Consider the following 144,179-nt stretch of genomic DNA (forward strand, 5'->3'; position numbering starts at 1 on the left):
TACTTAGAGATTCCGATGCTTCACTTCAGGTTTACAGTATCCCTTGGACCTTCTTATTGACGATGAAACACAGATATTGCATCGGAATGAAATAGAAAAGGCACAATGCCGACTTAAGTACAAGAAGACTGACTCTTCTTACTGTTTATGTTTGAACCATTCCTGTGACACTAGTTATAGATTCCGATGCTTCACTTCAGGTTTACTGTATCCCTCTGACCTTCCTATAGACGATGAAACACAGAAATTGCATCCGAATAAAATACAAAAGGCACAATATCGACTTAAGTACAAGAAGACTGACTCTTCCTACTGTCTATGTTTTAAACCATTCCTGTGACACTAGTTATAGATTTCGATGCTACACTTCAGGTTTACTGTATCCCTCTTACCTTCTTATTGACGATGAAACACAGAAATTGCATCGGAATTCAATACAAAAGGCACAATGCCGACTTAAGTACAGGAAGACTGACTCTTCTTACTGACTATACTTTGAACCATTCTCGTGACCCTAGTTATAGATTCCGATGCTTCACTTCAGGTTTACTGTATCCCTTAAACCTTCTTATTGACGATGAAACACAGAAATTGCATCGGAATTAAATACAAAAGGCACAATGCCGACTTAAGTACAAGAAGACTGACTCTTCTTACTGAGTATGTTTGAACCATTTCTGTGCCACTTGTTATAGATTCCGATGCTTCACTTCAGGTTTACTGTATACCTTGGACCTTATAATTAACGATGAAACACAGAGATTGCATCGGAATTAAATACAAAAGGCACAATGCTGACTTAAGTACAAGAAGACTGTCTCTTCTTACAGTCTATGTTTTGAACCATTCCTGTGACACTAGTTATAGATTCCGATGCTTCACTCCAGGTTTACTGTTTCCGTTGGACCTTCTTATTGACGATGAAACACAGATATTGCATCGGAATGAAATAGAAAGGGCACAGTGCCGACTTAAGTACAAGAACACTGACTCTTCTTACTGTTTATGTTTGAACCATTCCTGTGACACTAGTTATAGTGTCCAATGCTTCACTTCAGGTTTACTGTATCCCTCTGACCTTCCTATAGACGATGAAACACAGAAATTGCATCCGAATTAAATACAAACGGCACAATATCGTCTTAAGTACAAGAAGACTGAGTCTTCCTACTGTCTATGTTTTGAACCATTCCTGTGACACTAGTTATAGATTTCGATGTTACACTTCAGGTTTACTGTATCCCTCTGACCTTCTTATTGACGATGAAACACAGAAATTGCATCGGAATTAAATACAAAAGGCACAATGCCGACTTAAGTACAGGAAGAGTGAGTCTTCTTACTGACTATGTTTTGAACCATTCTCGTGACACTAGTTATAGATTACGATGCTTCACTTCAGGTTTACTGTATCCCTTAAACCTTCATATTGACGATGAAACACAGAAATTGCATCGGAATTAAATACAAAAGGCACAATGCCGACTTAAGTACAAGAAGACTGACTCTTCTTACTGAGTATGTTTGAACCATTCCTGTGTCACTAGTTATAGATTCCGATGCTTCCCTTCAGGTTTACTGTATACCTTGGGCCTTATAATTGACGATGAAACACAGAGATTGCATCGGAATTAAATAGAAAAGGCACAATGCCGACTTAAGTACAAGAAGGCTGCCTCTTTTTACTATTTATGTTTTGAACCATTCCTGTGACACTAGTTATAGATTCCGATGCTTCACTTCAGGTTTACTGTATCCCTTGGACCTGCTTATTGACGATGAATCACAGAAATTGAATCGGAATTAAATACAAAAGGCACAATGCCGACTTAAGTACAAGAAGACTGAATCTTCTTACTGTCTATGCTTTGAACCATTCCTGTGACAGTAGTTACACATTCCGATTCTTCACTCCAGGTTTACTGTATCCCTTGGTCCTTCTTATTGACGATGAAACACAGAAATTGCATCGGAATTAAATACAAAAGGCACAATGCCGACTTAAGTACAAGAAGACTGACTCTTCTTACTGACTATGTTTTGAACCATTCCGGTGACCCTAGTCATAGATTCCGATGCTTCACTTCAGGGTTACTGTATCCCTTGGACCTTCTTACTGACGATGAAACACAGAAATTGCATCGGAATTAAATACAAAGGGCAAAATGCCGACTTAAGTACACGAAGACTGACGTGTCTTACTGCCTATGTTTTGAACAATTTCTGTGACACTAGTTATAGATTCCGATGCTACACTCCACGTTTACTGTATCCCTTGGACCTTCATATTGACGACGAAACACAGAAATTGCATCGGAATTAAATACAAAAGGCACAATGCCGACTTAAGTACAAGAAGACAGACTCTTCTTACTGTCTATGCTTTGAACCATTCCTGTGACAGTAGTTACACATTCCGATTCTTCACTCCAGGTTTACTGTATCCCTTGGTCCTTCTTATTGACGATGAAACACAGAAATTGCATCGGAATTAAATACAAAAGGCACAATGCCGACTTAAGTACAAGAAGACTGACTCTTCTTACTGACTATGTTTTGAACCATTCCGGTGACACTAGTCATAGATTCCGATGCTTCACTTCAGGTTTACTGGATCCCTTGGACCTGCTTATTGACGATGAAACACAGAAATTGCATCGGAATTAAATACAAAAGGCACAATGTCGACTTAAGTACAAGAAGACTCACTCTTCTTACTATCTATGCTTTGAACCATTCCTGTGACAGTAGTTACACATTTCGATTCTTCACTCCAGGTTTACTGTATCCCTTAGTCCTTCTTATTAACGATGAAACACAGAAATTGCATCGGAATTAAATACAAAAGGCACAATGCCGACTTAAGTACAAGAAGACTGACTCTTCTTACTGACTATGTTTTGAACCATTCCGGTGACACTAGTCATAGATTCCGATGCTTCACTTCAGGGTTACTGTATCCCTTGGACCTTCTTATTGACGATGAAACACAGAAATTGCATTGGAATTAAATACAAAGGGCAAAATGCCGACTTAAGTACACGAAGACTGACGTTTCTTACTGACTATGTTTTAAACCATTCCTGTGTCACTAGTTATAGATTCCGATGCTTCACTTCAGGTTTACTGTATACCTTGGACTTTCTAATTGACGATGAAATACAGAAATTGCATCGGAATTAAATAGAAAAGGCACAATGACGACTTAAGTACAAGAAGACTGACTCTTCTTACTCTCTATGTTTTGAACCATTCCTGTGACACTAGTTATAGATTCCGATGCTTCACTTCAGGCTTACTGTATCCCTTGGACCTTCTTAGTGACGATGAAACACAGAAATTTCATCGGAATTAAACACAAAAGGCACAATGCCGACTTAAGTACAAATAGACTGACTCTTCTTACTGACTATGTTTTGAACCATTCCTGTGACACTGGTTATAGATTCTGATGCTTCCCTTCAGGTTTACTGTACCCCTCTGACCTTCTTATTGACGATGAAACACAGAATTGCATCGGAATTAAATACAAAAGGCACAATGCCGACTTAAGGACAGGAAGACTGACTCTTTTGACTGACTATGTTTTGAACCATTCCTGTGACACTAGTTATGGATTCGGATGCTTTACTTCTGGTTTACTGTATCCCTCTGACCTTCTTATTGACGATGAATCACAGAAATTGCATCGGAATTAAATAGTAAAGACACAATGCCGACTTAAGTACAAGACGACTGACTTTTCTTACTGCCTTTGTATTGAACCATTCCTGTGACACTAGTTATAGATTCCGATGCTTCACTTCAGGTTTACTGTATCCCTCTGATCTTCTTATTGATGATGAAACACAGAAATTGCATCGGAGTTAAATATAAAAGGCACAATGCAGACTTAAGTACAAGAAGACTGACTCTTCTTACAGACTATGTTTTGAAACATTCCTGTGACAGTAGATATTGATTGCGACGCTTCACTTCAGGTTTGCTGTATCCCTCTGACCTTCTTATTGACGATGAAACACAGCATTTGCATCGGAATTAAATACAAAAGGGACAATGCCGACTTAAGTACAAGAAGACTGACACTTCCTACTGTCTATGTTTTGAACCATTCCTGTTACACTAGTTATAGATTCCGATGCTTCACTTCAGGTTTACTGTATCCCTTGGACCTTCTTATTGACGATGAAACACAGAAATTGCATCGGAATTAAATACAAAAGGCACAATCCCGATTTAAGTACATGAAGACCGACTCTTTCTACTGACTATGCTTTGAACCATTCCTGTGACACTAGTTATAGATTCCGATGCTTCACTTCAGGTTTACTGTATCCCTTGGACCTTCTTCGTGACGGTGAAACACAGAAATTGCATCGGAATTAAATACAAAAGGCACAATGCCGACTTAAGTACAAGAAGACTGACTCCTCTTACAGTCTATGCTTTGAACCATTCCTGTGACACTAGTTACACATTCCGATTCTTCACTCCAGGTTTACTGTATCCCTTGGACCTTTTTATTGACGATGAAACACAGAAATTGCATCGGAATTAAATACAAAAAGCACAATGCCGACTTAAGGACAAGAATGCTAACTCTTCTTACTGACAATGTTTTGAACCATTCCTGTGACACTAGCTATAGATTCCGATGCTTCACTTCAGGTTTACTGTATCCCTCTGACCTTCGTATTGACGATGAAACACAGAAATTGCATCGGAATTAAATACAAAAGGCACAATGCCGACATAAGTACAAGAAGACTAACTCTTCTTACTGTCTATATTTTGAACTATTCCTGTGACACTAGTTATAGATTCCGATGCTTCACTCCAAGTTTACTGTATCCCTTGGACCTTCTTATTGACAATGAAACACAGAAATTGCATCGGAATTAAATAGAAAAGGCACAATGCCGACTTAAGTACAAGAGGACTGACTCTTCCTACTGTCAATGTTTTGAACCATTCCTGTGACACTAGTTATAGATTCTGGTGCTTCACTCCAGGTTTACTGTTTCCCTTGGACCTTCTTATTGACGATGAAACACAGAAATTGCATCAGAATTAAATAGAAAAGGCACAATGCCGACTTAAGTACAAGAAGACTGACGCTTCTTACTGACTATGATTTTGAACCATTCCTGTGACACTAGTTATAGATTCCGATGCTTCACTTCAGGTTTACTGTATCCCTTGGACCTTCTTATTGACGATGAAACACAGATATTGCATCGGAATGAAATAGAAAAGGCACAATGCCGACTTAAGTACTAGAAGACTGACTCTTCTTACTGTTTATGATTGAATCATTCCTGTGACACTAGTTATAGATTTCGATGCTACACATCAGGTTTACTGTATCCCTCTGACCTTCTTATTGACGATGAAACACAGAAATTGCATCGGAATTAAATACAAAAGGCACAATGCCGACTTAAGTACAGGAAGACTGACTCTTCTTACTGACTATGTTTTGAACCATTACTGTGACACTAGTTATAGATTCCGATGCTTCACTTCAGGTTTACTGTATCCCTTAAACCTTCTTATTGTCGATGAAACACAGAAATTGCATCGGAATTTAATACAAAAGGCACAATGCCGACTTAAGTACAAGAAGACTGACTCTTCTTACTGAGTATGTTTGAACCATTCCTGTGTCACTAGTTATAGATTCCGATGCTTCACTTCAGGTTTACTGTATACCTTGGACCTTATAATTGACGATGAAACACAGAGATTGCATCGGAATTAAATAGAAAAGGCACAATGCCGACTTAAGTACAAGAAGGCTGCCTGTTCTTACTATCTATGTTTTGAACCATTTCTCTGACACTAGTTACAGATTGCGATGCTTCACTTCAGGTTTACTGTGTCCCTTGGACCTTCTTATTGACGATGAAACACAGAAATTGCATCGGAATTAAATACAAAAGGCACAATACCGACTTAAGTACAAGAAGACTGACTCTTCTTACTGTCTATGTTTTGAAACATTCCTGTGACACTAGTTATTGATTCCGATGCTTCACATCAGGTTTACTGTATCCCTATGATCTTCTTAATGACAATGAAACACAGAAATTGCATCGGAATTAAATACAAAAGGCACAATGCTGACTTAAGTACAAGAAGACTGACTCTTCTTACAGTCTATGTTTTGAACCATTCCTGTGACACTAGTTATAGATTCCGATGCTTCACTTCAGGCTTACTGTATCTCTTGGACCCTCTTATTGACTATGAAACACAGAAATTGCATCAGAATTAAATAGAATAGGAACAATGCCGACTTAAGTACAAGAAGACTGACGCTTCTTACTGACTATGTTTTTCAACCATTCCTGTGACACTAGTTATAGATTCCGGTGCTTCACTCCAGGTTTACTGTTTCCCTTGGACCTTCTTATTGACGATGAAACACAGAGATTGCATCGGAATTAAATAGAAAGGCACAATGCCGACTTAAGTACACGAATGCTGCCTCTTTTTACTGTCTATGTTTTGAACCATTTCTGTGACACTAGTTATAGATTCCGATGCTTCACTTCAGGTTTACTGTATACCTTGGACCTTATAATTGACGATGAAACACAGAGATTGCATCGGAATTAAATAGAAAAGGCACAATGCCGATTTAAGTACAAGAGGGCTGATCCTTCTTACTGTCTATGTTTTGAACCATTCCTGAGACACTAGTTATAGATTTCGATGCTTCACTTCAGGTTTACTGTAACACTCTGACCTTCTTGTTGACGATGAAACACAGAAATTGCATCGGAATTAAATACAAAAGGCACAATGCAGACTTATGTACAAAAAGACTGACTCTTCTTACTGTCTATGTTTTGAACCATTCCTGTGACACTAGTTATAGATTCCGATGCTTCACATCAGATTTACTGTATCCCTATGATCTTCTTATTGACAATGAAACACAGATATTGCATCGGAATTAAATACAAAAGGCACAATGCTGACTTAAGTACAAGAAGACTGACTCTTCTTACAGTCTATGTTTTGAACCATTCCTGTGACACTAGTTATAGATTCCGGTGCTTCACTCCAGGTTTACTGTTTCCCTTGGACCTTCTTATTGACGATGAAACACAGAAATTGCATCAGAATTAAATAGAAAAGGCACAACGCCGACTTAAGTACAAGAAGACTGACGCTTCTTACTGACTATGTTTTGAATCATTCCTGTGACACTAGTTATAGATTCCGATGCTTCACTTCAGGTTTACTGTATCCCTTGGACCTTCTTATTGACGATGAAACACAGATATTGCATCGGAATGAAATAGAAAAGGCACAATGCCGACTTAAGTACAAGAAGGCTGCCTCTTTTTACTGTCTATGTTTTGAACCATTTCTGTGACACTAGTTACAGATTGCGATGCTTCACTTCAGGTTTACTGTCTCCCTTGGACCTTCTTATTGACGATGAAACACAGAAATTGCATCGGAATTAAATACAAAAGGCACAATACCGACTTAAGTACAAGAAGACTGACTCTTCCTACTGTCTATGTTTTGAACCATTCCTGTTACACTAGTTATAGATTCCGATGCTTCACTTCAGGTTTACTGTATCCCTTGGACCTTCTTATTGACGATGAAACACTGAAATTGCATCGGAATTAAATACAAAAGGCACAATCCCGATTTAAGTACATGAAGACCGACTCTTTCTAATGACTATGCTTTGAACCATTCCTGTGACACTAGTTATAGATTCCGATGCTTCACTTCAGGTTTACTGTATCCCTTGGACCTTCTTCGTGACGGTGAAACACAGAAATTGCATCGGAATTAAATACAAAAGGCACAATGCCGACTTAAGTACAAGAAGACTGACTCCTCTTACAGTCTATGCTTTGAACCATTCCTGTGACACTAGTTACACATTCCGATTCTTCACTCCAGGTTTACTGTATCCCTTGGACCTTTTTATTGACGATGAAACACAGAAATTGCATCGGAATTAAATACAAAAAGCACAATGCCGACTTAAGGACAAGAATGCTAACTCTTCTTACTGACAATGTTTTGAACCATTCCTGTGACACTAGCTATAGATTCCGATGCTTCACTTCAGGTTTACTGTATCCCTCTGACCTTCGTATTGACGATGAAACACAGAAATTGCATCGGAATTAAATACAAAAGGCACAATGCCGACTTAAGTACAAGAAGACTAACTCTTCTTACTGTCTATATTTTGAACTATTCCTGTGACACTAGTTATAGATTCCGATGCTTCACTCCAAGTTTACTGTATCCCTTGGACCTTCTTATTGACAATGAAACACAGAAATTGCATCGGAATTAAATAGAAAAGGCACAATGCCGACTTAAGTACAAGAGGACTGACTCTTCCTACTGTCAATGTTTTGAACCATTCCTGTGACACTAGTTATAGATTCTGGTGCTTCACTCCAGGTTTACTGTTTCCCTTGGACCTTCTTATTGACGATGAAACACAGAAATTGCATCAGAATTAAATAGAAAAGGCACAATGCCGACTTAAGTACAAGAAGACTGACGCTTCTTACTGACTATGATTTTGAACCATTCCTGTGACACTAGTTATAGATTCCGATGCTTCACTTCAGGTTTACTGTATCCCTTGGACCTTCTTATTGACGATGAAACACAGATATTGCATCGGAATGAAATAGAAAAGGCACAATGCCGACTTAAGTACTAGAAGACTGACTCTTCTTACTGTTTATGATTGAATCATTCCTGTGACACTAGTTATAGATTTCGATGCTACACTTCAGGTTTACTGTATCCCTCTGACCTTCTTATTGACGATGAAACACAGAAATTGCATCGGAATTAAATACAAAAGGCACAATGCCGACTTAAGTACAGGAAGACTGACTCTTCTTACTGACTATGTTTTGAACCATTACTGTGACACTAGTTATAGATTCCGATGCTTCACTTCAGGTTTACTGTATCCCTTAAACCTTCTTATTGTCGATGAAACACAGAAATTGCATCGGAATTAAATACAAAAGGCACAATGCCGACTTAAGTACAAGAAGACTGATTCTTCTTACTGAGTATGTTTGAACCATTCCTGTGTCACTAGTTATAGATTCCGATGCTTCACTTCAGGTTTACTGTATACCTTGGACCTTATAATTGACGATGAAACACAGAGATTGCATCGGAATTAAATAGAAAAGGCACAATGCCGACTTAAGTACAAGAAGGCTGCCTGTTCTTACTGTCTATGTTTTGAACCATTTCTCTGACACTAGTTACAGATTGCGATGCTTCACTTCAGGTTTACTGTGTCCCTTGGACCTTCTTATTGACGATGAAACACAGAAATTGCATCGGAATTAAATACAAAAGGCACAATACCGACTTAAGTACAAGAAGACTGACTCTTCTTACTGTCTATGTTTGAAACATTCCTGTGACACTAGTTATTGATTCCGATGCTTCACATCAGGTTTACTGTATCCCTATGATCTTCTTAATGACAATGAAACACAGAAATTGCATCGGAATTAAATACAAAAGGCACAATGCTGACTTAAGTACAAGAAGACTGACTCTTCTTACAGTCTATGTTTTGAACCATTCCTGTGACACTAGTTATAGATTCCGATGCTTCACTTCAGGCTTACTGTATCTCTTGGACCCTCTTATTGACTATGAAACACAGAAATTGCATCAGAATTAAATAGAAAAGGAACAATGCCGACTTAAGTACAAGAAGACTGACGCTTCTTACTGACTATGTTTTTCAACCATTCCTGTGACACTAGTTAAAGATTCCGGTGCTTCACTCCAGGTTTACTGTTTCCCTTGGACCTTCTTATTGACGATGAAACACAGAGATTGCATCGGAATTAAATAGAAAGGCACAATGCCGACTTAAGTACACGAATGCTGCCTCTTTTTACTGTCTATGTTTTGAACCATTTCTGTGACACTAGTTATAGATTGCGATGCTTCACTTCAGGTTTACTGTCTCCCCTGGACCTTCTTATTGACGATGAAACACAGAACTAGCATCGGAATTAAATACAAAAGGCACAATACCGACTTAAGTACAAGAAGACTGACTCTTCTTACTGTCTATGTTTTGAACCATTCCTGTGACACTAGTTATAGATTCCGATGCTTCACTTCAGGTTTACTGTATCCCTATGATCTTCTTATTGACGATGAAACACAGAAATTGCATCGGAATTAAATACAAAAGGCACAATCCCGACTTAAGTACAAGAGGGCTGATCCTTCTTACTCTCTATGTTTTGAACCATTCCTGAGACACTAGTTATAGATTCCGATGCTTCACTTCAGGTTTACTGTAACACTCTGACCTTCTTGTTGACGATGAAACACAGAAATTGCATCGGAATTAAATACAAAAGGCACAATGCAGACTTATGTACAAAAAGACTGACTCTTCTTACTGTCTATGTTTTGAACCATTCCTGTGACACTAGTTATAGATTCCGATGCTTCACATCAGATTTACTGTATCCCTATGATCTTCTTATTGACAATGAAACACAGAAATTGCATCGGAATTAAATACAAAAGGCACAATGCTGACTTAAGTACAAGAAGACTGACTCTTCTTACAGTCTATGTTTTGAACCATTCCTGTGACACTAGTTATAGATTCCGGTGCTTCACTCCAGGATTACTGTTTCCCTTGGACCTTCTTATTGACGATGAAACACAGAAATTGCATCAGAATTAAATAGAAAAGGCACAACGCCGACTTAAGTACAAGAAGACTGACGCTTCTTACTGACTATGTTTTTGAATCATTCCTGTGACACTAGTTATAGATTCCGAAGCTTCACTTCAGGTTTACTGTATCCCTTGGACCTTCTTATTGACGATGAAACACAGATATTGCATCGGAATGAAATAGAAAAGGCACAATGCCGACTTAAGTACAAGAAGGCTGCCTCTTTTTACTGTCTATGTTTTGAACCATTTCTGTGACACTAGTTACAGATTGCGATGCTTCACTTCAGGTTTACTGTCTCCCTTGGACCTTCTTATTGACGATGAAACACAGAAATTGCATCGGAATTAAATACAAAAGGCACAATACCGACTTAAGTACAAGAAGACTGACTCTTCTTACTGTCTATGTTTTGAACCATTCCTGTGACACTAGTTATAGATTCCTATGCTTCACATCAGGTTTACTGTATCCCAATGATCTTCTTAATGACAATGAAACACAGAAATTGCATCGGAATTAAATACAAAAGGCACAATGCTGACTTAAGTACAAGAAGACTGACTCTTCTTACAGTCTATGTTTTGAACCATTCCTGTGACACTAGTTATAGATTCCGATGCTTCACTTCAGGCTTACTGTATCCCTTGGACCTTCTTATTGACGATGAAACACAGAAATTGCATCAGAATTAAATAGAAAAGGAACAATGCCGACTTAAGTACAAGAAGACTGACGCTTCTTACTGACTATGTTTTTCAACCATTCCTGTGACACTAGTTATAGATTCCGGTGCTTCACTCCAGGTTTACTGTTTCCCTTGGACCTTCTTATTGACGATGAAACACAGAAATTGCATCGGAATTAAATACGAAAGGCACAATGCCGACTTAAGTACAAGAAGACTGACTCTTCTTAAAGTCTATGTTTTGAACCATTCCTGTGACACTAGTTATAGATTCCGGTGCTTCACTCCAGGTTTACTGTTTCCCTTGGACCTTCTTATTGACGATGAAACACAGAAATTGCATCAGAATTAAATAGAAAAGGCACAATGCCGACATAAGTACAAGAAGACTGACGCTTCTTACTGACTATGTTTTTGAACCATTCCTGTGACACTAGTTATTGATTCCGATGCTTCACTTTAGGTTTACTGTATCCCTTGGACCTTCTTATTGACGATGAAACACAGATATTGCGTCGGAATGAAATAGAAAAGGCACAATGCTGACTTAAGTACAAGAAGGCTGCCTCTTTTTACTGTCTATGTTTTGAACCATTTCTGTGACACTAGTTACAGATTGCGACGCTTCACTTCAGGTTTACTATCTCCCTTGGACCTTCTTATTGACGATGAAACACAGAAATTGCATCGGAATTAAATACAAAAGGCACAATACCGACTTAAGTACAAAAAGACTGACTCTTCTTACTGTCTATGTTTTGAACCATTCCTGTGACACTAGTTATAGATTCCGATGCTTCACTTCAGGCTTACTGTATCCCTTGGACCTTCTTATTGACGATGAAACACAGAAATGGCATCGGAATTAAATACAAAAGGCACAATACCGACTTAAGTACACGAATGCTGCCTCTTTTTACGGTCTATGCTTTGAACCATTTCTGTGACACTAGTTACAGATTGCGATGCTTCACTTCAGGTTTACTGTCTCCCTTGGACCTTCTTATTGACGATGAAACACAGAAATTGCATCGGAATTAAATACAAAAGGCACAATACCGACTTAAGTACAAGAAGACTGACTCTTCTTACTGTCTATGTTTTGAACCATTCCTGTGACACTAGTTATAGATTCCGATGCTTCACTTCAGGTTTACTGTATCCCTATGATCTTCTTATTGATGATGAAACACAGAAATAGCATCGGAATTAAATACAAAAGGCACAATCCCGACTTAAGTACAAGAGGACTGATAATTCTTACTGTCTATGTTTTGAACCATTCCTGAGACACTAGATATAGATTCCGATGCTTCACTTCAGGTTTACTGTAACCCTCTGACCTTCTTATTGATGATCAAACACAGAAATTGCATCGGAATTAAATACAAAAGGCACAATGCAGACTTAAGTACAATAAGACTGACTCTTCTTACAGACTATGTTTTGAACCATTCCTGTGACACTGGTTATAGATTGCGATGCTTCACTTCAGGTTTGCTGTATCCCTCTGACCTTCTTATTGACAATGAGACACAGAATTTGCATCGGAATTAAATACAAAAGGCACAATGCCGACTTAAGTAGAAGAAGACTGACTCTTCCTACTGTCTATGTTTTGAACCATTCCTGTGACACTAGTTATAGATTCCGATGCTTCACTTCAGGTTTACTGTATCCCTTGGATCTTCTTATTGACGATGAAACACAGAAATTGCATCGGAATTAAATACAAAAGGCACAATGCCGATTTAAGTACATGAAGACGGACTCTTTCTACTGACTATGCTTTTGGACTATTCCTGTGACACTAGTTATAGATTCCGATGCTTCACTTCAGGTTTACTGTATCCCTTCGACCTTCTTATTGACGATGAAACACAGAAATTGCATCGGAATTAAATACAAAAGGCACAATGCCAACTTAAGTACAAGAAGACTGACTCTTCTTACAGTCTATGCTTTGAACCATTCCTGTGACAGTAGTTACACAATCCGATTCTTCTCTCCAGGTTTACTGTATCCCTTGGACCTTCTTATTGACGATGAAACACAGAAATTACATCGGAATTAAATACAAAAGGCACAATGCCGACTTAAGGACAAGAAGACTAACTCCTCTTACTGACAATGATTTGAACCATTCCTGTGACACTAGCTATAGATTCCGATGCTTCACTTCAGGTTTACTGTATCCCTCTGACCTTCTTATTGACGATGAAACACAGAAATTGCATCGGAATTAAATACAAAAGGCACAATGCCGACTTCAGTACAAGAAGACTGACTCTTCTTACTGTCTATGCTTTGAACCATTCCATTGACACTAGTTAAAGATTCCGAAGCTTCACTCCAGGTTTACTGTATCCCTTGGACCTTCTTATTGACGATGAAACACAGAAATTGCATCGGAATTAAATAGAAAAGGCACAATGCCGTCTTAAGTACAAGAGTACTGACTCTTCTTCCTTCTATGTTTTGAACCATTCCGGTGACACTAGTCATAGATTCCGATGCTTCACCACAGGTTTACTGTATCCCTTGGACCTTCTTATTGACGATGAAACACAGAAATTGCATCGGAATTAAATACAAAGGGCAAATTGCCGACTTAAGTTCACGAAGACTGACTCTTCTTACTGCCTATGTTTTGAACCATTCCTGTGACACTAGTTATAGATTCCGATGCTACACTCCAAGTTCACTGTATCCCTTGGACCTTGTAATTGACGATGAAACACAGAGATTGCATCGGAATTAAATAGAAAAGGCACAATGCCGACTTAAGTACAAGAAGGTTGCCTGTTCTTACTGTCTATGTTTTGAACCATTTCTGTGACACTAGTTACAGATTGCGATGCTTCACTTCAGGTTTACTGTGTCCCTTGGACCTTCTTATTGACGATGAAACACAGAAATTGCATCGGAATTAAATACAAAAGGCACAATACCGACTTAAGTACAAGAAGACTGACGCTTCTTACTGACTATGTTTTTGAACCATTCCTGTGACACTAGTTATGGATTCCGATGCTTCACTTCAGGTTTACTGTATCCCTTGGACCTTCTTATAGACGATGAAACACAGATATTGCATCGGAATGAAATAGAAAAGGCACAATGCCGACTTAAGTACAAGACGGCTGCCTCTTTTTACTGTCTATGTTTTGAACCATTTCTGTGACACTAGTTACAGATTGCGATTCTTCACTTCAGGTTTACTGTCTCCCTTGGACCTTCTTATTGTCGATGAAACACAGAAATTGCATCGGAATTAAATACAAAAGGCGCAATACCGACTTAAGTACAAGAAGACTGACTCTTCGTACTGTCTATGTTTTGAACCATTCCTGTGACACTAGTTATAGATTCCGATGCTTCACATCTGGTTTACTGTATCCCTATGATCTTCTTAATGACAATGAAACACAGAAATTGCATCGGAATTAAATACAAAAGGCACAATGCTGACTTAAGTACAAGAAGACTGACTCTTCTTACAGTCTATGTTTTGAACCATTCCTGTGACACTAGTTATAGATTCCGATGCTTCACTTCAGGCTTACTGTATCCCTTGGACCTTCTTATTGACGATGAAACACAGAAATTACATCGGAATTATATACAAAAGGCACAATGCCAACTTAAGTACAAGAAGACTGACTCTTCTTACAGTCTATGCTTTGAACCATTCCTGTGACAGTAGTTACACATTCCGATTCTTCTCTCCAGGTTTACTGTATCCCTTGGACCTTCTTATTGACGATGAAACACAGAAATTGCATCGGAATTAAATACAAAAGGCACAATGCCGACTTAAGAACAAGAAGACTAACTCTTCTTATTGACAATGATTTGAACCATTCCTGTGACACTAGCTATAGATTCCGATGCTTCACTTCAGGTTTACTGTATCCCTCTGACCTTCTTATTGACGATGAAACACAGAAATTGCATCGGAATTAAATACAAAAGGCACAATGCCGACTTCAGTACAAGAAGACTGACTCTTCTTACTGTCTATGCTTTGAACCATTCCATTGACACTAGTTATAGATTCCGATGCTTCACTCCAGGTTTACTGTATCCCTTGGACCTTCTTATTGACGATGAAACACAGAAATTGCATCGGAATTAAATAGAAAAGGCACAATGCCGTCTTAAGTACAAGAGTACTGACTCTTTTTCCTTCTATGCTTTGAACCATTCCGGTGACACTATTCATAGATTCCGATGCTTCACCACAGGTTTACTGTATCCCTTGGACCTTCTTATTGACGATGAAAGACAGAAATTGCATCGGAATTAAATACAAAGGGCAAATTGCCGACTTAAGTACACGAAGACTGACTCTTCTTACTGCCTATGCTTTGAACCATTCCTGTGACACTAGTTATAGATTCCGATGCTTCACTTCAGGCTTACTGTATCCCTTGGACCTTCTTATTGACGATGAAACACAGAAATTGCATCAGAATTAAATAGAAAAGGAACAATGCCGACTTAAGTACAAGAAGACTGACGCTTCTTACTGACTATGATTTTCAACCATTCCTGTGACACTAGTTATAGATTCCGTTGCTTCACTTCAGGTTTACTGTATCCCTATGATCTTCTTATTGACGATGAAACACAGAAATTGCATCGGAATTAAATACAAAAGGCACAATCCCGACTTAAGTACAAGAGGTCTGATCCTTCTTACTGTCTATATTTTGAACCATTCCTGAGACACTAGTTATAGATTCCGATGCTTCACTTCAGGTTTACTGTAACCCTATGACCTTCTTATTGACGATGAAACACAGAAATTGCATCGGAATTAAATACAAAAGGCACAATGCCGACTTAAGTACAAGAAGACTCACTGTTCTTACTGACTATGTTTGAACCATTCCTGTGTCACTAGTTATAGATTCCGATGCTTCACTTCAGGTTTACTGTATACCTTGGACCTTGTAATTGACGATGAAACACAGAGATTGCATCGGAATTAAATAGAAAAGGCACAATGCCGACTTAAGTACACGAATGCTGCCTCTTTTTACTGTCTATGTTTTGAACCATTTCTGTGACACTAGTTATAGATTGCGATTCTTCACTTCAGGTTTACTGTCTCCCTTGGACCTTCTTATTGACGATGAAACACAGAACTTGCATCGGAATTAAATACAAAAGGCACAATACCGACTTAAGTACAAGAAGACTGACTCTTCTTACTGTCTATGTTTTGAACCATTCCTGTGACACTAGTTATAGATTCCGATGCTTCACTTCAGGTTTACTGTAACCCTCTGACATTCTTATTGATGATCAAACACAGAAATTGCATCGGAATTAAATACAAAAGGCACAATGCAGACTTATGTACAATAAGACTGACTCTTCTTACTGTCTATGTTTTGAACCATTCCTGTGACACTAGTTATAGATTCCGATGCTTCACATCAGATTTACTGTATCCCTATGATCTTCTTATTGACAATGAAACACAGAAACTGCATCGGAATTAAATACAAAAGGCACAATGCTGACTTAAGTACAAGAAGACTGATTCTTCTTAAAGTCTATGTTTTGAACCATTCCTGTGACACTAGTTATAGATTCCGGTGCTTCAATCCAGGTTTACTGTTTCCCTTGGACCTTCTTATTGACGATGAAACACAGAAATTGCATCATAATTAAATAGAAAAGGCACAATGCCGACATAAGTACAAGAAGACTGAAGCTTCTTACTGACTATGTTTTTGAACCATTCCTGTGACACTAGTTATAGATTCCGATGCTTCACTTCAGGTTTACTGTATCCCTCTGACCTTCTTATTGACGATGAAACACAGAAATTGCATCGGAATTAAATACAAAAGGCACAATGCCGACTTCAGTACAAGAAGACTGACTCTTCTTACTGTCTATGCTTTGAACCATTCCATTGACACTAATTATAGATTCCGATGTTTCACTCCAGGTTTACTGTATCCCTTGGACCTTCTTATTGACGATGAAACACAGAAATTGCATCGGAATTAAATAGAAAAGGCACAATGCCGTCTTAAGTACAAGAGTACTGACTCTTCTTCCTTCTATGTTTTGAACCATTCCGGTGACACTAGTCATAGATTCCGATGCTTCACCACAGGTTTACTGTATCCCTTGGACCTTCTTATTGACGATGAAACACAGAAATTGCATCGGAATTAAATACAAAGGGCAAATTGCCGACTTAAGTACACGAAGACTGACTCTTCTTACTGCCTATGTTTTGAACCATTCCTGTGACACTAGTTATAGATTCCGATGCTACACTCCAAGTTTACTGTACCCTTGGACCTTGTAATTGACGATGAAACACAGAGATTGCTTCGGAATGAAATAGAAAATTCACAATGCCGACTTAAGTACAAGAAGGCTGCCTGTTCTTACTGTCTATGTTTTGAACCATTTCTGTGACACTAGTTACAGATTGCGATGCTTCACTTCAGGTTTACTGTGTCCCTTGGACCTTCTTATTGACGATGAAACACAGAAATTGCATCGGAATTAAATACAAAAGGCACAATACCGACTTAAGTACAACAAGACTGACGCTTCTTACTGACTATGTTTTTCAACCATTCCTGTGACACTAGTTATAGATTCCGATGCTTCACTTCAGGTTTACTGTATCCCTTGGACCTTCTTATTGACGATGAAACACAGATATTGCATCGGAATGAAATAGAAAAGGCACAATGCCGACTTAAGTACAAGAAGGCTGCCTCTTTTTACTGTCTATGTTTTGAACCATTTCTGTGACACTAGTTACAGATTGCGATACTTCACTTCAGGTTTACTGTCTCCCTTGGACCTTCTTATTGACGATGAAACACAGAAATTGCACCGGAATTAAATACAAATGACACAATACCGACTTAAGTACAAGAAGACTGACTCTTCGTACTGTCTATGTTTTGAACCATTCCTGTGACACTAGTTATAGATTCCGATGCTTCACATCAGGTTTACTGTAACCCTATGACCTTCTTATTGACGATGAAACACAGAAATTGCATCGGAATTAAATACAAAAGGCACAATGCTGACTTAAGTACAAGAAGACTGACTCTTCTTACAGTCTATGTTTTGAACCATTCCTGTGACACTAGTTATAGATTCCGGTGCTTCACTCCAGGTTTACTGTTTCCCTTGGACCTTCTTATTGACGATGAAACACAGAAATTGCATCAGAATTAAATAGAAAAGGCACAATGCCGACTTAAGTACCAGAAGACTGACGCTTCTTACTGACTATGTTTTTGAACCATTCCTGTGACACTAGTTATAGATTCCGATGCTTCACTTCAGGTTTACTGTATCCCTTGGACCTTCTTATTGACGATGAAACACACATATTGCATCGGAATGAAATAGAAAAGGCACAATGCCGACTTAAGTACAAGAAGGCTGCCTCTTTTTACTGTCTATGTTTTGAACCATTTCTGTGACACTAGTTACAGATTGCGATGCTTCACTTCAGGTTTACTGTCTCCCTTGGACCTTCTTATTGACGATGAGACACAGAAATTGCATCGGAATTAAATACATAAGGCACAATACCGACTTAAGTACAAGAAGACTGACTCTTCTTACTGTCTATGTTTTGAACAATTCCTGTGACACTAGTTATAGATTCCGATGCTTCACATCAGGTTTACTGTATCCCTATGATCTTCTTAATGACAATGAAACACAGAAATTGCATCGGAATGAAATAGAAAAGGCACAATGCTGACTTAAGTACAAGAAGACTGACTCTTCTTACAGTCTATGTTTTGAACCATTCCTGTGACACTAGTTATAGATTCCGATGCTTCACTTCAGGCTTACTGTATCCCTTGGACCTTCTTATTGACGATGAAACACAGAAATTGCATCAGAATTAAATAGAAAAGGAACAATGCCGACTAAAGTACAAGAAGACTGACGCTTCTTACTGACTATATTTTCAACCATTCCTGTGACACTAGTTATAGATTCCGGTGCTTCACTCCAGGTTTACTGTTTCCCTTGGACCTTCTTATTGACGATGAAACACAGAAATTGCATCGGAATTAAATACAAAAGGCACAATGCCGACTTAAGTACAAGAAGACTGACTGTTCTTACTGACTATGTTTGAACCATTCCTGTGTCACTAGTTATAGATTCCGATGCTTCACTTCAGGTTTACTGTATACCTTGGACCTTGTAATTGACGATGAAACACAGAGATTGCATCGGAATTAAATAGAAAAGGCACAATACCGACTTAAGTACACGAATGCTGCCTCTTTTTACTGTCTATGTTTTGAACCATTTCTGTGACACTAGTTATAGATTGCGATGCTTCACTTCAGGTTTACTGTCTCCCTTGGACCTTCGTATTGACGATGAAACACAGAACTTGCATCGGAATTAAATACAAAAGGCACAATACCGACTTAAGTACAAGAGGACTGACTCTTCTTACTGTCTATGTTTTGAACCATTCCTGTGACACTAGTTATAGATTCCGATGCTTCACTTCAGGTTTACTGTAACCCTCTGACCTTCTTATTGATGATCAAACACAGAAATTGCATCGGAATTAAATACAAAAGGCACAATGCAGACTTATGTACAATAAGACTGACTCTTCTTACTGTCTATGTTTTGAACCATTCCTGTGACACTAGTTATAGATTCCGATGCTTCACATCAGATTTACTGTATCCCTATGATCTTCTTATTGACAATGAAACACAGAAATTGCATCGGAATTAAATACAAAAGGCACAATGCTGACTTAAGTACAAGAAGACTGACTCTTCTTAAAGTCTATGTTTTGAACCATTCCTGTGACACTAGTTATAGATTCCGGTGCTTCACTCCAGGTTTACTGTTTCCCTTGGACCTTCTTATTGACGATGAAACACAGAAATTGCATCAGAATTAAATAGAAAAGGCACAATGCCGACATAAGTACAAGAAGACTCACGCTTTTTACTGACTATGTTTTTGAACCATTCCTGTGACACTAGTTATAGATTCCGATGCTTCACTTCAGGTTTACTGTATCCCTTGGACCTTCCAATTGACGATGAAACACAGATATTGCGTCGGAATGAAATAGAAAAGGCACAATGCCGACTTAAGTACAAGAAGGCTGCCTGTTCTTACTGTCTATGTTTTGAACCATTTCTGTGACACTAGTTACAGATTGCGATGCTTCACTTCAGGTTTACTGTGTCCCTTGGACCTTCTTATTGACGATGAAACACAGAAATTGCATCGGAATTAAATACAAAAGGCACAATACCGACTTAAGTACAAGAAGACTGACGCTTCTTACTGACTATGTTTTTGAACCATTCCTGTGACACTAGTTATAGATTCCGATGTTTCACTTCAGGTTTACTGTCTCCCTTGGACCTTCTTATTGACGATGAAACACAGAAATTGCATCGGAATTAAATACCAAAGGCACAATACCGACTTAAGTACAAGAAGACTGACTCTTCTTACTGTCTATGTTTTGAACCATTCCTGTGACACTAGTTATAGATTCCGATGCTTCACATCAGGTTTACTGTATCCCTATGATCTTCTTAATGACAATGAAACACAGAAATTGCATCAGAATTAAATAGAAAAGGCACAATGCCGACATAAGTACAAGAAGACTGACGCTTCTTACTGACTATGTTTCTGAACTATTCCTGTGACACTAGTTACGGATTCCGATGCTTCACTCCAGGTTTACTGTATCCCTTGGACCTTCTTATTGACGATGAAACACAGAAATTGCATCGGAATTAAATAGAAAAGGCACAATGCCGTCTTAAGTACAAGAGTACTGACTCTTCTTCCTTCTATGTTTTGAACCATTCCGGTGACACTAGTCATAGATTCCGATGCTTCACCACAGGTTTACTGTATCCCTTGGACCTTCTTATTGACGATGAAACACAGAAATTGCATCGGAATTAAATACAAAGGGCAAATTGCCGACTTAAGTACACGAAGACTGACTCTTCTTACTGCCTATGTTTTGAACCATTCCTGTGACACTAGTTATAGATTCCGATGCTACACTCCAAGTTTACTGTATCCCTTGGACCTTGTAATTGACGATGAAACACAGAGATTGCTTCGGAATTAAATAGAAAAGGCACAATGCCGACTTAAGTACTAGAAGGCTGCCTGTTCTTACTGTCTATGTTTTGAACCATTTCTGTGACACTAGTTACAGTTTGCGATGCTTCACTTCAGGTTTACTGTGTCCCTTGGACCTTCTTATTGACGATGAAACACAGAAATTGCATCGGAATTAAATACAAAAGGCACAATACCGACTTAAGTACAAGAAGACTGACGCTTCTTACTGACTATGTTTTTACACCATTCCTGTGACACTAGTTATAGATTCCGATGCTTCACTTCAGGTTTACTGTATCCCTTGGACCTTCTTATTGACGATGAAACACAGATATTGCATCGGAATGAAATAGAAAAGGCACAATGCCGACTTAAGTACAAGAAGGCTGCCTCTTTTTACTGTCTATGTTTTGAACCATTTCTGTGACACTAGTTACAGATTGCGATACTTCACTTCAGGTGTACTGTCTCCCTTGGACCTTCTTATTGACGATGAAACACAGAAATTGCATCGGAATTAAATACAAATGACACAATACCGACTTAAGTACAAGAAGACTGACTCTTTGTACTGTCTATGTTTTGAACCATTCCTGTGACACTAGTTATAGATTCCGATGCTTCACATCAGGTTTACTGTAACCCTATGACCTTCTTATTGACGATGAAACACAGAAATTGCATCGGAATTAAATACAAAAGGCACAATGCTGACTTAAGTACAAGAAGACTGACTCTTCTTACAGTCTATGTTTTGAACCATTCCTGTGACACTAGTTATAGATTCCGGTGCTTCACTCCAGGTTTACTGTTTCCCTTGGACCTTCTTATTGACGATGAAACACAGAAATTGCATCAGAATTAAATAGAAAAGGCACAATGCCGACTTAAGTACAAGAAGACTGACGCTTCTTACTGACTATGTTTTTGAACCATTCCTGTGACACTAGTTATAGATTCCGATGCTTCACTTCAGGTTTACTGTATCCCTTGGACCTTCTTATTGACGATGAAACACACATATTGCATCGGAATGAAATAGAAAAGGCACAATGCCGACTTAAGTACAAGAAGGCTGCCTCTTTTTACTGTCTATGTTTTGAACCATTTCTGTGACACTAGTTACAGATTGCGATGCTTCACTTCAGGTTTACTGTCTCCCTTGGACCTTCTTATTGACGATGAGACACAGAAATTGCATCGGAATTAAATACATAAGGCACAATACCGACTTAAGTACAAGAAGACTGACTCTTCTTACTGTCTATGTTTTGAACCATTCCTGTGACACTAGTTATAGATTCCGATGCTTCACATCAGGTTTACTGTATCCCTATGATCTTCTTAATGACAATGAAACACAGAAATTGCATCGGAATGAAATACAAAAGGCACAATGCTGACTTAAGTACAAGAAGACTGACTCTTCTTACAGTCTATGTCTTGAACCATTCCTGTGGCACTAGTTATAGATTCCGATGCTTCACTTCAGGCTTACTGTATCCCTTGGACCTTCTTATTGACGATGAAACACAGAAATTGCATCAGAATTAAATAGAAAAGGAACAATGCCGACTAAAGTACAAGAAGACTGACGCTTCTTACTGACTATGTTTTTCAACCATTCCTGTGACACTAGTTATAGATTCCGGAGCTTCTCTCCAGGTTTACTGTTTCCCTTGGACCTTCTTATTGACGATGAAACACAGAAATTGCATCGGATTTAAATACAAAAGGCACAATGCCGACTTAAGTACAAGAAGACTGACTGTTCTTACTGACTATGTTTGAACCATTCCTGTGTCACTAGTTATAGATTCCGATGCTTCACTTCAGGTTTACTGTATACCTTGGACCTTGTAATTGACGATGAAACACAGAGATTGCATCGGAATTAAATAGAAAAGGCACAATGCCGACTTAAGTACACGAATGCTGCCTCTTTTTACTGTCTATGTTTTGAACCATTTCTGTGACACTAGTTATAGATTGCGATGCTTCACTTCAGGTTTACTGACTCCCTTGGACCTTCTTATTGACGATGAAACACAGAACTTGCATCGGAATTAAATACAAAAGGCACAATACCGACTTAAGTACAAGAGGACTGACTCTTCTTACTGTCTATGTTTTGAACCATTCCTGTGACACTAGTTATAGATTCCGATGCTTCACTTCAGGTTTACTGTAACCCTCTGACCTTCTTATTGATGATCAAACATAGAAATTGCATCGGAATTAAATACAAAAGGCACAATGCAGACTTATGTACAATAAGACTGACTCTTCTTACTGTCTATGCTTTGAACCATTCCTGTGACACTGGTTATAGATTCCGATGCTTCACATCAGATTTACTGTATCCCTATGATCTTCTTATTGACAATGAAACACAGAAATTGCATCGGAATTAAATTCAAAAGGCACAATGCTGACTTAAGTACAAGAAGACTGACTCTTCTTAAAGTCTATGTTTTGAACCATTCCTGTGACACTAGTTATAGATTCCGGTGCTTCACTCCAGGTTTACTGTTTCCCTTGGACCTTCTTATTGACGATGAAACACAGAAATTGCATCAGAATAAAATAGAAAAGGCACAATGCCGACATAAGTACAAGAAGACTGACGCTTCTTACTGACTATGTTTTTGAACCATTCCTGTGACACTAGTTATAGGTTCCGATGCTTCACTTCAGGTTTACTGTATCCCTTGGACCTTCCTATTGACGATGAAACACAGATATTGCGTCGGAATGAAATAGAAAAGGCACAATGCCGACTTAAGTACAAGAAGGCTGCCTGTTCTTACTGTCTATGTTTTGAACCATTTCTGTGACACTAGTTATAGATTCCGATGCTTCACATCAGGTTTACTGTATCCCTATGATCTTCTTAATGACAATGAAACACAGAAATTGCATCGGAATTAAATACAAAAGGCACAATGCTGACTTAAGTACAAGAAGACTGACTCTTCCTACAGTCTATGTTTTGAACCATTCCTGTGACACTAGTTATAGATTCCGATGCTTCACTTCAGGCTTACTGTATCCCTTGGACCTTCTTATTGACGATGAAACACAGAAATTGCATCAGAATTAAATAGAAAAGGAACAATGCCGACTTAAGTACAAGAAGACTGACGCTTCTTACTGACTATGTTTTTCAACCATTCCTGTGACACTAGTTATAGATTCTGGTGCTTCACTCCAGGTTTACTGTTTCCCTTGGACCTTCTTATTGACGATGAAACACAGAAATTGCATCGGAATTAAATACAAAAGGCACAATGCCGACTTAAGTACAAGAAGACTGACTGTTCTTACTGACTATGTTTGAACCATTCCTGTGTCACTAGTTATAGATTCCGATGCTTCACTTCAGGCTTACTGTATACCTTGGACCTTGTAATTGACGATGAAACACAGAGATTGCATCGGAATTAAATAGAAAAGGCACAATGCCGACTTAAGTACACGAATGCTGCCTCTTTTTACTGTCTATGTTTTGAACCATTTCTGTGACACTAGTTATAGATTGCGATGCTTCACTTCAGGTTTACTGTCTCCCTTGGACCTTCTTATTGACGATGAAACACAGAACTTGCATCGGAATTAAATACAAAAGGCACAATACCGACTTAAGTACAAGGAGACTGACTCTTCTTACTGTCTATGTTTTGAACCATTCCTGTGACACTAGTTATAGATTCCAATGCTTCACTTCAGGTTTACCGTAACCCTCTGACCTTCTTATTGATGATCAAACACAGAAATTGCATCGGAATTAAATACAAAGGGCACAATGCAGACTTATGTACAATAAGACTGACTCTTCTTACTGTCTATGTTTTGAACCATTCCTGTGACACTAGTTATAGATTCCGATGCTTCACATCAGATTTACTGTATCCCTATGATCTTCTTATTGACAATGAAACACAGAAATTGCATCGGAATTAAATACAAAAGGCACAATGCTGACTTAAGTACAAGAAGACTGACTCTTCTTAAAGTCTATGTTTTGAACCATTCCTGTGACACTAGTTATAGATTCCGGTGCTTCACTCCAGGTTTACTGTTTCCCTTGGACCTTCTTATTGACGATGAAACACAGAAATTTCATCAGAATTAAATAGAAAAGGCACAATGCCGACATAAGTACAAGAAGACTGACGCTTCTTACTGACTATGTTTTTGAACCATTCCTGTGACACTAGTTATAGATTCCGATGCTTCACTTCAGGTTTACTGTAACCCTTGGACCTTCTTATTGACGATGAAACACAGATATTGCGTCGGAATGAAGTAGAAAAGGCACAATGCCGACTTAAGTACAAGAAGGCTGGCTCTTTTTACTGTCTATGTTTTGAACCATTTCTGTGACACTAGTTACAGATTGCGATGCTTCACTTCAGGTTTACTGTCTTCCTTGGACCTTCTAATTGACGATGAAACACAGAAATTGCATCGAAATTAAATACAAAAGGCACAATACCGACTCAAGTACAAGAAGACTGACTCTTCTTACTGTCTATGTTTTGAACCATTCCTGTGACACTAGTTATAGATTCCGATGCTTCACATCAGGTTTACTGTATCCCTATGATCTTCTTAATGACAATGAAACACAGAAATTGCATCGGAATTAAATACAAAAGGCACAATGCTGACTTAAGTACAAGAAGACTGACTCTTCTAACAGTCTATGTTTTGAACCATTCCTGTGACACTAGTTATAGATTCCGATGCTTCACTTCAGGCTTACTGTATCCCTTGGACCTTCTTATTGACGATGAAACACAGAAATTGCATCAGAATTAAATAGAAAAGGAACAATGCCGACTTAAGTACAAGAAGACTGACGCTTCTTACTGACAATGTTTTTCAACCATTCCTGTGACACTAGTTATAGATTCCGGTGCTTCACTCCAGGTTTACTGTCTCCCTTGGACCTTCTTATTGACGATGAAACACAGAAATTGCATCGGAATTAAATACAAATGGCAAAATGCCGACTTAAGTACAAGAAGACTGACTCGTCTTACTGACTATGTTTGAACCATTCCTGTGTCACTAGTTATAGATTCCGATGCTTCACTTCAGGTTTACTGTATGCCTATGATCTTCTTATTGATGATGAAACACAGAAATTGCATCGGAATTAAATACAAAAGGCACAATCCCGACTTAAGTACAAGAGGACTGATCCTTCTTACTGTCAATGTTTTGAACCATTCCTGAGACACTAGTTATAGATTCCGATGCTTCACTTCAGGTTTACTGTAACCCTCTGACCTTCTTATTGATGATCAAACACTGAAATTGCATCGGAATTAAATACAAAAGGCACAATGCCGACTTAAGTACAAGAAGACTAACTCTTCTTACTGACAATGATTTGAACCATTCCTGTGACACTAGCTATAGATTCCGATGCTTCACTTCAGGTTTACTGTATCCCTCTGACCTTCGTATTGACGATGAAACACAGAAATTGCATCGGAATTAAATACAAATGGCACAATGCCGACTTCAGTACAAGAAGACTGACTCTTCTTACTGCCTATGTTTTGAACCATTCCTGTGACACTAGTTATAGATTCCGATGCTACACTCTAAGTTTACTGTATCCCTTGGACCTTTTTATTGACGATGAAAAACAGAAATTGCATCGGAATTAAATACAAAAGGCACAATACCGACTTAAGTACAAGAAGACTGACTCTTCTTACTGTCTATGTTTTGAACCATTCCTGTGACACTAGTTATAGATTCCGATTCTTCACATCAGATTTACTGTATCCCTATGATCTTCTTATTGACAATGAAACACAGAAATTGCATCGGAATTAAATACAAAAGGCACAATGCTGACTTAAGTACAAGAAGACTGACTCTTCTTACAGTCTATAATTTGAACCATTCCATTGACACTAGTTATAGATTCCGATGCTTCACTCCAGGTTTACTGTATCCCTTGGACCTTCTTATTGACGATGAAACACAGAAATTGCATCGGAATTAAATAGAAAAGGCACAATGCCGTCTTAAGTAAAAGAGTACTGACTCTTCTTTCTTCTATGTTTTGAACCATTCCTGTGACACTAGTCATAGATTCCGATGCTTCACCACAGGTTTACTGTATCCCTTGGACCTTCTTATTGACGATGAAACACAGAAATTGCATCGGAATTAAATACAAAGGGCAAATTGCCGACTTAAGTACACGAAGACTGACTCTTCTTACTGCCTATGTTTTGAACCATTCCTGTGACACTAGTTATAGATTCCGATGCTACACTCTAAGTTTACTGTATCCCTTGGACCTTTTTATTGACGATGAAAAACAGAAATTGCATCGGAATTAAATACAAAAGGCACAATACCGACTTAAGTACAAGAAGACTGACTCTTCTTACTGTCTATGTTTTGAACCATTCCTGTGACACTAGTTATAGATTCCGATTCTTCACATCAGATTTACTCTATCCCTATGATCTTCTTATTGACAATGAAACACAGAAATTGCATCGGAATTAAATACAAAAGGCACAATGCTGACTTAAGTACAAGAAGACTGACTCTTCTTACAGTCTATGTTTTGAACCATTCCTGTGACACTAGTTATAGATTCCGATGCTTCACTTCAGGCTTACTGTATCCCTTGGACCTTCTTATTGACGATGAAACACAGATATTGCATTAGAATTAAATAGAAAAGGAACAATGCCGACTTAAGTACAAGAAGACTGACGCTTCTTACTGACTATGTTTTTCAACCATTCCTGTGACACTAGTTATAGATTCCGGTGCTTCACTCCACGTTTACTGTTTCCCTTGGACCTTCTTATTGACGATGAAACACAGAAATTGCATCGGAATTAAATACAAATGGCACAATGCCGACTTAAGTACAAGATGACTGACTCTTCTTACTGACTATGTTGAACCATTCCTGTGTCACTTGTTATGGATTCCGATGTTTTTCACTTCAAGTTTACTGTATACCTTGGACCTTGTAATTGACGATGAAACACAGAGATTGCATCGGAATTAAATAGAAAAGGCACAATGCCGACTTAAGTACACGAATGCTGCCTCTTTTTACTGTCTATGTTTTGAACCATTTCTGTGACACTAGTTATAGATTGCGATGCTTCACTTCAGGTTTACTGTCTCCCCTGGACCTTCTTATTGACGATGAAACACAGAACTTGCATCGGAATTAAATACAAAAGGCACAATACCGACTTAAGTACAAGAAGACTGACTCTTCTTACTGTCTATGTTTTGAACCATTCCTGTGACACTAGTTATAGATTCCGATGCTTCACTTCAGGTTTACTGTATCCCTATCATCTTCTTAATGACAATGAAACACAGAAATTGCATCGGAATTAAATACAAAAGGCACAATGCTGACTTAAGTACAAGAAGACTGACTCTTCTTAAAGTCTATGTTTTGAACCATTCCTGTGACACTAGTTATAGATTCCGGTGCTTCACTCCAGGTTTACTGTTTCCCTTGGACCTTCTTATTGACGATGAAACACAGAAATTGCATCAGAATAAAATAGAAAAGGCACAATGCCGACATAAGTACAAGAAGACTGACGCTTCTTACTGACTATGTTTTTGAACCATTCCTGTGACACTAGTTATAGGTTCCGATGCTTCACTTCAGGTTTACTGTATCCATTGGACCTTCCTATTGACGATGAAACACAGATATTGCGTCGGAATGAAATAGAAAAGGCACAATGCCGACTTAAGTACAAGAAGGCTGCCTGTTCTTACTGTCTATGTTTTGAACCATTTCTGTGACACTAGTTATAGATTCCGATGCTTCACATCAGGTTTACTGTATCCCTATGATCTTCTTAATGACAATGAAACACAGAAATTGCATCGGAATTAAATACAAAAGGCACAATGCTGACTTAAGTACAAGAAGACTGACTCTTCCTACAGTCTATGTTTTGAACCATTCCTGTGACACTAGTTATAGATTCCGATGCTTCACTTCAGGCTTACTGTATCCCTTGGACCTTCTTATTGACGATGAAACACAGAAATTGCATCAGAATTAAATAGAAAAGGAACAATGCCGACTTAAGTACAAGAAGACTGACGCTTCTTACTGACTATGTTTTTCAACCATTCCTGTGACACTAGTTATAGATTCTGGTGCTTCACTCCAGGTTTACTGTTTCCCTTGGACCTTCTTATTGACGATGAAACACAGAAATTCCATCGGAATTAAATACAAAAGGCACAATGCCGACTTAAGTACAAGAAGACTGACTGTTCTTACTGACTATGTTTGAACCATTCCTGTGTCACTAGTTATAGATTCCGATGCTTCACTTCAGGCTTACTGTATACCTTGGACCTTGTAATTGACGATGAAACACAGAGATTGCATCGGAATTAAATAGAAAAGGCACAATGCCGACTTAAGTACACGAATGCTGCCTCTTTTTACTGTCTATGTTTTGAACCATTTCTGTGACACTAGTTATAGATTGCGATGCTTCACTTCAGGTTTACTGTCTCCCTTGGACCTTCTTATTGACGATGAAACACAGAACTTGCATCGGAATTAAATACAAAAGGCACAATACCGACTTAAGTACAAGGAGACTGACTCTTCTTACTGTCTATGTTTTGAACCATTCCTGTGACACTAGTTATAGATTCCAATGCTTCACTTCAGGTTTACCGTAACCCTCTGACCTTCTTATTGATGATCAAACACAGAAATTGCATCGGAATTAAATACAAAGGGCACAATGCAGACTTATGTACAATAAGACTGACTCTTCTTACTGTCTATGTTTTGAACCATTCCTGTGACACTAGTTATAGATTCCGATGCTTCACATCAGATTTACTGTATCCCTATGATCTTCTTATTGACAATGAAACACAGAAATTGCATCGGAATTAAATACAAAAGGCACAATGCTGACTTAAGTACAAGAAGACTGACTCTTCTTAAAGTCTATGTTTTGAACCATTCCTGTGACACTAGTTATAGATTCCGGTGCTTCACTCCAGGTTTACTGTTTCCCTTGGACCTTCTTATTGACGATGAAACACAGAAATTACATCAGAATTAAATAGAAAAGGCACAATGCCGACATAAGTACAAGAAGACTGACGCTTCTTACTGACTATGTTTTTGAACCATTCCTGTGACACTAGTTATAGATTCCGATGCTTCACTTCAGGTTTACTGTAACCCTTGGACCTTCTTATTGACGATGAAACACAGATATTGCGTCGGAATGAAGTAGAAAAGGCACAATGCCGACTTAAGTACAAGAAGGCTGGCTCTTTTTACTGTCTATGTTTTGAACCATTTCTGTGACACTAGTTACAGATTGCGATGCTTCACTTCAGGTTTACTGTCTTCCTTGGACCTTCTTATTGACGATGAAACACAGAAATTGCATCGAAATTAAATACAAAAGGCACAATACCGACTCAAGTACAAGAAGACTGACTCTTCTTACTGTCTATGTTTTGAACCATTCCTGTGACACTAGTTATAGATTCCGATGCTTCACATCAGGTTTACTGTATCCCTATGATCTTCTTAATGACAATGAAACACAGAAATTGCATCGGAATTAAATACAAAAGGCACAATGCTGACTTAAGTACAAGAAGACTGACTCTTCTAACAGTCTATGTTTTGAACCATTCCTGTGACACTAGTTATAGATTCCGATGCTTCACTTCAGGCTTACTGTATCCCTTGGACCTTCTTATTGACGATGAAACACAGAAATTGCATCAGAATTAAATAGAAAAGGAACAATGCCGACTTAAGTACAAGAAGACTGACGCTTCTTACTGACAATGTTTTTCAACCATTCCTGTGACACTAGTTATAGATTCCGGTGCTTCACTCCAGGTTTACTGTCTCCCTTGGACCTTCTTATTGACGATGAAACACAGAAATTGCATCGGAATTAAATACAAATGGCAAAATGCCGACTTAAGTACAAGAAGACTGACTCGTCTTACTGACTATGTTTGAACCATTCCTGTGTCACTAGTTATAGATTCCGATGCTTCACTTCAGGTTTACTGTATGCCTATGATCTTCTTATTGATGATGAAACACAGAAATTGCATCGGAATTAAATACAAAAGGCACAATCCCGACTTAAGTACAAGAGGACTGATCCTTCTTACTGTCAATGTTTTGAACCATTCCTGAGACACTAGTTATAGATTCCGATGCTTCACTTCAGGTTTACTGTAACCCTCTGACCTTCTTATTGATGATCAAACACTGAAATTGCATCGGAATTAAATACAAAAGGCACAATGCCGACTTAAGTACAAGAAGACTAACTCTTCTTACTGACTATGATTTGAACCATTCCTGTGACACTAGCTATAGATTCCGATGCTTCACTTCAGGTTTACTGTATCCCTCTGACCTTCGTATTGACGATGAAACACAGAAATTGCATCGGAATTAAATACAAATGGCACAATGCCGACTTCAGTACAAGAAGACTGACTCTTCTTACTGCCTATGTTTTGAACCATTCCTTTGACACTAGTTATAGATTCCGATGCTACACTCTAAGTTTACTGTATCCCTTGGACCTTTTTATTGACGATGAAAAACAGAAATTGCATCGGAATTAAATACAAAAGGCACAATACCGACTTAAGTACAAGAAGACTGACTCTTCTTACTGTCTATGTTTTGAACCATTCCTGTGACACTAGTTATAGATTCCGATTCTTCACATCAGATTTACTGTATCCCTATGATCTTCTTATTGACAATGAAACACAGAAATTGCATCGGAATTAAATACAAAAGGCACAATGCTGACTTAAGTACAAGAAGACTGACTCTTCTTACAGTCTATAATTTGAACCATTCCATTGACACTAGTTATAGATTCCGATGCTTCACTCCAGGTTTACTGTATCCCTTGGACCTTCTTATTGACGATGAAACACAGAAATTGCATCGGAATTAAATAGAAAAGGCACAATGCCGTCTTAAGTAAAAGAGTACTGACTCTTCTTTCTTCTATGTTTTGAACCATTCCTGTGACACTAGTCATAGATTCCGATGCTTCACCACAGGTTTACTGTATCCCTTGGACCTTCTTATTGACGATGAAACACAGAAATTGCATCGGAATTAAATACAAAGGGCAAATTGCCGACTTAAGTACACGAAGACTGACTCTTCTTACTGCCTATGTTTTGAACCATTCCTGTGACACTAGTTATAGATTCCGATGCTACACTCTAAGTTTACTGTATCCCTTGGACCTTTTTATTGACGATGAAAAACAGAAATTGCATCGGAATTAAATACAAAAGGCACAATACCGACTTAAGTACAAGAAGACTGACTCTTCTTACTGTCTATGTTTTGAACCATTCCTGTGACACTAGTTATAGATTCCGATTCTTCACATCAGATTTACTCTATCCCTATGATCTTCTTATTGACAATGAAACACAGAAATTGCATCGGAATTAAATACAAAAGGCACAATGCTGACTTAAGTACAAGAAGACTGACTCTTCTTACAGTCTATGTTTTGAACCATTCCTGTGACACTAGTTATAGATTCCGATGCTTCACTTCAGGCTTACTGTATCCCTTGGACCTTCTTATTGACGATGAAACACAGATATTGCATTAGAATTAAATAGAAAAGGAACAATGCCGACTTAAGTACAAGAAGACTGACGCTTCTTACTGACTATGTTTTTCAACCATTCCTGTGACACTAGTTATAGATTCCGGTGCTTCACTCCACGTTTACTGTTTCCCTTGGACCTTCTTATTGACGATGAAACACAGAAATTGCATCGGAATTAAATACAAATGGCACAATGCCGACTTAAGTACAAGATGACTGACTCTTCTTACTGACTATGTTTGAACCATTCCTGTGTCACTAGTTATGGATTCCGATGTTTTTCACTTCAAGTTTACTGTATACCTTGGACCTTGTAATTGACGATGAAACACAGAGATTGCATCGGAATTAAATAGAAAAGGCACAATGCCGACTTAAGTACACGAATGCTGCCTCTTTTTACTGTCTATGTTTTGAACCATTTCTGTGACACTAGTTATAGATTGCGATGCTTCACTTCAGGTTTACTGTCTCCCCTGGACCTTCTTATTGACGATGAAACACAGAACTTGCATCGGAATTAAATACAAAAGGCACAATACCGACTTAAGTACAAGAAGACTGACTCTTCTTACTGTCTATGTTTTGAACCATTCCTGTGACACTAGTTTTAGATTCCGATGCTTCACTTCAGGTTTACTGTATCCCTATCATCTTCTTAATGACAATGAAACACAGAAATTGCATCGGAATTAAATACAAAAGGCACAATGCTGACTTAAGTACAAGAAGACTGACTCTTCTTACAGTCTATGTTTTGAACCATTCCTGTGACACTAGTTATAGATTCCGATGCTTCACTTCAGGCTTACTGTATCCCTTGGACCTTCTTATTGATGATGAAACACAGAAATTGCATCAGAATTGAATAGAATAGGAACAATGCCGACTTAAGTACAAGAAGACTGACGCTTCTTACTGACTATGTTTTTCAACCATTCCTGTGACACTAGTTATAGATTCCGGTGCTTCACTCCAGGTTTACTGCTTCCCTTGGACCTTCTAATTGACGATGAAACACAGAACTAGCATCGGAATTAAATACAAAAGGCACTATACCGACTTAAGTACAAGAAGACTGACTCTTCTTACTGTCTATGTTTTGAACCATTCCTGTGACACTAGTTATAGATTCCGATGCTTCACTTCAGGTTTACTGTAACCCTCTGACCTTCTTATTGATGATCAAACACAGAAATTGCATCGGAATTAAATACAAAAGGCACAATGCCGACTTAAGGATAAGAAGACTAACTCTTCTTACTGACAATGATTTGAACCATTCCTGTGACACTAGCAATAGATTCCGATGCTTCACTTCAGGTTTACTGTATCCCTTGGACCTTCTTATTGACGATGAAACGCAGAAATTGCATCGGAATTAAATAGAAAAGGCAAAATGCCGTCTTAAGTACAAGAGTTCTGACTCTTCTTCCTTCTATGTTTTGAACCATTCCGGTGACACTAGTCATAGATTCCGATGCTTCACCACAGGTTTACTGTATCCCTTGGACCTTCTTATTGACGATGAAACACAGAAATTGCATCGGAATTAAATACAAAGGGCAAATTGCCGACTTAAGTACACGAAGACTGACTCTTCTTACTGCCTATGCTTTGAACCATTCCTGTGACACTAGTTATAGATTCCGATGCTACACTCCAAGTTTACTGTATCCCTTGGACCTTCTTATTGACGATGAAAAACAGAAATTGCATCGGAATTAAATACAAAAGGCACAATACCGACTTAAGTACAAGAAGACTGACTCTTCTTACTGTCTATGTTTTGAACCATTCCTGTGACACTAGTTATAGATTCCGATGCTTCACATCAGATTTACTGTATCCCTATGATCTTCTTATTGACAATGAAACACAGAAATTGCATCGGAAATAAATACAAAAGGCACAATGCTGACTTAAGTACAAGAAGACTGACTCTTCTTACAGTCTATGTTTTGAACCATTCCTGTGACATTAGTTATAGATTCCGGTGCTTCACTCCAGGTTTACTGTTTCCCTTGGACCTTCTTATTGACGATGAAACACAGAAATTGCATCAGAATTAAATAGAAAAGGCACAATGCCGACTTAAGTTCAAGATGACTGACGCTTCTTACTGACTATGTTTTTGAACCATTCCTGTGACACTAGTTATAGATTCCGATGCTTCACTTCAGGTTTACTGTATCCCTTGGACCTTCTTATTGACGATGAAACACAGATATTGCATCGGAATGAAATAGAAAAGGCACAATGCCGACTTAAGTACAAGAAGGCTGCCTCTTTTTACTGTCTATGTTTTGAACCATTTCTGTGACACTAGTTAGAGATTGCGATACTTCACTTCAGGTTCACCGTCTCCATTGGACCTTCTTATTGACGATGAAACACAGAAATTGCATCGGAATTAAATACATAAGGCACAATACCGACTTAAGTACAAGAAGGCTGACTCTTCTTACTGTCTATGTTTTGAACCATTCCTGTGACACTAGTTATAGATTCCGATGCTTCACATCAGGTTTACTGTATCCCTATGATCTTCTTAATGACAATGAAACACAGAAATTGCATCGGAATTAAATACAAAAGGCACAATGCTGACTTAAGTACAAGAAGACTGACTCTTCTTACAGTCTATGTTTTGAACCATTCCTGTGACACTAGTTATACATTCCGATGCTTCATTTCAGGCTTACTGTATCCCTTGGACCTTCTTATTGACGATGAAACACAGAAATTGCATCTGAATTAAATAGAAAAGGAACAATGCCGACTTAAGTACAAGAAGACTGACGCTTCTTACTGACTATGTCTTTCAACCATTCCTGTGACACTAGTTATAGATTCCGATGCTTCACATCAGGTTTAATGTATCCCTATGATCTTCTTAATGACAATGAAACACAGAAATTGCATCGGAATTAAATACAAAAGGCACAATGCCGACTTAAGTACAAGAAGACTGACTCTTCTTACTGACTATGTTTGAACCATTCCTGTGTCACTAGTTATAGTTTCCGATGCTTCACTTCAGGTTTACTGTATACCTTGGACCTTGTAATTGACGATGAAACACAGAGATTGCATCGGAATTAAATAGAAAAGGCACAATGCCGACTTAAGTACACGAATGCTGCCTCTTTTTACTGTCTATGTTTTGAACCACTTCTGTGACACTAGTTATAGATTGCGATGCTTCACTTCAGGTTTACTGTCTCCCCTGGACCTTCTTATTGACGATGAAACACAGAACTTGCATCGGAATTAAATACTAAAGGCACAATACCGACTTAAGTACAAGAAGACTGACTCTTCTTACTGTCTATGTTTTGAACCATTCCTGTGACACTAGTTATAGATTCCGATGCTTCACTTCAGGTTTACTGTATCCCTATGATCTTCTTATTGACGATGAAACACAGAAATTGCATCGGAATTAAATACAAAAGGCACAATCCCGACTTAAGTACAAGAGGACTGATCCTTCTTACTGTCTATGTCTTGAACCATTCCTGAGACACTAGTTATAGATTCCGATGCTTCACTTCAGGTTTACTGTAACCCTCTGACCTTCTTATTGATGATCAAACACAGAAATTGCATCGGAATTAAGTACAAAAGGCACAATGCAGACTTATGTACAATAAGACTGACTCTTCTTACTGTCTATGTCACTTCAGGTTTACTGTCTCCCTTGGACCTCCTTATTGACGATGAAACACAGAAATTGCATCGGAATTAAATACAAAAGGCACAATACAGACTTAAGTACAAGAAGACTGACTCTTCTTACTGTCTATGCTTTGAACCATTCCTGTATCACTAGTTATAGATTCCGATGCTTCACTTCAGGTTTACTGTATCCCTATGATCTTCTTATTGATGATGAAACACAGAAATTGCATCGGAATTAAATACAAAAGTCAGAATCCCAACTTAAGTACAAGAGGACTGATCCTTCTTACTGTCTATGTTTTGAACCATTCCTGAGACACTAGTTATAGATTCCGAAGCTTCACTTCAGGTTTACTGTAACCCTCTGACCTTCGTATTGATGATCAAACACAGAAATTGCATCGGAATTAAATACAAAAGGCACAATGCAGACTTAAGTACAAGATGACTGACTCTTCTTACTGACTATGTTTGAACCATTCCTGTGTCACTAGTTATAGATTCCGATGCTTCACTTCAGGTTTACTGTATACCTTGGACCTTGTAATTGACGATGAAACACAGAGATTGCATCGGAATTAAATAGAAAAGGCACAATGCCGACTTAAGTACACGAATGCTGCCTCTTTTTACTGTCTATGTTTTGAACCATTCCTGTGACACTAGTTATAGATTCCGGTGCTTCACTCCGGGTTTACTGCTTCCCTTGGACCTTCTTATTGACGATGAAACACAGAACTAGCATCGGAATTAAATACAAAAGGCCCAATACCGACTTAAGTACAAGAAGACTGACTCTTCTTACTGTCTATGTTTTGAACCATTCCTGTGACACTAGTTATAGATTCCGATGCTTCACTTCAGGTTTACTGTATCCCTATGATCTTCTTATTGACAATGAAACACAGAAATTGCATCGGGATTAAATACAAAAGGCACAATGCTGACTTAAGTACAAGAAGACGACTCTTCTTAAAGTCTATGTTTTGAACCATTCCTGTGACACTAGTTATAGATTCCGGTGCTTCACTCCAGGTTTACTGTTTCCCATGGACCTTCATATTGACGATGAAACACAGAAATTGCATCAGAATTAAATAGAAAAGGCACAATGCCGACATAAGTACAAGAAGACTGACGCTTCTTACTGACTATGTTTTTGAACCATTCCTGTGACACTAGTTATAGATTCCGATGCTTCACTTCAGGTTTACTGTATCCCTTGGACCTTCTTATTGACGATGAAACACAGATATTGCGTCGGAATGAAATAGAAAAGGCACAATGCCGACTTAAGTAAAAGAAGGCTGCCTCTTTTTACTGTCTATGTTTTGAACCATATCTGTGACACTAGTTACAGATTGCGATGCTTCACTTCACGTTTACTGTCTCCCTTGGACCTTCTTATTGACGATGAAACACAGAAATTGCATCGGAATTAAATACAAAAGGCACAATACCGACTTAAGTACAAGAAGACTGACTCTTCTTACTGTCTATGTTTTGAACCATTCCTGTGACACTAGTTATAGATTCCGATGCTTCACATCAGGTTTACTGTATCCCTATGATCTTCTTAATGACAATGAAACACAGAAATTGCATCGGAATTAAATACAAAAGGCACAATGCTGACTTAAGTACAAAAGACTGACTCTTCTTACAGTCTATGTTTTGAACCATTCCTGTGACACTAGTTATAGATTCCGATGCTTCACTTCAGGCTTACTGTATCCCTTGGACCTTCTTATTGACGATGAAACACAGAAATTGCATCAGAATTAAATAGAAAAGGAACAATGCCGACTTAAGTACAAGAAGACTGACGCTTCTTACTGACAATGGTTTTCAACCATTCCTGTGTCACTAGTTATAGATTCCGGTGCTTCACTCCAGGTTTACTGTCTCCCTTGGACCTCCTTATTGACGATGAAACACAGAAATGGCATCGGAATTATATACAAAAGGCACAATGCCGACTTAAGTACAAGAAGACTGACTCGTCTTACTGACTATGTTTGAACCATTCCTGTGTCACTAGTTATAGATTCCGGTGCTTCACTTCAGGTTTACCGTATACCTTGGACCTTCTAATTGACGATGAAACACAGAGATTGAATCGGAATTAAGTAGAAAAGGCACAATGCCGACTTAAGTACACGAATGCTGACTCTTTTTACTGTCTATGTTTTGAACCATTTCTGTGACACTAGTTATAGATTGCGATGCTTCACTTCAGGTTTACTGTCTCCCTTGGACCTTCTTATTGACGATGAAACACAGAAATTGCATCGGAATTAAATACAAAAGGCACAATACCGACATAAGTACAAGAAGACTGACTCCTCTTACTGTCTATGTTTTGAACCATTCCTGTGACACTAGTTATAGATTCCGATGCTTCCCTTCAGGTTTACTGTATCCCTATGATCTTCTTATTGATGATGAAACACAGAAATTGCATCGGAATTAAATACAAAAGGCACAATCCCGACTTAAGTACAAGAACACTGATCCTTCTTACTGTCTATGTTTTGAACCATTCCTGAGACACTAGTTATAGATTCCGATGCTTCACTTCAGGTTTACTGTAACCCTCTGACCTTCTTATTGATGATCAAACACAGAAATTGCATCGGAATTAAATACAAAAGGCACAATGCAGACTTAAGTACAATAAGACTGACTCTTCTTACAGACTATGTTTTGAACCATTCCTGTGACACTGGTTACAGATTGCGATGCTTCACTTCAGGTTTGCTGTATCCCTCTGACCTTCTTATTGACAATGAAACACAGAATTTGCATCGGAATTAAATACAAAAGGCACGATGCCGACTTAAGTACAAGAAGACTGACTCTTCCTACTGTCTTTGTTTTGAACCATTCCTGTGACACTAGTTATAGATTCCGATGCTTCACTTCAGGTTTACTGTATCCCTTGGACCTTCTTATTGACGATGAAACACAGAAATTGCATCGGAATTAAATACAAAAGCACAATGCCGATTTAAGTACATGAAGACCGACTCTTTCTACTGACTATGCTTTTGAACTATTCCTGTGACACTAGTTATAGATTCCGATGCTTCACTTCAGGTTTACTGTATCCCTTCGACCTTCTTATTGACGATGAAATACAGAATTTGCATCTGAATTAAATACAAAAGGCACAATGCCAACTTAAGTACAAGAAGACTGACTCTTCTTACAGTCTATGCTTTGAACCATTCCTGTGACAGTAGTTTCACATTCCGATTCTTCTCTCCAGGTTTACTGTATCCCTTGGACCTTCTTATTGACGATGAAACACAGAAATTGCATCGGAATTAAATACAAAAGGCACAATGCCGACTTAAGGATAAGAAGACTAACTCTTCTTACTGACAATGATTTGAACCATTCCTGTGACACTAGCTATAGATTCCGATGCTTCACTTCAGGTTTACTGTATCCCTTGGACCTTCTTATTGACGATGAAACACAGAAATTGCATCGGAATTAAACAGAAAAGGCAAAATGCCGTCTTAAGTACAAGTGTACTGACTCTTCTTCCTTCTATGTTTTGAACCATTCGGATGACACTAGTCATAGATTCCGATGCTTCACCACAGGTTTACTGTATCCCTTGGACCTTCTTATTGACGATGAAACACAGAAATTGCATCGAAATTAAATACAAAGGGCAAATTGCCGACTTAAGTACACGAAGACTGACTCTTCTTACTGCCTATGTTTTGAACCATTCCTGTGACACTAGTTATAGATTCCGATGCTACACTCCAAGTTTACTGTATCCCTTGGACCTTCTTATTGACGATGAAAAACAGAAATTGCGTCGGAATTAAATACAAAAGGCACAATACCGACTTAAGTACAAGAAGACTGACTCTTCTTACTGTCTATGTTTTGAACCATTCCTGTGACACTAGTTATAGATTCCGATGCTTCACATCAGATTTACTGTATCCCTATGATCTTCTTATTGACAATGAAAAACAGAAATTGCATCGGAATTAAATACAAAAGGCACAATGCTGACTTAAGTACAAGAAGACTGACTCTTCTTACAGTCTATGTTTTGAACCATTCCTGTGACATTAGTTATAGATTCCGGTGCTTCACTCCAGGTTTACTGTTTCCCTTGGACCTTCTTATTGACGATGAAACACAGAAATTGCATCAGAATTAAATAGAAAAGGCACAATGCCGACTTAAGTTCAAGAAGACTGACGCTTCTTACTGACTATGTCTTTGAACCATTCCTGTGACACTAGTTATAGATTCCGATGCTTCACTTCAGGTTTACTGTATCCCTTGGACCTTCTTATTGACGATGAAACACAGATATTGCATCGGAATGAAATAGAAAAGGCACAATGCCGACTTAAGTACAAGAAGGCTGCCTCTTTTTACTGTCTATGTTTTGAACCATTTCTGTGACACTAGTTACAGATTGCGATACTTCACTTCAGGTTTACCGTCTCCCTTGGACCTTCTTATTGACGATGAAACACAGAAATTGCATCGGAATTAAATACATAAGGCACAATACCGACTTAAGTACAAGAAGTCTGACTCTTCTTACTGTCTATCTTTTGAACCATTCCTGTGACACTAGTTATAGATTCCGATGCTTCACATCAGGTATACTGTATCCCTATGATCTTCTTAATGACAATGAAACACAGAAATTGCATCGGAATTAAATACAAAAGGCACAATGCTGACTTAAGTACAAGAAGACTGACTCTTCTTACAGTCTATGTTTTGAACCATTCCTGTGACACTAGTTATAGATTCCGATGCTTCATTTCAGGCTTACTGTATCCCTTGGACCTTCTTATTGACGATGAAACAAAGAAATTGCATCAGAATTAAATAGAAAAGGAACAATGCCGACTTAAGTACAAGAAGACTGACGCTTCTTACTGACTATGTCTTTCAACCATTCCTGTGACACTAGTTATAGATTCCGGTGCTTCACTCCAGGTTTACTGTTTCCCTTGGACCTTCTTATTGACGATGAAACACAGAAATTGCATCGGATTTAAATACAAAAGGCACAATGCCGACTTAAGTACAAGAAGACTGGCTCTTCTTACTGACTATGCTTTGAACCATTCCTGTGACACTAGTTATAGATTCCGATGCTTCCCTACAGGTTCACTGTATCCCTTGGACCTTCTTATTGACGATGAAACACAGAAATCGCATCGGAATTAAATAGAAAAAGCACAATGCCGACTTAAGTACAAGAAGACTGTCCCTTCTTACTGTCTATGTTTTGAACCATTCCTGTGACACTAGTTATAGATTCCGATGCTTCACTTCATGTTTACTGTATCCCTCTGCCCTTCTTATTGACGATGAAACACAGATATTGCATCGGAATTAAATACAAAAGGCGCAAAGCCGACTTAAGTACAAGAAGATTGACTCTTCTTCTATCAATGTTTTGAACCATTCCTGTGACACTAGTTATAGATTTTGATGCTTCACTTCAGGTTTACTGTATCCCTTGGACTTTCTTATTGATAATGAAGCACAGAAATTGCATCGGAATTAAATACAAAAGGCACAATGCCGACTTAAGTACAAAATGACTGACTCTTCTTACTGACTATGTTTTGATCCATTCCTGTGACACTAGTTATAGACTCTGATGCTTCATTTCAGGTTTACTGTATCCCTTGGACATTCTTATTGAAGATGAAACACAGAAATTGTATCGGAATTAAATGCAAAAGGCACAATGCCGACTTAAGTACAAGAATACTGACTCTCCTTACTGTCTATGTTTTGAACCATCACTGTGACACTAATTATAGATTCCGATGCTTCACTCCAGGTTTACTGCATCAATTGGACCTTCTTATTGACGATGAAACACAGAAATTGCATCGGAATTAAATACAAATGCACAATGCCGAATTAAGTACAAGAAGACTGACCCTTCTTACTGTCTATGTTTTGAACCATTCCTGTGACACCAGTTATAGATTCCGATGGTTCACTTCAGGTTTACTGTATCCCTCTGCCCAACTTATTGACGATGAAACACAGAAATTGCATCGGAATTAAATACAAAATTCACAATGCCGACTTAAGTACAAGAAGACTGACTCTTCTTACTGTCTATGATTTGAACCATTCCTGTGACACTAGTTACAGATTCCGATGCTTCACTCCAGGTTTACTGTATCCCTTCGACATTCTTATTGACGATGAAACACAGAAATTGCATCGGATTTAAATACAAAAGGCACAATGCCGAATTAAGTACAAGAAGACTGGCTCTTCTTACTGACTATGCTTTGAACCATTCCTGTGACACAAGTTATAGATTCCGATGCTTCCCTTCAGGATCACTGTATCCCTTGGACCTTCTTATTGACGATGAAACACAGAAATTGCATCGGAATTAAATAGAAAAGGCACAATGCCGACTTAAGTACAAGAAGACTGACTCTTCTTACTGACTATGTTCTGATCCATTCCTGTGACACTAGTTGTAGACCCTGATGCTTCATTTCAGGTTTACTGGATCCCTTGGACATTCTTATTGAAGATGAAACACAGAAATTGTGTCGGAATTAAATACAAAAGGCACAATGCCGACTTAAGTACAAGAATACTGACTCTCCTTACTGTCTATGTTTTGAACCATCACTGTGACACTAATTATAGATTCCGATGCTTCACTCCAGGTTTACTGTATCAATTGGACCTTCTTATTGACGATGAAACACAGAAATTGCATCGGAATTAAATACAAAAGGCACAATTCCGACTTTAGTACAAGAAGACTGACTCTTCTTACTGACTATGTTTTGAACCATTCCTGTGACACTAGTTATAGATTCCGATGCTTCACTTCTGATTTACTGTATCGCTCTGACGTTCTTATTGACGATGAAACACAGAAATTGCGTCGGAATTAAATACAAAAGGCACAATGCCGAATTAAGTACAAGAAGACTGACCCTTCTTACTGTCTATGTTTTGAACCATTCCTGTGACACCAGTTATCGATTCCGATGCTTCACTTCAGATTTACTGTATCCCTCTGACGTTCTTATTGACGATGAAACACAGAAATTGCGTCGGAATTAAATACAAAATGTACAATGCTGAATTAAGTACAAGAAGACTGACTCCTCTTACTGTCTATGATTTGAACCATTCCTGAGACACTAGTTACAGATTCCGATGCTTCACTCCAGGTTTACTGTATCCCTTGGACATTCTTATTGACGGTGAAGCACTGAAATTGCATCGGATTTAAATACAAAAGGCCCAATGCCGACTTAAGTACAAGAAGACTGGCTCTTCTTACTGACTATGCATTGAACCATTCCTGTGACACTAGTTATAGATTCCGGTGCTTCCCTTCAGGTTCACTGTATCCCTTGGACCTTCTTATTGACGATGAAACACAGAAATTGCATCGGAATTAAATAGAAAAGGCACAATGCCGACTTATGTACAAGAAGACTGACTCTTCTTACTGTCTATGTTTTGAACCATTCCTGTGACACTAGTTATAGATTCCGATGCTACACTTCAGGTTTACTGTATCCCTCTGCCCTTCTTATTGACGATGAAACACAGATATTGCATCGGAATTAAATACAAAAGGCGCAAAGCCGACTTAAGTACTAGAAGATTGGCTCTTCTTCTGTCAATGTTTTGAACCATTCCTGTGACACTAGTTATAGATTTTGATGTTTCACTTCAGGTTTACTGTATCCCTTGGACATTCTTATTGAAGATGAAACACAGAAATTGTATCGGAATTAAATACAAAAGGCACAATGCCGACTTAAGTACAAGAATACTGACTCTCCTTACTGTCTATGTTTTGAACCATCACTGTGACACTAATTATAGATTCCGATGCTTCACTCCAGGTTTACTGTATCAATTGGACTTTCTTATTGACGATGAAACACAGAAATTGCATCGGAATTAAATACAAAAGGCACAATGCCGACTTTAGTACAAGAAGACTGACTCTTCTTACTGACTATGTTTTGAACCATTCCTGTGACACTAGTTATAGATTCCGATGCTTCACTTCTGATTTACTGTATCGCTCTGACGTTGTTATTGACGATGAAACACAGAAATTGCATCGGAATTAAATACAAAAGGCACAATGCCGAATTAAGTACAAGAAGACTGCCCCTTCTAACTGTCTATGTTTTGAACCGTTCCTGTGACACTAGTAATAGAGTCCCATGCTTCACTCTAGGTTTACTGTATCCCTTGGATCTTCTTATTGACGATGAAACACAGAAATTGCATCGGAATTAAATAAAAAAGGCACAATGCCGACTTAAGTACAAGAAGACTGACGCTTCTTACTGTCTATGATTTGAACCATTCCTGAGACACTAGTTACAGATTCCGATGCTTCACTCCAGGTTTACTGTATCCCTTGGACATTCTTATTGACGAGGAAACACTGAAATTGCATCGGATTTAAATACAAAAGGCACAATGCCGACTTAAGTACAAGAAGACTGGCTCTTCTTACTGACTATGCATTGAACCATTCCTGTGACACTAGTTATAGATTCCGATGCTTCCCTTCAGGTTCACTGTATCCCTCGGACCTTCTTATTGACGATGATACACAGAAATTGCATCGGAATTAAATAGAAAAGGCACAATGCCGACTTAAGTACAAGAAGGCTGACTCTTCTTACTGTCTATGTTTTGAACCATTCCTGTGACACTAGTTATAGATTCCGATGCTACACTTTAGGTTTACTGTATCCCTCTGCCCTTCTTATTGACGATGAAACACAGATATTGCATCGGAATTAATACAAAAGGCGCAAAGCCGACTTAAGTACAAGAAGATTGACTCTTCTTCTGCCAACGTTTTTAACGATTCCTGTGACACTAGTTATAGATTTTCATGCTTCACTCCAGGTTTACTGTATCCCTCTGCCCTTCTTATTGACGATGAAACACAGAAATTGCATCGGAATTAAATAGAAAAGGCACAATACCGACTTAAGTACAAGAAGTCTGACTCTTCTTACTGTCTATCTTTTGAACCATTCCTGTGACACTAGTTATAGATTCCGATGCTTCACATCAGGTATACTGTATCCCTATGATCTTCTTAATGACAATGAAACACAGAAATTGCATCGGAATTAAATACAAAAGGCACAATGCTGACTTAAGTACAAGAAGACTGACTCTTCTTACAGTCTATGTTTTGAACCATTCCTGTGACACTAGTTATAGATTCCGATGCTTCATTTCAGGCTTACTGTATCCCTTGGACCTTCTTATTGACGATGAAACAAAGAAATTGCATCAGAATTAAATAGAAAAGGAACAATGCCGACTTAAGTACAAGAAGACTGACGCTTCTTACTGACTATGTCTTTCAACCATTCCTGTGACACTAGTTATAGATTCCGGTGCTTCACTCCAGGTTTACTGTTTCCCTTGGACCTTCTTATTGACGATGAAACACAGAAATTGCATCGGATTTAAATACAAAAGGCACAATGCCGACTTAAGTACAAGAAGACTGGCTCTTCTTACTGACTATGCTTTGAACCATTCCTGTGACACTAGTTATAGATTCCGATGCTTCCCTACAGGTTCACTGTATCCCTTGGACCTTCGTATTGACGATGAAACACAGAAATCGCATCGGAATTAAATAGAAAAAGCACAATGCCGACTTAAGTACAAGAAGACTGTCCCTTCTTACTGTCTATGTTTTGAACCATTCCTGTGACACTAGTTATAGATTCCGATGCTTCACTTCATGTTTACTGTATCCCTCTGCCCTTCTTATTGACGATGAAACACAGATATTGCATCGGAATTAAATACAAAAGGCGCAAAGCCGACTTAAGTACAAGAAGATTGACTCTTCTTCTATCAATGTTTTGAACCATTCCTGTGACACTAGTTATAGATTTTGATGCTTCACTTCAGGTTTACTGTATCCCTTGGACTTTCTTATTGATAATGAAGCACAGAAATTGCATCGGAATTAAATACAAAAGGCACAATGCCGACTTAAGTACAAAATGACTGACTCTTCTTACTGACTATGTTTTGATCCATTCCTGTGACACTAGTTATAGACTCTGATGCTTCATTTCAGGTTTACTGTATCCCTTGGACATTCTTATTGAAGATGAAACACAGAAATTGTATCGGAATTAAATGCAAAAGGCACAATGCCGACTTAAGTACAAGAATACTGACTCTCCTTACTGTCTATGTTTTGAACCATCACTGTGACACTAATTATAGATTCCGATGCTTCACTCCAGGTTTACTGCATCAATTGGACCTTCTTATTGACGATGAAACACAGAAATTGCATCGGAATTAAATACAAATGCACAATGCCGAATTAAGTACAAGAAGACTGACCCTTCTTACTGTCTATGTTTTGAACCATTCCTGTGACACCAGTTATAGATTCCGATGCTTCACTTCAGGTTTACTGTATCCCTCTGCCCAACTTATTGACGATGAAACACAGAAATTGCATCGGAATTAAATACAAAATTCACAATGCCGACTTAAGTACAAGAAGACTGACTCTTCTTACTGTCTATGATTTGAACCATTCCTGTGACACTAGTTACAGATTCCGATGCTTCACTCCAGGTTTACTGTATCCCTTCGACATTCTTATTGACGATGAAACACAGAAATTGCATCGGATTTAAATACAAAAGGCACAATGCCGAATTAAGTACAAGAAGACTGGCTCTTCTTACTGACTATGCTTTGAACCATTCCTGTGACACAAGTTATAGATTCCGATGCTTCCCTTCAGGATCACTGTATCCCTTGGACCTTCTTATTGACGATGAAACACAGAAATTGCATCGGAATTAAATAGAAAAGGCACAATGCCGACTTAAGTACAAGAAGACTGACTCTTCTTACTGACTATGTTCTGATCCATTCCTGTGACACTAGTTGTAGACCCTGATGCTTCATTTCAGGTTTACTGGATCCCTTGGACATTCTTATTGAAGATGAAACACAGAAATTGTGTCGGAATTAAATACAAAAGGCACAATGCCGACTTAAGTACAAGAATACTGACTCTCCTTACTGTCTATGTTTTGAACCATCACTGTGACACTAATTATAGATTCCGATGCTTCACTCCAGGTTTACTGTATCAATTGGACCTTCTTATTGACGATGAAACACAGAAATTGCATCGGAATTAAATACAAAAGGCACAATTCCGACTTTAGTACAAGAAGACTGACTCTTCTTACTGACTATGTTTTGAACCATTCCTGTGACACTAGTTATAGATTCCGATGCTTCACTTCTGATTTACTGTATCGCTCTGACGTTCTTATTGACGATGAAACACAGAAATTGCGTCGGAATTAAATACAAAAGGCACAATGCCGAATTAAGTACAAGAAGACTGACCCTTCTTACTGTCTACGTTTTGAACCATTCCTGTGACACCAGTTATCGATTCCGATGCTTCACTTCAGATTTACTGTATCCCTCTGACGTTCTTATTGACGATGAAACACAGAAATTGCGTCGGAATTAAATACAAAATGTACAATGCTGAATTAAGTACAAGAAGACTGACTCCTCTTACTGTCTATGATTTGAACCATTCCTGAGACACTAGTTACAGATTCCGATGCTTCACTCCAGGTTTACTGTATCCCTTGGACATTCTTATTGACGGTGAAGCACTGAAATTGCATCGGATTTAAATACAAAAGGCCCAATGCCGACTTAAGTACAAGAAGACTGGCTCTTCTTACTGACTATGCATTGAACCATTCCTGTGACACTAGTTATAGATTCCGGTGCTTCCCTTCAGGTTCACTGTATCCCTTGGACCTTCTTATTGACGATGAAACACAGAAATTGCATCGGAATTAAATAGAAAAGGCACAATGCCGACTTATGTACAAGAAGACTGACTCTTCTTACTGTCTATGTTTTGAACCATTCCTGTGACACTAGTTATAGATTCCGATGCTACACTTCAGGTTTACTGTATCCCTCTGCCCTTCTTATTGACGATGAAACACAGATATTGCATCGGAATTAAATACAAAAGGCGCAAAGCCGACTTAAGTACTAGAAGATTGGCTCTTCTTCTGTCAATGTTTTGAACCATTCCTGTGACACTAGTTATAGATTTTGATGTTTCACTTCAGGTTTACTGTATCCCTTGGACATTCTTATTGAAGATGAAACACAGAAATTGTATCGGAATTAAATACAAAAGGCACAATGCCGACTTAAGTACAAGAATACTGACTCTCCTTACTGTCTATGTTTTGAACCATCACTGTGACACTAATTATAGATTCCGATGCTTCACTCCAGGTTTACTGTATCAATTGGACTTTCTTATTGACGATGAAACACAGAAATTGCATCGGAATTAAATACAAAAGGCACAATGCCGACTTTAGTACAAGAAGACTGACTCTTCTTACTGACTATGTTTTGAACCATTCCTGTGACACTAGTTATAGATTCCGATGCTTCACTTCTGATTTACTGTATCGCTCTGACGTTGTTATTGACGATGAAACACAGAAATTGCATCGGAATTAAATACAAAAGGCACAATGCCGAATTAAGTACAAGAAGACTGCCCCTTCTAACTGTCTATGTTTTGAACCGTTCCTGTGACACTAGTAATAGAGTCCCATGCTTCACTCTAGGTTTACTGTATCCCTTGGATCTTCTTATTGACGATGAAACACAGAAATTGCATCGGAATTAAATAAAAAAGGCACAATGCCGACTTAAGTACAAGAAGACTGACGCTTCTTACTGTCTATGATTTGAACCATTCCTGAGACACTAGTTACAGATTCCGATGCTTCACTCCAGGTTTACTGTATCCCTTGGACATTCTTATTGACGAGGAAACACTGAAATTGCATCGGATTTAAATACAAAAGGCACAATGCCGACTTAAGTACAAGAAGACTGGCTCTTCTTACTGACTATGCATTGAACCATTCCTGTGACACTAGTTATAGATTCCGATGCTTCCCTTCAGGTTCACTGTATCCCTCGGACCTTCTTATTGACGATGAAACACAGAAATTGCATCGGAATTAAATAGAAAAGGCACAATGCCGACTTAAGTACAAGAAGGCTGACTCTTCTTACTGTCTATGTTTTGAACCATTCCTGTGACACTAGTTATAGATTCCGATGCTACACTTCAGGTTTACTGTATCCCTCTGCCCTTCTTATTGACGATGAAACACAGATATTGCATCGGAATTAATACAAAAGGCGCAAAGCCGACTTAAGTACAAGAAGATTGACTCTTCTTCTGCCAACGTTTTTAACGATTCCTGTGACACTAGTTATAGATTTTCATGCTTCACTCCAGGTTTACTGTATCCCTCTGCCCTTCTTATTGACGATGAAACACAGAAATTGCATCGGAATTAAATAGAAAAGGCACAATACCGACTTAAGTACAAGAAGACTGACTCTTCCTACTGTCTATGATTTGAACCATTCCTGTGACACAAGTTATAGATTCCGATGCTTCACTTCAGGTTTACTGTTTCCCTTGAACCTTCTTATTGACGATGAAACACAGAAATTGCATCGGAATTAAATACAAAAAGCACAATGCCGACTTAAGTACAAGAAGACTGACTCTTCTTACTGACTATGTTTGAACCATTCCTGTGACACTAGTTATAGATTCCGATGCTTCACTTCAGGTTTACTGTATCCCTCTGTCCTTCTTATTGACGATGAAACACAGAAATTGCATCGGAATTAAATCAAAAGGCACAATGCCGTCTTAAGTACATGTAGACTGACTTTTCCTACTGTCTATGTTTTGAACCATTCCTGTGACACTAGTTATAGATTCCGATGGTTCACTTCAGGTTTACTGTATCCCTTGGACCTTCTTATTGACGATGAAACACAGATATTGCATCGGAATGAAATAGAAAAGGCACAATGCCGACTTAAGTACAAGAAGGCTGCCTCTTTTTACTGTCTATGTTTTGAACCACTTCTGGGACACTAGTTATAGATTGCGATGCTTCACTTCAGGTTTACTGTCTCCCCTGGACCTTCTTATTGACGATGAAACACAGAACTTGCATCGGAATTAAATACAAAAGGCACAATACCGACTTAAGTACAAGAAGACTGACTCTTCTTACTGTCTATGTATTGAACCATTCCTGTGACACTAGTTATAGATTCCGATGCTTCACTTCAGGTTTACTGTATCCCTATGATCTTCTTATTGACGATGAAACACAGAAATTGCATCGGAATTAAATACAAAAGGCACAATCCCGACTTAAGTACAAGAGGACTGATCCTTCTTACTGTCTATGTTTTGAACCATTCCTGAGACACTAGTTATAGATTCCGATGCTTCTCTTCAGGTTTACTGTAACCCTCTGACCTTCTTATTGATGATCAAACACAGAAATTGCATCGGAATTAAATACAAAAGGCACAATGCAGACTTATGTACAATAAGACTGACTCTTCTTACTGTCTATGTCACTTCAGGTTTACTGTCTCCCTTGGACCTTCTTATTGACGATGAAACACAGAAATTGCATCGGAATTAAATACAAAAGGCACAATACCGACTTAAGTACAAGAAGACTGACTCTTCTTACTGTCTATGCTTTGAACCATTCCTGTGACACTAGTTATAGATTCCGATGCTTCACTTCAGGTTTACTGTATCCCTATGATCTTCTTATTGATGATGAAACACAGAAATTGCATCAGAATTAAATACAAAAGGCACAATCCCGACTTAAGTACAAGAGGACTGATCCTTCTTACTGTCTATGTTTTGAACCATTCCTGAGACACTAGTTATAGATTCCGATGCTTCACTTCAGGTTTACTGTAACCCTCTGACCTTCTTATTGATGATCAAACACAGAAATTGCATCGGAATTAAATACAAAAGGCACAATGCAGACTTAAGTACAATAAGACTGACTCTTCTTACAGACTATGTTTTGAACCATTCCTGTGGCACTGGTTATAGATTGCGATGCTTCACTTCAGGTTTGCTGTATCCCTCTGACCTTCTTATTGACGATGTAACACAGAATTTGCATCGGAATTAAATAGAAAAGACACAATGCCGACTTAAGTACAAGAAGACTGATTCTTCCTACTGTCTATGTTTTGAACCATTCCTGTGATAGTAGTTGTAGATTCCGATGCTTCACTTCAGGTTTACTGTATCCATTGGACCTTCTTATTGACGATGAAACACAGAAATTGCATCGGAATTAAATACAAAAGGCACAATGCCGATTTAAGTACATGAAGACGGACTCTTTCTACTGACTATGCTTTTGAACTATTCCTGTGACACTAGTTATAGATTCCGATGCTTCACTTCAGGTTTACTGTATCCCTTCGACCTTCTTATTGACGATGAAACACAGAAATTGCATCGGAATTAAATACAAAAGGCACAATGCCAACTTAAGTACACGAAGACTGACTCTTCTTACAGTCTATGCTTTGAACCATCCCTGTGACAGTAGTTACACATTCCGATTCTTCTCTCCAGGTTTACTGTATCCCTTGGACCTTCTTATTGACGATGAAACACAGAAATTGCATCGGAATTAAATACATAAGGTACAATGCCGACTTAAGTACAAGAAGACAAACTCTTCATACTGATTATGTTTGAACCATTCCTGTGTCACTAGTTATAGATTCCGATGCTTCACTTCAGGTTTACAGTATACCTTGGACCTTCTAATTGACGATGAAACACAGAAATTGCATCGGAATTAAATACAAAGGGCAAATTGCCGACTTAAGTACACGAAGACTGACTCTTCTTACTGCCTATGTTTTGAACCATTCCTGTGTGCACTAGTTATAGATTCCGATGCTACACTCCAAGTTTACTGTATCCCTTGGACCTTCTTTTTGACGATAAAAAACAGAAATTGCATCGGAATTAAATACAAAAGGCACAATGCCGACTTAAGGACAAGAAGACTGACTCTTCTAACTGTCTATGTTTTGAACCATTCCTGTGACACAAGTTATAGATTCCGATGCTTCACTCCCGGTTTACTGTATCCCTTGGACCTTCTTATTGACGATGAAACACAGAAATAGCCTCGGAATTAAATAGAAAAGGCACAATGCCGACTTAAGTACAAGAGGACTGACTCTTCCTACTGTCAATGATTTGAACCATTCCTGTGACACTAGTTATAGATTCCGGTGCTTCACTCCAGGTTACTGTTTCCCTTGGACCTTCTTATTGACGATGAAACACAGAAATTGCATCAGAATTAAATAGAAAAGGAACAATGCCGACTTAAGTACAAGAAGACTGACTCTTATTACTGTCTATGTTTTGAACCATTCCTGTAAAACTAGTTATAGATTCCGATGCTTCACTTCAGATTTACTGTATCCCTATGATCTTCTTATTGACGATGAAACACAGAAATTGCATCGGAATTAAATGCAAAAGGCACAATGCTGACTTAAGTACAGGATGACTGACTCTTCTTACAGTCTATGTTTTGAACCATTCCTGTGACACTAGTTATAGATTCCGATGCTTCACTTCAGGTTTACTGTATCCCTCTGATCTTCTTATTGACGATGAAACACAGAAATTGCATCGGAATTAAATACAAAAGGCACAATGACGACTTAAGTACAAGAAGAGTGACTCTTCTTACTGTCTATGTTTTGAACCATTCCTGTGACACTAGTTATAGATTCCGATGCTTCACTTCAGGTTTACTGTATCCCTATGATCTTCCTATTGACGATGAAACACAGAAATTGCATCGGAATTAAATACAAAAGGCACAATCCCGACTTAAGTACAAGAAGACTGACTCTTCTTACTGTCTATGTTTTGAACCATTCCTGTGACACTAGTTATAGATTCCGATGCTTCACTTCAGGTTTACTGTATCCCTATGATCTTCTTATTGACGATGAAACACAGAAATTGAATCGGAATTAAATACAAAAGGCACAATACCGACATAAGTACAAGAAGACTAACTCTTCTTACTGTCAATGTTTTGAACCATTCCTGTGACACTAGTTATAGATTCCGATGCTTCCCTACAGGTTCACTGTATCCCTTGGACCTTCTTATTGACGATGAAACACAGAAATCGCATCGGAATTAAATAGAAAAAGCACAATGCCGACTTAAGTACAAGAAGACTGTCCCTTCTTACTGTCTATGTTTTGAACCATTCCTGTGACACTAGTTATAGATTCCGATGCTTCACTTCATGTTTACTGTATCCCTCTGCCCTTCTTATTGACGATGAAACACAGATATTGCATCGGAATTAAATACAAAAGGCGCAAAGCCGACTTAAGTACAAGAAGATTGACTCTTCTTCTATCAATGTTTTGAACCATTCCTGTGACACTAGTTATAGATTTTGATGCTTCACTTCAGGTTTACTGTATCCCTTGGACTTTCTTATTGATAATGAAGCACAGAAATTGCATCGGAATTAAATACAAAAGGCACAATGCCGACTTAAGTACAAAATGACTGACTCTTCTTACTGACTATGTTTTGATCCATTCCTGTGACACTAGTTATAGACTCTGATGCTTCATTTCAGGTTTACTGTATCCCTTGGACATTCTTATTGAAGATGAAACACAGAAATTGTATCGGAATTAAATGCAAAAGGCACAATGCCGACTTAAGTACAAGAATACTGACTCTCCTTACTGTCTATGTTTTGAACCATCACTGTGACACTAATTATAGATTCCGATGCTTCACTCCAGGTTTACTGCATCAATTGGACCTTCTTATTGACGATGAAACACAGAAATTGCATCGGAATTAAATACAAATGCACAATGCCGAATTAAGTACAAGAAGACTGACCCTTCTTACTGTCTATGTTTTGAACCATTCCTGTGACACCAGTTATAGATTCCGATGCTTCACTTCAGGTTTACTGTATCCCTCTGCCCAACTTATTGACGATGAAACACAGAAATTGCATCGGAATTAAATACAAAATTCACAATGCCGACTTAAGTACAAGAAGACTGACTCTTCTTACTGTCTATGATTTGAACCATTCCTGTGACACTAGTTACAGATTCCGATGCTTCACTCCAGGTTTACTGTATCCCTTCGACATTCTTATTGACGATGAAACACAGAAATTGCATCGGATTTAAATACAAAAGGCACAATGCCGAATTAAGTACAAGAAGACTGGCTCTTCTTACTGACTATGCTTTGAACCATTCCTGTGACACAAGTTATAGATTCCGATGCTTCCCTTCAGGATCACTGTATCCCTTGGACCTTCTTATTGACGATGAAACACAGAAATTGCATCGGAATTAAATAGAAAAGGCACAATGCCGACTTAAGTACAAGAAGACTGACTCTTCTTACTGACTATGTTCTGATCCATTCCTGTGACACTAGTTGTAGACCCTGATGCTTCATTTCAGGTTTACTGGATCCCTTGGACATTCTTATTGAAGATGAAACACAGAAATTGTGTCGGAATTAAATACAAAAGGCACAATGCCGACTTAAGTACAAGAATACTGACTCTCCTTACTGTCTATGTTTTGAACCATCACTGTGACACTAATTATAGATTCCGATGCTTCACTCCAGGTTTACTGTATCAATTGGACCTTCTTATTGACGATGAAACACAGAAATTGCATCGGAATTAAATACAAAAGGCACAATTCCGACTTTAGTACAAGAAGACTGACTCTTCTTACTGACTATGTTTTGAACCATTCCTGTGACACTAGTTATAGATTCCGATGCTTCACTTCTGATTTACTGTATCGCTCTGACGTTCTTATTGACGATGAAACACAGAAATTGCGTCGGAATTAAATACAAAAGGCACAATGCCGAATTAAGTACAAGAAGACTGACCCTTCTTACTGTCTATGTTTTGAACCATTCCTGTGACACCAGTTATCGATTCCGATGCTTCACTTCAGGTTTACTGTATCCCTCTGCCCTTCTTATTGACGATGAAACACAGAAATTGCATCGGAATTAAATACAAAAGGCACAATGCCGACTGAAGTACAAGAATACTGACTCTTCTTTTGTCTATGTTTTGAAACATTCCTGTGACACTAGTTATAGATTTCGATGCTTCACTACAGGTTTACTGTATCCGTTGGACCTTCTTATTGACGATGAATGCCGACTTAAGTACAAGAAGACTGACTCTTCTTACTGACTATGTTTTGAACCATTCCTCTGACACTTGTTATAGATTCTGTTGCTTCACTTCAAGTTTACTGTATACCATGGACCTTCTTATTGGCGATGAAACACAGAAATTGCATCGGAATGAAATACAAAAGGCACAATGCCGACTTAAGTACAAGAAGAATGACTCTTCTTACTGTCTATGTTTTGAACCATTCCTGTGACACAAGTTATAGATTCCGATGCTTCACTTCAGATTTACTGTATCCCTCTGACGTTCTTATTGACGATGAAACACAGAAATTGCGTCGGAATTAAATACAAAATGTACAATGCTGAATTAAGTACAAGAAGACTGACTCCTCTTACTGTCTATGATTTGAACCATTCCTGAGACACTAGTTACAGATTCCGATGCTTCACTCCAGGTTTACTGTATCCCTTGGACATTCTTATTGACGGTGAAGCACTGAAATTGCATCGGATTTAAATACAAAAGGCCCAATGCCGACTTAAGTACAAGAAGACTGGCTCTTCTTACTGACTATGCATTGAACCATTCCTGTGACACTAGTTATAGATTCCGGTGCTTCCCTTCAGGTTCACTGTATCCCTTGGACCTTCTTATTGACGATGAAACACAGAAATTGCATCGGAATTAAATAGAAAAGGCACAATGCCGACTTATGTACAAGAAGACTGACTCTTCTTACTGTCTATGTTTTGAACCATTCCTGTGACACTAGTTATAGATTCCGATGCTACACTTCAGGTTTACTGTATCCCTCTGCCCTTCTTATTGACGATGAAACACAGATATTGCATCGGAATTAAATACAAAAGGCGCAAAGCCGACTTAAGTACTAGAAGATTGGCTCTTCTTCTGTCAATGTTTTGAACCATTCCTGTGACACTAGTTATAGATTTTGATGTTTCACTTCAGGTTTACTGTATCCCTTGGACATTCTTATTGAAGATGAAACACAGAAATTGTATCGGAATTAAATACAAAAGGCACAATGCCGACTTAAGTACAAGAATACTGACTCTCCTTACTGTCTATGTTTTGAACCATCACTGTGACACTAATTATAGATTCCGATGCTTCACTCCAGGTTTACTGTATCAATTGGACTTTCTTATTGACGATGAAACACAGAAATTGCATCGGAATTAAATACAAAAGGCACAATGCCGACTTTAGTACAAGAAGACTGACTCTTCTTACTGACTATGTTTTGAACCATTCCTGTGACACTAGTTATAGATTCCGATGCTTCACTTCTGATTTACTGTATCGCTCTGACGTTGTTATTGACGATGAAACACAGAAATTGCATCGGAATTAAATACAAAAGGCACAATGCCGAATTAAGTACAAGAAGACTGCCCCTTCTAACTGTCTATGTTTTGAACCGTTCCTGTGACACTAGTAATAGAGTCCCATGCTTCACTCTAGGTTTACTGTATCCCTTGGATCTTCTTATTGACGATGAAACACAGAAATTGCATCGGAATTAAATAAAAAAGGCACAATGCCGACTTAAGTACAAGAAGACTGACGCTTCTTACTGTCTATGATTTGAACCATTCCTGAGACACTAGTTACAGATTCCGATGCTTCACTCCAGGTTTACTGTATCCCTTGGACATTCTTATTGACGAGGAAACACTGAAATTGCATCGGATTTAAATACAAAAGGCACAATGCCGACTTAAGTACAAGAAGACTGGCTCTTCTTACTGACTATGCATTGAACCATTCCTGTGACACTAGTTATAGATTCCGATGCTTCCCTTCAGGTTCACTGTATCCCTCGGACCTTCTTATTGACGATGAAACACAGAAATTGCATCGGAATTAAATAGAAAAGGCACAATGCCGACTTAAGTACAAGAAGGCTGACTCTTCTTACTGTCTATGTTTTGAACCATTCCTGTGACACTAGTTATAGATTCCGATGCTACACTTCAGGTTTACTGTATCCCTCTGCCCTTCTTATTGACGATGAAACACAGATATTGCATCGGAATTAATACAAAAGGCGCAAAGCCGACTTAAGTACAAGAAGATTGACTCTTCTTCTGCCAACGTTTTTAACGATTCCTGTGACACTAGTTATAGATTTTCATGCTTCACTCCAGGTTTACTGTATCCCTCTGCCCTTCTTATTGACGATGAAACACAGAAATTGCATCGGAATTAAATAGAAAAGGCACAATACCGACTTAAGTACAAGAAGACTGACTCTTCCTACTGTCTATGATTTGAACCATTCCTGTGACACAAGTTATAGATTCCGATGCTTCACTTCAGGTTTACTGTTTCCCTTGAACCTTCTTATTGACGATGAAACACAGAAATTGCATCGGAATTAAATACAAAAAGCACAATGCCGACTTAAGTACAAGAAGACTGACTCTTCTTACTGACTATGTTTGAACCATTCCTGTGACACTAGTTATAGATTCCGATGCTTCACTTCAGGTTTACTGTATCCCTCTGTCCTTCTTATTGACGATGAAACACAGAAATTGCATCGGAATTAAATCAAAAGGCACAATGCCGTCTTAAGTACATGTAGACTGACTTTTCCTACTGTCTATGTTTTGAACCATTCCTGTGACACTAGTTATAGATTCCGATGGTTCACTTCAGGTTTACTGTATCCCTTGGACCTTCTTATTGACGATGAAACACAGATATTGCATCGGAATGAAATAGAAAAGGCACAATGCCGACTTAAGTACAAGAAGGCTGCCTCTTTTTACTGTCTATGTTTTGAACCACTTCTGGGACACTAGTTATAGATTGCGATGCTTCACTTCAGGTTTACTGTCTCCCCTGGACCTTCTTATTGACGATGAAACACAGAACTTGCATCGGAATTAAATACAAAAGGCACAATACCGACTTAAGTACAAGAAGACTGACTCTTCTTACTGTCTATGTTTTGAACCATTCCTGTGACACTAGTTATAGATTCCGATGCTTCACTTCAGGTTTACTGTATCCCTATGATCTTCTTATTGACGATGAAACACAGAAATTGCATCGGAATTAAATACAAAAGGCACAATCCCGACTTAAGTACAAGAGGACTGATCCTTCTTACTGTCTATGTTTTGAACCATTCCTGAGACACTAGTTATAGATTCCGATGCTTCTCTTCAGGTTTACTGTAACCCTCTGACCTTCTTATTGATGATCAAACACAGAAATTGCATCGGAATTAAATACAAAAGGCACAATGCAGACTTATGTACAATAAGACTGACTCTTCTTACTGTCTATGTCACTTCAGGTTTACTGTCTCCCTTGGACCTTCTTATTGACGATGAAACACAGAAATTGCATCGGAATTAAATACAAAAGGCACAATACCGACTTAAGTACAAGAAGACTGACTCTTCTTACTGTCTATGCTTTGAACCATTCCTGTGACACTAGTTATAGATTCCGATGCTTCACTTCAGGTTTACTGTATCCCTATGATCTTCTTATTGATGATGAAACACAGAAATTGCATCAGAATTAAATACAAAAGGCACAATCCCGACTTAAGTACAAGAGGACTGATCCTTCTTACTGTCTATGTTTTGAACCATTCCTGAGACACTAGTTATAGATTCCGATGCTTCACTTCAGGTTTACTGTAACCCTCTGACCTTCTTATTGATGATCAAACACAGAAATTGCATCGGAATTAAATACAAAAGGCACAATGCAGACTTAAGTACAATAAGACTGACTCTTCTTACAGACTATGTTTTGAACCATTCCTGTGGCACTGGTTATAGATTGCGATGCTTCACTTCAGGTTTGCTGTATCCCTCTGACCTTCTTATTGACGATGTAACACAGAATTTGCATCGGAATTAAATAGAAAAGACACAATGCCGACTTAAGTACAAGAAGACTGATTCTTCCTACTGTCTATGTTTTGAACCATTCCTGTGATAGTAGTTGTAGATTCCGATGCTTCACTTCAGGTTTACTGTATCCATTGGACCTTCTTATTGACGATGAAACACAGAAATTGCATCGGAATTAAATACAAAAGGCACAATGCCGATTTAAGTACATGAAGACGGACTCTTTCTACTGACTATGCTTTTGAACTATTCCTGTGACACTAGTTATAGATTCCGATGCTTCACTTCAGGTTTACTGTATCCCTTCGGCCTTCTTATTGACGATGAAACACAGAAATTGCATCGGAATTAAATACAAAAGGCACAATGCCAACTTAAGTACACGAAGACTGACTCTTCTTACAGTCTATGCTTTGAACCATCCCTGTGACAGTAGTTACACATTCCGATTCTTCTCTCCAGGTTTACTGTATCCCTTGGACCTTCTTATTGACGATGAAACACAGAAATTGCATCGGAATTAAATACATAAGGTACAATGCCGACTTAAGTACAAGAAGACAAACTCTTCATACTGATTATGTTTGAACCATTCCTGTGTCACTAGTTATAGATTCCGATGCTTCACTTCAGGTTTACAGTATACCTTGGACCTTCTAATTGACGATGAAACACAGAAATTGCATCGGAATTAAATACAAAGGGCAAATTGCCGACTTAAGTACACGAAGACTGACTCTTCTTACTGCCTATGTTTTGAACCATTCCTGTGTGCACTAGTTATAGATTCCGATGCTACACTCCAAGGTTACTGTATCCCTTGGACCTTCTTTTTGACGATAAAAAACAGAAATTGCATCGGAATTAAATACAAAAGGCACAATGCCGACTTAAGGACAAGAAGACTGACTCTTCTAACTGTCTATGTTTTGAACCATTCCTGTGACACAAGTTATAGATTCCGATGCTTCACTCCCGGTTTACTGTATCCCTTGGACCTTCTTATTGACGATGAAACACAGAAATAGCCTCGGAATTAAATAGAAAAGGCACAATGCCGACTTAAGTACAAGAGGACTGACTCTTCCTACTGTCAATGATTTGAACCATTCCTGTGACACTAGTTATAGATTCCGGTGCTTCACTCCAGGTTACTGTTTCCCTTGGACCTTCTTATTGACGATGAAACACAGAAATTGCATCAGAATTAAATAGAAAAGGAACAATGCCGACTTAAGTACAAGAAGACTGACTCTTATTACTGTCTATGTTTTGAACCATTCCTGTAAAACTAGTTATAGATTCCGATGCTTCACTTCAGATTTACTGTATCCCTATGATCTTCTTATTGACGATGAAACACAGAAATTGCATCGGAATTAAATGCAAAAGGCACAATGCTGACTTAAGTACAGGATGACTGACTCTTCTTACAGTCTATGTTTTGAACCATTCCTGTGACACTAGTTATAGATTCCGATGCTTCACTTCAGGTTTACTGTATCCCTCTGATCTTCTTATTGACGATGAAACACAGAAATTGCATCGGAATTAAATACAAAAGGCACAATGACGACTTAAGTACAAGAAGAGTGACTCTTCTTACTGTCTATGTTTTGAACCATTCCTGTGACACTAGTTATAGATTCCGATGCTTCACTTCAGGTTTACTGTATCCCTATGATCTTCCTATTGACGATGAAACACAGAAATTGCATCGGAATTAAATACAAAAGGCACAATCCCGACTTAAGTACAAGAAGACTGACTCTTCTTACTGTCTATGTTTTGAACCATTCCTGTGACACTAGTTATAGATTCCGATGCTTCACTTCAGGTTTACTGTATCCCTATGATCTTCTTATTGACGATGAAACACAGAAATTGAATCGGAATTAAATACAAAAGGCACAATACCGACATAAGTACAAGAAGACTAACTCTTCTTACTGTCAATGTTTTGAACCATTCCTGTGACACTAGTTATAGATTCCGATGCTTCACATCACGTTTACTGTATCCCTGTGATCTTCTTAATGACAATGAAACACAGAAATTGCATCGGAATTAAATACAAAAGGCACAATGCTGACTTAAGTACAAGAAGACTGACTCTTCTTACAGTCTATGATTTGAACCATTCCTGTGACACTAGATATAGATTCCGATGCTTCACTTCAGGCTTACTGTATCCCTTGGACCTTCTTATTGACGATGAAACACAGAAATTGCATCAGAATTAAATAGAAAAGGAACAATGCCGACTTAAGTACAAGAAGACTGACGCTTCTTACTGACTATGTTTTTCAACCATTCCTGTGACACTAGTTATAGATTCCGGTGGTTTACTAAAGGTTTACTGTCTCCCTTGGACCTTCTTATTGACTATGAAACACAGAAATTGCATCGGAATTAAATACAATAGGCACAATGCCGACCTAAGTACAAGAAGACTGACTCATCTTACTGACTATGTTTGAACCATTCCTGTGTCAATAGTTATAGATTCCGATGCTTCACTTCAGGTTTACTGTATACCTTGGACCTTCTAATTGACGATGAAACACAGAGATTGCATCGGAATAAAATAGAAAAGGCACAATGCCGACTTAAGTACACGAATGCTGCCTCTTTTTACTATCTATGTTTTGAACCATTTCTGTGACACTAGTTATAGATTGCGATGCTTCACTTCAGGTTTACTGTCTCCCTTGGACCTTCCTATTGACGATGAAACACAGAAATTGCATCGGAATTAAATACAAATGGCACAATACCGACTTAAGTACTTGAAGACTGACTCTTCTTACTGTCTATGTTTTGAACCATTCCTGAGACACTAGTTATAGATTCCGATGCTTCACTTCAGGTTTACTGTAACCCTCTGACCTTCTTATTGATGATCAAACACAGAAATTGCATCGGAATTAAATACAAAAGGCTCAATGCAGACTTAAGTACAATAAGACTGACTCTTCTTACAGACTATGTTTGACCCATTCCTGTGACACTGGTTATAGATTGCGATGCTTCACTTCAGGTTTGCTGTATCCCTCTGACCTTCTTATTGACGATGAAACACAGAATTTGCATCGGAATTAAATACAAAAGGCACAATGCCGACTTAAGTACAAGAATACTGACTCTTCCTACAGTCTATGTTTTGAACCATTCCTGTGACACTACTTATAGATTCCGATGCTACACTCCAAGTTTACTGTATCCCTTGGACCTTCTTAATGACGATGAAAAACAGAAATTGCATCGGAATTAAATACAAAAGGCAAAATGCCAACTTAAGTACAAGAAGACTGACTCTTCTTACAGTCTATGCTTTGAACCATTCCTGTGACAGTAGTTACACATTCCGATTCTTCTCTCCAGATTTACTGTATCTCTTGGACCTTCTTATTGACGATGAAACACAGAAATTGCATCGGAATTAAATACAAAAGGCACAATGCCGACTTAAGGACAAGAAGACTAAGTCTTCTTACTGACAATGATTTGAACCATTCCTGTGACACTAGCTATAGATTCCGATGCTTCACTTCAGGTTTACTGTATCCCTCTGACCTTCTTATTGACGATGAAACACAGAAATTGCATCGGAATTAAATACAAAAGGCACAATGCCGACTTCAGTACAGGAAGACTGACTCTTCTTACTGCCTATGTTTTGAACCATTCCTGTGACACTACTTATAGATTCCGATGCTACACTCCAAGTTTACTGTATCCCTTGGACCTTCTTAATGACGATGAAAAACAGAAATTGCATCGGAATTAAATACAAAATTCACAATGCCGACTTAAGGACAAGAAGACTGACTCTTCTAACTGTCTATGTTTTGAACCATTCCTGTGACACTAGTTATAGATTCCGATGCTTCACTCCAGGTTTACTGTATCCCTTGGACCTTCTTATTGACGATGAAACACAGAAATTGCCTCGGAATTAAATAGAAAAGGCACAATGCCGACTTAAGTACAAGAGGACTGACTCTTCCTACTGTCAATGTTTTGAACCATTCCTGTGACACTAGTTATAGATTCCGGTGCTTCACTCCAGGTTTACTGTTTCCCTTGGACCTTCTTATTGACGATGAAACACAGAAATTGCATCAGAATTAAATAGAAAAGGAACAATGCCGACCTAAGTACAAGAAGGCTGACGCTTCTTACTGACTATGTTTTTCAACCATTCCTGTGACACTAGTTATACATTCCGGTGCTTCACTCCTGGTTTACTGTTTCCCTTGGACCTTCTTATTGACGATGAAACACAGAAATTGCATCGGAATTAGATACAAAAGGCAAAATGCCGACTTAAGTACAAGAAGACTGACTCTTCTTACTGACTATGTTTGAACCATTCCTGTGTCACTAGTTATAGATTCCGATGCTTCACTTCAGGTTTACTGTATACCTTGGACCTTCTAATTGACGTTGAAACACAGATATTGCATCGGAATTAAATAGAAAAGGCACAATGCCGACTTAAGTACAAGAATGCTGCCTCTTTTTACTGTCTATGTATTGAACCATTTCTGTGACACTAGTTATAGATTCCGATGCTTCACTTCAGGTTTACTGTCTCCCTTGGACCTTCTTATTGACGATGAAACAAAGAAATTGCATCGGAATTAAATACAAAAGGCACAATACCGACTTAAGTACAAGAAGACTGACTCTTCTTACTGTCGATGTTTTGAACCATTCCTGTAAAACTAGTTATAGATTCCGATGCTTCACTTCAGGTTTACTGTATCCCTATGATCTTCTTATTGACGATGAAACACAGAAATTGCATCGGAATTAAATACAAAAGGCACAATGCTGACTTAAGTACAAGATGACTGACTCTTCTTACAGTCTATGTTTTGAACCATTCCTGTGACACTAGTTATAGATTCCGATGCTTCACTTCAGGCTTACTGTATCCCTTGGACCTTCTTATTGACGATGAAACACAGAAATTGCATCGGAATTAAACACAAAAGGCACAATGCCGACTTAAGTACAAAAAGACTGCCTCTTCTTACTGACTATGCTTTGAACCATTCCTGTGACACTAGTTATAGATTCCGATGCTTCACTCCAGGTTTACTGTTTCTCTTGGACCTTCTTATTGACGATGAAACACAGAAATTGCATCAGAATTAAATAGAAAAGGCTCAATGCCGACTTAAGTACAAGAAGACTGACGCATCTTACTGACTATGTTTTTGAACCATTCCTGTGACACTAGTTATAGATTCCGATGCTTCACTTCAGGTTTACTGTATCCCTTGGACCTTCTTATTGACGATGAAACACAGATATTGCATCGGAATGAAATTGAAAAGGCACAATTCCGACTTATGTACACGAAGGCTGCCTCTTTTTACTGTCTATGTTTTGAACCATTTCTGTGACACTAGTTACAGATTGCGATGCTTCACTTCAGGTTTACTGTCTCCCTTGGACCTTCTTATTGACGATGAAACACAGAAATTGCATCGGAATTAAATACAAAAGGCACAATACCGACTTAAGTACAAGAAGACTGACTCTTCTTACTGTCTATGTTTTGAACCATTCCTGTGACACTAGTTATAGATTCCGATGCTTCACATCAGGTTTACTGTATCCCTGTGATCTTCTTAATGACAATGAAACACAGAAATTGCATCGGAATTAAATACAAAAGGCACAATGCTGACTTAAGTACAAGAAGACTGACTCTTCTTACAGTCTATGTTTGAACCATTCCTGTGACACTAGATATAGATTCCGATGCTTCACTTCAGGCTTACTGTATCCCTTGGACCTTCTTATTGACGATGAAACACAGAAATTGCATCAGAATTAAATAGAAAAGGAACAATGCCGACTTAAGTACAAGAAGACTGACGCTTCTTACTGACTATGTTTTTCAACCATTCCTGTGACACTAGTTATAGATTCCGGTGCTTCACTCCAGGTTTACTGTCTCCCTTGGACCTTCTTATTGACGATGAAACACAGAAATTGCATCGGAATTAAATACAATAGGCACAATGCCGACTTAAGTACAAGAAAACTGACTCGTCTTACTGACTATGTTTGAACCATTACTGTGTCACTAGTTATAGATTCCGATGCTTCACTTCAGGTTTACTGTATACCTTGGACCTTCTAATTGACGATGAAACACAGCGATTGCATCGGAATTAAATAGAAAAGGCGAATGCCGACTTAAGTACACGAATGCTGCCTCTTTTTACTGTCTATGTTTTGAACCATTTCTGTGACACTAGTTATAGATTGCGATGCTTCACTTCAGGTTTACTGTCTCCCTTGGACCTTCTTATTGACGATGAAACACAGAAATTGCATCGGAATTAAATACAAAAGGCACAATACCGACTTAAGTACAAGAAGACTGACTCTTCTTACTGTCTATGTTTTGAACCATTCCTGTGACACTAGTTATAGATTCCGATGCTTCACTTCAGGTTTACTGTATCCCTATGATCTTCTTATTGATGATGAAACACAGAAATTGCATCGGAATTAAATACAAAAGGCACAATCCCGACTTAAGTACAAGAGGACTGATCCTTCTTACTGTCTATGTTTTGAACCATTCCTGAGACACTAGTTATAGATTCCGATGCTTCACTTCAGGTTTACTGTAACCCTCTGACCTTCTTATTGATGATCAAACACAGAAATTGCATCGGAATTAAATACAAAAGGCACAATGCAGACTTAAGTACAATAAGACTGACTCTTCTTACAGACTATGTTTTGAACCATTCCTGTGACACTGGTTATAGATTGCGATGCTTCACTTCAGGTTTGCTGTATCTCTCTGACCTTCTTATTGACGATGAAACACAGAATTTGCATCGGAATTAAATACAAAAGGCACAATGCCGACTTAAGTACAAGAAGACTGACTCTTCTTACAGTCTATGCTTTGAACCATTCCTGTGACAGTAGTTACACATTCCGATTCTTCTCTCCAGGTTTACTGTATCCCTTGGACCTTCTTATTGACGATGAAACACAGAAATTGCATCGGAATTAAATAAAAAAGGCACAATGCCGACTTAAGGACAAGAAGACTAACTCTTCTTACTGACAATGATTTGAACCATTACTGTGACACTAGCTATAGATTCCGATGCTTTACTTCAGGTTTACTGTATCCCTGTGACCTTCTTATTGACGATGAAACACTGAAATTGCATCGGAATTAAATACAAAAGGCACAATGCCGACTTTAGTACAAGATGACTGACTCTCCTTACTGTCTATGCTTTGAACCATTCCATTGACACTAGTTATAGATTCCGATGCTTCATTCCAGGTTTACTGTATCCCTTGGACCTTCTTATTGACGATGAAACACAGAAATTGCATCGGAATTAAATAGAAAAGGCACAATGCCGTCTTGAGTACAAGAGTACTGACTCTTCTTCCTTCTATGTTTTGAACGATTCCGGTGACACTAGTCATAGATTCCGATGCTTCACCACAGGTTTACTGTATCCCTTGGACCTTCTTATTGACGATGATACACAGAAATTGCATCGGAATTAAACACAAAGGGCAAATTGCCGACTTAAGTACACGAAGACTGACTCTTCTTACTGCCTATGTTTTGAACCATTCCTGTGACACTAGTTATAGATTCCGAAGCTACACTCCAAGTTTACTGTATCCCTTGGACCTTCTTATTGACGATCAAAAACAGAAATTGCATCGGAATTAAATACAAAAGGCACAATGCCGACTTAAGGACAAGATGACTGACTCTTCTATCTGTCTATGTTTTGAACCAATCCTGTGACACTAGTTATAGATTCCGATGCTTCACTCCAGGTTTACTGTATCCCTTGGACCTTCTTATTGACGATGAAACACAGAAATTGCCTCGGAATTAAATAGAAAAGGCACAATGCCGACTTAAGTACAAGAGGACTGACTCTTCCTACTGTCAATGTTTTGAACCATTCCTGTGACACTAGTTATAGATTCCGGTGCTTCACTCCAGGTTTACTGTTTCCCTTGGACCTTCTTATTGACGATGAAACACAGAAATTGCATCAGAATTAAAAAGAAAAGGAACAATGCCGACTTAAGTACAAGAAGACTGACGCTTCTTACTATTTATGTTTTTCAACCATTCCTGTGACACTAGTTATAGATTCCGGTGCTTCACTCCAGGTTTACTGTTTCCCTTGGACCTTCTTATTGACGATGAAACACAGAAATTGCATCGGAATTAAATACAAAAGGCACAATGCCGACTTAAGTACAACAAGACTGACTCTTCTTACTGACTATGTTTGAACCATTCCTGAGTCACTAGTTATAGATTCCGATGCTTCACTTCAGGTTTACTGTATACCTTGGACCTTTTAATTGACGATGAAACACAGAAATTGCATCGGAATTAAATACAAAAGGAACAATAACGACTTAAGTACAAGAAGACTGACTCTTCTTACTGTCTATGTTTTGAACCATTCCTGTATAACTAGTTATAGATTCCGATGCTTCACTTCAGGTTTACTGTATTCCTATGATCTTCTTATTGACGATGAAACACAGAAATTGCATCGGAATTAAATGGAACAGGCACAATGCCGACTTAAGTACAAGAAGACTGACTCTTCTTACTGTCTATGTTTTTGAACCATTCCTGTGACACTAGTTATAGATTCCGATGCTTCACTCCAGGTTTACTGTATCCCTTGGACCTTCTTATTGACGATGAAACACAGAAATTGCATCGGAATTAAATAGAAAAGGCACAATGCCGACTTAAGTACAAGAGGACTGACTCTTCCTACTGTCAATGTTTTGAACCATTTCTGTGACACTAGTTATAGATTCCGGTGCTTCACTCCAGGTTTACTGTTTCCCTTGGACCTTCTTATTGACGATGAAACACAGAAATTGCATCAGAATTAAATAGAAAAGGCACAATGCCGACTTAAGTACAAGAAGACTGACGCTTCTTAGTGACTATGTTTTTGAAACATTCCTATGACACTAGTTATAGATTCCGATGCTTCACTTCAGGTTTACTGTATCCCTTGGACCTTCTTATTTACGATGAAACACAGAAGTTGCATCGGAATTAAATACAAAGGCACAATGCCGACTTAAGGACAAGAAGACTGACTCTTTTTACTGACTATGTTTTGAATCATTCCTGTGACACTAGTTATAGATTCCGATGCTTCACTTCAGGTTTACTGTATCCCTCTGATCTTCTTATTGACGATGAAACACAGATATTGCATCGGAATTAAATACAAAAGGCACAATGCCGACTTAAGTACAAGAAGACTGACTCTTCTTACTGTTTATGTTTGAACCATTCCTGTGACACTAGTTATAGTTTCCGATGCTTCACTTCAGGTTCACTGTATCCCTATTATCTTCTTATTGACGGTGAAACACAGAAATTGCATCGGAATTAAACACAAAAGGCACAATGCCGATTTAAGTACAAGAATGCTGCCTCTTTTTACTGTCTATGTTTTGAACCATTTCTGTGACACAAGTTATAGATTGCGATGCTTCACTTCAGGTTTACTGTCTCCCTTGGACCTTCCTATTGACGATGAAACACAGAAATTGCATCGGAATTAAATAGAAAAGGCACAATGCCGACTTAAGTACAAGACGACTGACTTTTCTTACTGTCTATGTTTTGAACTATTCCTGTGACACTAGTTATAGATTCCGATGCTTCACTTCAGGTTTACTGTATCCCTCTGATCTTCTTATTGACGATGAAACACAGAAATTGCATCGGAATTAAATGGAACAGGCACAATGCCGACTTAAGTACAAGAAGACCGACTCTTCTTACTGTCTATGTTTTTGAACTATTCCTGTGACACTAGTTATAGATTCCGATGCTTCACTCCAGGTTTACTGTATCCCTTGGACCTTCTTATTGACGATGAAACACAGAAATTGCATCGGAATTAAATAGAAAAGGCACAATGCCGACTTAAGTACAAGAGGACTGACTCTTCCTACTGTCAATGTTTTGAACCATTTCTGTGACACTAGTTATAGATTCCGGTGCTTCACTCCAGGTTTACTGTTTCCCTTGGACCTTCTTATTGACGATGAAACACAGAAATTGCATCAGAATTAAATAGAAAAGGCATAAAGCCGACTTAAGTACAAGAAGACTGACTCTTCTTACTGTTTATGTTTGAACCATTCCTGTGACACTAGTTATAGTTTCCGATGCTTCACTTCAGGTTTACTGTATCCTTCTGACCTTCCTATAGACAATGAAACACAGAAATTGCATCCGAATTAAATACAAAAGGCACAATACCGACTTAAGTACAAGAAGACTGACTCTTCCTACTGTCTATGTTTTGAACCATTCCTGTGAAACTAGTTATAGATTCCGATGCTTCACTTCAGGTTTACTGTATCCCTCTGATCTTCTTATTGACGATGAAACACAGATATTGCATCGGAATTAAATACAAAAGGCACAATGCCGACTTAAGTACAAGAAGACTGACTCTTCTTACTGTTTATGTTTGAACCATTCCTGTGACACTAGTTATAGTTTCCGATGCTTCACTTCAGGTTCACTGTATCCCTATTATCTTCTTATTGACGGTGAAACACAGAAATTGCATCGGAATTAAACACAAAAGGCACAATGCCGACTTAAGTACAAGAATGCTGCCTCTTTTTACTGTCTATGTTTTGAACCATTTCTGTGACACAAGTTATAGATTGCGATGCTTCACTTCAGGTTTACTGTCTCCCTTGGACCTTCCTATTGACGATGAAACACAGAAATTGCATCGGAATTAAATAGAAAAGGCACAATGCCGACTTAAGTACAAGACGACTGACTTTTCTTACTGTCTATGTTTTGAACTATTCCTGTGACACTAGTTATAGATTCCGATGCTTCACTTGAGGTTTACTGTATCCCTCTGATCTTCTTATTGACGATGAAACACAGAAATTGCATCGGAGTTATATACAAAAAGGCAATTTGACGACTTAAGTACAAGAGGACTGATCTTTCTTACTGTCTATGTTTTGAACCATTCCTGTGACACCAGTTATAGATTCCGATGCTTCACTTCAGGTTTACTGTATCCCTCTGACCTTCTTATTGATGTTGAAACACAGAAATTGCATCGGAATTAAATACAAAAGGCACAATGCCGACTTAAGTACAAGAATGCTGCCTGTTTTTACTGTCTATGTTTTGAACCATTTCTGTGACACAAGTTATAGATTGCGATGCTTCACTTCAGGTTTACTGTCTCCCTTGGACCTTCCTATTGACGATGAAACACAGAAATTGCATCGGAATTAAATACAAAAGGCACAATACCGACTTAAGTACAAGAAGACTGACTGTTCTTACTGTCTATGTTTTGAACCATTCCTGTGACACTAGTTGTAGATTCCGATGCTTCACTTCAGGTTTACTGTATCCCTATTATCTTCTTATTGACGGTGAAACACAGAAATTGCATCGGAATTAAACACAAAAGGCACAATGCCGACTTAAGTACAAATAGACTGACTCTTTTTACTGACTATGTTTTGAACCATTCCTGTGACACTAGTTATGGATTCGGATGCTTCACTTCTGGTTTACTGTATCCCTCTGACCTTCTTATTGACGATGAAACACAGAAATTGCATGGGAATTAAATAGTAAAGACACAATGCCGACTAAAGTACAAGACGACTGACTTTTCTTACTGTCTAAGTTTTGAACCATTCCTGTGACACTAGTTATAGATTCCGATGCTTCACTTCAGGTTTACTGTATCCCTCTGATCTTCTAATTGACGATGAAACACAGAAATTGCATCGGAATTAAATACAAAAGGCACAATGCCGACTTAAGTACAAGAGGACCGATCCTTCTTACTGTATATGTTTTGAACCATCCCTGAGACACTAGTTATAGATTCCGATGCTTCACTTCAGGTTTACTGTAACCCTCTGACCTTCTTATTGATGATGAAACACAGAAATTGCATCGGAATTAAATACAAAAGGCACAATGCAGATATAAGTACAAGAAGACTGACTCTTCTTACAGACTATGTTTTGAACCATTCCTGTGACACAAGTTATAGATTGCGATGCTTCACTTCAGGTTTGCTGTATACCTCTGACCTTCTTATTGACGATGAAAGACAGAATTTGCATCGGAATTAAATACAAAAGGCACAATGCCGACTTAAGTACTAGAAGACTGACTCTTTCTACTGTCTATGTTTTGAACCATTCCTGTTACACTAGTTATAGATTCCGATGCTTCACTTCAGGTTTACTGTATCCCTTGGACCTTCTTATTGACGATGAAAAACAGAAATTGCATCGGAATTAAATACAAAAGGCACAATGCCGACTTAAGTACACGAAGACTGACTCTCCTTACTGCCTATGTTTTGAACCACTCCTGTGACACTAGTTATAGATTCCGATGCTACACTCCAGGCTTACTGTATCCCTTGGACCTTCTTATTGATGATGAAAAACAGAAATTGCATCGGAATTAAATACAAAAGGCACAATGCCGACTTAAGGACAAGAAGACTGACTCTTCTTACTGAAAATGTTGTGAACCATTCCAGTGACACCAGTTATAGATTCCGATGCTTCACTTCAGGTTTACATTATCGCTCTTACCGTGTTATTGACGATGAAACACAGAAATTGCATCGGAATTAAATGGAACAGGCACAATGCCGACTTAAGTACAAGAAGACTGACTCTTCTTACTGTCTATGTTTTTGAACCATTCCTGTGACACTAGTTATTGATTCCGATGCTTCACTCCAGGTTTACTGTATCCCTTGGACATTCTTATTGACGGCGAAACACAGATATTGCATCGGAATTAAATAGAAAAGGCACAATGCCGACTTAAGTACAAGAGGACTGACTCTTCCAACTGTCAATGTTTTGAACCATTCCTGTGACACTAGTTATAGATTGCTTTGCTTCACTCCAGGTTTATTGTTTCCCTTGGACCTTCTCATTGACGATGAAACACAGAAATTGCATCAGAATTAAATAGAAAAGGCACAATGCCGACTTAAGTACAAGAAGACTGACGCTTCTTACTGACTATGTTTTTGAACCATTCCTGTGACACTAGTTATAGATTCCGATGCTTCACTTCAAGTTTACTGTATCCCTCTGACCTTCCTATAGACGATGAAACACAGAAATTGCATCCGAATTAAATACAAAAGGCACAATACCGACTTAAGTACAAGAAGACTGACTCTTCCTACTGTCTATGTTTTGAACCATTCCTGTGAAACTAGTTATAGATTCCGATGCTTCACTTCATGTTTAATGTATCCCTCTGACCTTCTTATTGACGATGAAACACAGAAATTGCATCGGAATTATATACAAAAGGCACAATGACGACTTATGTACAAGAAGACAGACTCTTCTTACTGACTATGTTTTGAACCATTCTCGTGACACTATTTTTAGATTCCGATGCTTCACTTCAGGTTTACTGTATCCCTTAAACCTTCTTATTGACGATGAAACACAGAAATTGCATCGGAATTAAATACAAGAGGCACAAAGCCGACTTAAGTACAAGAAGACTGACTCTTCTTACTGACTATGTTTGAACCATTCCTGTGTCACTAGATATAGATTCCGATGCTTCACTTCAGGTTTACTATATACCTTGGACCTTCTAATTGACGATGAAACACAGAGATTGCAACGCAATTAAATAGAAAAGGCACAATGCCGACATAAGTACAAGAAGGCTGCCTCTTTTTACAGTCTATGTTTTGAACCATTTCTGTGACACTAGTTATAGATTGCGATGCTTCACTTCAGTTTTACTGTCTCCCTTGGACCATCTTATTGACGATGAAACACAGAAATTGCATCGGAATAAAATACAAAAGGCACAATACCGACTTAAGTACAAGAAGACTGACTCTTCTAACTGTCTATGTTTTGAACCATTCCTGTGACACTAGTTCTAGATTCCGATGCTTCACGTCAGGCTAACTGTATCCCTTGGACCTTCTTATTGACGATGAAACACAGAAATTGCATCGGAATTAATCACAAAAGGTACAATGCCGACTTAAGTACAAAAAGACTGACTCTTCTTACTGACTATGCTTTGAACCATTCCTGTGACACTAGTTATAGATTCCGATGCTTCACTTCAGGTTTACTGTATCCCTTGGACCTTCTTATTGACGATGAAACTCAGAAATTGCATCGGAATTAAATACAAGAGGTACAATGCCGACTTAAGTACAAGAAGACTGACTCTTTTTACTGACTATGTTTGAACCATTCCTGTGACACTAGTTATGGATTCGGATGCTTCACTTCTGGTTCACTGTATCCCTCTGACCTTCTTATTGACGATGAAACACAGAAATTGCATCGGAATTAAATAGAAAAGGCACAATGCCGACCTAAGTACAAGACGTCTGACTTTTCTTACTGTCTGTGTTTTGAACTATTCCTGTGACACTAGTTATTGATTCCGATGCTTCACTTCAGGTTTACTGTATCCCTCTGATCTTCTTATTGACGATGAAACACCGAAATTGCATCGGAATTAAATACAAAAGGCACAATGGCGACTTAAGTACAAGAGGACTGATCTTTCTTACTGTCTATGTTTTGAACCATTCCTGTGACACTAGTTATAGATTCCGATGCTTCACTTCACTTTTACTGTATCCCTCTGACCTTCGTATTGATGTTGAAACACAGAAATTGCATCGGAATTAAATACAAAAGGCACAATGCAGACTTAAGTACAAGAAGACTGACTCTTCTTACTGACTATGTTTTGAACCATTCCTGTGACACTAGTTATAGATTGCGATGCTTCACTTCAGGTTTGCTGTATCCCTCTGACCTTCTTAATGACGATGAAACACAGAATTTGCATCGGAATTAAATACAAAAGGCACAATGCCGACTAAAGTACAAGAAGTCTGACTCTTCGTACTGACTATGTTTGAACCATTCCTGTGTCACTAGTTATAGATTCCGATGCTTCACTTCAGGTTTACTGTATACCTTGGACCTTCTAATTGACGATGAAACACAGAGATTGCATCGGAATTAATTAGAAAAGGCACAATGCCGAGTAAAGTACAAGAAGGCTGCCTCTTTTTACTGTCTATGTTTTGAACCATTTCTGTGACACTAGTTATAGATAGCGATGCTTCACTTCAGGTTTACTGTCTCTCTTGGACCTTCTTATTGACGATGACACACAGAAATTGCATCGGAATTAAATACAAAAGGCTCAATACCGACTTAAGTACAAGAAGACTGACTCTTTTTACTGTCTATGATTTGAACCATTCCTGTGACGCTAGTTATAGATTCCGATGCTTCACTTCAGGTTTACTGTATCCCTATGATCTTCTTATTAACGATGAAACACAGATATTGCATCGGAATTAAATACAAAAGGCACAATGCTGACTTAACTACCGGAAGACTGACTCTTCTTACTGTCTATGATTTGAACCATTCCTGTGACACTAGTTATAGATTCCGATGCTTCACTTCAGGCTTACTGTATCCCTTGGACCTTCTTATTGACGATGAAACACAGAAGTTGCATCGGAATTAAACACAAAAGGCACAATGCCGACTTAAGTACAATAAGGCTGACTCTTCTTACTGACTATGCTTTGAACCATTCCTGTGACACTAGTTATAGATTCGGATGCTTCACTTCAGGTTTACTGTATCCCTTGGACCTTCTTATTGACGATGAAACACAGAAATTGCATCGGAATTGAATAGAAAAGGCACAATGCCGACTTAAGTACAAGACGACTGACTTTTCTTACTGTCTATGTTTTGAACTATTCCTGTGACACTAGTTATAGACTCCGATGCTTCACTTCAGGTTTACTGTATCAGTCTGATCTTCTTATTGACGATGAAACACAGAAATTGCATCGGAATTAAATACAAAAGGCACCATGCCGACTTAAGTACAAGAGGACTGATCTTTCTTACTGTCTATGTTTTGAACCATTCCTGTGACACTAGTTATAGATTCCGATGCTTCACTTCAGGTTTACTGTATCCCTCTGACCTTCCAATTGATGTTGAAACACAGAAATTGCATCGGAATTAAATACAAAAGGCACAATGCAGACTTAAGTACAAGAAGACTGATTCTTCCTACTGACCATGTTTTGAACTATTCCTGTGACACTAGTTATAGATTGCGATGCCTCACTTCAGGTTTGCTGTATCCCTCTGACTTTCTTATTGACGATGAAACACAGAATTTGCATCGAAATTAAATACAAAAGTCACAATGCCGACCTAAGTACAAGATAACTGATCCTTTTTACTGTCTGTGTTTCGAACCATTCCTGAGACACTAGTTATAGATTCCGATGCTTCATTTCAGGTTTACTGTAACCCTCTGACCTTCTTATTGATGATCAAACACAGAAATTGCATCGGAATTAAATACAAAAGGCACAACGCAGACTTAAGTACAAGAAGACTGACTCTTCTTACAGACTATGTTTTGAACCATTCCTGTGACACTAGTTATAGATTGCGATGGTTCACTTCAGGTTCGCTATATCCCTCTGAGCTTCTTATTGACGATGAAACACAGAATTTGCATCGGAATTATATACAATAGGCACAATGCCGACTTAAGTACAAGAAGACTGACTCTTCCTATTGTCTATGTTTTGAACCATTCCTGTGACACTAGTTATAGATTCCGATGCTTCACTTCAGGTTTACTGTATCCCTTGGACCTTCTTATTGACGATGAAACACAGAAATTGCATCGGAATTAAATACAAAAGGCACAATGCCGATTTAAGTACATGAAGACCGACTCTTTCTACTGACTATGTTTTGAACCATTCCTGCGAAACTAGTTATAGATTCCAATGCTTCACTTCAGGTTTACTGTATCCCTTGGACCTTCTTATTGACGATGAAACACAGAAATTGCATCGGAATTAAATACAAAAGGCACAATGCCGACTTAAGTACAAGAAGACTGACGCTTCTTACTGACTATGACTTTGAACCATTCCTGTTACACTAGTTATAGATTCCGATGCTTCACTTCAGGTTTACTTTATCCCTTGGACCTTCTTATTGACGATGAAACACAGATATTGCATCGGAATGAAATAGAAAAGGCACAATGCCGACTTAAGTACAAGAAGACTGACTCTTCTTACCGACTATGTTTTGAACCATTCCTGTGACACTAGTTATAGATTCCGATGGTTCACTTCAGGTTTACATTATCCCTCTGACCTTCTTATTGACGATGAAACACAGAAATTGCATCGGAAATAAATAGAACAGGCACAATGCCGACTTAAGTACAAGAAGACTGACTCTTCTTACTGACTATGTTTTGAACCATTCCTGTGACACTAGTTATAGATTCCGGTGCTTCACTCCAGGTTTACTGTTTCCCTTGGACCTTCTTATTGACGATGAAACACAGAAATGGCATCAGAATTAAATAGAAAAGGCACAATGCCGACTTAAGTACAAGAAGACTGACGCTTCTTACTGACTATGATTTTGAACCATTCCTGTGACACTAGTTATAGATTCCGATGCTTCACTTCAGGTTTACTTTATCCCTTGGACCTTCTTATTGACGATGAAACACAGATATTGCATCGGAATGAAATAGAAAAGGCACAATGCCGACTTAAGTACAAGAAGACTGATTCTTCTTACTGCTTATGTTTGAACCATTCCTGTGACACTAGTTATAGTTTCCCATGCTTCACTTAAGGTTTACTGTATCCCCAGAGGGATGCAATTTCTGTGTCTCATCGTCTATAGGAAGGTCAGAACCTTCCTATAGACGATGAGACACAGAAATTGCATCCGAATTAAATACAAAAGGCACAGTACCGACTTAAGTACAAGAAGACTGACTCTTCCAACTGTCTATGTTTTGATCCATTCCTGTGACACAAGTTATAGATTCCGATGCTTCACTTCAGGTTTACTGTATCCCTCTCACCTTCTTATTGACGATGAAACACAGAAATAGCATCGGAATTAAATACAAAAGGCACAATGCCGACTTAAGTACAAGAAGACTGACTCTTCCACTGACTATGTTTGAACCAATCCTGTTTCACTAGTTATAGATACCGATGCTCCACTTCAGGTTTACTGTATACCTTGGACCTTTTAATTCACGATGAAACACAGAAATTGCATCGGAATTAAACACAAAAGGCACAATGCGGACTTAAGTACAAAAAGACTGACTCTTCTTACTGACTATGTTTGAACCATTCCTGTGACACTGGTTATAGATTCCGATGCTTCACTTCAGGTTTACTGTATCCCTTGGACCCTCGTATTGACGATGAAACACAGATATTGCATCGGAATTAAATACAAAAGTGACAATGCCGACTTATGTACAAGAAGACTGACTCTTTTTACTGACAATGTTTTGAACCATTCCTGTGACACTAGTTATGGAATCGGATGCTTCACTTCTGGTTTACTATATCCCTCTGACCTTCTTATTGACGATGAAACACAGAAATTGCATCGGAATTAAATAGAAAAGGCACAATGCCGACTTAAGTACAAGACGACAGACTTTTCTTACTGTCTATGTTTTGAACCATTCCTGTGACCCTAGTTATAGATTCCGATGCTTCACTTCAGGTTTACTGTATCCCTCTGATCTTCTTATTGACGATGGAACACAGAAATTGCATCAGAATTAAATACAATAGGCACAATGCCGACTTAAGTACAAGAAGACTGACTCTTCCTACTGTCTATGCTTTGAACCATTCCTGTGACACTAGTTATAGATTCCGATGCTTCACTCCAGGTTTACTGTATCCCTTGGACCTTCTTATTGACGATCAAACACAGAAATTGCATTGGAATTAAATACAAAAGGCACAATGCCGACTTAAGTACATGACACCGACTCTTCCTACTGACTATGTTTTGAACCATTCCTGTGACACTAGTTATAGATTCCGATGCTTCACTTCAGGTTTACTGTATCCCTTGGACCTTCTTATTGACGATGAAACACAGAAATTGCATCGGAATTAAATACAAAAGGTACAATGCCGACTTAAGTACAATAAGACTGACTCTTTTTACTGACTATGATTTGAACCATTCCTGTGACACTAGTTATGGATTCTCATGCTTCACTTCAGGTTTACTGTATCCCTCTGACCTTCTTATTGACGATGAAACACAGAAATTGCATCGGAATTAAATACAAAGGGCAAAATGCCGACGTAAGTACAAGAAGACTGACTCTTCTGACAGCCTATGTTTTAAAACATTCCTGTGACACCAATTATAGATTCCGATGCTACACTCCAGGTTTACTGTATCCCTTGGACCTTCTTATTGACGATGAAAAACAGCAATTGCATTGGAATTAAATACAAAAGGCACAATGCCGACTTAAGGAGAAGAAGACTGACTCTTCTTGCTGACTATGTTTTGAACCATTCCTGTGACACTAGTTATAGATTCCGATGCTTCACTCCAGGTTTACTGTATCCCTTGGACCTTCTTATTCACGATAAAACACAGAAATTGCATCAGAATTAAATACAAAAGGCACAATGCCGACTTAAGTACAAGAAGACTGACTCTTCCTACTGTCTATGTTTTGAACCATTCCTGTGACACTAGTTATAGATTCCGGTTCTTCACTCCAGGTTTACTGTATCCCTTGGATCTTCTTGTTGACGATGAAACACAGAAATTGCATCAGAATTAAATAGAAAAGGCACAATGCCGACTTAAGTACAAGAAGATTGACGCTTCTTACTGATTATGTTTTGAACCATTCTTGTGACACTAGTTATAGATTCTGATGCTTCACTTCAGGTTTACTGTATCCCTTACACCTACTTATTGACGATGAAACACAGAAATTGCATCGGAATTAAATACAAAAGGCACAATGATGACCTAAGTACAAGAAGATTGACTCTTCGTACTGTATATGTTTTGAAACGTTTCTGTGACACTAGTTATAGATTCCGATGCTTCACTTCAGGTTTACTGTATCCCTCTGACCTTCTTATTGACGATAAAACACAGAAATTGCATCGGAATTAAATACAAAGGGCAAAATGCCGACTTAAGTACCCGAAGACTGACTCTTCTTACTGCCTATGTTTTGAACCATTCCTGTGACACTAGTTGTAGATTCCGGTGCTTCACTCCAGGTTTACTGTATCCCTTGGACCTTCTTATTGACGATGAAAAACAGAAATTGCAACGGAATTAAATACAAAAGGCACAACGCCGAATTAAGTACACTATGACTGACTCTTCTTACTCCCTATGTTTTGAACCATTACTGTGACACTAGTTATAGATTCCGATGCTTCACTTCAGGTTTACTGTATCCCTCTGTCCTTCTTATTGACGATGAAACACAGAAATTGCATCGGAATTAAATAGAGAGGGCACAATGCCGACTTAAGTACAAGAAGACTGACTCTTCTTACTGTCTATGTTTTGAACCATACCCGTGACACTAGTTATAGATTCCGATGCTTCACTCCAGGTTTACTGTATCCCTTGGACCTTCTTATTGACGATGAAACACAGAAATTGCATCAGAATTAAATACAAAATGCACAATGCCGACTTAAGTACAAGAAGACTGACTCTTCCTACTGTCTATGTTTTGAACCATTCCTGTGACACTAGTTATAGATTCCGGTTCTTCACTCCAGGTTTACTGTATCCCTTGGATCTTCTTATTGACGATGAAACACAGAAATTGCATCAGAATTAAATAGAAAAGGCACAATGCCGACTTAAGTACAAGAAGACTGACGCTTCTTACTGATTATGTTTTGAACCATTCCTGTGACACTAGTTATAGATTCCGATGCTTCACTTCACGTTTACTGTATCCCTTGGACCTTCTTATTGACGATGAAACACAGATATTGCATGGGAATGAAATAGAAAAGGCACAATGCCGAGTTAAGTACAAGAAGACTGACTCTTCTTACTGTTAATCTTTGCACCATTCCTGTGACACTAGTTATACATTCCGATTCTTCAATTCAGGTTTACTGTATCCCTCTGACCTTCTTATTGACTATGAAACACAGAAATTGCATCGGAATTAAAAGCAAAAGGTACAATGCCGACTTAAGTACAAGAAGACTGACTTTTACTACTGTCTATGTTTTGAACCATTCCTGTGACACTAGTTATAGATTCCGATGCTTCACTTCAGGTTTACTGTATCCCTTTGACGTTATTGCCGATGAAACACAGAAATTGCTTCGGAATTAAATACAAAAGGCACAATGCCGACTTAAGGACAAGAACACTGACTCTTCTTACTGACTATGTTTTGAACCAATCCTGTGACACTAGTTATAGATTCCGATGCTTCACTTCAGGTTTACTGTATCCCTTGGACATTCTTATTGACGATGAAACACAGAAATTTCATCGGAATTAAATACAAAAAGGCACAATGCCGACTTAAGTACATGAAGACCGACTCTACTTATTGAGAATGATTTGAACCTTTCCTGTTACACTAGTTATAGATTCCGATGCTACACGTCATGTTTACTGTATCCCTTGGACATTCTTATTAACGATAAAACACAGAAATTGCATCGGAATTAAATACAAAAGGCACAATGCCGATTTAAGTACAAGAAGACTGACTCTTCTTACTGTCTATGTTTTGAACCATTCCTGTTACACTAGTTATAGATTCCGATGCTTCACTCCAGGTTTACTATATCCCTTGGACCTTCTTATTGACGATGAAACATAGAAATTGCAACGGAATTAAATACAAAAGGCACAATGCCAACTTAAGGACAAGAAGACTGACTCTTCTTACTGACTATGTTTTGCACCATTCCTGTGACACTAGTTATGGATACCGATGCTTCACCTTAGGTTTACTGTATCCCTCTGACCTTCTTATTGACGATGAAACTCAGAAATTGCATCGGAATTAAAAGCAAAAGGTACAATGCCGACTTAAGTACAAGAAGACTGACTCTTCCTACTGTCTATGTTTTAAACCATTCCTGTGACACTAGTTATAGATTCCGATGCTTCACTTCAGGTTTACTGTATCCCTCTGACCTTATTGCCGATGAAACACAGAAACTGCATCGGAAATAAATACAAAAGGCACAATGCCGACTTAAGAACTAGAGGACTGAATCTTCTTACTGACTATGCTTTGAACCATTCCTGTGACACTAGTTATAGATTCCGATGTTTCACTTCGGGATTACCGTATCCCTCTGCCCTTCGTATTGACGATGAAACACAGAAATTGCATCGCAATTAAATACAGAAGGCACAATGCCGACTTAAGTACATGAAGACCGACTCTTCTTATTGACAATGATTTGAACCATTCCTGTGGCACTAGTTATAGATTCCGATGCTTCACTTCAGGTTTACTGTATCCCTTGGACATTCTTATTGACGATGAAACATCGAAATTGCATCAGAATTAAATACAAAAGGCAGAATGGCGACCTAAGTACAAGAAGACAGACTCTTCTTACTGACTATGTTTTGAACCATTCCTGTGACACAAGTTACAGATTCCGTTGCTTCACTTCAGGTTTGCTGTATACCTTGGACCTTCTTATTGACGATGAAACACATAAATTCCTTCAGAATTAAGTACAAAAGGCACAATGGCGACTTAAGTACAAGAAGACTGACTCTTCCTACTATCTATGTTTTGAACCATTCCTGTGACACTTGTTTTGGATTCCGATGCTTCACTTCAGGTTTACTGTATCCCTCAGACCTTCTTATTGACGATGAAACACAGAAATTGCATCGGAATTAAATACAAAAGGCACAATGCCGACTTAAGTACAAGAAGACTGACTCTTATTACTGACGATGTTTTGAACCATTCCTGTGACACTAGTTATAGATTCCAATGCTTCACTTCAGGTTTACTGTATCTCTCTGACCTTATTATTGACGATGAAAAACAGTAATTGCATCGGAATGAAATACAAAAGGCACAATGCCGACTTAAGTACATGAAGACCGACTCTTGTTATTGACAATTATTTGAACCATTCCTGTGACACTAGTTATAGATTCCGATGCTTCACTTCAGGTTTACTGCATGCCTCTGACGTTCTTATTGACGATGAAACACAGAAATTGCATCGGAATTAAATAGAAAAGGCACAATGCCGACTTAAGTACAAGAAGCCTGACTCCTCTTACTGTCTATGACTTGAACCATTCCTGTGACTCTAGTTATAGATTCCGATGCTTCACTGCAGGTTTACCGTATCCCATGGACCCTCTTATTGACGATGAAACACAGAAATTGCATCGGAATTAAATAGAAAAGGCACAATGCCGACTTAAGTACACGAAGACTGACTCTTCTTACTGTCTATGTTTTGAATCTTTCCTGTGACACTAGTTATAGATTCCGATGCTACACTCCAGGTTTACTGTATCCCTTGGACCTTCTTATTGACGATGAACAACAGACATTGCATCGGAATTTAATACAAAAGGCACAATGCCGACTCAAGTACAAGAAGACTGACTCTTCTTCCTGTCTATGCTTTGAACCATTCATTTGACACTAGTTATAGATTCCAATGCTTCACTTCAGGTTTACTGAATCCCTCTGACCTTCTTATTGACGATGAAACACAGAAATTGCATCGGAATTAAATAGAAAAGGCACAATGCCGAATTAAGTACAGGAAGACTGACTCTTCGTACTGTCTATGTTTTGAACCATTCCTGTGACACTAGTTATATATTCCGATGCTTCACTTCAGGTTTACTGTATTCCTTGGACCTTCTTATTGACGATGAAACACAGAAATTGCATCGGAATTAAATACAAAAAGGCACAATGACGACTTAAGTACAAGAAGACTGTATCTTCTTACTGTCTATGTTTTGAAACATTCCTGTGACACTAGTTATAGATTCCGATGCTTCACTCCAGGTTTACTGTATCCCTTGGACCTTCCTATTGACGATGAAACACAGAAAATGCATCGGAATTAAATACAAAAGGCCCAAGGCCGACTTAAGTACAAGAAGACTGACTCTTCTTACTGACTATGTTTTGAACCATTCCTGTGACACTAGTTATAGATTCCGATTCTCACATCAGGTTTACTGTATCCCTCTGACTTTCGTATTGACGATGAAACACTGAAATTGCACCGGAATTAAATACAAAAGGCACAATGCCGACTTAAGGTCAAGAAGACTGCTTCTTCTTACTGACTATGTTTTGAACCATTCCTGTGACACTAGTTATAGATTCCGATGCTTCACTTCAGGTTTACTGTATCCCTCTGACCTTCTTATTGACGAAGATACACAGAAATTGCCTCGGAATTAATTAGAAAAGGCACAATGCCGACTTAAGTACAAGGAGACTGACTCTTCTTAATGTCTATGTTCTGAACCATTCCTGTGACACTAGTTATAGATTCCGATGCTTCACTGTCGGTTTGGTGTATCCCTTGGACCTTCTTATTGACGATGAACACAGTAATTGCATCGGAATTAAAGAGAAAAGGCACAATGCCGAGTTAAGTAGAAGAAGACTGATCTTCTGACTGACTATGTTTTGAACCATTCCTGAGACACTAGTTATAGATTCCGATGCTTCACTTCAGGTTTACTGTATCCCTCTGACCTTCTTATTGCCGATGAAACACAGAAATTGCATCGGAATTAAATAAAAAAGGCACAATGCCGACTTAAGTACAAGAAGACTGACTCTTCTTACTGTCTATGTTTTGAACCATTCCATTGACACCAGTTATAGATTCCAATGCTTCACTCCAGGTTTACTGTATCCCTTTTACATTCTTATTGACGATGAAACACTGAAATTGCATCGGAATTAAATACAAAAATCAAAATGCCGGCTTAAGTACAAGAACACTGACTCTTCCTACTGTCTATGTTTTGAACCATTCCTGTGACACTAGTTATAGATTCCGATGCTTCACTTCAGGTTTACTGTATCTCTCTGACCTTATTCGCGATGAAACACAGAAAATGCATCGTAATTAAATACAAAAGGCACAATACCGACTTAAGTACAAGAAGACTGACTCTTCCTACAGTCTATGATTTGAACCATTCCTGTGACACTAGTTATTGATTCCGATGCTTCACTTCAGGTTTACTGTATCATTTTGAACTTCTTATTGACGATGAAACTCAGAAATTACATCGGAATCAAATACAAGAAGCATAATGCCGACTTAAGTTCAAAAAGACTGACTCTTCTTACTGACTATGTTTTGAACCATTCCTGTGACACTAGTTATAGATTCCGATGCTTCACTTCAGGTTTACTGTATGCCTCTGACCTTCTTATTGACGTTGAAACATTGAATTTGCATCGGAATTAAATGCAAAAGGCACAATACCGACTTAAGTACAAGAAAACTGACTCTTCTTTGTGTCTATTCTTTGAACCATTCCTGTGACACAAGTTATAGATTCCGATGCTTCACTTCAGGTTTGCTGTATCCCTCTGACATTCTTATTGACGATGAAACAAAGAAATTGCATCGGAATTAAATACAAAAGGCACAAGCTGACTTAAGTACAAGAAAACTAACTCTTCTTACTGTCTATGCTTTGAACCATTCATGTGACACTAGTTATAGATTCCGATGCTTCACTTGAGGTTTACATTATCCCTCTGAACTTCTTTTTGACGAAGAAACACAGAAATTGCATCAGAATTAAATAGAAAAGGCACAATGCCGACTTAAGTACAAGAATACTGACTCTCCTTAATGTCTATGTTTTGAACCATTCCTGTAACACTAGTTAAAGATTCCGATGCTTCACTCTAGGTTTAGTGTATCCCTTGGACCTTCTTATTGACGATGAACACAGTAATTGCATCGGAATTAAATAGAAAAGGCACAATGACGAATTAAGTACGAGAAGACTGACTCTTCCTACTGTCTATGTTTTGAACCATTTCTGTGACACTTGTTATATATTCCGATGCTTCACTTCAGGTTTACTGTATCCCTTGGACCTTCTTATTGACGATGAAACACAGAAATTGCATCGGAATTAAATAGAAAAAGGCACAATGCCGACTTAAGTACAAGAAGACTGTATCTTCTTACTGTCTATGTTTTGAAACATTCCTGTGACACTAGTTATAGATTCCGATGCTTCACTCCAGGTTTACTGTATCCCTTGGACCTTCTTATTGACGAAGAAACACATAAAATGCATCGGAATTAAATACAAAAGGCCCAAGGCCGACTTAAGTATGAGAAGACTGACTCTTCTTACTGACTATGTTTTGAACCATTCCTGTGACACTAGTTATAGATTCCGATGATTCACTTCTGGTTTACTGTATCCCTCTGACCTTCTTATTGACGAAGACACACAGAAATTGCCTCGGGATTAAATAGAAAAGGCACAATGCCGAATTAAGTACAAGAAGACTGACTCTTCTTAATGTCTATGTTTTGAACCATTCCTGTGACACTTGTTATAGATTCCGATGCTTCACTCTAGGTTTAGTGTATTCCTTGGACCTTCTTATTGACGATGAACACAGTAATTGAATCGGAATTAAAGAGAAAAGACACAATGCCGACTTAAGTAGAAGAAGACTGACTCTTCTTACTGACTATGTTTTGAACCATTCCTGAGACACTAGCTATACATTCCGATGCTTCACTTCAGGTTTACGGTATCCCTCTGACCTTCTTATTGACGATGACACACAGAACTTGCATCGGAATTAAATAAAAAAGGCACAATGCCGACTTAAGTACAAGAAGACTGACTGTTCTTACTGTCTATGCTTAGAACCATTCCTGTGACACTAGTTATAGATTCCAATACTTCACTTCAGGTTTACTGTATCCTTCTGACTTTCTTATTGACGATGAAACACTGAAATTGCTTCGGAATTAAATACAAAAGGCACAATGCCGACTCAAGTACAAGAAGACTGACTCTTCTTACTGTCTATGTTTGAACCATTTCTGTGACACTACTTATAGATTCCAATGCTTCACTTCAGGTTTACTGTATCCCACTGAACTTCTTATTGACGATGAAACACACAAATTGCATCGGAATTAAATAGAAAAGGCACAATGCCGAATTAAGTACAAGAAGACTGACTCTTCCTACTGTCTATGTTTTGAACCATTCCTGTGACACTAGTTATATATTCCGATGCTTCAATCCAGGTTTACTGTATCCCTTGGACCTTCTTATTGACGATGAAACACAGAAATTGCATCGAAATTAAATACAAAAGGCACAATGCCGACTTAAGGACAAGAAGACTGACTCTTCTTACTGACTATGTTTTGAAACATTCCTGTGACACTAGTTATAGATTCCGATGCTTCACTTCCGGTTTACTGTATCCCTCTGACCTTATTCACGATGAAACACAGAAATTGCATCGGAATTAAATACAAAAGGCACAATACCGACTGACTCTTCTTACTGTCTATGTTTTGAACAGTTCCTGTGACACTAGTTATAGATTCCGATGCTTCACTTCAGGTTTACTGAATGCCTCTGACCTTTCTTATAGACGATGAAACACAGAATTTGCATCGGAATTAAATACAAAATGCACAATGCCGAATTAAGTACAAGAAGACTGACTCTTCCTACTGTCTATGTATTGAACCGTTCCATTGACACTAGTTATAGATTCCGATGCTTGACTTCAGGATTACTGAATCCCTTGGACCTTCTTATTGACGATAAAACACAGAAATTGCATGGGAATTTAATACAAAAGGCACAATGCCGACTCAAGTACAAGAAGACTGACTCTTCCTACTGTGTATGTTTTGAACCATTTCTGTGACACTAGTTATATATTCCGATGCTTCACTTCAGGTTTACTGTATCCCTTGGACCTTCTTATTGACGATGAAACAGAGAAATTGCATCGGAATTAAATAGAAAAAGGCACAATGCCGACTTAAGTACAAGAAGACTGTATCTTCTTACTGTCTATGTTTTGAAACATTCCTGTGACACTAGTTATAGATTCCGATGCTTCACTCCAGGTTTACTGTATCCCTCTGACCTTCTTATTGACGAAGACACACAGATATTGCCTCGGGATTAAATAGAAAAGGCACAATGCCGAATTAAGTACAAGAAGACTGACTCTTCCTACTGTCTATGGTTTGAACCATTTCTGTGACACTAATTATATATTCCGATGCTTCACTTCAGGTTTACTGTATCCCTTGGACCTTCTTATTGACGATGAAACACAGAAATTGCATCGGAATTAAATACAAAAGGCACAATGCCGAATTAAGTACAAGAAGACTGACTCTTCCTACTGTCTATGTTTTGAACCATTCCATTGACACTAGTTATAGATTCCGATGCTTCACTCCAGGTTTACAGTATCCCTTTTACATTCTTATTGACGATGAAACACTGAAATTGCATCGGAATTAAATACAAAAGGCACAATGCCTACTCAAGTACAAGAAGACTGACTCTTCTTACTGACTATGTTTTGAAGCATTCCTGTGACACTAGTTATAGATTCCGATGCTTCACTTCAGGTTTACTGTATCCCTCTGACCTTCTTATTGACGAAGACACACAGAAATTGCTTCGGAATTAAATAGAAAAGGCACAATGCCGACTTAAGTAAAAGAAGACTGACTCTTATTAAAATCTATGTTTTGAACCATTCCTGTGACACTAGTTATAGATTCCGATGCTTCACTCTAGGTTTGCTGTATCCCTTGGACCTTCTTATTGACGATGAAACACAGAAATTGCATCGGAATTAAATACAAAAGGCACAATGCCGACTTAAGGACAAGAAGACTGACTCTTCTTACTGACTATGTTTTGAAGCTTTCCTGTGACACTAGTTATAGATTCCGATGCTTCACTTCAGGATTTCTGTATCCGTCTGACCTTCTTATTGACGAAGACACACAGAATTTGCCTCGGAATTAAATAGAAAAGGCACATGCCAACTTAAGTACAGGAAGACTGACTCTTCTTAATGTCTATGTTTTGAACCATTCCTGTGACACTAGTTATAGATTCCGATGCTTCACTTTAGGTTTAGAGTATCCCTTGGACCTTCTTATTGACGATGAACACAGTAATTGCATCGGAATTAAATTAAATTGGCACAATGCCGACTTAAGTAGAAGTAGACAGACTCTTCCTACTGTCTATGTTTTGAACCATTCCTGTGACACTAATTATAGATTCCGATGCTTCACTTCAGGTTTACTGTATCCCTCTGACCTTATTCACGATGAAACACAGAAATTGCATCGGAATGAAATACAAAAGGCACAATACCGACTTAAGTACAAGAAGACTGACTCTTCTTACTGTCTATGTTTTGAACCATTCCTGTGACACTAGCTATTGATTCCGATGCTTCACTTCTGGTTTACTGTATCATTTTGAACTTCTTATTGACGATGAAACACAGAAATTACATCGGAATCAAATACCAAAAGCATAATGCCGACTTAAGTACAAAAAGACTGACTCTTATTACTGACTATGTTTTGAACCATTCCTGTGACACTACTTATAGATTCCGTAGCTTCAGTTCAGGTTTACTGTATCCCTCTGACCCTATTCACGATGAAACACAGAAATTGCATCGGAATTAAATACAAAAGGCACAATACCGACTGACTCTTCTCACTGTCTATGTTTTGAACAATTCCTGTGACACTAGTTATAGATTCAGATGCTTCACTTCAGGTTTACTGAATGCCTCTGACCTTCTTATTGACGATGAAACACGGAATTTGCATCAGAATTAAATACAAAAGGCACAATGCCGACTTAGGTACAAGAAAACTGACTCTTCTTACTGTCTATGTTTTGAACCATTCCTGTGACACATGTTATAGATTCCGATGCTTGACTTCAGGTTTACTGTATCCCTTGGACCTTCTTATTGACGATGAAACACAGAAATTGCATCGGAATTTAATACAAAAGGCTCAGTGCCGACTCAAGTACAAGAAGACTGACTCTTCTTACTGTCTATGTTTTGAAACATTCCTGTGACACTAGTTATAGATTCCGATGCTGCACTTTGGGGTTACTGTATCTCTCTGACTTTCTTATTGACGATGAAACACAGAAGTTGCACCGGAATTAAATACAAAAGGCACAATGCTGACTTAAGGACAGGAAGACTGACTCTTCTTACTGACTATGTTTTGAACCATTCCTGTGACACTAGCTATAGATTCAATGCTTCACTTCAGGTTTACTGTATCCCTCTGACCTTCTTATTGACGATGAAACACAGAAATAGCATCGGAATTAAACACAAAAGGCAGAATGCTGAATTAAGTACAAGAAGAGTGACTCTTCCTACTGTCTTTGTTTTGAACCATTTCTGTGACACTAGTTATATATTCCGATGCTTCACGTCAGGTTTACTGTATCCCTTGGACCTTCCTATTGACGATGAAACACAGAGATTGCATCGGAATTAAATACAAAAGGCACAATGCCGACTTAAGTACAAGAAGATTGTATCTTCTTAATGTCTATGTTTTGAAACATTCCTGTGACACTAGTTATAGATTCCGATGCTTCACTCCAGGTTTACTGTATCCCTTGGACCTTCTTATTGACGATGAAACACAGAAATTGCATCGGAATTAAATACAAAAAGCACAAGGCCGACTTAAGGACAAGAAGACTGACTCTTCTTACTGACTATGTTTTGAACCATTCCTGTGACACTAGTTATAGATTCCGATGCTCACTTCATGTTTACTGTAACCCTCTGACTTTCTTATTGACGATGAAACACAGAAATTGCACCGGAATTAAATACAAAATGCACAATGCCGACATAAGGTCAAGAAGACTGACTCTTCTTACTGACTATGTTTTGAACCATTTATGTGACACTAGTTATAGATTCCGATGCTTCACTTTAGGTTTACTGTATCCCTGTGACCTTCTTATTGACGAAGACACACAGAAATTGCCTCGGAATTAAATAGAAAAGGCACAATGTCGACTTAAGTACAAGAAGACTGACTCTTCCTACTGTCTATGTTTTGAGCCATTTCTGTGACACTAGTTATATATTCCGATGCTTCACTTCAGGTTTACTGTATCCCTTGGACCTTATTATTGACGATGAAACACAGAAATAGCAACGAAATTAAATACAAAAGGCACAATGCCGAATTAAGTACAAGAAGACTGACTCTTCCTACTGTCTATGTTTTGAACCATTCCATTGACACTAGTTATAGATTCCGATGCTTCACTTCAGTTTTACTGAATCCCTTGGACCTTCTTATTGACGATAAAACACAGAAATTGCATCGCAATTTAATACAAAAGTCACAATGCCGACTCAAGTACAAGAAGACTGACTCTTCTTACTGTCTATGATTTGAACCATTCCTGTGACACTAGTTATACATTCCAATGCTTCACTTCAGGTTTACTTTATCCCTCTGACCTTCTTATTGACGATGAAACACAGAAATTGCATCGGAATTAAATAGAAAAGGCACAATGCCGAATTAAGTACAAGAAGACTGACTCTTCCTACTGTCTATGGTTTGAACCATTTCTGTGACACTAGTTATGGATTCGGATGCTACACTTTAGGTTTACTGTATCCCTCTGACTTTCTTATTGACGATGAAACACAGAAATCGCACCGGAATTAAATACAAAAGGCACAATGCCGACATAAGTACAAGAAGACTGACTCTTCTTACTGACTATGTTTTGAACCATTTATGTGACACTAGTTAAGGATTCCGATGCTTCACTTTAGGTTTACTGTATCCCTCTGACCTTCTTATTGACGAAGACACACAGAAATTGCCTCAGAATTAAATAGAAAAGGCACAATGACGTTTAAGTACAAGAAGACTGACTCTTCTTACTGTCAATGTTTTGAACCATTCCTGTGACACTAGTTATAAATTCCGATGCTCCACTCTAGGTTTAGTGTATCCCTTGGATCTTCTTATTGACGATGAACACAGTAATTGCATCGGAATTAAATAGGAATGGCACAATGCCGAATTAAGTACAAGAAGACTGACTCTTCCTACTGTCTATGTTTTGAACAATTCCTGTGACACTAGTTATATATTCCGATGCTTCACTTCAGGTTTACTGTATCCCTTGGACCTTCTTATTGTCGATGAAACACAGAAATTGCATCGGAATTAAATACAAAAGGCACAATGCCGACTTAAGTACAAGAAGACTGTATCTTCTGACTGTCTATGTTTTGAAACATTCCTGTGACACTAGTTACAGATTTCGATGCTTCACTCCAGGTTTACTGTATCCCTTGGACTTTCTTATTGACGATGAAACACAGAAATTGCATCGGAATTAAATACAAAAGGCACAATGCCGACTTAAGGACTAGAAGACTGACTCTTCTTACTGACTATGTTTTGAACCATTCCTGTGACACTAGTTATAGATTCCGATGCTTCACTTCGGGTTTACTGTATACCTCTGACCTTATTCACGATGAAACACAGAAATTGCATCGGAATGTAATAAAAAAGGCACAATACCGACTTAAGTACAAGAAGACTGACTCTTCTTACTGTCTATGTTTTGAACCATTCCTGTGACACTAGCTATTGATTCCGATGCTTCACTTCAGGTTTACTTTATCATTTTGAACTTCTTATTGACGATGAAACATAGAAATTACATCGGAATCAAATACAAAAAGCATAATGCCGACTTAAGTACAAAAAGACTGACTCTTCTTACTGACTATGTTTTGAACCATTCCTGTGACACTAGTTATAGATTCCGATGCTTCACTTCAGGTTTACTGTATCCCTCTGACCTTATTCACGAAGAAACACAGAAATTGCATCGGAATTAAATACAAAAGGCAAAATACCGACTGACTCATCTTACTGTCTGTGTTTTGAGCCATTCCTGTGACACAAGTTATAGATTCCGACGCTTGACTTCAGGTTTACTGTATCCCTCTGACCTTCTTATTGACGATGAAACACAGAAATTGCACGGAATTAAATACAAAAGGCAGAATGCCGACTTAAGTACAGGAAAACTGACTCTTCTTACTCTCTATGTTTTGAACCATTCCTGTGACACTAGTTATAGATTCTGATGCTTGACTTCAGGTTTACTGAAACCCTTGGACCTTCTTATGGCCGATGAATCACAGAAATTGCATCGGAATTTAATACAAAAGGCACAATGCCGACTCAAGTACAAGAAGACTGACTCTTCTTACTGTCTATGTTTTGTAACATTCCTGTGACACTAGTTATAGATTCCGATGCTTCACTTCGGTTTACTGCATCCCTCTGACTTTCGTATTAACGATGAAACACAGAAGTTGCACCGGAATTAAATACAAAAGGCACAATGCTGACTTAAGGACAAGAAGACTGACTCTTCTTACTGACTATGTTTTGAACCATTCCTGTGACACTAGTTATAGATTCGGATGCTTCACTTCAGGTTTACTGTATCCCTCTGACCTTCTTATTGACGATGAAACACAGAAATAGCATCGGAATTAAATACAAAAGGCACAATGCCGACTGAAGTACAAGAAGACTGACTCTTCTTACTGACTATGTTTTGAACCATATCTGTGACACTAGTTATAGCTTCCGATGCTTCACTTCAGGTTTACTGTATCCCTCTGACCTTCTTATTGACGATGAAACACAGAAATTGCACGGAATTAAATACAAAAGGCAGAATGCCGACTTAAGTACAATAAAACTGACTCTTCTTACTCTCTATGTTTTGAACCATTCCTGTGACACTAGTTATAGATTCCGATGCTTGACTTCAGGTTTACTGAAACCCTTGGACCTTCTTATTGACGATAAAACACAGAAATTGCATCGGAATTTAATACAAAAGTCACAATGCCGACTCAAGTACAATAAGACTTACTCTTCTTACTGTCTATGTTTTGAACCATTCCTGTGACACTAGTTATAGATTCCAATGCTTCACTTCAGGTTTACTGTATCCCTCTGACCTTCTTATTGACGATGAAACACAGAAATTGCATCGGAATTAAATACAAAAGGCACAATGCCGACTGAAGTACAAGAAGACTGACTCTTCTTACTGACTATGTTTTGAACCATTTCTGTGACACTAGTTATAGCTTCTGAAGCTTCACTTCAGGTTTACTGTTTCCCTTGGACGTTCTTATTAACGATGAAACAATGAAATTGCATCGGAATTAAATACAAAAGGGGCAATGCCGACTTAACTACATGAAGACTGATTCTTCTTACTGTCTATGATTTGAACCATTCCTGTGACACTAGTGATAGATTGCGATCCTTCACTCCAGGTTTACTGTATCCCTTGCACATTCTTATTGACGATGAAACACAGAAATTGCTTCGGAATGAAATACAAAAGGTACAATGCCGACTTAAGGACAAGAAGACTGTATCTTCCTACTGCCTATGTTTTGAACTATTCCTGTGACACTAGTTATAGATTCCGATGCCTCACTTCAGGTTTACTGTATCCCTCTGACCTTCTTATAGACGATGAAACACAGAAATGGCATCGGAATTAAATTCGAAAGGCACAATGCCGACTTAAGTGCAAGGAGACTGACTCTTCTCACTGTCTATGTTTTGAACCCTTCCTGTGACACTAGTAATAGTTTCTGATGCCTCACTTCAGGTTTACTGTATCCCTTGGATCTTCTTATTGACGATGAAACACAGAAATTGCATCAGAATTAAATACAAAAGGCACAATGCCGACTTAAGGACAAGAAGACTGACTCTTCTTACTGACTATGTTTGGACCATTCCTGTGACACAAGTTATGGATTCTGATGCTTCACTCCAGGTTTACTGTATCCCTTGGACGTTCTTATTGACGATGAAACACAGAAATTGCATCGGAATTAAATACAAAAGGCACAATGACGACTTAAGTATAAGAAGACTGACTCTTCTTACTGTCTATGTTTTGAAACATTCCTGTGACACTAGCTATAGATTCCGATGCTTCACTTCATTAATACTGTATCCCTCTGACCTTATTGACGATGAAACACAGAAATTGCATCGGAATTAAATACGAAAGGCACAATACCGCCTTAGGTACAAGAAGACTGACTCTTCTTACTGTCTATGTTTTGAACCACTCCTGTGATACTAGATATAGATTCCGATGCTTCACTTCAGGTTTACTGTATCATTTGGACCTTCTTGTTGACGATGAAACACAGAAATTACATCGAAATTAAATACAAAAGGCACAATGCCGACTACCTGTGACAAGTACAAAAAGACTGGCTCTTCTTACTGACTATGACTTGTACCATTCCTGTGACACTAGTTATAGATTCCGATGCTTCACTTCAGGTGTACTGTATCCCTTTGACCTTCTTATTGACGATGAAACACAGAAATTGGATAGGAATTAAATAGAAAAGCCACAATGAGGACTTAAGTACAAGAAGACTGACTCTTCTTACTGTCTATGTTTTGAACCAATCCTGCGACACTAGTTATAGATTCCGATGCTTGACTTCAGGTTTACTGTATCCCTTGGAACTTCTTATTGACGATGAAACCCAGAAATTGCATCGGAATTTAATGCAAAAGGCACAATGCCGACTCAAGTACAAGAAGACTGACTCATCCTATTGTCTATGTTTGAACCATTCCATTGACACTAGTTATAGCTTCCGATGCTGCACTTCTGGATTACGGTTTCCCTTGGACCTTCTTATTAACGATGAAACAATGAAATTGCATCGGAATTAAATACAAAAGGCACAATGCCGACTTAAGTACATGTAGACTGATTCTTCTTACTGACTATGTTTTGAACCATTCCTGTGACACTAGTTATAGATTACGATGCTTCACTTCAGGTTTACTGTATCCGTTGGACCTTCTTATTGACGATGAAACACAGAAATTGCATCGGAATTCAATAGAAAAGGCACAATGCCGACTTAAGTACAAGAAGACTGACTCTTCTAACTGACTATGTTTTGAACCATTCGTGTGACACTAGTTATACAATCCGATGCTTCACTTCAGGTTTACTGTATTCCTTGGACCGTCTTATTGACGATGAAACACAGAAATTGCATCGGAATTAAATACAAAATTCACAATGCCGACTTAAGTGCAAAAAGACTGAATCTTCCTTCTGTCTATGTTTTGATCCATTCCTGTGACACTAGTTATGGATTCCGATTCTTCACTTCAGGTTTACTGTATCCCTTGGACCTTCTTATTGACGATGAAACACAGAAATTGCATCGGAATTAAATACAAAAGGCACAATGCCGACTTAAGTACAACAAGACTGACTCTTCATACTGTCTATGATTTGAACCATTCCTGTGACACTAGTTATAGATTCCGATGGTTCACTTCAGAATAGAATAGAAAAGGCACAATGCCGACTTAAGTACAAAAAGACTGACTCTTCATACTGTCTATGATTTGAACCATTCCTGTGACACTAGTTATAGATTCCGATGCTTCACTTCAGGTTTACTGTATCCGTTGGACCTTCTTATTGACGATGAAACACAGAAATTGCATCGGAATTAAATAGAAAAGGCACAATGCCGACTTAAGTACAAGAAGACTGACTCTTCTAACTGACTATGTTTTGAACCATTCGTGTGACACTAGTTATACAATCCGATGCTTCACTTCAGGTTTACTGTATCCCTTGGACCGTCTTATTCACGATGAAACACAGAAATTTCTTCGGAATTAAATAGAAAACGCACAATGCCGACTTAAGTACAAGATGACTGACTCTTCCTACTGTCTATGTTTTGAACAATTCCTGTGACACTAGTTTTAGATTCCGATGCTTCACTTCAGCTTTACTGTATCCCTCTGACATTCTTATTGACGATGAAACACAGAAATTGCAGCGAAATTAAATACAAAAGCACAATGCCGACTTAAGTACAAGAAGACTGACTGTTCTTACTGTCTATGTTTTGAACCATTCCTGTGACACTAGTTATAGATTCCTATGCTTCACTTCAGGTTTACTGTTTCCCTTGTACCTTCTTATTAACGATGAAACAATGAAATTGCATCGGAATTAAATACAAAAGGCACAATGCCGACTTAAGTACAAGAAGACTGATTCTTCTTACTGACTATGATTTGAACCATTCCTGTGGCACTGGTCATAGATTCCGATGCTTCACTTCAGGTTTACTGTATCCCTTGGACCTTCTTATTGACGATGAAACCCAGATATTGCATCGGAATTAAATACAAGAGGCACAATGCCGACTTAAGTACAAGAAGGCTGACTCTTCTTACTGTCTATCCTTTGAACCATTCCTGTGACACTAGTTATAGATTCCGATGCTTCACTCCAGGTTTACTGTATCCCTTGCACCTTCTTATTGACGATGAAACACTGAAATTGCATCGGAATTAAATACAAAGGCACAATGCCGACTTAAGGACAAGAAGACTGTATCTTCTTACTGCCTATGTTTTGAACCATTCCTGTGACACTAGTTATAGATTCCGATGCTTCACTTCAGGTTTACTATATCCCTCTGACCTTCTGATTGACGATGAAACACAGAAATTGCATCGGAATTAAATACAAAAGGCACAATGCCGACTTAAGGATAAGAAGACAGACTCTTCTTACTGACTATGTTTGAACCATTCCTGTGACACTAGTTAAAGATTCCGATGCTTCACTTCATGTTCACTGTATCCCTCTGACACTCTTATTGACGATGGAACACAGAAACAGCATCGGAATTAAATAGAAAAGGCACAATGCCGACTTAAGTACAAGAAGTCTGACTCTTCTCACTATGTTTTGAACCATTCCTGTGACACTAGTTATACAATCCGATGCTTCACTTCAGGTTTACTGTATCCCTTGGACCGTCTTATTGACGATGAAACACAGAAATTGCATCGGAATTAAATAGAAAAAGGCACAATGGCGATTTAAGTACAAGAAGACTGACTCTTCCACCTGTCTATTTTTTGAACCATTCCTGTGACACTAGTTTTAGATTCCGATGCTTCACTTCAGCCTTACTGTATCCCTCTGACCTTCTTATTGACGATGAAACACAGAAATTGCAGCGGAATTAAGTACAAAAGGCACAAATCCGACTTAAGTACAAGAAGACTGACTCTTCCTACAGACTAGGTTTTGAACCATCCCTATGACACTAGTTAGAGATTCCGATGCCTCACTTCAGGTTTACTGTATCCCTCTGACCTTCTTATTGACGTTGAAACACAGAAATTGCATCGGAATTAAATTCGAAAGGCACAATGCCGACTTAAGTGCAAGGAGACTGACTCTTCTCACTGTCTATGTTTTGAACCCTTCCTGTGACACTAGTTATAGGTTCTGATGCCTCACTTCAGGTTTACTGTATCGTTTGGATCTTCGTATTGACGATGAAACACAGAAATTGCATCAGAATTAAATACAAAAGGCACAATGCCGACTTAAGGACAAGAAGACTGAATCTTCTTACTGACTATGTTTGGACCATTCCTGTGACACAAGTTATGGATTCTGAAGCGTCACTCCAGGTTTACTGTATCCCTTGGACGTTCTTATTGACGATGAAACACAGAAATTGCATCGGAATTAAATACACAAGGCACAATGACGACTTAAGTATAAGAAGACTGACTCTTCTTACTGTCTATGTTTTGAAACATTCCTGTGACACTAGCTATAGATTCCGATGCTTCACTTCATTATTACTGTATCCCACTGACCTTATTGACGATGAAACACAGAAATTGCATCGGAATTAAATACGAAAGGCACAATACCGCCTTAGGTACAAGAAGACTGACTCTTCTTACTGTCTATGTTTTGAACCACTCCTGTGATACTAGATATAGATTCCGATGCTTCACTTCAGGTTTACTGTATCATTTGGACCTTCTTGTTGACGATGAAACACAGAAATTACATCGACATTAAATACAAAAGGCACAATGCCGACTATCTGTGACAAGTACAAAAAGACTGACTCTTCTTACTGACTATGATTTGTACCATTCCTGTGACACTAGTTATACATTCCGATGCTTCACTTCAGGTGTACTGTATCCCTCTGACCTTCTTATTGACGATGAAACACAGAAATTGGATAGGAATTAAATAGAAAAGGCACAATGTGGACTTAAGTACAAGAAGACTAACTCTTCTTACTGTCTATGTTTTGAACCAATCCTGTGACACTAGTTATAGATTCCGATGCTTGACTTCAGGTTTACTGTATCCCTTGGTACTTCTTATTGACGATGAAACACAGAAATTGCATCGGAATTTAATGCAAAAGGCACAATGCCGACTCAAGTACAAGAAGACTGACTCTTCTGATTATCTATGTTTTGAACCACTCCTGTGACACTAGTTATAAATTCCGATGCCTCAATTCAGGTTTACTGTATCGGTCTGACCTTCTTATATACGATGACAGACAGAAATTGCATCGGAATTAAATACAAAATGCACAATGCCGACTTAAGTACAAGAAGACTGACTCATCCTATTGTCTATGTTTGAACCATTCCATTGACACTAGTTATAGCTTCCGATGCTTCACTTCATGATTACGGTTTCCCTTGGACCTTCTTATTAACGATGAAACAATGAAATTGCATCGGAATTAAATACAAAACGCACACTGCCGACTTAAGTACATGTAGACTGATTCTTCTTACTGACTATGTTTTGAACCATTCCTGTGACACTAGTTATAGATTCCGATGCTTCACTTCAGGTTTACTGTATCCGTTGGACCTTCTTATTGACGATGAAACACAGAAATTGCATCGGAATTAAATAGAAAAGGCACAATGCCGACTTAAGTACAAGAAGACTGACTCTCCTAACTGACTATGTTTTGAACCATTCGTGTGACACTAGTTATACAATCCGATGCTTCACTTCAGGTTTACTGTATCCCTTGGACCGTCTTATTGACGATGAAACACAGAAATTACATGGGAATTAAATACAAAATTCACAATGCCGACTTAAGTGCAAAAAGACTGACTCTTCCTTCTGTCTATGTTTTGATCCATTCCTGTGACACTAGTTATGGATTCCGATGCTTCACTGAAGGTTTACTGTATCCCTTGGACCTTCTTATTGACGATGAAACACAGAAATTGCATCGGAATTAAATACAAAAGGCACAATGCCGACTTAAGTACAAAAAGACTGACTCTTCATACTGTCTATGATTTGAACCATTCCTGTGACACTAGTTATAGATTCCGATGGTTCACTTCAGAATAGAATAGAAAAGGCACAATGCCGACTTAAGTACAAAAAGACTGACTCTTCATACTGTCTATGATTTGAACCATTCCTGTGACACTAGTTATAGATTCCGATGCTTCACTTCAGGTTCACTGTATACGTTGGACCTTGTTATTGACGATGAAACACAGAAATTGCATCGGAATTAAATAGAAAAGGCACAATGCCGACTTAAGTACATGAAGACCGACTCTACTTATTGAGAATGATTTGAACCTTTCCTGTTACACTAGTTATAGATTCCGATGCTTCACTTCAGGTTTACTGTATCCCTCTGACATTCTTATTGACGATGAAACACAGAAATTGCAGCGAAATTAAATACAAAAGCACAATGCCGACTTAAGTACAAGAAGACTGACTCTTCCTACTGTCTATGTTTTGAACCATTCCTGTGACACTAGTTTTAGATTCCGATGCTTCACTTCAGCCTTACTGTATCCCTCTGACCTTCTTATTGACGATGAAACACAAAAATTGCAGCGGAATTAAGTACAAAAGGCACAAATCCGACTTAAGTACAAGAAGACTGACTCTTCCTACTGTCTATGTTTTGAACCATTCCTGTGACACTTGTTATAGATTCCGATGCTTCACTTCAGGTTTACTGTATCCCTCTGACTTTCGTATTGACGATGAAACACAGAAATTGCACCGGAATTAAATACAAAAGGCACAATTCCGACTTAAGGACAAGAAGACTGACTCTTCTTACAGTCTATGTTTTGAACCATTCCAGTGACACTAGTTATAGATTCCGATGCTTCACTTTCGGTTTACTGTATCCCTCTGACTCTCTTATTGACGATGAAACACAGATATTGCACCGGAATTAAATACAAAAGGCACAACGCCGACTTAAAGACAAGAAGACTGACTCGTATTACTTACTATGTTTTGAACCATTCCTGTGACACTAGTTATAGATTTAGATGCTTCACTTCAGGTTTACTGTATCCCTCTGACCTTCTTATTGACGATGAAACACAGAAATTGCCTCGGAATTAAATAGAAAAGGCACAATGCCGACTTAAGTACAAGAAGACTGACTCTTCTTACTGTCTATGTTTTGAACCATTCCTGTGACACTAGTTATAGATTCCGATGCTTCACTCCAGGTTTAGTGTATCCCTCTGACCTTCTTATTGACGATGAAACACAGAAATTGCAACGGAATTAAATACAAAAGCCACAATGCAGACTTAAGTGCAGGAAGACTGATTCTTCTTACTGTCTATGTTTTGAACCATTTCTTATTCACTAGTTATAGGTTCTGATGCTTCACTTCAGGTTTACTGTATCCCTTGGATCTTCTTATTGTCGATGAAAAACAGAAATTGCATCGGAATTAAATACAAAAGGCACAATGCCGACTTAAGGACAAGAAGACAGACTCTTCTCACTGACTATGTTTTGAACCATTCCTGTGACACTAGTTATAGATTCCGATGCTTCACTCCAGGTTTACTGTATCCCTTGCACCTTCTTATTGACGATGAAACACTGAAATTGCATTGGAATTAAATACAAAAGGCACAATGCCGACTTAAGGACAGGAAACTGTATCTTCTTACTGCCTATGCTTTGAACCATTCCCGTGACACTAGTTATAGATTCCGATGCTTCACTTCAGGTTTACTGTATCCCTCTGACCTTCTTATTGACGATGAAACACAGAAATTGCAGCGGAATTAAGTACAAAAGGCACAAGTCCGACTTAAGTACAAGAAGACTGACTCTTCCTACAGACTAGGTTTTGAACCATCCCTATGACACTAGTTAGAGATTCCGATGCTTCACTTCAGGTTTACTGAATCCCTTGGAACTTCTTATTGACGACAAAACACAGCAATTGCATCGGAATTAAATACAAAAGGCAGAATGCCGACTTAAGTACAAGAAGACTGACTGTTCTTACTGTCTATGTTTTGAAACATTCCTGTGACAGTAGTTATAGATTCCGATTCTTCACACCAGGTTTACTGTATCCCTTGAACATTCTTATTGACGATGGAACACCGAAATAGCATCGGATTTAAATAAAAAAGGCACAATGCCGACTTAGGTACAAGAAGACTGACGCTTGTTACTGACTATGTTTTGAACCATCCCTGTGACACTAGTTATAGATTCCGATGCTTCACTTCAGGTTTACTGTATCCCTCTGACCTTCTTATTGACGATGAAACACAGAAATTGCATCGGAATTAAATACAAAAGGCACAATGCCGACTTAAGTACAAGAAGACTGACTCTTCTTACTCTCTATGATTTGAACCGTTCCTGTGACACTAGTTATAGATACCGATACTTCGCTCCAGGTTTACTGTATCCCTTGGACCTTCTTATTGACGATGAAACTCAGAAATTGCATCGGAATTAAATACAAAAGGCACAATGCCGACTATAGTACAAGAAGACTGACTCTTCTCACTGACGATGTTTTGAACCATTCCTGTGACACTAGTTATAGATTCCGATGCTTCACTTCAGGTTTACTGTATCCCTTGGACCATCTTATTAACGATGAAAAACATAAATTGCATCGGAAGTAAATACAAAAGGCACAATGCCGACTTAAGTACAAGAAGACTGACTCTTCCTACTGTCTATGTTTTGAACCATTCCTGTGACACTTGTTATAGATTCCGATGCTTCACTTCAGGTTTACTGTATCCCTCTGACTTTCGTATTGACGATGAAACACAGAAATTGCACCGGAATTAAATACAAAAGGCACAATGCCGACTTAAGGACATGAAGACTGACTCTTCTTACTGTCTATGTTTTGAACCATTCCAGTGACACTAGTTATAGATTCCGATGCTTCACTTTCGGTTTACTGTATCCCTCTGACTCTCTTATTGACGATGAAACACAGATATTGCACCGGAATTAAATACAAAAGGGACAACGCCGACTTAAAGACAAGAAGACTGACTCGTATTACTTACTATGTTTTGAACCATTCCTGTGACACTAGTTATAGATTTAGATGGTTTACTTCAGGTTTACTGTATCCCTCTGACCTTCTTATAGACGATGAAACACAGATATTGCCTCGGAATTAAATAGAAAAGGCACAATGCCGACTTAAGTACAAGAAGACTGACTCTTCTTACTGTCTATGTTTTGAACCATTCCTGTGACACTAGTTATAGATTCCGATGCTTCACTCCAGGTTTAGTGTATCCCTCTGACCTTCTCATTGACGATGAAACACAGAAATTGCAACGGAATTAAATACAAAAGCCACAATGCCGACTTAAGTGCAGGAAGACTGATTCTTCTTACTGTCTATGTTTTGAACCATTCCTTATACACTAGTTATAGGTTCTGATGCTTCACTTCAGGTTTACTGTATCCCTTGGATCTTCTTATTGTCGATGAAAAACAGAAATTGCATCGGAATTAAATACAAAAGGCACAATGCCGACTTAAGGACAAGAAGACAGACACTTCTCACTGACTATGTTTTGAACCATTCCTGTGACACTAGTTATAGATTCCGATGCTTCACTCCAGGTTTACTGTATCCCTTGCACCTTCTTATTGACGATGAAACACTGAAATTGCATTGGAATTAAATACAAAAGGCACAATGCCGACTTAAGGCCAGGAAACTGTATCTTCTTACTGCCTATGCTTTGAACCATTCCCGTGACACTAGTTATAGATTCCGATGCTTCACTTCAGGTTTACTGTATCCCTCTGACCTTCTTATTGACGATCAAACACAGAAATTGCATCGGAATTAAATACAAAAGGCACAATGCCGACTTAAGAATAAGAAGACAGACTCTTCTTACTGACTATGTTTTTACCATTCCTGTGACACTAGTTAAAGATTCCGATGCTTCACTTCAGGTTCACTGTATCCCTCTGACACTCTTATTGACGATGGAACACAGAAACAGCATCGGAATTAATTAGAAAAGGCACAATGCAGACTTAAGTACAAGAAGTCTGACTCTTCTCACTGACAATGTTTTGAACCATTCCTGTGACACTAGTTATACAATCCGATGCTCCACTTCAGGTTTACTGTATCCCTTGGACCGTCTTATTGGCGATGAAACACAGAAATTGCATCGAAATGAAATAGAAAAGGCACAATGGCGACTTAAGTACAAGAAGACTGACTATTCCTAGTGTCTATGTTTTGAACCATTCCTGTGACACTAGTTTTAGATTCCGATGATTCACTTCAGCTTTACTGTCTCCCTCTGACCTTCTTATTGACGATGAAACACAGAAATTGCAGCGGAATTAAGTACAAAAGGCACAATTCCGACTTAAGTACACTAAGACTGACTCTTCCTACAGAATAGGTTTTGAACCATTCCTGTGACACTAGTTAGAGATTCCGATGCTTCACTTCAGGTTTACTGAATCCATTGGACCCTCTTATTGACGACAAAACACAGAAATTGCATCGGAATTAAATACAAAAGGCACAATGCCGACTTAAGTACAAGAAGACTGACTGCTCTTACTGTCTATGTTTTGAACCATTCCTGTGACAGTAGTTATAGATTTCGACTCTTCACACCAGGTTTACTGTATCCCTTGTACCTTCTTATTGACGATGAAACACCGAAATAGCAGCGGATTTAAATAGAAAAGCACAATGCCGACTTAAGTACAAGAAGACTGACTCTTGATACTGACTATGTTTTGAACCATCCCTGTGACACTAGTTATAGAGTCCGATGCTTCACTCCAGGTTTACTATATCTCTTGGACCTTCTTATTGACGATGAAACACAGAAATTGCATCGGAATTAAATAGAAAAGGCACAATGCCGACTTAAGTACAAGAAGACTGATTCTTCTCACTGGCTATGTTTTGAACCATTCCTGTGACACTAGTTATACAGTCCGATGCTTCACTTCAGGTTTACTGTATCCCTAGGACCGTCTTATTGACAATGAAACACAGAAATTGCATCGGAATTAAATACAAAAGGCACAATGCCGACTTAAGTACAAGATGACTGACTCTTCCTACTGCCTATGTTTTGAACCATTCCTGTGACACTAGTTTTAGATTCCGATGCTTCACTTCAGCTTTACTGTATCCCTCTGACATTCTTATTGACGATGAAACACAGAAATTGCAGCGGAATTAAGTACAAAAGGCACAAATCCGACTTAAGTACAAGAAGACTGACTCTTCCTACAGACTAGGTTTTGAACCATCCCTATGACACTAGTTAGAGATTCCGATGCTTCACTTCAGGTTTACTGAATCCCTTGGAACTTCTTATTGACGACAAAACACAGAAATTGCATCGGAATTAAATACAAAAGGCAGAATGCCGACTTAAGTACAAGAAGACTGACTGTTCTTACTGTCTATGTTTTGAACCATTCCTGTGACAGTAGTTATAGATTCCGATTCTTCACACCAGGTTTACTGTATCCCTTGAACATTCTTATTGACGATGAAACACCGAAATAGCATCGGATTTAAATAAAAAAGGCACAATGCCGACTTAGGTACAAGAAGACTGACGCTTGTTACTGACTATGTTTTGAACCATCCCTGTGACACTAGTTATAGATTCCGATGCTTCACTTCTGGTTTACTGTATCCCTCTGACCTTCTTATTGACGATGAAACACAGAAATTGCATCGGAATTAAATACAAAAGGCACAATGCCGACTTAAGTACAAGAAGACTGACTCTTCTTACTCTCTATGATTTGAACCATTCCTGTGACACTAGTTATAGATTCCGATGCTTCGCTCCAGGTTTACTGTATCCCTTGGACCTTCTTATTAACGATGAAACTCAGAAATTGCATCGGAATTAAATACAAAAGGCACAATGCCGACTATAGTTCAAGAAGACTGACTCTTCTCACTGACGATGTTTTGAACCATTCCAGTGACACTAGTTATAGATTCCGATGCTTCACTTCAGGTTTACTTTATCCCTTGGACCATCTTATTAACGGTGAAAAACATAAATTGCATCGGAAGTAAATACAAAAGGCACTATGCCGACTTAAGTACAAGAAGACTGACTCTTCCTACTGTCTATGTTTTGAACCATTCCTGTGACACTTGTTATAGATTCCGATGCTTCACTTCAGGTTTACTGTATCCCTCTGAGCTTCTTATTGACGATGAAACACAGAAATTGCCTCGGAATTAAATAGAAAAGGCACAATGCCGACTTAAGTACAAGAAGACTGACTCTTCTTACTGTCTATGTTTTGAACCATTCCTGTGACACTAGTTATAGATTCCGATGCTTCACTCCAGGTTTAGTGTATCCCTCTGACCTTCTTATTGACGATGAAACACAGAAATTGCAACGGAATTAAATACAAAAGCCACAATGCCGACTTAAGTGCAGGAAGACTGATTCTTCTTACTGTCTATGTTTTGAACCATTCCTTATACACTAGTTATAGGTTCTGATGCTTCACTTCAGGTTTACTGTATCCCTTGGATCTTCTTATTGTCGATGAAAAACAGAAATTGCATCGGAATTAAATACAAAAGGCATAATGCCGTCTTAAGGACAAGAAGACAGACTCTTCTCACTGACTATGTTTTGAACCATTCCTGTGACACTAGTTATAGATTCCGATGCTTCACTACAGGTTTACTGTATCCCTTGCACCTTCTTATTGACGATGAAACACTGAAATTGCATTGGAATTAAATACAAAAGGCACAATGCCGACTTAAGGACAGGAAACTGTATCTTCTTACTGCCTATGCTTTGAACCATTCCCGTGACACTAGTTATAGATTCCGATGCTTCACTTCAGGTTTACTGTATCCCTCTGACCTTCTTATTGACGATGAAACACAGAAATTGCAGCGGAATTAAGTACAAAAGGCACAAATCCGACTTAAGTACAAGAAGACTGACTCTTCCTACAGACTAGGTTTTGAACCATCCCTATGACACTAGTTAGAGATTCCGATGCTTCACTTCAGGTTTACTGAATCCCTTGGAAGTTCTTATTGACGACAAAACACAGAAATTGCATCGGAATTAAATACAAAAGGCAGAATGCCGACTTAAGTACAAGAAGACTGACTGTTCTTACTGTCTATGTTTTGAACCATTCCTGTGACAGTAGTTATAGATTCCGATTCTTCACACCAGGTTTACTGTATCCCTTGAACATTCTTATTGACGATGAAACACCGAAATAGCATCGGATTTAAATAAAAAAGGCACAATGCCGACTTAGGTACAAGAAGACTGACGCTTGTTACTGACTATGTTTTGAACCATCCCTGTGACACTAGTTATAGATTCCGATGCTTCACTTCAGGTTTACTGTATCCCTCTGACCTTCTTATTGACGATGAAACACAGAAATTGCATCGGAATTAAATACAAAAGGCACAATGCCGACTTAAGTACAAGAAGACTGACTCTTCTTACTCTCTATGATTTGAACCGTTCCTGTGACACTAGTTATAGATTCCGATGCTTCGCTCCAGGTTTACTGTATCCCTTGGACCTTCTTATTGACGATGCAACTCAGAAATTGCATCGGAATTAAAAACAAAAGGCACAATGCCGACTATAGTACAAGAAGACTGACTCTTCTCACTGACGATGTTTTGAACCATTCCTGTGACACTAGTTATAGATTCCGATGCTTCACTTCAGGTTTACTGTATCCCTTGGACCATCTTATTAACGATGAAAAACATAAATTGCATCGGAAGTAAATACAAAAGGCACAATGCCGACTTAAGTACAAGAAGACTGACACTTCCTACTGTCTATGTTTTGAACCATTCCTGTGACACTTGTTATAGATTCCGATGCGTCACTTCAGGTTTACTGTATCCCTCTGACCTTCTTATTGACGATGAAACACAGAAATTGCCTCGGAATTAAATAGAAAAGGCACAATGCCGACTTAAGTACAAGAAGACTGACTCTTCTTACTGTCTATGTTTTGAACCATTCCTGTGACACTAGTTATAGATTCCGATGCTTCACTCCAGGTTTAGTGTATCCCTCTGACCTTCTTATTGACGATGAAACACAGAAATTGCAACGGAATTAAATACAAAAGCCACAATGCCGACTTAAGTGCAGGAAGACTGATTCTTCTTACTGTCTATGTTTTGAACCATTCCTTATACACTAGTTATAGGTTCTGATGCTTCACTTCAGGTTTACTGTATCCCTTGGATCTTCTTATTGTCGATGAAAAACAGAAATTGCATCGGAATTAAATACAAAAGGCACAATGCCGACTTAAGGACAAGAAGACAGACTCTTCTCACTGACTATGTTTTGAACCATTCCTGTGACACTAGTTATTGATTCCGATGCTTCACTACAGGTTTACTGTATCCCTCTGACCTTCTTATTGACGATGAAACACAGAAATTGCAGCGGAATTAAGTACAAAAGGCACAAATCCGACTTAAGTACAAGAAGACTGACTCTTCCTACAGACTAGGTTTTGAACCATCCCTATGACACTAGTTAGAGATTCCGATGCTTCACTTCAGGTTTACTGAATCCCTTGGAACTTCTTATTGACGACAAAACACAGAAATTGCATCGGATTTAAATACAAAAGGCAGAATGCCGACTTAAGTACTAGAAGACTGACTGTTCTTACTGTCTATGTTTTGAACCATTCCTGTGACAGTAGTTATAGATTCCGATTCTTCACACCAGGTTTACTGTATCCCTTGAACATTCTTATTGACGATGAAACACCGAAATAGCATCGGATTTAAATAAAAAAGGCACAATGCCGACTTAGGTACAAGAAGACTGACGCTTGTTACTGACTATTTTTTGAACCATCCCTGTGACACTAGTTATAGATTCCGATGCTTCACTTCAGGTTTACTGTATCCCTCTGACCTTCTTATTGACGATGAAACACAGAAATTGCATCGGAATTAATTACAAAAGGCACATTGCCGACTTAAGTACAAGAAGACTGACTCTTCTTACTCTCTATGATTTGAACCGTTCCTGTGACACTAGTTATAGATTCCGATGCTTCGCTCCAGGTTTACTGTATCCCTTGGACCTTCTTATTGACGATGCAACTCAGAAATTGCATCGGAATTAAATACAAAAGGCACAATGCCGACTATAGTACAAGAAGACTGACTCTTCTCACTGACGATGTTTTGAACCATTCCTGTGACACTAGTTATAGATTCCGATGCTTCGCTTCAGGTTTACTGTATCCCTTGGACCATCTTATTAACGATGAAAAACATAAATTGCATCGGAAGTAAATACAAAAGGCACAATGCCCACTTAAGTACAAGAAGACTGACTCTTCCTACTGTCTATGTTTTGAACCATTCCTGTGACACTTGTTATAGATTCCGATGCTTCACTTCAGGTTTACTGTATCCCTCTGACTTTCGTATTGACGATGAAACACAGAAATTGCACCGGAATTAAATACAAAAGGCACAATGCCGACTTAAGGACAAGAAGACTGACTCTTCTTACTGTCTATGTTTTGAACCATTCCAGTGACACTAGTTATAGATTCCGATGCTTCACTTTCGGTTTACTGTATCCCTCTGACTCTCTTATTGACGATGAAACACAGATATTGCACCGGAATTAAATACAAAAGGCACAACGCCGACTTAAAGACAAGAAGACTGACTCGTATTACTTACTATGTTTTGAACCATTCCTGTGACACTAGTTATAGATTTAGATGGTTCACTTCAGGTTTACTGTATCCCTCTGACCTTCTTATAGACGATGAAACACAGAAATTGCCTCGGAATTAAATAGAAAAGGCACAATGCCGACTTAAGTACAAGAAGACTGACTCTTCTTACTGTCTATGTTTTGAACCATTCCTGTGACACTAGTTATAGATTCCGATGCTTCACTCCAGGTTTAGTGTATCCCTCTGACCTTCTTATTGACGATGAAACACAGAAATTGCAACGGAATTAAATACAAAAGCCACAATGCCGACTTAAGTGCAGGAAGACTGATTCTTCTTACTGTCTATGTTTTGAACCATTCCTTATACACTAGTTATAGGTTCTGTTGCTTCACTTCAGGTTTACTGTATCCCTTGGATCTTCTTATTGTCGATGAAAAACAGAAATTGCATCGGAATTAAATACAAAAGGCACAATGCCGACTTAAGGACAAGAAGACAGACTCTTCTCACTGACTATGTTTTGAACCATTCCTGTGACACTAGTTATAGTTTCCGATGCTTCACTCCAGGTTTACTGTATCCCTTGCACCTTCTTATTGACGATGAAACACTGAAATTGCATTGGAATTAAATACAAAAGGCACAATGCCGACTTAAGGACAGGAAACTGTATCTTCTTACTGCCTATGCTTTGAACCATTCCCGTGACACTACTTATAGATTCCGATGCTTCACTTCAGGTTTACTGTATTCCTCTGACCTTCTTATTGACGATGAAACACAGAAATTGCATCGCAATTAAATACAAAAGGCACAATGCCGACTTAAGAATAAGAAGACAGACTCTTCTTACTGACTATGTTTGAACCATTCCTGTGACACTAGTTAAAGATTCCGATGCTTCACTTCAGGTTCACTGTATCCCTCTGACACTCTTATTGACGATGGAACACAGAAACAGCATCGGAATTAATTAGAAAAGGCACAATGCCGACTTAAGTACAAGAAGTCTGACTCTTCTCACTGACAATGCTTTGAACCATTCCCGTGACACTACTTATAGATTCCGATGCTTCACTTCAGGTTTACTGTATCCCTTGGACCGTCTTATTGGCGATGAAACACAGAAATTGCATCGGAATTAAATAGAAAAGGCACAATGGCGACTTAAGTACAAGAAGACTGACTATTCCTAGTGTCTATGTTTTGAACCATTCCTGTGACACTAGTTTTAGATTCCGATGATTCACTTCAGCTTTACTGTCTCCCTCTGACCTTCTTATTGACGATGAAACACAGAAATTGCAGCGGAATTAAGTACAAAAGGCACAATTCCGACTTAAGTACACTAAGACTGACTCTTCCTACAGACTAGGTTTTGAACCATTCCTGTGACACTAGTTAGAGATTCCGATGCTTCACTTCAGGTTTACTGAATCCATTGGACCTTCTTATTGACGAGAAAACACAGAAATTGCATCGGAATTAAATACAAAAGGCACAATGCCGACTTAAGTACAAGAAGACTGACTGTTCTTACTGTCTATGTTTTGAACCATTCCTGTGACAGTAGTTATAGATTTCGACTCTTCACACCAGGTTTACTGTATCCCTTGTACCTTCTTATTGACGATGAAACACCGAAATAGCAGCGGATTTCAATAGAAAAGCACAATGCCGACTTAGGTACAAGAAGACTGACTCTTGATACTGACTATGTTTTGAACCATCCCGGTGACACTAGTTATAGAGTCCGATGCTTCACTCCAGGTTTACTATATCTCTTGGACCTTCTTATTGACGATGAAACACAGAAATTGCATCGGAATTAAATAGAAAAGGCACAATGCCGACTTAAGTACAAGAAGACTGACTCTTCTCACTGGCTATGTTTTGAACCATTCCTGTGACACTAGTTATACAGTCCGATGCTTCACTTCAGGTTTACTGTATCCCTTGGACCGTCTTATTGTCAATGAAACACAGAAATTGCTTCGGAATTAAATAGAAAAGGCACAATGCCGACTTAAGTACAAGATGACTGACTCTTCCTACTGCCTATGTTTTGAACCATTCCTGTGACACTAGTTTTAGATTCCGATGCTTCACTTCAGCTTTACTGTATCCCTCTGACATTCTTATTGACGATGAAACACAGAAATTGCAGCGAAATTAAATACAAAAGCACAATGCTGACTTAAGTACAAGAAGACTGACTCTTCCTACAGACTAGGTTTTGAACCATTCCTGTGACACTAGTTATAGATTCCGATGCTTCACTTCAGGTTTACTGTATCCCTTGGACCTTTTTATTTACGATGAAACACAGAAATTGCATCGGAATTAAATACAAAAGGCACAATGCCGACTTATGTACATGAAGACTGACTCTCCTTACTGACTATGTATTGAACCATTCCTGTGACACTAGTTACAGATTCCGATGCTTCACTTCAGGTTTACTGTATCCTTTGGATCTTCTTATTGACGATGAAACACCGAAATTGCATGGGAATAAAATACAAAAGGCACAATGCCGACTTAAGGACAAGAAGACTGACTCTTCCTACTGTCTATGTTCGAACCATTCCATTGACACTAGTTATAGATTCCTATGCTTCACTTCAGGTTTACTGTTTCCCTTGGACCTTCTTATTAACGATGAAACAATGAAATTGCATCGGAATTAAATAGAACAGGCACAATGCCGACTTAAGTACAAGAAGACTGATTCTCCTTACTGACTATGTTTGAACCATTCCTGTGACACTAGTTATAGATTCCGATGCTTCACTCCAGGTTTACTGTATCCCTTGCACCTTCTTATTGACGATGAAACACTGAAATTGCATTGGAATTAAATACAAAAGGCACAATGCCGACTTAAGGACAAGAAGACTGTGTCTTCTTACTGCCTATGCTTTGAACCATTCCCGTGACACTAGTTATAGATTCCTATGCTTCACTTCAGGTTTACTGTATCCCTCGGACCTTCTTATTGACGATGGAACACAGAAACAGCATCGGAATTAATTAGAAAAGGCACAATGCCGACTTAAGTACAAGATGACTGACTCTTCTCACTGACTATGTTTTGAACCATTCCTGTGACACTAGTTATACAATCCGCTGCTTCACTTCAGGTTTACTGTATCCCTTGGACCGTCTTATTGGCGATGAAACACAGAAATTGCATCGGAATTAAATAGAAAAGGCACAATGCCGACTTAAGTACAAGAAGACAGACTCTTCTTACTGTCTATGATTTGAACCATTCCTGTGACACTAGTTATAGATTCCGATGCTTCACTTCAGGTTTACTGTATCCCTTGGACCTTCTTATTGACGATGAAACCCAGAAATTTCATCGGAATTAAATACAAGAGGCACAATGCCGACTTAAGTACAAGAAGGCTGACTGTTCTTACTGTCTATGCTTTGAAACATTCCTGTGACACTAGTTATAGATTCCGATGCTTCACTCCAGGTTTACTGTATCCCTTGCACCTTCTTATTGACGGTGAAACACTGAAATTGCATTGGAATTAAATACAAAAGGCACAATGCCGACTTAAGGACAAGAAGACTGTATCTTCTTACTGCCTATGTTTTGAACCATTCCTGTGACACTAGTTATAGATTCCGATGCTTCACTTCAGGTTTACTGTATCCCTCTGACCTTCTTATTGACGATGAAACACAGAAATTGCATCGGAATTAAATACAAAAGGCACAATGCCGACTTAAGTGCAAGATGACTGACTCTTCTTACTGTCTATGATTTGAACCATTCCTGTGACACTAGTTATAGGTTCTGATGCTTCACTACAGGTTTACTGTATCCCTTGGATCTTCTTATTGACGATGAAACACAGAAATTGGATCGAAATTAAATCCAAAAGCACAATGCCGACTTAAGGATAAGAAGACCGACTCTTCTTACTGACTATGTTTGAACCATTCCTGTGACACTAGTTAAAGATTCCAATGCTTCACTTCATGTTGACTGTATCCCTATGACACTCTTATTGACGATGGAACACAGAAACAGCATCGGAATTAAATAGAAAAGGCACAATGCCGACTTAAGTACAAGAAGTCTGACTCTTCTCACTGACTATGTTTTGAACCATTCCTGTGACACTAGTTATACAATCCGATGCTTCACTTCATGGTTTACTGTATCCCTTGTACCGTCTTATTGACGATGAAACACAGAAATTGCATCGGAATTAAATAGAAAATGCACAATGGCGACTTAAGTACAAGAAGACTGACTCTTCCTACTGTCTATGTTTTGAACCATTCCTGTGACACTAGTTTTAGATTCCGATGCTACACTTCAGCTTTACTGTATCCCTCTGACCTTCTTATTGTCGATGAAACACAGAAATTGCAGCGGAATTAAGTACAAAAGGCACAATTCCGACTTAAGTACAAGAAGACTGACTCTTCATACAGACTAGGTTTTGAACCATTCCTGTGACACTAGTTATACATTCCGATGCTTCCCTCCAGGTTTACTGTATCCCTTGCACCTTTTTATTGACGATGAAACTCAGAAATTGCATCGGAATTAAATAGAAAAGGCACAATGCCGACTAAAGTAGAAGAAGACTGACACTTCTGACTGACTATGTTTTGAACCATTCCTGTGACACTAGTTATAGATTCCGATGCTTCACTTCAGGATTAGTGTATCCCTTGGACCTTCTTATTGACGATGAAACACATAAATTGCATCGGAACTAAATACAAAAGGCACAATGCCGACTTAAGTACAAGAAGACTGACTCTTCTTACTGTCTATGTTTTGAATCATTCCTGTGACACTAGTTATAGATTCCGGTGCTTCACTCCAGGTTTACTGTATCCCTTGGACCTTCTTATTGACGATGAAACACCGAAATTGCATTGGAATTAAATACAAAAGGCACAATGCCGACTTAAGTACATGAGGACTGACTCTCCTTACTGACAATGCTTTGAATCATTCCTGTGACACTAGTTATAGATTCCGATGCTTCACTTCAGGTTTACTGTATCCCTCTGAACTTCTTATTGACGATGAAACACAGAAATTCCATCGGAATTAAATACAAAAGGCACAATGCCGACTTAAGTACAAGAAGACTGACTCTCCTTACTGTCTATTATTTGAACCATTCCTGTGACACTAGTTATAGATTCCGATGCTTCACTCCAGGTTTACTGTATCCCTTGGACTTTCTTATTGACGATGAAACTCAGAAATTGCATCGGAATTAAATACAAAAGGCGCAATCTCGACTACAGTACAAAAAGACTGACTCTTCCCACAGACTATGTTCTGAACCATTCCTGTGACACTAGTTATAGATTCCGATGCTTCACTTCAGGATTACTGTATCCCTTGGACCTTCTAATTAACGATGAAAAACATAAATTGCATCGGAAGTAAATACAAAAGGCACAATGCCGACTTAAGTACAAGAAGACTGACTCTTCCTACTGTCTATGTTTTGAACCATTCCTGTGACACTTGTTATAGATTCCGATGCTTCACTTCAGGTTTACTGTATCCCTCTGACTTTCGTATTGACGTTGAAACACAGAAATTGCACCGGAATTAAATACAAAAGGCACAATGCCGACATAAGGACAAGAAGACTGACTCTTCTTACTGTCTATGTTTTGAACCATTCCTGTGACACTAGTTATAGATTCCGATGCTTCACTTTCGGTTTTCTGTATCCCTCTGACATTCTTATTGACGATGAAACACAGAAATTGCAGCGGAATTAAGTACAAAAGGAACAATTCCGACTTAAGTACAAGAGGACTGACTCGTCCTACAGACTAGGTTTTGAACCATTCCTGTGACACTAGTTAGAGATTCCGATGCTTCACTTCAGGTTTACTGAATCCCTTGGACCTTCTTATTGACGACAAAACACACAAATTGCATCGGAATTAAATACAAAAGGCACAATGCCGACTTAAGTACAAGAAGACTGACTGTTCTTACTGTCTATGTTTTGAACCATTCCTGTGACAGTAGTTATAGATTCCGATGCTTCACTTCCGGTTTACTGTATTCCTTTTACCTTCTTATTGACGATGAAACACATAAATTGCATCGGAATTAAATAAAAAAGGCACAATGCCGACTTAAGGACAAGAAGACAGACTCTTCTCACTGAATATGTTTTGAACCATTCCTGTGACACTAGTTATAGATCCCGATGCTTCACTTCATGTTCACTGTATCCCTCTGACACTCTTATTGACAATGGAACACAGAAACTGCAACGGAATTAAATAGAAAAGGCACAATGCTGACTTAAGTACAAAAAGACCGACTCAACATACTGTCTATGTTTTGAACCATTCCTGTGACACTAGTTATAGAGTCCGATGCTTCACTCCAGGTTTACTATATCCCTTGGTCCTTCTTATTGACGATGAAACACAGAAATTGCATCGGAATTAAATAGAAAAGGCACAATGCCGACTTAAGTACAAGATGACTGACTCTTCCTACTGCCAATGTTTTGAACCATTCCTGTGACACTAGTTTTAGATTCCGATGCTTCACTTCAGCTTTACTGTATCCCTCTGACATTCTTATTGACGATGAAACACAGAAATTGCAGCGAAATTAAATACAAAAGCACAATGCCGACTTAAGTACAAGAAGACTGACTCTTCCTACAGACTTGGTTTTGAACCATTCCTGTGACACTAGTTATAGATTCCGATGCTTCACTTCAGGTTTACTGTATCCCTTGGACCTTCGTATTTACGATGAAACACAGAAATTGCATCGGAATTAAATACAAAAGGCACAATGCTGACTTAAGTACATGAAGACTGACTCTCCTTACTGACTATGTTTTGAACCGTTCCTGTGACACTAGTTACAGATTCCGATGCTTCGTTTCAGGTTTACTGTATCCCTTGGATCTTCTTATTGACGATGAAACACCGAAATTGCATGGGAATTAAATACAAAAGGCACAATGCCGACATAAGGACAAGAAGACTGATTCTTCCTACTGTCTATGTTTGAACCATTCCATTGTCACTAGTTATAGATTCCTATGCTTCACTTCAGGTTTACTGTTTCCCTTGGACCTTCTTATTGACGATAAAACAATGAAATTGCATCGGAATTAAATACAAAAGGCACAATGCCGACTTAAGTACAAGAAGACTGATTCTCCTTACTGACTATGCTTTGAACCATTCCTGTGACACTAGTTAGAGATTCCGATGCTTCACTTCAGGTTTTCTGAATCCCTTGGACCTTCTTATTGACGACAAAACACAGAAATTGCATCGGAATTAAATACAAAAGGCACAATGCCGACTTAAGTACAAGAAGACTGACTGTTCTTACTGTCTATGTTTTGAACCATTCCTGTGACAGTATTTATAGTTTCCGATTCTTCACACCAGGTTTACTGTATCCCTTGGACCTTCTTATTGACGATGAAACACCGAAATAGCATCGGATTTAAATAGAAAAGGCACAATGCCGACTATGGTACAAGAAGAATGACTCTTGTTACTGGCTATGTTTTGAACCATCCCTGTGACACTAGTTATAGATTCCGATGTTTCACTTCCGGTTTACTGTATCCCTTGGACCTTCTTATTGACGATGAAACACATAAATTGCATCGGAACTAAATACAAGAGGCACAATGCCGACTTAAGTACAAGAAGACTGACTCTTCTTACTGTCTATGTTTTGAATCATTCCTGTGACACTAGTTATAGATTCCGATGCTTCACTCCAGGTTTACTGTATCCCTTGGACCTTCTTATTGACGATGAAACACCGAAATTGCATTGGAATTAAATACAAAAGGCACAATGCCGAATTAAGTACATGAGGACTGACTCTCCTTACTGACTATGCTTTGAACCATTCCTGTGACACTAGTTATGGATTCCGATGCTTCACTTCAGGTTTAGTGTATCCCTCTGAACCTCTTATTGACGATGAAACACAGAAATTGCATCGGAATTAAATACAAAAGGCACAATGCCGACTTAAGTACAAGAAGACTGACTCTTCTTACTGTCTATGATTTGAACCATTCCTGTGACACTAGTTATAGATTCCGATGCTTCACTTCAGGTTTACTGTATCCCTTGGACCTTCTTATTGACGATGAAACCCAGAAATTTCATCGGAATTAAATACAAGAGGCACAATGCAGACTTAAGTACAAGAAGACTGACTCTTCTTACTGTCTATGCTTTGAAACATTCCTGTGACACTAGTTATAGATTCCGATGCTTCACTCCAGGTTAACTGTATCCCTTGCACCTTCTTATTGACGATGAAACACTGAAATTGCATCGGAATTAAACACAAAGGCACAATGCCGACTTAAGGACAAGAAGACTGTATCTTCTTACTGCCTATGTTTTGAACCATTCCTGTGACACTAGTTATAGATTCCGATGCTTCACTTCAGGTTTACTGTATCCCTCTGACCTTCTTATTGACGATGAAACACAGAAATTGCATCGGAATTAAATACAAAAAGCACAATGCCGACTTAAGTGCAAGAAGACTGACTCTTCTTACTGTCTATGATTTGAACCATTCCTGTGACACTAGTTATAGGTTCTGATGCTTCACTACAGGTTTACTGTATCCCTTGGATCTTCCTATTGACGATGAAACACAGAAATAGCATCGAAATTAAATACAAAAGGAACAATGCCGACTTACGGATAAGAAGACAGACTCTTCTTACTGACTATGTTTGAACCATTCCTCTGACACTAGTTAAAGATTCCGATGCTTCACTTCAACTTTACTGTATCCCTCTGACCTTCTTATTGATGATGAAACACAGAAATTGCAGCGGAATTAAGTACAAAAGGCACAATTCCGACTTAAGTACAAGAAGACTGACTCTTCCTACAGACTAGGTTTTGAACCATTCCTGTGACACTAGTTAGAGATTCCGATGCTTCACTTCAGGTTTACTGAATCCCTTGGACCTTCTTATTGACGACGAAACACAGAAATTGCATCGGAATTAAATACAAAAGGCACAATGCCGACTTAAGTACAAGAAGACTGACTGTTCTTACTGTCTATGTTTTGAACCATTACTGTGATAGTAGTTATAGATTCCGATTCTTCACACCAGGTTTACTGTATCCTTTGGACCTTCTAATTGACGATGAAACACCGAAATAGCATCGGATTTAAATAGAAAAGGCACAATGCCGACTTAGGTACAAGAGGACTGACTCTTGTTACTGACTATGTTTTGAACCGTCCCTGTGACACTAGTTATAGATTCCGATGCTTCACTTCAGGTTTACTGTATCCCTCTGACCTTCTTATTGACGATGAAACACAGAAATTGCATCGGAATTAAATACAAAAGGCACAATGCCGACTTATGTACAAGAAGACTGACTCTTCTTACTGTCTATATTTTGAACCATTCCTGTGACACTAGTTATAGATTCCGATGCTTCCCTCCAGGTTTACTGTATCCCTTGAACCTTTTTATTGACGATGAAATTCACAAATTGCATCGGAATTAAATAGAAAAGGCACAATGCCGACTAAAGTAGAAGAAGACTGACTCTTCTCACTGACTATGTTTTGAACCATTCCTGTGACACTAGTTATAGATTCCGATGCTTCACTTCAGGATTACTGTATCCCTTGGACCTTCTTATTGACGATGAAACACATATATTGCATCGGAACTGCATACAAAAGGCACAATGCCGACTAAAGGACATGAAGACTGACTCTTTTTACTGTCTATGTTTTGAATCATTCCTGTAACACTAGTTATAGAATCCGATGCTTCACTCCAGGTTTACTGTATCCCTTGGACCTTCTTATTGACGATGAAACACCGAAATTGCATTGGAATTAAATACAAAAGGCACAATGCCGACTTAAGTACATGAGGACTGACTCTCCTTACTGACTATGCTTTGAATCATTCCTGTGACACTAGTTATAGATTCCGATGCTTCACTTCAGGTTTACTGTATCCCTCTGAACTTCTTATTGACGATGAAACACAGAAATTACATCGGAATTAAATACAAAAGGCACAATGCCGACTTAAGTACAAGAAGACTGACTCTTCTTACTGTCTATGATTTGAACCATTCCTGTGACACTAGTTATAGATTCCGATGCTTCACTCCAGGTTTACTGTATCCCTTGGACCTTCTTATTGACGATGAAACTCAGAAATTGCATCGGAATTAAATACAAAAGGCACAATGCCGACTATAGTACAAGAAGACTGACACTTCCCACTGACTATGTTTTGAACCATTCCTGTGACACTAGTTATAGATTCCGATGCTTCACTTCAGGATTACTGTATCCCTTGGACCATCTTATCAACGATGAAAAACATAAATTGCATCGGAAGTAAATACAAAAGGCACAATGCCGACTTAAGTACAAGAAGACTGACTCATCCTACTGTCTATGTTTTGAACCATTCCCGTGACACTAGTTATAGATTCCGATGTTTCACTTTCGGTTTACTGTATCCCTCTGACTTTCTTATTGACGATGAAACACAGAAATTGCACCGGAATTAAATACAAAAGGCACAATGCCGACTTAAGGACAAGAAGACTGACTAGTCTTACTGACTATGTTTTGAACCATTCCTGTGACACTAGTTATAGATTCCGATGCTTCACTCCAGGTTCAGTGTATCCCTTGGACCTTCTTATTGACGATGAAACACAGTAATTGCATCGGAATTAAATAGAAAAGGCACAATGGCGACTTAAGTACAAGAAGACTGACTCTTCTTACTGTCTATGATTTGAACCATTCCTGTACTAATTTTGGACTCCGATGCTTCACTTCAGGTTTACTGTATCCCTCTGACCTTCTTATTGACGATGAAACACAGAAATTTCATCGGAATTAAATACATAAGGCACAATGCCGACTTAAGTACAAGAAGACTGACTCTTCTTACTGTCTATGTTTTGAACCATTCCATTGACACTAGTTATAGATTCCGATGCATCACTCCCGGTTTACTGTATCCCTTGGACCTTCTTATTGACGATAATACACTGAAATTGCATCGGAATTAAATACAAAAGGCACAATGCCGACTTAAGTACAAGAAGACTGACTGTTCTTACTGTCTATGTTTTGAACCATTCCTGTGACAGTATTTATAGTTTCCGATTCTTCACACCAGGTTTACTGTATCCCTTGGACCTTCTTATTGACGATGAAACACCGAAATAGCATCGGATTTAAATAGAAAAGGCACAATGCCGACTATGGTACAAGAAGAATGACTCTTGTTACTGGCTATGTTTTGAACCATCCCTGTGACACTAGTTATAGATTCCGATGTTTCACTTCCGGTTTACTGTATCCCTTGGACCTTCTTATTGACGATGAAACACATAAATTGCATCGGAACTAAATACAAGAGGCACAATGCCGACTTAAGTACAAGAAGACTGACTCTTCTTACTGTCTATGTTTTGAATCATTCCTGTGACACTAGTTATAGATTCCGATGCTTCACTCCAGGTTTACTGTATCCCTTGGACCTTCTTATTGACGATGAAACACCGAAATTGCATTGGAATTAAATACAAAAGGCACAATGCCGAATTAAGTACATGAGGACTGACTCTCCTTACTGACTATGCTTTGAACCATTCCTGTGACACTAGTTATGGATTCCGATGCTTCACTTCAGGTTTAGTGTATCCCTCTGAACCTCTTATTGACGATGAAACACAGAAATTGCATCGGAATTAAATACAAAAGGCACAATGCCGACTTAAGTACAAGAAGACTGACTCTTCTTACTGTCTATGATTTGAACCATTCCTGTGACACTAGTTATAGATTCCGATGCTTCACTTCAGGTTTACTGTATCCCTTGGACCTTCTTATTGACGATGAAACCCAGAAATTTCATCGGAATTAAATACAAGAGGCACAATGCAGACTTAAGTACAAGAAGACTGACTCTTCTTACTGTCTATGCTTTGAAACATTCCTGTGACACTAGTTATAGATTCCGATGCTTCACTCCAGGTTAACTGTATCCCTTGCACCTTCTTATTGACGATGAAACACTGAAATTGCATCGGAATTAAACACAAAGGCACAATGCCGACTTAAGGACAAGAAGACTGTATCTTCTTACTGCCTATGTTTTGAACCATTCCTGTGACACTAGTTATAGATTCCGATGCTTCACTTCAGGTTTACTGTATCCCTCTGACCTTCTTATTGACGATGAAACACAGAAATTGCATCGGAATTAAATACAAAAAGCACAATGCCGACTTAAGTGCAAGAAGACTGACTCTTCTTACTGTCTATGATTTGAACCATTCCTGTGACACTAGTTATAGGTTCTGATGCTTCACTACAGGTTTACTGTATCCCTTGGATCTTCCTATTGACGATGAAACACAGAAATAGCATCGAAATTAAATACAAAAGGAACAATGCCGACTTACGGATAAGAAGACAGACTCTTCTTACTGACTATGTTTGAACCATTCCTCTGACACTAGTTAAAGATTCCGATGCTTCACTTCAACTTTACTGTATCCCTCTGACCTTCTTATTGATGATGAAACACAGAAATTGCAGCGGAATTAAGTACAAAAGGCACAATTCCGACTTAAGTACAAGAAGACTGACTCTTCCTACAGACTAGGTTTTGAACCATTCCTGTGACACTAGTTAGAGATTCCGATGCTTCACTTCAGGTTTACTGAATCCCTTGGACCTTCTTATTGACGACGAAACACAGAAATTGCATCGGAATTAAATACAAAAGGCACAATGCCGACTTAAGTACAAGAAGACTGACTGTTCTTACTGTCTATGTTTTGAACCATTACTGTGATAGTAGTTATAGATTCCGATTCTTCACACCAGGTTTACTGTATCCTTTGGACCTTCTAATTGACGATGAAACACCGAAATAGCATCGGATTTAAATAGAAAAGGCACAATGCCGACTTAGGTACAAGAGGACTGACTCTTGTTACTGACTATGTTTTGAACCGTCCCTGTGACACTAGTTATAGATTCCGATGCTTCACTTCAGGTTTACTGTATCCCTCTGACCTTCTTATTGACGATGAAACACAGAAATTGCATCGGAATTAAATACAAAAGGCACAATGCCGACTTATGTACAAGAAGACTGACTCTTCTTACTGTCTATATTTTGAACCATTCCTGTGACACTAGTTATAGATTCCGATGCTTCCCTCCAGGTTTACTGTATCCCTTGAACCTTTTTATTGACGATGAAATTCACAAATTGCATCGGAATTAAATAGAAAAGGCACAATGCCGACTAAAGTAGAAGAAGACTGACTCTTCTCACTGACTATGTTTTGAACCATTCCTGTGACACTAGTTATAGATTCCGATGCTTCACTTCAGGATTACTGTATCCCTTGGACCTTCTTATTGACGATGAAACACATATATTGCATCGGAACTGCATACAAAAGGCACAATGCCGACTAAAGGACATGAAGACTGACTCTTTTTACTGTCTATGTTTTGAATCATTCCTGTAACACTAGTTATAGAATCCGATGCTTCACTCCAGGTTTACTGTATCCCTTGGACCTTCTTATTGACGATGAAACACCGAAATTGCATTGGAATTAAATACAAAAGGCACAATGCCGACTTAAGTACATGAGGACTGACTCTCCTTACTGACTATGCTTTGAATCATTCCTGTGACACTAGTTATAGATTCCGATGCTTCACTTCAGGTTTACTGTATCCCTCTGAACTTCTTATTGACGATGAAACACAGAAATTACATCGGAATTAAATACAAAAGGCACAATGCCGACTTAAGTACAAGAAGACTGACTCTTCTTACTGTCTATGATTTGAACCATTCCTGTGACACTAGTTATAGATTCCGATGCTTCACTCCAGGTTTACTGTATCCCTTGGACCTTCTTATTGACGATGAAACTCAGAAATTGCATCGGAATTAAATACAAAAGGCACAATGCCGACTATAGTACAAGAAGACTGACACTTCCCACTGACTATGTTTTGAACCATTCCTGTGACACTAGTTATAGATTCCGATGCTTCACTTCAGGATTACTGTATCCCTTGGACCATCTTATCAACGATGAAAAACATAAATTGCATCGGAAGTAAATACAAAAGGCACAATGCCGACTTAAGTACAAGAAGACTGACTCATCCTACTGTCTATGTTTTGAACCATTCCCGTGACACTAGTTATAGATTCCGATGTTTCACTTTCGGTTTACTGTATCCCTCTGACTTTCTTATTGACGATGAAACACAGAAATTGCACCGGAATTAAATACAAAAGGCACAATGCCGACTTAAGGACAAGAAGACTGACTAGTCTTACTGACTATGTTTTGAACCATTCCTGTGACACTAGTTATAGATTCCGATGCTTCACTCCAGGTTCAGTGTATCCCTTGGACCTTCTTATTGACGATGAAACACAGTAATTGCATCGGAATTAAATAGAAAAGGCACAATGGCGACTTAAGTACAAGAAGACTGACTCTTCTTACTGTCTATGATTTGAACCATTCCTGTACTAATTTTGGACTCCGATGCTTCACTTCAGGTTTACTGTATCCCTCTGACCTTCTTATTGACGATGAAACACAGAAATTTCATCGGAATTAAATACATAAGGCACAATGCCGACTTAAGTACAAGAAGACTGACTCTTCTTACTGTCTATGTTTTGAACCATTCCATTGACACTAGTTATAGATTCCGATGCATCACTCCCGGTTTACTGTATCCCTTGGACCTTCTTATTGACGATAATACACTGAAATTGCATCGGAATTAAATAGAAAAGGCACAATGCCGACTTAAGTACAAGAAGACTGACTCTTCTTACTGTCTTTGTTTGGAACCATTCCTGTGACACTAGCTATAGATTCCGATGCTTCACTCCAGGTTTACTGTATCCCTTGGACTTTCTTATTGACGATGAAACTCAGATATTGCATCGGAATTAAATACCAAAGGCACAATGCCGACTATAGTACAAGAAGGCTGACTCTTCTCACTGACTATGTTTTGAACCATTCCTGTGACACTAGTTATAGATTCCGATGCTTCACTTCAGGATTACTGTATACATTGGACCTTCTTATTGACGATGAAACACATAAATTGCATCGGAACTAAATACAAAATGCACAATGCCGACTTAAGTACAAGAAGACTGACTCTTCTTACTGTCTATGTATTGAATCATTCCTGTGACACTAGTTATAGATTCCGATGCTTCACTCCATGTTTACTGTATCCCTTGGACCTTCTTATTGACGATGAAACACCGAAATTGAATTGGAATTAAATACAAAAGGCACAATGCCGACTTAAGTACACGAGGACTGAATCTCCTTACTGACTATGCTTTGAATCATTCCTGTGACACTAGTTATAGATTCCGATGCTTCACTTCAGGTTTACTGTATCCCTCTGAACTTCTTATTGACGATGAAACACAGAAATTGCATCGGAATTAATTACAAAAGGCACAATGCCGACTTAAGTACAAGAAGACTGACTCTTCTTACTGTCTATGATTTGAACCATTCCTGTGACACTAGTTATAGATTCCGATGCTTCACTCCAGGTTTACTGTATCCCTTGGACCTTCTTATTGACGATGAAACTCAGAAATTGCATCGGAATTAAATACAAAAGGCACAATGCCGACTATAGTACAAGAAGACTGACTCTTCCCACTGACTATGTTTTGAACCATTCCTGTGACACTAGTTATAGATTCCGATGCTTCACTTCAGGATTACTGTATCCCTTGGACCATCTTATTAACGATTAAAAACATAATTTGCATCGGAAGTAAATACGAAAGGCACAATGCCGACTTAAGTACAAGAAGACTGACTCTTCCTACTGTCTATGTTTTGAACCATTCCTGTGACATTTGTTATAGATTCCGATGCTTCACTTCAGGTTTACTGTATCCCTCTGACTTTCGTATTGACGATGAAACACAGAAATTGCACCGGAATTAAATACAAAAGGCACAATACCGACTGGATGCCAAGACGACTGACTCTTCTTACTGTCTATGTTTTGAACCATTCCTGTGACACTAGTTATAGATTCCGATGCTTCACTTTCGGTTTACTGTATCCCTCTGACTTTCTTATTGACGATGAAACACAGAAATTGCACCGGAATTAAATACAAAAGGCACAATGCCGACTTAAGGACAAAAAGACTGACTAGTCTTACTGACTATGTTTTGAACCATTCCTGTGACACTAGTTATAGATTCCGATGCTTCACTCCAGGTTTAGTGTATCACTTGGACCTTCTTATTGACGATGAAACACAGAAATTGCATCGGAATTAAATACAAAAGGCAAAATGCCGACTAACGTACAAGAAGACAGACTCTTCTTTCCGTCTATGCTTTGAACCATTCCTGTGACACTAGTTATGGATTCCGATGCTTCACTTCAAGTTTACTGTTTCCTTCGAACCTTCTTATTGACGATGAAACACAGAATTTGCCTCGGAATTAAATACAAAAGGACAATGCCGATTAAAGTAGAAGAGGACAGACTCTTCCCACTGTCTATGTTTGAACCATTGCATTGACTCTAGTTATAGATTCCGATGCTTCATTTTAGGTTTACTGTTTCCCTTGGACCTTCTTATTAACGATGAAACAATGAAATTGCATCGGAATTAAATACAAAATGCACAATGCCGACTTAAGTACATGAAGACTGATTCTTCTTACTGACTATGTATTGAATCATTCCTGTGACACTAGTTATATATTCCGATGCTTCACTTTAGGTTTAATGTATCCCTTGGACCTTTTTTTGACGATGAAACACAGAAATTGCATCGGAATTAAATACAAAAGGCACAATGCCGACTTAAGTACAAGAAGGCTGACTCTTCTTACTGTCTATGTTTTGAACCATTCCTGTGACTCTAGTTATAGATTCCGATGCTTCACTCCAGGTTTACTGTATCCCTTGCACCTTCTTATTGACGATGAACCACAGGAATTGCATCTGAATTAAATAAAAAAGGCACAATGACTACTTAAGTACAAGAAGACTGACTCTTCCTACTGTCTATGTTTTGAACGATTCCTGTGACACTAGCTATAGATTCCGATGCTTCACTTCATTTTTACTGTATCCCTCTGACCTTATTGACGATGAAACACAGAAATTGTATCGGAATTAAATACAAAAGGCACAATACCGACTTAAGTACAAGAAGTCTGACTTTTCTTACTGTCTATGTTTTGAACCACTCCTGTGACACTAGATACAGATTCCGATGCTTCACTCCAGGTTTACTGTATCCCTTGGACCTTCTTATTGACGATAATACACTGAAATTGCATCGGAATTAAATAGAAAAGGCACAATGCCGACTTAAGTACAAGAAGACTGACTCTTCTTACTGTCTATGTTTTGAACCATTCCTGTGACACTAGTTATAGCTTCCGATGCTTCACTCCAGGTTTAGTGTATCCCTTGGACCTTCTTATTGACGATGAAACACAGAAATTACATCGGAATTAAATACAAAAGGCACAATGCCGACTTAAGTACAAAAAGACTGACTCTTCTTACTGACTATGTTTTGAACCATTCCTGTGACACTAGTTATAGATTCCGATTCTTCACATCAGGTTTACTGTATCCCTCTGACCTTCTTATTGACGATGAAACACAGAAATTGGATCGGAATTAAATAGAAAAGGCACAATGCCGACTTAAGTACAAGAAGACTGACTGCTCTTACTGTCTATGCTTTGAACCATTCCTGTGACACTAGTTATAGATTCCGATGCTTGACTTCAGGTTTACTGTATCCCTTGGACCTTCTTATTGACCATGAAACACAGAAATAGCATCGGAATTTAATACAAATGGCACAATGCCGTCTCAAGTACAAGAAGACTGACTCTTCTGACTGTCTATGTTGTGAACCATTCCTGTGACACTAGTTATAGATTCCGATGCCTCACTTCAGGTTTACTGTATCGGTCTGACCTTCGTATTGACGATGAAACACAGAAATTGCATCGGAATTAAACACAAAATGCACAATGCCGACACAAGTACATGAAGACTGACTCATCTTACTGTCTATGTTTTGAAATAATTTCTGTGACACTAGTTATAGATTCCGATGCTTCACTTCGGGGTTACTGTATCCCTCTGAAATTCTTATTGACGATGAAACACAGAAATTGCATCGGAATTAAATACAAAAGGCACAATGCCGACTAACGTACAAGAAGACTGACTCTTCTTTCCGTCTATGCTTTGAACCATTCCTGTGACTCTAGTTATGGATTCCGATGCTTCACTTCAAGTTTACTGTTTCCTTCGAACCTTCTTATTGACGATGAAACACAGAATTTGCCTCGGAATTAAATACAAAAGGACAATGCCGATTAAAGTAGAAGAGGACTGACTCTTCCCACTGTCTATGTTTGAACCATTGCATTGACTCTAGTTATAGATTCCGATGCTTCATTTTAGGTTTACTGTTTCCCTTGGACCTTCTTATTAACGATGAAACAATGAAATTGCATCGGAATTAAATACAAAAGGCACAATGCCGACTTAAGTACATGAAGACTGATTCTTCTTACTGACTATGTATTGAATGATTCCTGTGACACTAGTTATATATTCCGATGCTTCACTTTAGGTTTAATGTATCCTTTGGACCTTCTTATTGACGATGAAACACAGAAATTGCATGGGAATTAAATTGAAAAGGCACAATGCCGACTTAAGTACAAGAAGTCTGACTTTTCTTACTGTCTATGCTTTGAACCACTCCTGTCACACTAGATACAGATTCCGATGCTTCACTCCAGGTTTACTGTATCCCTTGGACCTTCTTAATGACGATAATACACTGAAATTGCATCGGAATTAAATAGAAAAGGCACAATGCCGACTTAAGTACAAGAAGACTGACTCGTCTTACTGTCTATGTTTTGAACCATTGCTGTGACACTAGTTATAGCTTCCGATGCTTCACTCCAGGTTTAGTGTATCCCTTGGACCTTCTTATTGACGATGAAACACAGAAATAGCATCGGAATTTAATACAAATAGCACAATGCCGACTCAAGTACAAGAAGACTGACTCTTCTGACTGTCTATGTTGTGAACCATTCCTGTGACACTAGTTATAGATTCCGATGCCTCACATCAGGTTTACTGTATCGGTCTGACCTTCTTATTGACGATGAAACACAGAAATTGCATCGGAATTAAACACAAAATGCACAATGCCGACATAAGTACATGAAGACTGACTCATCTTACTGTCTATGTTTTGAACCATTTCTGTGACACTAGTTATAGATTCCGATGCTTCACTTCAGGGTTACTGTATCCCTCTGAAATTCTTATTGACGATGAAACACAGAAATTGCATCGGAATTAAATACAAAAGGCACAATGCCGACTAACGTACAAGAAGACTGACTCTTCTTTCCGTCTATGCTTTGAACCATTCCTGTGACACTAGTTATGGATTCCGATGCTTCACTTCAAGTTTACTGTTTCCTTCGAACCTTCTTATTGACGATGAAACACAGAATTTGCCTCGGAATTAAATACAAAAGGACAATGCCGATTAAAGTAGAAGAGGACAGACTCTTCCCGCTGTCTATGTTTGAACCATTGCATTGACTCTAGTTATAGATTCCGATGCTTCATTTTAGGTTTACTGTTTCCTTTGGACCTTCTTATTAACGATGAAACAATGAAATTGCATCGGAATTAAATACAAAAGGCACAATGCCGACTTAAGTACATGAAGACTGATTCTTCTTACTGACTATGTATTGAATCATTCCTGTGACACTAGTTATATATTCCGATGCTTCACTTTAGGTTTAGTGTATCCCTTGGACCTTCTTTTTGACGATGAAACACGGAAATTGCATCGGAATTAAATACAAAAGGCACAATGCCGACTTAAGTACAAGAAGGCTGACTCTTCTTACTGTCTATGTTTTGAACCATTCCTGTGACTCTAGTTATAGATTCCGATGCTTCACTCCAGGTTTACTGTATCCCTTGCACCTTCTTATTGACGATGAAACACAGGAATTGCATCGGAATTAAATACAAAAGGCACAATGACTACTTAAGTACAAGAAGACTGACTCTTCCTACTGTCTATGTTTTGAACCATTCCTGTGACACTAGCTATAGATTCCGATTCTTCACTTCATTTTTACTGTATCCGTCTGACCTTATTGACGATGAAACACAGAAATTGCATCGGAATTATATACATAAAGCACAATACCGACTTAAGTACAAGAAGACTGACTCTTCTTACTGTCTTTGTTTGAACCACTCCTGTGACACTAGATATAGGTTCCGATGCTTCACTTCAGGTTTACTGTATTATTTGGACCTTCTTATTGACGATGAAACACAGAAATTACATCGGAATTAAATACAAAAGGCACAATGCCGACTTAAGTACCAAAAGACTGACTCTTCTTACTGACTATGTTTTGAACCATTCCTGTGACACTAGTTATAGATTCCGATGCTTCACTTCAGGTTTACTGTATCCCTCTGACCTTCTTATTGACGATGAAACACAGAAATTGGATCGGAATTAAATAGAAAATGCACAATGCCGACTTAATGCAAGAAGACTGACTCTTCTTACTGTCTATGTTTTGAACCATTCCAGTGAAACTAGTTATAGATTCCGATGCCTCACTTCAGGTTTACTGTATCGGTCTCACCTTCTTATTGACGATGAAATACAGAAATTGCATCGGAATTAATTACAAAATGCACAATGCCGACTTAAGTACATGAAGACTGACTCATCTTACTGTCTATGTTTTGAAACATTCCTGTGGCACTAGTTATGGATTCCATTGCTTCACTTCAGGTTTACTGTATCCCTTGGACCTTCTTATTGACGATGAAACACAGAAATTGCCTCGGAATTAAATACAAAAGGCACAATGCCGACTTAAGTACAAGAAGACTGACTCTTCCTACTGTCTATGTTTGAACCATTCCATTGACACTAGTTATAGATTCCGGGCTCCACTTCAGGTTTACTGTTTCCCTTGGACCTTCATATTAACGATGAAACAATGAAATTGCATCGGAATTAAATACAAAAGGCACAATGCCGACTTAGGTACATCAAGACTGATTCTTCTTACTGACTATGTTTTGAACCATTCCTGTGACACTAGCTATAGATTCCGATGCTTCACTTCAGGTTTACTGTATCCCTCTGACTTTCGTATTGACGATGAAACACAGAAATTGCACCGGAATTAAATACAAGAGGCACAATGCCGACTTAAGGACAAGAAGACTGACTCTTCTTACTGTCGATGTTTTGAACCATTCCTGTGACACTAGTTATAGATTCCGATGCTTCACTTTCGGTTTACTGTATCCCTCTGACTTTCTTATTGACGATGAAACACAGAAATTGCAACTGAATTAAATACAAAAGGCACAATGCCGACTTAAGGACAAGAAGACTGACTCGTCTTACTGACTATGTTTTGAACCATTCCTGTGACACTAGTTATAGATTCCGATGCTTCACTCCAGGTTTAGTGTATCCCTTGGACCTTCTTCTTGACGATGAAACACAGAAATTGCATCGGAATTAAATAGAAAAGGCACAATGCCGACTTAAGTACATGAAGACTGACTCTTCTTACTGTCTATGTTTTGAACCATTCCTGTGACACTAATTTTGGATTCCGATGCTTCACTTCAGGTTTACTGTATCCCTCTGACCTTCTTATTGACGATGAAACACAGATATTGCATCGGAATTAAATACATAAGGCACAATGCCGACTTAAGTACAAGAAGACTGACTGTTCCCACTGTCTATGCTTTGAACCATTCCTGAGACACTAATTGATGACTCCGATGCTTCACTTCAGGTTTACTGTATCCCTCTGACCTTCTAATTGACGATGAAACACTGAAATTGCACCGAAATTAAATACAAAAGGCACAATGCCGACCTAAGTACAAGAAGACAGACCCTTCTTACTGTCTATGTTTTGAACCATTCCATTGACACTAGTTATAGATTCCGATGCATCACTCCAGGTTTACTGTATCCCTTGGACCTTCTTATTGACGATAATACACTGAAATTGCATCGGAATTAAATACAATAGGCACAATGCCGACTATAGCACAAGAAGACTGACTCTTCTCACTGACTATGTTTTGAACCATTCCTGTGACACTAGTTATAGATTCCGATGCTTCACTTCAGGTTTACTGTATCCCTTGGACCATCTTATTAACGATGAAACCCATAAATTGCATCGGAATTAATTACAAAACTCACAATGCCGACTTAAGTACAAAAAGACTGACTCTTCTTACTGACTATGTTTTGAACCATTCCTGTGACACTAGTTAAAGATTCCGATTCTTCACTTCAGGTTTACTGTATCCCTCTGACCTTATTGACGATGAAACAAAGAAATTGGATCGGAATTAAATAGAAAAGGCACAATGCCGACTTAAGTACAAGAAGACTGACTCTTCTTACTGTCTATGCTTTGAACCATTCCTGTGACTCTAGTTATAGATTCCGATGCTTGACTTCAGGTTTACTGTATCCCTTGGACCTTCTTATTGACGATGAAACACAGAAATAGCATCGGAATTTAATACAAAAGGCACAATGCCGACTCAAGTACAAGAAGACTGACTCTTCTGACTGTCTATGTTGTGAACCATTCCTGTGACACTAGTTATAGATTCCGATGCCTCACTTCAGGTTTACTGTATCGGCCTGACCTTCTTATTGACGATGAAACACAGAAATTGCATCGGAATTAAACACAAAATGCACAATGCCGACTTAAGTACATGAAGACTGACTCATCTTACTGTCTATGTTTTGAACCATTTCTGTGACACTAGTTATAGATTCCGATGCTTCACTTCGGGGTTACTGTATCCCTCTGAAATTCTTATTGACGATGAAACACAGAAATTGCATCGGAATTAAATACAAAAGGCACAATGCCGACTAACGTACAAGAAGACTGACTCTTCTTTCCGTCTATGCTTTGAACCATTCCTGTGACTCTAGTTATGGATTCCGATGCTTCACTTCAAGTTTACTGTTTCCTTCGAACCTTCTTATTGACGATGAAACACAGAATTTGCCTCGGAATTAAATACAAAAGGACAATGCCGATTAAAGTAGAAGAGGACTGACTCTTCCCACTGTCTATGTTTGAACCATTGCATTGACTCTAGTTATAGATTCCGATGCTTCATTTTAGGTTTACTGTTTCCCTTGGACCTTCTTATTAACGATGAAACAATGAAATTGCATCGGAATTAAATACAAAAGGCACAATGCCGACTTAAGTACATGAAGACTGATTCTTCTTACTGACTATGTATTGAATGATTCCTGTGACACTAGTTATATATTCCGATGCTTCACTTTAGGTTTAATGTATCCTTTGGACCTTCTTATTGACGATGAAACACAGAAATTGCATGGGAATTAAATTGAAAAGGCACAATGCCGACTTAAGTACAAGAAGTCTGACTTTTCTTACTGTCTATGCTTTGAACCACTCCTGTCACACTAGATACAGATTCCGATGCTTCACTCCAGGTTTACTGTATCCCTTGGACCTTCTTAATGACGATAATACACTGAAATTGCATCGGAATTAAATAGAAAAGGCACAATGCCGACTTAAGTACAAGAAGACTGACTCGTCTTACTGTCTATGTTTTGAACCATTGCTGTGACACTAGTTATAGCTTCCGATGCTTCACTCCAGGTTTAGTGTATCCCTTGGACCTTCTTATTGACGATGAAACACAGAAATAGCATCGGAATTTAATACAAATAGCACAATGCCGACTCAAGTACAAGAAGACTGACTCTTCTGACTGTCTATGTTGTGAACCATTCCTGTGACACTAGTTATAGATTCCGATGCCTCACATCAGGTTTACTGTATCGGTCTGACCTTCTTATTGACGATGAAACACAGAAATTGCATCGGAATTAAACACAAAATGCACAATGCCGACATAAGTACATGAAGACTGACTCATCTTACTGTCTATGTTTTGAACCATTTCTGTGACACTAGTTATAGATTCCGATGCTTCACTTCAGGGTTACTGTATCCCTCTGAAATTCTTATTGACGATGAAACACAGAAATTGCATCGGAATTAAATACAAAAGGCACAATGCCGACTAACGTACAAGAAGACTGACTCTTCTTTCCGTCTATGCTTTGAACCATTCCTGTGACACTAGTTATGGATTCCGATGCTTCACTTCAAGTTTACTGTTTCCTTCGAACCTTCTTATTGACGATGAAACACAGAATTTGCCTCGGAATTAAATACAAAAGGACAATGCCGATTAAAGTAGAAGAGGACAGACTCTTCCCGCTGTCTATGTTTGAACCATTGCATTGACTCTAGTTATAGATTCCGATGCTTCATTTTAGGTTTACTGTTTCCTTTGGACCTTCTTATTAACGATGAAACAATGAAATTGCATCGGAATTAAATACAAAAGGCACAATGCCGACTTAAGTACATGAAGACTGATTCTTCTTACTGACTATGTATTGAATCATTCCTGTGACACTAGTTATATATTCCGATGCTTCACTTTAGGTTTAGTGTATCCCTTGGACCTTCTTTTTGACGATGAAACACGGAAATTGCATCGGAATTAAATACAAAAGGCACAATGCCGACTTAAGTACAAGAAGGCTGACTCTTCTTACTGTCTATGTTTTGAACCATTCCTGTGACTCTAGTTATAGATTCCGATGCTTCACTCCAGGTTTACTGTATCCCTTGCACCTTCTTATTGACGATGAAACACAGGAATTGCATCGGAATTAAATACAAAAGGCACAATGACTACTTAAGTACAAGAAGACTGACTCTTCCTACTGTCTATGTTTTGAACCATTCCTGTGACACTAGCTATAGATTCCGATTCTTCACTTCATTTTTACTGTATCCGTCTGACCTTATTGACGATGAAACACAGAAATTGCATCGGAATTATATACATAAAGCACAATACCGACTTAAGTACAAGAAGACTGACTCTTCTTACTGTCTTTGTTTGAACCACTCCTGTGACACTAGATATAGGTTCCGATGCTTCACTTCAGGTTTACTGTATTATTTGGACCTTCTTATTGACGATGAAACACAGAAATTACATCGGAATTAAATACAAAAGGCACAATGCCGACTTAAGTACCAAAAGACTGACTCTTCTTACTGACTATGTTTTGAACCATTCCTGTGACACTAGTTATAGATTCCGATGCTTCACTTCAGGTTTACTGTATCCCTCTGACCTTCTTATTGACGATGAAACACAGAAATTGGATCGGAATTAAATAGAAAATGCACAATGCCGACTTAATGCAAGAAGACTGACTCTTCTTACTGTCTATGTTTTGAACCATTCCAGTGAAACTAGTTATAGATTCCGATGCCTCACTTCAGGTTTACTGTATCGGTCTCACCTTCTTATTGACGATGAAATACAGAAATTGCATCGGAATTAATTACAAAATGCACAATGCCGACTTAAGTACATGAAGACTGACTCATCTTACTGTCTATGTTTTGAAACATTCCTGTGGCACTAGTTATGGATTCCATTGCTTCACTTCAGGTTTACTGTATCCCTTGGACCTTCTTATTGACGATGAAACACAGAAATTGCCTCGGAATTAAATACAAAAGGCACAATGCCGACTTAAGTACAAGAAGACTGACTCTTCCTACTGTCTATGTTTGAACCATTCCATTGACACTAGTTATAGATTCCGGGCTCCACTTCAGGTTTACTGTTTCCCTTGGACCTTCATATTAACGATGAAACAATGAAATTGCATCGGAATTAAATACAAAAGGCACAATGCCGACTTAGGTACATCAAGACTGATTCTTCTTACTGACTATGTTTTGAACCATTCCTGTGACACTAGCTATAGATTCCGATGCTTCACTTCAGGTTTACTGTATCCCTCTGACTTTCGTATTGACGATGAAACACAGAAATTGCACCGGAATTAAATACAAGAGGCACAATGCCGACTTAAGGACAAGAAGACTGACTCTTCTTACTGTCGATGTTTTGAACCATTCCTGTGACACTAGTTATAGATTCCGATGCTTCACTTTCGGTTTACTGTATCCCTCTGACTTTCTTATTGACGATGAAACACAGAAATTGCAACTGAATTAAATACAAAAGGCACAATGCCGACTTAAGGACAAGAAGACTGACTCGTCTTACTGACTATGTTTTGAACCATTCCTGTGACACTAGTTATAGATTCCGATGCTTCACTCCAGGTTTAGTGTATCCCTTGGACCTTCTTCTTGACGATGAAACACAGAAATTGCATCGGAATTAAATAGAAAAGGCACAATGCCGACTTAAGTACATGAAGACTGACTCTTCTTACTGTCTATGTTTTGAACCATTCCTGTGACACTAATTTTGGATTCCGATGCTTCACTTCAGGTTTACTGTATCCCTCTGACCTTCTTATTGACGATGAAACACAGATATTGCATCGGAATTAAATACATAAGGCACAATGCCGACTTAAGTACAAGAAGACTGACTGTTCCCACTGTCTATGCTTTGAACCATTCCTGAGACACTAATTGATGACTCCGATGCTTCACTTCAGAATTACTGTATCCCTCTGACCTTCTAATTGACGATGAAACACTGAAATTGCACCGAAATTAAATACAAAAGGCACAATGCCGACCTAAGTACAAGAAGACAGACCCTTCTTACTGTCTATGTTTTGAACCATTCCATTGACACTAGTTATAGATTCCGATGCATCACTCCAGGTTTACTGTATCCCTTGGACCTTCTTATTGACGATAATACACTGAAATTGCATCGGAATTAAATACAATAGGCACAATGCCGACTATAGCACAAGAAGACTGACTCTTCTCACTGACTATGTTTTGAACCATTCCTGTGACACTAGTTATAGATTCCGATGCTTCACTTCAGGTTTACTGTATCCCTTGGACCATCTTATTAACGATGAAACCCATAAATTGCATCGGAATTAATTACAAAACTCACAATGCCGACTTAAGTACAAAAAGACTGACTCTTCTTACTGACTATGTTTTGAACCATTCCTGTGACACTAGTTAAAGATTCCGATTCTTCACTTCAGGTTTACTGTATCCCTCTGACCTTATTGACGATGAAACAAAGAAATTGGATCGGAATTAAATAGAAAAGGCACAATGCCGACTTAAGTACAAGAAGACTGACTCTTCTTACTGTCTATGCTTTGAACCATTCCTGTGACTCTAGTTATAGATTCCGATGCTTGACTTCAGGTTTACTGTATCCCTTGGACCTTCTTATTGACGATGAAACACAGAAATAGCATCGGAATTTAATACAAAAGGCACAATGCCGACTCAAGTACAAGAAGACTGACTCTTCTGACTGTCTATGTTGTGAACCATTCCTGTGACACTAGTTATAGATTCCGATGCCTCACTTCAGGTTTACTGTATCGGCCTGACCTTCTTATTGACGATGAAACACAGAAATTGCATCGGAATTAAACACAAAATGCACAATGCCGACTTAAGTACATGAAGACTGACTCATCTTACTGTCTATGTTTTGAACCATTTCTGTGACACTAGTTATAGATTCCGATGCTTCACTTCAGGGTTACTGTATCCCTCTGAAATTCTTAATGACGATGAAACACAGAAATTGCATCGGAATTAAATACAAAAGGCACAATGCCGACTTACGTACAAGATGACTGACTGTTCTTTCTGTCTATGCTTTGAACCATTCCTGTGACACTAGTTATGGATTCCGATGCTTCACTTCAGGTTTACTGTATACCTTGAACCTTCTTATTGACGATGAAACACAGAAATTGCCTCGGAATTAAATACAAAAGGACAATGCCGATTAAAGTAGAAGAAGACTGACTCTTCCGACTGTCTATGTTTGAACCATTGCATTGACTCTAGTTATAGATTCCGATGCTTTATTTCAGGTTTACTGTTTCCCTTGGACCTTCTTATTAACGATGAAACAATGAAATTGCATCGGAATTAAATACAAAAGGCACAATGCCGACTTAAGTACATGAAGACTGATTCTTCTTACTGACTATGTATTTGGACCTTCTTATTAACGATCAAACAATGAAATTGCATCGGAATTAAATACAAAAGGCACAATGCCGACTTAAGTACATGAAGACTGATTCTTCTTACTGACTATGTATTGAATCATTCCTGTGACACTAGTTATATATTCCGATGCTTCACTTTAGGTTTAATGTATCCCTTGGACCTTCTTATTGACGATGAAACACAGAAATTGCATCGGAATTAAATACAAAAGGCACAATGCCGACTTAAGTACATGAAGGCTGACTCTTCTTACTGTCTATGTTTTGAACCATTCCTGTGACTCTAGTTATAGATTCCGATGCTTCACTCCAGGTTTACTGTATCCCTTGCACCTTCTTATTGACGATGAAACACAGGGATTGCATCGGAATTAAATACAAAAGGCACAATGACTACTTAAGTACAAGAAGACTGACTCTTCCTATTGTCTATGTTTTGAACCATTCCTGTGACACTAGCTATAGATTCCGATTCTTCACTTCATTTTTACTGTATCCGTCTGACCTTATTGACGATGAAACACAGAAATTGCATCGGAATTATATACAAAAGGCACAATACCGACTTAAGTACAAGAAGACTGACTCTTCTTACTGTCTATGTTTGAACCACTCCTGTGACACTAGATATAGGATCCGATGCTTCACTTCAGGTTTACTGTATAATTTGGACCTTCTTATTGACGATGAAACACAGAAATTACATCGGAATTAAATACAAAAGGCACAATGCCGACTTAAGTACAAAAAGACTGACTCTCCTTACTGACTATGTTTTGAACCATTCCTGTGACACTAGTTATAGATTCCGATGCTTCACTTCAGGTTTACTGTATCCCTCTGACCTTCTTATTGACGATGAAACACAGAAATTGGATCGGAATTAAATAGAAAATGCACAATGCCGACTTAAGTACAAGAAGACTGACTCTTCTTACTGTCTATGTTTTGAACCATTCCTGTGACACTAGTTATAGATTTCGATGATTCACACCAGGTATACTGTATCCCTTGGACCTTCTTAATGACGATGAAACACCGAAATTGCAACGGAATTAAATAGAAAAGGCACAATGCCGACTTAGGTACAAGAAGACTGACTCTTGTTACTGACTATGTTTTGAACGATTCCTGTGACACTAGTTATGGATTCCGATGCTTCACTTCATTTTTACTGTATACCTTGGACCTTCTTATTAACGATGAAACACAGAAATTGCATCGGAATTTAATACAAAAGGCACAATGATGACTCAAGTAGAAGAAGACTGACTCTTCTGAGTGTCTATGTTGTGAACCATTCCAGTGACACTAGTTATAGATTCCGATGCCTCACTTCAGGTTTACTGTATCGGTCTGACCTTCTTATTGACGATGAAATACAGAAATTGCATCGGAATTAAATACAAAATGCACAATGCCGACTTAAGTACATGAAGACTGACTCATCTTACTGGCTATGTTTTGAACCATTCCTGTGACACTAGTAATGTATTCCATTGCTTCACTTCAGGTTTACTGTATCCCTCTGACTTTCGTATTGACGATGAAACACAGAAATTGCACCGGAATTAAATACAAAAGGCACAATACCGACTTAAGTACAAGAAGACTGACTCTTCTTACTGTCTATGTTTGAACCACTCCTGTGACACTAGATATACGATGTGATGCTTCACGTCAGGTTTACTGTATAATTTGGACATTCTTATTGACGATGAAACACAGAAATTACATCGGAATTAAATACAAAAGGCACAACGACGACTTAAGTACAAAAAGACTGACTCTTCTTACTGACTATGTTTTGAACCATTCCTGTGACACTAGTTATAGATTCCGATGCTTCACTTCAGGTTTACTGTATCCCTTGGACCTTCTTATTGACGATGAAACACAGAAAATGCCTCGGAATTAAATACAAAAGGCACAATACCGACTTAAGTACAAGAAGACTAACTCTTCCTACTGTCTATGTTTGAACCATTCCATTGACACTAGTTATAGATTCCGATGCTCCACTTCAGGTTTACTGTTTCCCTTGGACCTTCATATTAACGATGAAACAATGAAATTGCATCGGAATTAAATACAAAAGGCACAAAGCCGACTTAAGTACATCAAGACTGATTCTTCCTACTGACTATGTTTTGAACCATTCCTGTGACACTAGCTATAGATTCCGATGCTTCACTTCAGGTTTACTGTATCCCTCTGACTTTCGTATTGACGATGAAACACAGAAATTGCACCGGAATTAAATACAAAAGGCACAATGCCGACTTAAGGACAAGAAGACTGACTCTTCTTACTGTCTATGTTTTGAACCATTCCTGTGACACTAGTTATAGATTCCGATGCTTCACTTTCGGTTTACTGTATCCCTCTGACTTTCTTATTGACGATGAAACACAGAAATTGCACCGGAATTAAATACAAAAGGCACAATGCCGACTTAAGGACAAGAAGACTGACTCGTCTTACTGACTATGTTTTGAACCATTCCTGTGACACTAGTTATAGATTCCGATGCTTCACTCCAGGTTTAGTGTATCCCTTGGACCTTCTTATTGACGATGAAACACAGATATTGCATCGGAATTAAATAGAAAAGGCACAATGCCGACTTAAGTACATGAAGACTGACTCTTCTTACTGTCTATGTTTTGAACCATTCCTGTGACACTAATTTTGGATTCCGATGCTTCACTTCAGGTTTACTGTATCCCTTTGACCTTCTTACTGACGATGAAACACAGAAATTGCATCGGAATTAAATACATAAGGTACAATGCCGACTTAAGTACAAGAAGACTGACTGTTCCCACTGTCTATGCTTTGAACCATTCCTGAGACACTTATTGAAGATTCCGATGCTTCACTTCAGGTTTACTGTATCCCTCTGACCTTCTTACTGACGATGAAACACAGAAATTGCATCGGAATTAAATACAAAAGGCACAATGCCGACTTAAGGACAAGAAGTCTGACTCTTCTTACTGTCTATGTTTTGAACCATTCCTGTGACACTAGTTATAGATTCCGATGCTTCACTTCAGGTTTACTGTATCCCTCTGACTTTCGTATTGACGATGAAACACAGAAATTGCACCGGAATTAAATACAAAAGGCACAATACCGACTTAAGTACAAGAAGACTGACTCTTCCTACTGTCTATGTTTGAACCATTCCATTGACACTAGTTATAGATTCCGATGCTCCACTTCAGGTTTACTGTTTCCCTTGGACCTTCATATTAACGATGAAACAATGAAATTGCATCGGAATTAAATACAAAAGGCACAAAGCCGACTTAAGTACATCAAGACTGATTCTTCTTACTGACTATGTTTTGAACCATTCCTGTGACACTAGCTATAGATTCCGATGCTTCACTTCAGGTTTACTGTATCCCTCTGACTTTCGTATTGACGATGAAACACAGAAATTGCACCGGAATTAAATACAAAAGGCACAATGCCGACTTAAGGACAAGAAGACTGACTCTTCTTACTGTCTATGTTTTGAACCATTCCTGTGACACTAGTTATAGATTCCGATGCTTCACTTTCGGTTTACTGTATCCCTCTGACTTTCTTATTGACGATGAAACACAGAAATTGCACCGGAATTAAATACAAAAGGCACAATGCCGACTTAAGGACAAGAAGACTGACTCGTCTTACTGACTATGTTTTGAACCATTCCTGTGACACTAGTTATAGATTCCGATGCTTCACTCCAGGTTTAGTGTATCCCTTGGACCTTCTTATTGACGATGAAACACAGAAATTGCATCGGAATTAAATAGAAAAGGCACAATGCCGACTTAAGTACATGAAGACTGACTCTTCTTACTGTCTATGTTTTGAACCATTCCTGTGACACTAATTTTGGATTCCGATGCTTCACTTCAGGTTCACTGTATCCCTCTGACCTTCTTACTGACGATGAAACACAGAAATTGCATCGGAATTAAATACATAAGGCACAATGCCGACTTAAGTACAAGAAGTCTGACTGTTCCCACTGTCTATGCTTTGAACCACTCCTGAGACACTTATTGAAGATTCCGATGCTTCACTTCAGGTTTACTGTATCCCTCTGACCTTCTTATTGACGATGAAACACAGAAATTGCACCGGAATTAAATAAAAAAGGCACAATGCCGACTTAAGGACAAGAAGACTGACTCTTCTTACTGTCTATGTTTTGAACCATTCCTGTGACACTAGATATAGATTCCGATGCTTCACTTTAGGTTTACTGTATCCCTCTGAGTTTCTTATTGACGATGAAAGACAGAAATTGCACCGGAATTAAATACAAAAGGCACAATGCCGACTTAAGTGCAAGAAGACTGACTCTTCTTACTGACTATGTTTTGAACCATTCCTGTGACACTAGTTATAGATTCCGATGCTTCACTTCAGGTATACTGTATCCCTTGGACCTTCTTATAGACGATGAAACACAGAAATTGCATCGGAATTAGATACAAAAGGCATAATGCCGGCTTAAGTACATGAAGACTGACTCTTCCTAATCTCTATGATTTGAACCATTCCTGTGACATTAATTTTGGATTCCGATGCTTCACTTCAGGTTTACTGTATCCCTCTGACTTTCTTATTGACGATGAAACACAGAAATTGCATCGGAATTAAATACATAAGGCACAATGCCGACTTAAGTACAAGAAGACTGATTGTTCCCACTGTCTATGTTTTGAACCATTCCTGAGACACTAGTTGAAGATTCCGATGCTTCACTTCAGGTTTACTGTATCCCTCACCTTCTTATTGACGATGAAACACTGAAATTGCAACGGAATTAAATACAAAAGGCACAATGCCGACTTAAGAACAAGAAGACTGACTCTTCTTACTGTCTATGTTTGGAACCACTCCTGTGAGACTAGATATAGATTCCGATGCTTCACTTCAGGTTTACTGTATCATTTGGACCTTCTTATTGACGATGAAACACAGAAATTACATGGGAAATAAATACAAAAGGCACAATGCCGACTTAAGTACAAAAAGACTGATTCTTCTTACTGACTATGTTTTAAACCATTCCTGTGACACTAGTTACAGATTCCGATGCTTCACATCAGTTTACTGTATCCCTCTGACTTTCTTATTGACGATGAAACACAGAAATTGGATCATAATTAAATAGAAAAGTCACAATGCCGACTTAAGTACAAGAAGACTGACTCTTCTTACAGTCTATGCTTTGAACCATTCCTGTGACACTAGTTATAGATTCCGATGCTTCACTTCAGGTTTACTGTATCCCATGGACCTTCTTATTGACGATGAAACACAGAAATTGCCTCGCAATTAAATACAAAAGGCACAATGCCGACTTAAGTACATGAAGACTGACTCTTCCTACTGTCTATGTTTGAACCATTCCATTGACACTAGTTATAGATTCCGATGCTTCACTACAGGTTTACTGTATCCCTTGGACCTTCTTATTAACGATGAAACAATGAAATTGCATCGGAATTAAATACAAATGGCACAATGCCGACTTAAGTACAAGAAGGCTGACTCTTCTTACTGTCTATGTTTTGAACCATTCCAGTGACACT

This window comes from Schistocerca serialis, chromosome 4 (assembly GCF_023864345.2).
Source record: "Schistocerca serialis cubense isolate TAMUIC-IGC-003099 chromosome 4, iqSchSeri2.2, whole genome shotgun sequence".
NCBI classification, from domain to species: Eukaryota; Metazoa; Arthropoda; class Insecta; order Orthoptera; family Acrididae; genus Schistocerca; species Schistocerca serialis.